At 39.3% G+C, this 116812-nt stretch overlaps 1 protein-coding gene across 1 annotated transcript; it reads left to right on the top strand.

Annotated features, from left to right (window-relative positions):
* Positions 1-2038: 2038 nt before the first annotated feature.
* Positions 2039-66746, top strand: lrrc1 (leucine rich repeat containing 1). Its single transcript, XM_084390646.1, has 14 exons — positions 2039-2613; positions 23753-23870; positions 27439-27517; positions 28023-28112; positions 36008-36064; positions 36198-36261; positions 39466-39540; positions 40214-40358; positions 45915-46033; positions 47296-47379; positions 55001-55116; positions 58511-58683; positions 61720-61862; positions 65433-66746. The coding sequence occupies exons 1-14, from the start codon at positions 2455-2457 to the stop codon at positions 65592-65594; spliced, it is 1584 nt and encodes a 527-aa protein (XP_084246772.1). The 5' UTR covers positions 2039-2454; the 3' UTR covers positions 65595-66746.
* Positions 66747-116812: the final 50066 nt, after the last annotated feature.

Below are 116812 nucleotides of genomic sequence, written 5' to 3'. Positions count from 1 at the left end.
TGTGCACAGACTAAATGCACAAAGACTTGATGATCAAAACTGAGTTGATTCTCAGTGAAACTGTCAAACTCTTCACAACTTCTAAACATTCGTTCATCGTGTGATCGTTCACATGCAAACTGATCAAACTCTGTCAGACATGTTATATTCATAAATATTTATGACGTGTAATGTTTGCTAAATTAGCAAATGACCTGCAGTTGTAATGAATAGGAGGAATCACAGTCTTACCAATCGGAAACTATATTTATATATACATACATTATATACAATATATGGAGTTTGCTGACACACAATCACCACCGTTTCTGAACATGAACAGCAGCAATTACATCAGTACTGGAGAAATACATTTGTATTTTTAAAGTAATTTTTTTTATAGAAATGTGTTACACGTAAACTAAACATTCTTGTCATGGAAAAGCAATAGGAAGATATGTAATAAGAAGATATGTGCTGTATGTGTTAGAGTAAGATATAATAGAGAATTTTCAGTTTACATGTAACACATTGCTGCAAAAATAAATGTACCGTATAAATACAGATGTTCATTTTCTTTTTGTGTACTACAGTATTGACTTTTCTGTCAATTTTTACATAATCTCTGAATCTGTATTTACAAAACTGACTTTCTTGTATAGTATAGAAAGCAGTTAGTCAAAAAAAAAAAAAAAAAAAACATTAAATAACAAATATATATAACAAATATATAATATAAATAAAACAAAAATATATAACAAAGTATTTTGACCATTGCTCACATGATGATAAAAAACACCTTTTATTTTGCTGGCATTGGCCAGTTTACTGACACAATATCAGGTTTTGAAGCATGAAGTAAATGTGTTGTGTGTTGCAGACATGATATGATGTTCCAGTGAACAGTTGTGACAATTGAGTTCACAATTTGGAGAATGTTAAGGCTGTAAAAATGTGCTAAAGCGATTGAGAAAAACTGAAAAAAAAAAAAAAATCATAATTTCAAGTCACGTTTTATAAATATCTAAATATGAAGAAATAACCAACAGTAGCCTACAATCTGTTCAATAAAGATGTGGGAGTTTGATCTTTCTCATTTAAACCTGGAAATAAAGAAAGATTTAGCATTTTGAAAAATGTAAGACAAAAAATAACGAAAATAAAAAAAACAAAAGCTATGGTGTAAATGAATAAGAAATATTAAAATAAAATCAAACAAGCTGATATGTGACCGTATTACACACTGAGGATTTCTTTACATTTACTGACGCAAGCTAAATTATTTGAATTATTCTCAAATCATAACATGGATATAGATAGATAGATAGACAGACAGACAGACAGACAGACAGACAGACAGACAGACAGACAGACAGACAGATAGATAGATAGATAGATAGATAGACAGGTAGACAGACAGACAGACAGACAGACAGACAGATAGGTAGGTAGGTAGATAGACAGATAGATAGATAGATAGACAGACAGACAGACAGACAGACAGACAGACAGACAGACAGACAGACAGATAGATAGATAGATAGATAGATAGATAGATAGATAGATAGATAGATAGATAGACAGGTAGATAGACAGATAGATAGGTAGATAGACAGATAGATAGACAGACAGACAGACAGACAGACAGATAGATAGATAGACAGGTAGATAGACAGATAGATAGATAGATAGATAGATAGATAGATAGATAGATAGATAGATAGATAGATAGATAGATAGATAGACAGACAGACAGATAGATAGATAGGTAGATAGACAGATAGATAGATAGGTAGATAGATAGATAGATAGATAGATAGATAGATAGATAGATAGATAGATAGATAGATAGATAGATAGATAGATAGATAGATAGATAGATAGATAGATAGATAGATAGATAGATAGATAGATTTATGAATAATGATATAACTTGTTGAATGTCACATCACACTTCAGGGACAGCAGGTGTGTTATGGGAAGTGTAGTTCATGTACAGCTTACGGTGGTGTGTGTGTGTGTGTGTGTGTGTGTGTGTGTAGGGAGGGAGGGATTGAGCGACAGAAAGAAAGAAGGGAGGAGCCGATGGGATTCGTGACGTCGACCTGGAATGAGGGAGTGAATGTTCCGGGTCAGAAACTGGACTAAGAGGAAATAAACTCCGGGATAAGAAAAAATACGGAATAAACGCAGCTAAACAGACATGTAACCGCTTACAAAGAGACATACGGGACTCTTCTCAGCCTTCCGGGAGAGATGTTGCGAGAAAGGTGAAAAAAAGAGGAAAGAAAACTGCAGAAGTGGAGCGCGACGTGTTTATTATTGCATGTTTGTGCGCGTGAGATCGATAGATTGTGATCGACACTAGTTGCTCCGGCGCGCTCTCGCCGTTCCCGTTCCCGGTCCCGTTTTTTTTTTTTTTTTTTTTTTACTTTTCCAGCATTCGGGGTTCATTTCTCCCTGGCTTTGCTCGTGATGTTTCACTGTATCCCCCTGTGGCGGTGTAACCGTCACATCGAGTCGATCGATAAGCGCCACTGCTCGCTGCTCTTCGTCCCGGATGAGATCTATCGATACCGGGCGAGTTTGGAGGAGCTCCTGCTGGACGCAAACCAGCTCCGGGATCTTCCCAAGGTAAGAGATCTGTCCTGGGAACACTGATGATAGCTGAGACTCTTCTTAAATGAATGAGAAGCATTTGTGGGCCGTGTGTCAAAACATAAGCTGTGTGTTTACACAGCAAAGGTGCGCTCGGAATCGGCAGGTGTGTGTGAGAGGCATCAGCAGTTTTTGGGCGAGTTTATGAGTTATGGGCGAGTTATATTCCGAATCAGTTTGTGGCATCAAAAGTGGCGCTTCAGTTTCATAGTCGAGTTTTTAGTCAGCAGCAGCAGGTTTCTTGGCAACACCAACATATACATAATCATCATATTAGAATAATTTCTGAAGGATCATGTGACACTGAAGACTGAAGTAATGATGCTGAAAATTCAGCTTTGATCACAAAATTGCATTTCAAAATTTAGCCTACTAGAATAAAAAACTTGTATGCATTGTTATTGGCTACAATATTACTTAAAAAAAAAAAAGTCTTAAAGTCAAGCAGTAGTCAATAATGTTATCACTTACAACTCAGCCATAAATATGCAAATGAGTCCCGCCTCCACTAACTCACTCAGCTCAGAGATCCACTCGTCGACGATCACACGTTGATCTGATTGGTTACAAGGTGGTTTGTGACGTCAGAAACACCAGCGATTTCAAAGCGTGTGTTTGAGACTGTCTTTGGTTCACTGCAGTTTTAAGGAGAAAATACTCAGCAATGGTGTCGACTTATGAATTTACACATGGTTTGTCTTAAAGCGTATTAAAAACACCACATAGACACATAAACAACATTAAAAGCTGGATTTTCACCACAGGGGAACTTTAAGCATATCAAATTTTTCGACTGGTAGTGTGTGGGCTGTACTTTTGGGCATCAGGTGTGTACAAATCAGCAGCAGTTTTGACTATCACACACATTGAGAGTCAGTCAGCATTGTTGGAATCATAGACATAATTTGAGTCAGCAGCATTTTTGGGCATCAGATATATGTTTCAAATGATGTATGAGAAACACCTCTATGATTCCCAAAATGCTATTTTATGAATGCATGACCTATATTCCTATGACTCTCAAAAGTGCTGTCTAGTTTGTTAGATCACGAGGCTTTGAAACTCAACCACTGTCATTGTGCAGACGGCAGAGAACACTACAACTCAGCAAAATGTGGTTGAGAAAAACATTGTGGGGCCTGAAATATCAGTGGCTGGTCCCAGCAAACTCTTCCTGCTCTACCCAATGGTGGCGTGGTAGTGGTGAAATATTCAGGCAGAAAACTGAAAGGCTTTAAGTTCAAACCCCACAAGGAATGATCCAAGAACTAGAACAGCACCAGGATCAAAACCCTTAACACTATAGAGGGTCTTTGCACCGGGTTGTTATAGGAACTCAGTTATAGGGACTGAGAGGCAATGTAGACGTACAAGTAGGGTTGGGTATCGTTTGAATTTCGATTCTGCTTATCGATTCCTAATTTCGATTCCAATAAGGTAAAAAAAAACAAAAAACTAGATATCATTCAAATATAGTCTTATTGCAAAGCATTTAATTGTAGCTGAATATCATGAACAAAGATCAACAGGCTAAAGAACACTCACATGAGGAGCGTTTGCCTGTGGTTTAAAAACACCATAGAAAAACAACTAGCCCAAACTAATATAAATTTCAAGCATAATTAAAGACAAGTAAATACTCTGTAATTAAAAAAGAACAAATAAAAAAATAGCAATCGCTATAAATAGATACAACTGTACAAAGATACGATTGAAATAAAGTGTTTTAAGATTTTCAGTTACAGAAACTGTAATTAAATGTAAAATAACACTGCACTTTATAAAATATACATTACAAATATACAAAAGTTACTCAGTCAAGAACAAGTGAATTTCCTCTTTGTCTTGTGTTGTTTGATCAGTGTTCTCACAGAGACGGCAGGAATATTAGCGCTGTCACTTTAAGAGCTGCACGGATCCAATATACTGATACACATGAACACAGAGTCTCTCACGCTTTAATGGTGTAAAGTCATATTGATATGCTTACAAAGGAATCGATAAGAGGAATCGAAATGTACATTTTATAACAAGTGTCCGATTCCTGACCTCAAGTAATTTTCGATTCCCAACCTTACGTAATTTATGCTATGCAATTTAAAGAGCAAAAAGGAAGGCAACTTGCAATACTTAATATAATCAAGGCTGAGAAATGAACACAACGTGACATTAGCCTTCTGGATGTTTGTCTTTGATGTTCGTGGAGTAAGTTCATGGAGTACCGAGTGCCGATGTTTCATATGGCATGCGTTCGACCAATCAGCATACACTTACATCACTGGTAGTTCCTATAGACCTTCTGTAGCCCTGCCCCTTGTCAGCGCCGCGCTCGCTGTCTTTTGTCTTCCGGTCTGTATTTTCACAGCGATCTTGCGTATTTATCGATGAACGGCTCGTTTTAAATCTCCCCGGTCTCCTGACATGTGTTAAGACATCTTCTTTAAACATTGCTAATCGAGTTCCCCAAAAATGCTTTCCTAGAACTAAAATCATTCCCAGTTGTGAACATGCCAAAAGCGGATGCTTCCACCTGTTGCTATAAGAACTATGTAAACGTTCCTCTGGTGCGAAAGTCCCTTATGCGATTCAGAGTAGTTGTTTGAAGTAGTACTGACAAATAGTGGTGTAACAATACATCGATATGGATCAATATATCGATCAAATGACGCATTGATACGATGTATCAATGCAACATTTCTTTTAAAGAGACACCTTTATTTTGACACTCTGCACATCTTGTCCGTCTGAAACCTTCTTAGACCTGCCTGCAAAACACTGATGATTTAATTTGTGACCTTGTTTTATTGTAGTTATTTGTGCTATTGCTTGTAACTTGGTTCAGGGATGACCCGATATGAACATTTTGTCCGATACTGATAACCGATAATTCTTTATATTTGAAAGCCGATAACCGATATATTGGCCGATAAATCTAAATCCAACATTTTTTTTTAAATAATTTTGAGAACCTGATTACAAAAACAAAAGTCTCATCATTAAAAGCCATGTCCCAAACACAATTATAATGATTTTCTCATTATAATTTTATGACAGCTTATTTGTGCTGCACATGTTGCACTAAACATTATTTTCCTTTCTGAAGTGATTCCAATCATATTTCAAGCAATTCAAAACCATCATGTTGACCAGTGTGTATCTGAAGTGTCTCGGCTGAAGGAAATAATACATTATTTATCGGCATTAATTTATCGGCCAAATTTTCTTATCAGGCCGATAACGATAACATTAAAAATGAACATATATCGGCCGATACCGATATATCGGTGGCCGATATATCGTGCATCCCTACTTTGGTTATGTGTTGAGAATATGCAGAATCAAATCGAATCGAATTGCATGACTGAATTTTTTGAGGTATCGGCAAATATCGTATCGTTGGCTATGAGAATCGCTATCATATTGTATTGTGATTAACCATCCGATTTACTGACAAATTAGCATGCAATATGACATGAATGAGCTTTTCTCATTAGAGAAAGTGTAGATGTGATTATTTTCAGCTGTGGTGCAAAACTGGAGCCTTCCTCCTTCTGGAGAAAACCAGCAACACACTCTTCAGAAGGCCCCTAACCATGATGAAACTCCCTCACCTCTCACCAACTCAAAAAGCCTTTCCTCTCTCGTTTACTTGAATCACACTTCTAGGACGCGGTAAAGATTACACGAGGAAAACAGCGAGGTTGTAAAAGCACACGTTTGCTTTGCTCGGAAGCAGTGCAAACACACTGATAGCATCGCTCGCTGGGATTCTTCGCCATGTAATGAATTAAATCTTCCAGATCAATGAAATGCTTTGCCCATCAACTGCAGCGCTTCTTTTTCAAAGGCAATAAAACATGGAAGACTATCGACTCAGTCTCGCTTGAGCTCATCTGTGTGGGCTCTCTTGAAGGGATAATCTTGTTTTAGGGAATTCCAGGGTATTTCCCTCGAAAGTGTGTTTGATATGGCCAGCAGCCTCGAAAGTGTGTTTGATATGGCCAGCAGCCATATCACCCTGTAGCCCAAGACTGGTTGCCCACTGAAGCTAAGCAGGGCTGAGCCTGGTCAGTACCTGGATGGGAGACCTCCTGGGAAAAAACAGGTTGCTGCTGGAAGAGGTGTTAGTGAGGCCAGCAGGGGGTGCTCACCCTGTGGTCTGTGTGGGACCTAATGCCCCAGTGTAGTGATCGGGACACTATACTGTCAAAAAGAGCACCGTCCTTCGGATGAGACGTTAAACCGAGGTCCTGACTCTCTGTGGTCATTAAAAATCCCAGGATGTCCTTCGAAAAAGAGTAGGGGTGTAACCCCGGCATCCTGGCCAAATTTGCCCCTTGGCCTCTGTCCATCATGGCCTCCTAATCATCCCCATATACTGATTGGCTTCATCACTGTCTCCTCTCCACCAGTAAGCTGGTGTGTGGTGGGCGTTCTGGCGCAATATGGCTGCCGTCGCATCATCCAAGTGGATGCTGCACATCGGTGGTGGTTGAGGAGATTCCCCCTTCCTTGTAAAGCGCTTTGAGTGCCTAGAAAAGCGCTATATAAATGTAACGAATTAATTATTATTAATTATTATTATTAATTATAAAGTCCTTGAGCCGGTTTCATCAAACACTCGAATGCAGGATAAAGCAGAGCCTGAACATGATCAATTCCCAACATGAGGAAAGAGAACAACACAGCTTCTGCTGGCCACAGATATATGCCGTTTTGTCTAATTAGTAGCTGTTAATTTTGTCTAGTTAATAGCTGTTCTTGGTCTCCACTGTATCTTTGCTGGGATAAAAACATTGAAGCTGTGTTTTATTAGGGACATGTGGAAACATGAAACGCCAGTAAATTGGCTGCGTATCAGACTTTCCCTTCAAGGACTGAGTGTTTGAACTGAATGCCATTCCGGTTTTTAACCATTTATTGTTGAAGCACGTGAACCACTGAATTCAGATATCAGCTATTCGTGTCTGAGCATGTTTACCAGTGACTCTGAAATAGACTGTCCAATTAATACTTTTAAGGGAACTGCTTTTACCCTCTAAATAAATAAATAAAACCTTTAACATCTATGGAACTTTTCCATTCCTCGAAATCTGTGGTGAAAATCCAGCTTTTAATGTTGTTTATGTGTCTATGTGGTGTTTTTAATATGATTTAAGACAAACCATGTGTAAATTCATAAGTCGACACCATTGCTGAGTATTTCCTCCTTAAAACTGCAGTGAACCAAAAAAACACGCTTTGAAATCGCTGGTGTTTCTGACGTCACAAACTACCTTGTAACCAATCAGATCAACGTGTGATCGTCAACCAGTGGATCTCTGAGCTGAGGGAGTGAGTGGAGGCGGGGCTCATTTGCATATTCATAGAACCGCGTATACTAAATGAGGCAAGGGTGTCGAGTTACATTCAAGATATTTTAAGGCATGAAGACATTTTTTCAAGGAAAAAACTTTTAAATATGTCATTTTGGTGATCAAACATGAGTTTTAAGGGATACAATGAGGGACTTTAACATCTATGGAACCTTTCCATTCCTCGAAAGGATCTTTATAGCGGAAAAAGATTCTTTAGATTATTAAAATGGTTCTTTTAGGAACTGTTTACTGAAAGGTTTTTCTGTGGCGTTGCTGTGAAAAACCCTTTTGAACCTTTTAGTAAGAGTGAAGTGTAACTTTCATTGTGCGGTGCTGTATCTGAAAGTATACAATAGTTTTGTGTGAGAAATTGTTCACTTATTATTTTGAAATGTTCATCCAGTTCCTGAGGAAATTAGCAAAATCCAATTGGTTAATGATTTATTCTTTTTAGAGTTGTATCTTTTATGAAATGAATTGATCTACTTCACAAAAGTTCAGTGGTCACAGTGGTTTGTGAAGATTGATTTTGTCAGCGATATGTGGATAATATATGATAATATGGAATAATGTCCTTTTTGAAACTTAGACATTTTCTTAAAATACTCCATCTGAGGGTGTAAGTGTGTGTTTTTAACCAGAACACAACCTCTGAATGATTGCCATTTCTGTAAAATGTGCTCTCAACCTGTTTGACATCTCCGTTTGTTTGGCAAAGTCAATCAAGTAGGACTTTTGTTGAGAGAGCAAGCAATAGTTTTCTCTAGAGTCTCCAGACACAAATAAACATCTCAGTAGTGTATATTGAGAGTATACGAGAGTATAAGAGTCCAAATCAAAGCCAAAAGCGTAGAGTTTAGACTCTCTCTTTCTGAGGTTAAAGCTGGGCTTGGGAAGAGGTGGAAAAACCATGTCTTAAAGCCTATTTGTTGTCGGTTTATATGCGAATGCTCTTATCGTGGAGATTTCCTGGAATCTGAGACTTGTTTGGCCTGAAATGTGAGGAATGCTGTGAGGAGAGTTAATCGTGACGAAAGAAATGTGTGGGGGATTCGGGGGAAACCAGTGCCTGTTGGTCCGAGTCAGAGACAGACTGGGTCTGCATCATTGCTCTCTCAGAACACTTTGCTAATCCTTTGTTATGTTGGATACAGGGTTCGAGTATGGCTGTTATGTGAGATATATCATCTGTGATAATGTTGTAATGGTTTACTAGTGTGTGAGCTGACATTATGCCACTCACCGTGTAAAAACAAACACATAAAGCCTATTAGAATGGAGCTAGAATGCCCTGAAAATTCTAAACGTGTGCAAAAATCTTTTTTTCCCTTAATTTTATATCATTGAAGCAATATCATGTGCAAGAAGGCCGTTTTTCCGGAAAATCAGCATGATTGCGAATGTGATATCTGATATTGGTTTTATACAGCAGTTAAACAAACAAGAAATTAATATTGTCAGATACTTTTTTTTTTTTTGACACGGTTTGTCAAACAAAGCCACAGCAGACTTGTAATGCGTAGAGAAATGTCCATCAGACTCGCATTTCAGACTCTTGGTGGAAGTAGTAGGTCATCTGGGACTTTTCACCTACTTTATTTGTGAGAAAGATAATGTGAGAATTAGACAGGCCTGTTCAGACACAGGGAGTCACTAGCATTGTTTCCGTATGAATCAGCCGTTCGAATGAATTGGTTGCATGAATGATTCGTTAAGAGTCATTTGCTGACTTTTCATGTTTTAAAGTATCGTTTGTTTCAATATTAACATTATTCTCACAGCATTATTGCAGTGTAAATGATGCCACCTCTGAGCTGCATTAAACAGTGTGTGTTAGTATTCCTAAGGCCTCCTGGTATTAAGATGGGTTTTGGTGGATCGGATCACACTAAATACAGGCGTAAACAGGGTCTAAAACGTTTTGAGCTCGTCCACTTTCAGCCACTTCCAGACATGGTCCAAAACGCATTCGACCGGATTGCTTTCATAGCGTAGACGGCGCTCATGTGGTCGAATGTGTTCAAACAGCCACAAAAGACCGTCTTCTCCCCGTCGACTGACCTGATGCGTAACCTTATGGGAAGAGCGATAGCCAAACGGGATTTAAACGTTATCAGCTGAAATACCCAAGTTTGGTTTGAAGAGGAAAAATGTACCAAGCACAATGTTCTCTCACCACTCCTGATTTCAAACACACACTGTGTCCGGCTGTAGTCATGATCATGATTTTTTTCATTGCCTATTTTTTTTATTTATTATTAAATTATGCTACATAAGTACCTGCTCAAAGCATAAACGGCAGATTGAAATTGGTGGATTGAATGAAAATGCAAACTCACTCTCTGACAGTAGGTGGCGCTTATGGAACAGCAGTGATTTCGTACACAATTGCACTTATAAACGCTACTTTTATAGGCAATATACGGAGGTAAGAGGAGTACTGAAGACTTCAGCGATACATTAATGTAAGCCCCCCCACCCCCAATTCAATATTCATATTTTTCTTCCAGTACTTTAAGCGTAGGAACTGAGCTTGCTGTGCCTGGTTCAGTATTTTCTGTGCTCTCCTCCTTAATATTTTCCCACACAAATAACATTTTGAGAAAATAACGCAATGCAGTTTGCGTACAAGTCCTGAAATAGAGATCAGCCAATATAAAACTAAAAACTAAGTGTAACGACAGCCTCATGTCACGATTCGATACATATCACGATACTGAACTCACGATACCATATTATTGCGATACTCCAAGACATATGATATAAGGTTAACAAAAAGTACTGCTATTGTAATGCTAAATTTGATATTACATTTGTGTGTGTAAGTGAATAGACTTGGACTTGGTGCTGAAACCCAAAGCACAGGACAATAGAGACACCAGAATAACAATATTCATGATTCTGAAGCTGAAAATCTTAGACGAATATGCTTTCACTCTTTTACTGAAAATAATGTAGGCCACTTTTTACTGGTAACTTAAGACATTTGGCATTATTAGGATACACAAATATTCCCCCATTGCATTATTATACATTATATTCAACATTATATAGCAGATTAACGTAGTACTGACACTAAAACTCTGAAAACTTGAATTTTTTTCTCTCACAGTATGTTTTATTTTGGGTGATGTAACACGATACATATTGTTGAATTTTTGCATTGCGATATCTTGTGACATGATATATTTTTACACCCCGACTAAAAACCAATTGTGTGCTTGGAGCAAAAATAGGCAGATTCTGATTGATGGCCATCTCTAATTTTTTAATATGGTAAATGGGGAGAAATTCTTAAGAATGATTAGAGATTAAAAAAAAATTAGATCGAAATCTAAAGTTTATCTAATTCTTTTTTTCTTTTTTTCATTTGTATTAAAAATGTAGATAATGTTGCCTAATGTGTATCTTCTTGGATTCGGAAGGTTATTGTTAGCTTTGGGTCTAACTGTGTTTGATTCCAATCAGGCTTCAAATATTGACAGAGGGGTTTAAAAAGGTTAATGTAAACTTGTATTAGCGGGCTGAAGGCTGGAGGAGGGTTCATGAACTGGAAGAACGGGTTCAGTTTTACGCCTCAGCGGCCGGTTTGTCAATGTATCCGCCCAATAACACGCCAATACCACTTGATGGTTTTGTCCTCTCATAGATTGCAGGTTTCATTCCTAACCTTTTATAAACGAGAGTGGCCATTGTAACGGAAGTATTGAGATGAATGTGGTGTGAACTTCCGAGTCTAAAGAACTCTATTGTGTGCCGTACCTGTTGCAGTCTGGGAGGTTTCTGTGTGTCTATTGTGTAGACGATGTTTTCTTCCTGCGCAACCCTGATGTGTTTATTACAGAGTGAGAAGAGGGACCAGAAAACAAGAAGAGTAGCATTTCTGTTCTTCTCTTTTTGATAATGGCCTGTTTGTGGTTCTGGTTGTTTCGTTTCATTGGTTACGGGGTTAGTTGGCTTTCTGAAAGTCAGATTAGGAGGTCAAGTGCAGTTGAATGAATCATTTTGTCTTTTTGAGGATGTCTGTGTCTGTGCACACATGCGCCTGATGGCAGTCACATTGATTTCTTGCTGTTTCTCCAGTTATTATGTTGGAATATTATCAAACAAAAATACAAAACTAGGACTGGTTTGAAAATAATGATTTCTTGATTCTCATTTTAATGAATTGATGTTGATTCTTTAAGGATTAGTTCACTTCAGAATTAACATTTCTTGATCATTTTCTCTCCTCCACGTCATCCAAGATGTTCATGTCTTTCTTTCTTCAGTCGAAAAGAAATGAAGGTTTTTGAGGAAAACATTCCAGGATGTTTCTCCATATAGTGACTTCAATGGGGTCCAACGGGTTGAAGGTCCAAATGTGAGTTTCAGTGCAGCTTCAAAGTCTCGACACGATCCAGCCGAGGAATAAGAGTCTTATCTAGACAAACCAGAGGCCATTTTATAATAAAATAAACATTTATATACTTTTTAACCACAAATGCTGGTCTTGCACTAGCTGTGATGCGCCACACATTACGTAATCAGGTTGAAAGGTCAAGCGTGACGTAGGCGTAAGAACAGAACTAGTGTTTACAAAGAGAACGTGCAAAGACGAAGTCAAACGCCATTTACCAAAAAAAATTTAAATTAATAAAAGGTAAAACAAAGTTGTCGGACGATTTTTGAAGTTGGAGGAGAAAATGAGATGGAGTTTTTCACCCTACTCTACAGTTTCCGCCTACTGATTACGTAATGCGTGAAGTCGTGGACGTGCAAGGCGAGCATTTGTGGTTAAAAGTATGTAAGTGTTTATTTTATTATAAAATGGCCTCTGGTTTGTCTAGATAAGACTCTTATTCCTCGGCTGGATCGTGTCGAGACTTTGAAGCTGCACTGAAACTCACATTTGGACCTTCAGCCCGTTGGACCCCATTGAAGTCTCTATATGGAGAAAAATCCTGGAACGTTTTCCTCAAAATCTTTCAATCTGTTTTCAGTTGATACATGAACAAAACGTCACCAAGCATTGTATGTTACACCTCTCCCACCCAATAAATCACAAAAATGACATCAGAAGGAATGTTGAAAGAGACGGTACAACTTGCTGAAATGAATCGTCTCATGTAATCGCTCAATCTGTGTTTTAATCGCGGAATGACGTCAGTAAAGCAAGATGTAAACAATATGTCCCTCGAGCAGCTGAATTTTTGACTAGCTGTAGCTTGTTTATTGAGGATGCAGGACAATCACCTAGTAATGCATTACAGTAATCTAGTCTAGAGGTCGTGAATGCATGTACTATCTTTTGTGCATCAGAAATAGATAACATGTTCCAGAGCTTAGTGATGTTTCTGAGGTGGAAAGCTGTTTTTGTAACATATGAAAGATGAGTTGCTGTGTAATACAACATCCAGGTCTTTAACTGTGGATGATGAAGTAACAGTAAATCCTTCTACATGCAAAGAGATTCTATGTACAGGTTTTTGGTCCTATAAATAATATTAGTCTTATCTGCATTTAATAGAAGAAAATTACTGGTCATCCAATTATCATTATTTTTTTATTTTTTTTATATATATCTTTAACACACTCTGTCAACTATTTAGAGATTTCATCTGGTCATGATGAAATATAACTGAGTATCGTCAGGATAACTAACTAACATGTAAAAGTGGAAACTAACTAACATGTTTTCTAATAATGTTATCAAGGGACAGCATGAATATTGAAAATAGAAGAGGGCCTAAAACAGAGCCTTGTGGCACTCCGTAATTTACCGACATTAACTTGGATATTTCCCTGTGTAAATAAATAAAAAGGTAACTGTCAGATAGGTACTATATAAACCACCTTAATGCCTGTACCTGAATACCAGTGTAATTTAAATGATCCATAGCAGAGAGGATGATTATCTTAGTGTGCACAAAACATTTTGTGCTTTTCCTCACACAAAGCTATTATAACTTCAAAGTGCTTGGCAGTGTAATTCAATCATCATCCAGTTTTGTTATATTGTAATGAGAAGCTTTGATATTCTTTTTTGTGTGTTTAATGGAAGAAAGTAAATAGTAAAGGGTCAGGGTTGGGATGGCATAAGTGGAATTAATAAGACTTAATTTTTTAATTGACAAGATCCATTTCTATAAATCTCAGAGTTTAGTTCTAACTGTCCATGCAAGTTAAGTCATATGAAATTATTTGCGCACAATTTTTTTTAACTCTGATATCCAAAATTTCTCCTCTTTGTTGTGGCTTCCTGTAAATCACCATGAAGGTCTTCAGATGCTTTGGCAGACTGTGTTTGAAATGCTCTGTGAAACGCAATGCATTTTTCATTTATTTCATGGAACTCAAAGAGCAGTCCGTTTCTGAAGTCAATTTCACACCGTTCTCTGCTGGTTGTCCAACACAGTTGTAAATCTTACCTGAAAAATAATAATAAACAAATATATATTTTTCTCCTCAATCCAAGTTTATTTGGCGGTTTTTGCCATCAGCCCGCATTATTTGAACTTATTTTTTTAAATAATTACATTTAATTTGTGGTGAAAAACTACATTACCCATGATGCTGTACAGAAAATTTCCCAATTATAATCAAACCTTTTGTAAGTGCATATTTTGTTATAAGCTTAAAATATATTGTTTCAATAGATATGATCAACAACTGTAAATTAATAGTTTTAAATTTCTCCATTGTTTTCAACAATATAATTCGCAGTGCTTCTTGGGATTGTAGTTCTTCCCCTCATTAAGGCAGTTTAAGTGCATAGTCTTGTACCTTTTATTTTTTTGTGTGCTGTGATTCACCTCTAAGCTGTTTGTTTTGGTTTATGCTTCTAACACTTTAGTGAAGACTCTACCCCTAAGAAAAAAAAAAAAAAAAAAAAAAAAATTTTTCCTTCCGGAACCAACGCTGAAAAAGTGGATGGGTATCGGCACTAATGCACTCTATGTGGACTGTGAAAAAGCAGGTCCTATTATTGTGAAGCAGAATGGACTCAAACAAGCAAGGTTATGCAAAACATTACATTTTACACACCAGGACAAAACAATACAATACAATACAATACAAAGTCAGCTTGTTGCTCCCACAACAGCAAAAACATGTGATGTAACAAAAGTAACTTTCCCCAACTCTGGTTAATAATATAACCGTTATACTATATTATAATATATACTATAATTGGTCGTCATCTTATCTACCTTGCGCGAGCGTGACAGACAAAGCTGCGAGTCTCAGACTGTGCAAATAATAAAAATGAATTCTCTTTCATGTCTCCCTGCGCCTAAACGGACAAATTCACACAGATTTAACTAAAAATGCCCTTTGTGAGTATCCGAGTAAACCTATTCGGTCATGTCGGAAGTCAACAGTAGAGAAAGACAGCATGTGTATCATTATATTGGATCCGTGCATTAGTCTTAAAGCGACAGTAGCCTAATATTCCTGCTGCTGTCTGTATTTTAATGTTAATCAAACTACAATAGACAGAAATCACTCTCTGCTCTTCACTGAATAACGTTTTTGTAATTTTAATAAGTATTAACCTTTAAAGGAACCATATGTAAGAAATGTATTTCAATTAATCATAAAATGGCCCTGATATGTCATTAGACATTAAAGGGGTCATATAATGGTACATGCACTTTTACAAGTTGATTGCACTGAAATGTCTGTTGGCAGTGCCTGTACACAACCATCATATCATGATAAAAATCCATCCAGTGGTTTTGTTTTAATCTCTTTATATGTTTGACCATCTCTGAAATCAAGCCGTTCGATATTGTGACGTCATAAGATCGTACGCCCCTCCCGCTATTGTGATTGACAGCCGTGTTTCAACACAAGACCCGCCCTGAGCAAGCTGTGACAGCCGTCGTCATAGTAGTCTGCCATTGTTGATATGCTGGAGTAGAATGGCGTCTAAGCGATTGTGGTGTTCTGTTCTTAGATGTAATAAGGAACACAGCAGTCATTTGGATGTTCCTAAATCCGAGCCGTTGAAGAAGCAGTGGCTGAGTTTTGTTTTTGAAGCAATATGCCCAAAGGATTGACGCGGGGATTCCCTCACGGGGATTCCCCACGATCGTCTGTGCTTTCATGTTTGCGCGAATCATTTCACACCAGACAGCTTCACAAACGAGAAAAAACGGATCGGTACCAACGTGTTCCTGCTGAACCTCCAGAAGATGTGAGTGTAATGTTTTATTAACCTTTATATTAGTATTTATATTAATTTTTGCGAAATTTGCAAACCTTGCTGCAGGCTTCACGATGAATGCGGCTAAGGTTTACACTCAGGGTACATTACGGCATGTTTTCTATGTACGACGTTCTCAATATAATTCATAATCCCACGTTTATAACGAATAACACGTGGTTATTGTGTTAGATACGGTCAGAGAATGTCTAATACGGTGTACCCACAGAACAGAGGGGCGGGGTGAGCAAAGCTCATTATCATTTAAAGACACATGCACTGAAACGGCGTGCTGAAAACAGAGCTGTTTTTGACCAGGTAAAATTTGTGTTTTCTTACAATACTAATGAGAATTTTTAATTAAAGTATATTACAAACTTTTAATTTAGATCCTAAAGAATCATATTAGCTTGTACAAAAATGGCATTATATGACCCCTTTAAGAAATCATGTTCATTTCAAATACTTATATCACTGACAACAGTAGTCCGGCCAGGATATTGTCATTTAAAAGTGAAGTTGCAGCCCTCAACTGATGTTGATGTTGTCATGTTGTGTTTTGGCCTGATGCTCCACCCTCCACCTATCTACCAATCACGAAGTCAGTAGTGTTTCGGCATCGGGGTTGCCAGCTCTGCTTTAGTTACCACAGCTACGTAGCAGCCTACGTTCCTGCTGGATCCTGCAGCCTATCTGGCAACCTGGAGTCAGGGGGGATACACCGCTCTACAGTAATTTGAAAGTGATTGCAGTACCAGTTTTGGCCACAATCTTACATACGGCTCCTTTAATTTGTACAGTGAAGATTCTATGCAGTGTTATTTTACATTTTGATTACTTTATTCAGTTTCTGTACCTGAAAACTACTGTTAGACCTTCCTGAAAAGCAGTTTACTTAATTTGTATCTTTGTTCTTTTGTATTTATTTATTTGTGCTATTGCTTGTAGTTTAATTATTTGTTCTTGTTTTATTAATGACTGTTTACTTGTCTTTAATAATCCTTGAGTAAATTTATATTACTCGTAATACGCATGTGCATGACGTCATCGTCTTCAGAGATTCACATTTTTGTTGTTTACACGGAGACCATTTTCAAAAACTTGCACCTTGAAACCAAGTTTGTGTTTTCAGGCACCCAAAACACTGTTGTCGTGTAAATGAACGGCCAAAACGCATAAAAAGTTGTACGTTTTTAGTTGAAAACAGTGTCGTGTAAACAGCTTTAGTTCCAATAAATAAAATCTTTCCAAGCTCATGTGGTACGAATACACCAAAAAGTGGGAACTTTTGCCAAAAGTTATAGAATCTTTATCTTTTAATTTTTAAAAAAAAATTATGGCCGGTAACTAAAAAGATTTAGTTGCCAAATTGGACGGTGAGTGAAAAAGTTAATTTCAAACCCGGATTATATTCACTTACACGCCGATTGCCAACAAAACACAGGCATTTGATGTTACTTCGTTACCGCCTGCAATTCCGACTCATGACTGAGATATTTTCATTATCGCTGGAACCGGTCCATCTTTCATCTTCAAACGATCTGTAAATCCCGCGTCGAACTGGGCCTTGTTTTTAAAACATTTGTCACCGAAATTCCGGGAAGAAACAAACACACTTGCACAACTCCGTTGCTGACCCGGAAAAACACACTGCATCCACTGTTCTCCTAACGCTGGTTCTTTGGGAAGCTGAATAAGGTTATCTTTCCCTCACAACCAAAAACACACTTCTTTGGTGACATTGTTGATTTCGTGGTCCAAAAACAAAATGGCAGCGTTGCCGCCGGCTTCCGTAACCCGAACGAAGCACGTTGATGGGCGTTGCTCGTGCTCTCGCTCTGGTTGGTGTGTGTGTGTGTGTGTGTGTGTGTGTGTGTGTGTGTGCGCTCTTCCGGTAGAAGTGCCCATATAAGGAATAACGCCCTTCATGACATCATACAGGGCCATACTCGGAAAAAAACTTTCCGAAACTTATACGAATCCTGAGGGAGTGTGTTTGGCACAGAAAAACCCATCAGACGTCCAAATCATTTTTTTAAACTTTGGCCATATTTAGCATGAGAATCCAACTCTTTAACAGTGTTAAGTAAGGGATAATATACATCCAGCCGGTTGTTATCTCAGAATAAACCCGTCAGGGTGTTCAGGATCAGGATCACATCTTATTACGCGGATACTTGCCACATAAGTAAATAATTAGACACGAAATATTAATCTGAGTTGAAATATTTTATCAGGTGTTTAAACACAAACTGTCCGCGGAGAGAGCAGCTTCAGCGGCGAGATCAAACTAGACGGACATTTAAGAGATACGCTTTACAGTCATAACACTTATTACACAGCATTTCACCACATAAATAATGATGGCGATAAGAGATATTGATTTCAGATTAAACTGTTTTAAAATCGTGCCTGTTTGTATCTCATAATCCAACGGTGCACAAAACAATAGTCACAAAATGGCCGCCGCTGCGTTTGTATGAAACGAGAGAGAGCGAGTCCACGATACTGGATGGCATAATTAAATAAATGTATACAAAATATTGATTTTACTGTGTTTTGATATTTTATTAGCTCACCAAATGCAAAAGCCTGTGTTTCTGTTCTCAGAGGTTGTTATTTGGGAATGCACACCGCTGGATGGCGCGATTGACCAATCAGAATCAAGTATTCCACAGAGCCGTGTAATTATAAGTCAGAATGCATGAAATAGCATTAGAAATCCGCTTTAATAGAATCATTGGAAGCGGAACCAGAATGTTACATTTCTTAATGATTCCCATTGTCTGTGTGATTAAGGATTGGAAAAGTTTGTCTGTAAGGTTTGAATACGACAGGATCAACTTGAATGCAAACGTTTCTGGATTGTGTCTTGTGGTTGAACACATGCAGGAAGTTGCTGAAGAGAAGCTGTTAGTTTCCTCCATCTGATTGTGCTGTTTTATGGGGTGCTTAAATGCAGTTTTCCCAGCATCCTCCATGGTGCCAGCGAGAGGTGGGAGGAACTCAACAAGTAGGTCAGAGACACATGAATAGCAGATTACATCACAGAGAGCCACACACTGAGCTGCTTTTGCCAGGCCACTGGACATTAGTAATTGCTAACCTTTTTAACTAGTTTTGTGTCTTTGTGTGAACTGATTGTGGGACGCTCAGTTCGGTTTGTACCACGTTTGCATGGGGAGTTTCTTGTATTTCTAGACCAGCACATCAACAATACTCAAATATGAGTCGGTAGAGCATCAGAATTACCCATAATGCATAGGGAATGTATAGAATATCATACTCTCATGGACCGCTCTTTACTATTTCTGCAGTTGTAGTATAGTAATGTTCTGTGTGCAAGGAATAACCCACGTACTGCGTGAACCCCACAATGCATTGCACTCGACTTGACCTACAATGTTTTTTCACGATATTAATCAGGGAATGTTAAGTCATTATTTATGCTAGATGATAAATGAGCGGCACATTTACATGCTAAGTGTTATGGTTATGAGACAACGATGACAACTTGTTCCCTTTATTATTTAAAAAAAAGAAAAAATCTGTATTAAACAGTGTGTACTGCCTAATATTCATTAATAATCTAGTATTCCATGTTTCCGTCCAAAGTTGTCAATTAAACTTGTGTGGAAAATTGCAACATTAAATAAAATAAATCCATCTCATGTTTCCACCATTTCCATCCCGTTTTCATCCCGTAAGTCTTTGATGTGGATGTTATGGTTTTTGGGCGCATCTTGTTGTTTCCATCATCTTTTTTAATTCAATAAGCTGGAGATACATACGGCACAATTTATTCACCCTCGTTATTCCAAACCTGTATGCGAGTCTTCTGGAGAACACGGAAGATATTTGGGGACACATTTTATAGTTTTTAACTACTATGTACTAACAGTTTAATGAATAATTTGATACAATGCACTTATGTTTTCACAATGTACTTAACTAAATAAAAGAAAACCTGCTTGTACTGTAAGTGTAACTACATATTGACTATAATTACACTGTTGACCTTCCCTTACCCATTAACCCACACTTAAACCTATCCACACCAGCAAACCTGTCCTAACCTTACCCGCATTCCCCTCAACACTATACACTACCTTTCAAAAGTTTGGGGTCAGTAAGATTTTTAATGTTTTTAAAATAAGTCTCTTCTGCTCATCAAGGCTGCATTTATTTGGAAAAAAAACTGTAATATTGTGAAATATTGTGACGATTTAAAATGACTGTTTTCTATTTTAATATATTTTAAAGTGTAATTTATTCCTTTCATCAAAGCTGAATTTTCAGCATCATTACTCCAGTCTTCAGTGTCACATGATCCTATGGAAGCTTGTTTCCGCCACAGAATAAAACATTTTAAGAGATAATTGCAACTTTTTATCTCACAATTGCGAGTTTACATCTCGCAATTCTGACTTTATCTCTCAGAATTTTGAGATATAAAGTCAGAATTGCGTGAAATAAAGTCGCAATTGCGTGTTATAAAGTCAGAATTGCGAGATATAAAGTCGCAATTGCGAGAAAAAAAGTCAGAATTCTGACTTTATAACACGCAATTGCGACTTTCACGCAATTCTGACTTTATAACACGCAATTGCGACTTTAGGGTAAGTGTACCCATTAAGCCCATGTACCCTTTAAGCCCACTTTCAACTCTGAAGTCAAATTAAAAAAAGAGAAAATAATATTTTATGCTGCTTATTATTTTAACCAATCCAGTGATTTGTTACTTCCCTGACATTTTTTATTGCATACCAATCACATTTGGCAATGTTGAGTTAGCCCCACCCATGTGCATGCTGTCTCAGATGACCTCACACAAAGTCACCCTAAAACTTTGGTGTTTCTGGACCCTTCAGAAATCAACACATTTCTGCAATTTTCAGCCATTTCTTTGGAAATTACATTGATATTATGTAAAATAAGAGATTAATGTATTGTTTTTTGTGTATGAACAAATAGTACTTCATCATTTTATATCATTTTCCTTTAAATGGAAAGATGAGTTTTATTAGCTTGCGTTCAAAGCTAATCTCTAGGTCAAACCATTAGCCTTACAGAAAGATAGACTGCCAAAGAATTAAGCATGTGAACTGCAAACAATAAATGTTTTTGGATTCATTTTACATTAATTTACTAATAAATACATCATAAATTGTTTTGTAGAGAAGATTTCTTTTATAAATTAACTTTTTTTTAAAGATGGGCTTAAATGGTACAGTGCCACAAAACGCATGCAAACTACAGCCAACACAAGCTAACCTTGAATGATAAAAACTTAACATTTCTCAATGTGGGCACAATGAAAATTACTATGATACTTAGTCCACAGTATATTTAAGCTCCATGCATGTATTTGTAAACATATCTTACATTTTTAAAGGAAAACATTGTCTTTTTTCACCATTACTCACTGTGGAACCATTTAAGCCCACCTTATGTGTTTCAATGAGGAATGCCTCTAAGTGCAAACTGATTCATTTTCTGAAAGTGTTTAATGATAACGTGTCTTTGTGTGCTTTTACCCTACTAACCTTTTACCCTTACCTTACTTACACACAAATTACACACATTCATTCAAATGAGATAGAGCCCGTTTTGTCCTAAAGTCCTTTATGTATAACTGGGAATAATTCGGGAGCCAAGCTGAGTTAAGGCTTGATATTCCGGGCATGGAGAGCTCCCAGAGGGACCCTATATTCCCCACAGTCCTCGGAGTCAAGCCGACCTAAGGCTGCATACTCCCGGTGTGGGGGGCCCACTAGGAGACCCTCTGAAACCCCAGAGTCTGGAGCCCCAACTCAGCTTCCTTCCCGAGATACACCCAGTTTAACTTCCACCTTTGACCAGGCATAACTCGGGAGCCAAGCTGGCTTAAGGCTCCAGACTCCCTGTGTGGGGTGCCCACTAGGAGGCCCCCGTAAGCCCAGAGTATGGAGCCCTAACTCAGCTTGGCTCCCGAGATACACCCGGTCAAACTTCCAGCTTGACTCCAGCTACAACTCAAGTCAAGCCGACTTAAAGCTCCAGACCACCGGCCACTAACACCAACCCATCATACCCAGGGCTCTAATCAAACATTAGCAAAATTATTTTTTTTAATACTTCCCTGTCACTAAATAAATATATTGATGTTTTACTTCTTTAAAATCATTTAATTTTTTTATATTTTGTGAATCAATGATGATGTGGGCTTATTTGGAACACATGCGGGCTTAAATGGTGCCAAAAGTACCAATTAAGCCCATGCCAGACTTCTGACTTTATTCCTAAATTATCTTAATTTTATATTCTAAAATGTACATCAACTAATTAATACAATTTCAAATGAGAGATTAATCTTGCATTTTAACAAATAATTTTTCTTATAAACTATGTCAATATCTATGAAAAAAACCTAGACTTAGATTTTGGTGGGCTTAATGGGTACACTTACCCTATTTCACGCAATTCTGACTTTATATCTCAAAATTCTGAGAGATAAAGTCAGAATTGCGAGATGTAAACTCACAATTGTGAGATAAAAAGTCACAATTATCTCTTAAAATGTTTTATTCTGTGGCGGAAACAAGCTTCCATACATCCTTGATGAATAAAAGTATTGATTTATTTTATTTCTTTCCCCCCAAAAAATAAATAAAATTTAAATTAAAATTCTTACTGACCCCAAACTTTTGAACGGTAGTGTTTAATGTTACAAAAGCTTTAGATTTCAGATAAATGCTGTTCTTTTGAACTGTAATAAATTACGCTTTACTGTATATTCACTTTTTTAAATTGTCATAATATTTCACAATATTACTGTTTTTGTATTTTTATTGTTTTTTTTTATTAAATAAATGCAGCCTTGGTGAGCAGAAGAGACTTCTTTTAAAAACAGTAAAAATCTTACTGACCCCAAACTTTTGAACGGTAGTGTATGTATTTCAAATGTAAGCATTGTACCGAATAATACTTTTTTATACATAAGTGCATAATAGTTAAAGAATCATAATATAAAGTTGGACCAATGGTGGTAACTAAACAGTTTTGGTCACCATTGATTTCTTTGTATGGAAAAAAAATAAAACAATCTGAAAAGTCCAACAGTTTGAGGGTGAGAAAATGACAGAGTTTTAATTTTTGTGAGATCTGACCCTTTAAAGGTCACCGCATTACACAAACACTAGTCCTTCAATCATACAATATGAATATACAGTATAACACAACTTGTTAGTTTTGGTTCCTTGCCACTGTCACCTTTGGCTTTCGGCTTGCGAAAGAGCGGCTGTATATATAAATGAACTAAATTAATAACATTTTACAACAGAAGTGAACCATCACTGAACTTACTTAAGCTGGACTAAGACGCTATTTTCTTCTAGATCTGCTGTATCTTTGTTGCAGTATTTTCCTGTTATCACTGTAAAGATGCTTTGAAACACTCTGTACTGTAAAAAGCGCTGTATAAATAAAGGTTAACTTGACTTGACAACTGTATTGCACCATGTATTGATGATTGTGTGTCGCTAATCCGAACCGCAATAGCAATTAATTGTCGTTTCTTTCTCTGTTTCAGCCATTTTTCAATTTGACTAGGCTTAGAAAACTTGGCCTGAGCGACAATGAGATCCAGCGGCTGCCGGGGGATATAGCGAACTTCAACCTGCTCGTAGAGCTCGACATCTCCAGAAACGGTGAGGAGCTCTCTGGTCTATCAGACCACTGTTTAATTACTGTACGTGTGTGAGAAACTTTGGCCTCGTGTGTGTCTTGCCCTTCCCACACGCTCCCAGCATACGCCCAGCATATTTCAGCTGCTGGTTTTCTGTGCTCAGCAATTACACAACATTTCAGCGCCGTTCATAGTAATTCCCAGCGTATCCACGCCCGAAATTGAGTTTTCGTTTCGGCTATTTTTACTGTATTTGTTCAAGCGCCATTTTTAAAACTAGACTTCATGGTTTGTGGTGTCTCGTGGTTTTAAATGCACTGGGATATTTCATAGAAAGCTTATAATTCTGCCATCATTTACTCTCCTTCATGTCTCTCTAAACCTGGATGACTGACTGACTTCTGTGAACACCAGAGAGGATATTTAAAAAAATCAATTGTTGTTTTTATGGTTTATACAATGAAAGTCGATGGGGTCGAATGTTGATTTGGTCCTAATGTTCTTTAAAATATACAGTCAAACCAAAATTTATTCAAACACCTTCAACATTATCACAGTTTATTCGCTATAGTTTAGAAAATGATAATAAAATATGACAAGAACTCAGAGTTATCAGATCAGTTGATGTTTCACTGGTTTTGTCCGTCCTTCTGTTAGACTGTCTCACACATGAATTATGTTGAATATCTGTCAGATGTTAAATTTAACTACTCAATTAGATAATACCAGTTTAGCTCAACCAATCACCAAGCAATGCTTCATTGTGTTCAGTCTGTGTGTAAAAAGAGCATTAGCAATTAAAGACAAAACACTTCAGCAAAACATGATCAGCTCAAAGTGTCTGAATAATATTGGGTTCCAAATTTTTCTAAATGTCACTGGTAGTCACTGTATGAAGAGTGTTTGGGTATAATATGTCACAGTTTACTTTATTTTGCTCTCCTCACTTACAGAAATGAACTATAGTGTCCTGCACACACTAGTAAAAAAAAAATCAAAAATGATATCTGGTGTCAATAATTTTTGGTTTGACTGTGTATATATATATTTATATCATGTAATGACCTGAGCATGAATAAATGACGACAGAATTTTCATTTTTGGGTGAACTGTCCCTTTAAGAACAGTTTATGCTCTCCTCTGGGAAGTGCCTGCCTTATAAATTGACATCATATTCTAGTTGAACTCTGATCTCTCTTAGTTACAGCACATTTTTATGGCAGGCACATAAATGATTGAAATATTGGCTATTTTCCAAACCGTTGTGAGCTACCTTGCTGTCCACTGCACACATAGCAACAACCAGAGCGCAACAGTTGGCTTCTGCAAGTACAAATCCCATTCAGTTTCTCTATGGGCGTTTGACTTTGAAAAAAAACGTATAAAGACGGACCTCCTGTGAGCTGCGAGGTCGTCGATCGATGGGATATGCTTATGTTGAAGCTGTCAGACCACATTAGTTCAACTCGTTTTTTATTTAATCATGTTCAGCATTGAAATTCCTGATGAAAACTCAGATTACAACATTTTACAAGAAAAGATGTTTGTCAATGATCTGTAGCGCTTTGATCTTGAACGCTAGATCTTTACACGTTTCTCTTTCTTTTAACAAAATTAATGGGTGATCACACACCGGTCCAAACCAGTTAATGTAATCACCCAAACTGGCAAAAGTTCAATTCAAGAATGAACAAAAAAAAGTTGATGAGTTTTGAAGTTTTGAAAACAGAGCAAACTGAAAGAGAAAGGGTGATCTGTAGTAGTATAGCTCTCTATATTAATTCAAGCTACTGAAAGACAAAAGTTATGCTGAAAAATACACAATGTGACATACTTGCTCTGGGCCTTGTTTTAAACTATTTATTTTTTGTTGTTTTCGTTGTACGATCAGGATGTGACGGTTGGTGGGTTTGGTTTTGGTCCCGCCCCTCCTCCACTGTGATTGGACGGCTGGGGAAAAAGTGACAGTGATGAGCATAGACATAATATAGAGAAAGTGTAGCAGTCGATAGGGTGTCTATCTCTAATATTATGTTTATGGTGATGAGCGTGAAATGCTGCTGATATTTTAAATATGTGGCGCTCTCATTGAAAACAGTTGAAATAATATGCTGGACATTGCTGACCACTTACATGAAGTATTGCGAATGACATAGAGTCAGTTTCCCAATGCTCTCAAACTCCTTAAAGCCCCCCCTGTGGTGAAACTCAAGCTTTTAATGTTGTTTATGTGTCTATGTGGTGTTTTTAATATGCTTTAAGACAAACCATGTGTAAATTCATAAGTCAACACCATTGCTGAGTATTTTCTCCTTAAAGGAACATGTCAACTTTTTGGGACTTTAGCTTATTCACCGTATCCCCCAGAGTTAGATAAGTCCATACATACCCTTCTCATCTCCGTGCGTGCCGTAACTCTGTCTGACGCACCCACCGCTAGCCTAGCTTAGCACAAAGACTGGAGGTAAACGGCTCCAGCTAGCATACTGCTCCCAATAAGTGACAAAATAACGCCAACATTTTCCTATTTACATGTTGAGATTTGTATAGTCACAGCGTGTACAAATAACAAGGTCACATGAGACACAGCCATCTTCTAACCGTATACATACTGGGAACTATATTCTCCCTGAGAAGCCCCGTGGTGAGGAGCAGAGAGTTCGCTCAGAGTTGGAGTAAATCACTCCGCAGAAGTAGCAGTGCTTCGCCTTCTGAGAATATAGTTCCCAGTGTGTATACGGTTAGAAGATGGCTGTGTCTCATGTGACAGACAGAGTTACGGCACGCATGGAGATGAGAAGGGTATGGACTTATCTAACTCTGGGGGATACGGTGAATAAGCTAAAGTCCCAAAAAGTCGGCGTGTTCCTTTAAAACTGCAGTGAAAAAAACACGCTTTGAAATCGCTGGTGTTTCTGACGTCACAAACTACCTTGTAACCAATCAGATCAACGTGTGATCGTTAACCAGTGAATCTCTGAGCTGAGCGAGTGAGTGGAGGCGGGGCTCATTTGCATGTTCATAGAATCGCGCATACTAAATGAGGCAAGGGTGTCGAGTTACATTCAAGATATTTTAAGGCATGAATACATTTTATCAAAGAAAAAACTTTTAAATATGTCATTTTAATGATCAAAGGTGAGTTTTAAAAGATAAAATTTACTACGGGGGACTTTAAATATGTGTTTAGATCGCAATAAACAAATGTGCTTTATATTTAATCAATCGATTTATATCAATAGTTCACTCTTGTTTTTAATAGGGTTGCCCCCTAATCCTCGATTAAACGTTAGTCTACAAAATGTGGCTTTGTAGATTAAATTGAATTTGTTAAAAAACAAAAAATCCACAAGAATTGGTGAAGTCGTGCAGTGACAGATCGCCAACAATGCTCTACGAAGTACAAAAATGTATAACGTTGAGCTAGATGGGGAAATGATATCTCTGCCGTCACGTTGGAAGTGTCCCAATGATGCCTTAAAATACTGCCTAATGGGCAGCTCTCGAGGTTTTGGTACAAAGCTATTGTTTTAAATATTGTTTTTTATTGTTGTAAGTGTATTACATCTGTTTCCTCTTTTTCCTCACAGACATTATGGAACTCCCTGAAAGCATTTCATATTGTAAAACCCTCCAAGTAGCAGATTTTAGTGGAAATCCTTTGACAAGGTAATTGTGCATTTCATATTCTGATTCTGCATAACTACAGACATATAATTTTAAAAAAGCCTAATATATGGTGTTTTATTGCATAAAATATTATAAAATATATGATTACTTGCATTGGGCCTGGGTGCTTCTTTAAACGAGTCTTAATTGCATGTGTAATTCACCACACAAAATATGGTTTATTGACGATATCCTAATAGCCGTGCTGTGCTTGACAGGTCATGCGTTATGCATTAGCACTGGATCCAGTGGCCCAGTTTGCCAGTTTGTTCCCCATTTTGCTGGATTATACAACGCTTGACTCCTGTTGTATTCTCTGGTTAATGTTTTACCAAACCACCATATGGCGTAGTTTACTGGCAGATCTTTCTTGTTTAGCATTTTTTTTGTTCATGATTAATGTTGTCATTAATATAGAGTATAGTGAGTGATCATGTCAGTTATTTATCTATCTTTCATTCCCGTGTGAACTGTGAGTTTTATGTTTGCTTTTGTTTCGTTTCAGGTTGCCAGAAAGTTTTTCGGAATTACAGAATTTAACATGCCTTTCCATCAATGACATTTCTTTACAAGCACTTCCAGACAACATCGGAAAGTAAGTGTTTTTTCTCTCCTCTGTTGAGCATCTTTCAGCTGCAATCCAGTTTCTCATGCACTCTCGTTTGTTTGCAATCTCTAGAGGGATATTTTCTCTTATGATATCAGCAGGGTTTGATTTATATTGACTCACTTCATTTACTGTTATCCACTGTAGTCGTGACGTCTTTCTTCCCTGTATTGCTTTTGTAGGACACTTACTGTATCGGTATCTCTGCTCTGAATAGCTATTGTAATAATCATCCCATGATGATCTAAAACGATGACTCTGATCTCACACAGTTGATCCACATTTTCAAATCAGTTTCGGTAAAGGCCCCCTGAAATCAGAATTTAGTTTTTTTTTTACTTTTAGTATGAATATGTTAGCCTTACGGTTATGAATAAGCTGATGTGTTCCAAAACAATGACAAAATTCACATTTAGGAAATATAAGCATTTAAACCTTAGTCTCTCACTTCCGCTAATATGGATTACAGATTTTTATGACATCATCGTGGACTTCAGCTTCTCATCACCTTTTCTGTCCAATCAAATGCTCTCTAGAATCTGAAGCTCCGCCCCCTGTGCTATAAACGCCACCTGGCCAAAGCAACCGTTGACACGTCACAGAGCAATAGGGGTTGGAGTGTGTGTTCGGTTGCTCAAACGCTTGTGTTTTCCAACTGTAGGTTGGTTAAGAATAAAATAGCTTGAATTTATTCACATCTCTACTATTGAGTCCAACGTATCATCAGCGCTGGGATTCACTTCCATGGTGCTGTCAGTCTGTGAGGGAAACTAAACACTATTGGCTATTTGAAAAGGGGGAGGAGCCATTTAATATGTCCCGCCTTAGCTTCTGTTTCAGTGGAAATTACGTCAACGCATCAAACAAAGCTGCGCGTGAGCCTTTAATAGTGCCCCTAATATGTTTTTCGGGAAAAGCATAATAGAGCTAGCCTGACTACGTCAGACTTCGTACTTCCGCTCAATTTCATTTCGCTTCTGTACTCAGTCTGAGACCGCGTCATAGCTTTCCGTTTTCCTCCGGCCTGAAAACAGCCGGCCAATCAACGAACAGAGGGCGTAATAGAGCTGTGTAATAGAGCTGTTTGTGAATGTAAAAGGTCGCAAAGTCTCAAAGATCAAGATCTTTTGTTTTCATCTCTCAAAAGAAAGAAGCGATTTTGAACTGCCTGAAACGAGTCGTCAGTGATTCAAGTCTCACTTCACTTCAAATTTACATAATGCCAGCCTATGGTCTTCATTGGCTGAACATGAACGTCATTACTGTTTCTTATTACTGTGCAACAAGTGTCGAGAAAGAGCCTAAATTCAGATATGATGATGAGCGTTTGGTTTCCAACACGCACAGTAAGCTATCGACCAATCACAACAGACTGGGCCATCTGACCAATCAGAAAGGAACAGAGTAGACCAATCACAATAGACTGGGTCATCTGACCAATCAAAAAAGAGTAGACCAATCACAATAGACTGGACCATCTGACCAATCAGAACAGAGTAGACCAATCACAATAGACTGGACCATCTGACCAATCAGAACAGAGGAGACCAATCACAATAGACTGGACCAACTGACCAATCAGAGCAGAGTAGACCAATCACAATAGACTGGCCAATCAGAGCAGAGCAGCTCTCAGAGAGGCGGGGTTTAGAGAGACTGAGAGAAAAGAGCTGATGCTGCAGTGGAGATTATGAGAAAATTAAATAGTTTTTTTTTAACTTGGATGCGTGTAAACCTGTTGTAGGAGACTCTGAAACAACATCAGCAACCTAGTAGCACAATAGGGGCACTTAAAAAAAAATCATCCTCAGGGATATTTCTAAAATGTTCACTGAGACTTCCAGTCAGTGGTTTTTGTAGTTTAGTCTTAGTGGATGTTTGTCTGTATTTCCTTATCTGCTCCACGACACAGTTTATCTCCATGACGACGTATTGTTTCCTAAAAACAGTGCGCATGCTGTGAGTGGCTCGGCCTGATGTTAATATCACCTCCGCACTGACTCCTGAGTAACTTGGACTTCATTCAGATTGAAATCTGGGAAGCGTCTGGGTAACTTTTGTCTTCTGTCCCTTGTGTGATTCCATGGCTCTCTTCATTTCCGGAGTAATTTCCTCTTCCGTGCCTGCCGTCCCTCTATCTCTGCCTGACCCTGCAGAAAGTGTTTAGAAATCCTCTGATTATTCATTTTATGAACAGGGAGTTGATTTTCCATGTAAATGCCCGTTCCCACGAAGGACGATAGCAGATTACACACCATAACTATAATGACAGAGGAGCGATATGGTTAGAGTGATGAACAATAAAATCATGGACAGCCAATCAGAATCCGTCCTGCTTTAAAGAGCTCGAGCGTTTAAAGAGACAGACGACAAAACTGCAGCGCGCTTATAATATACAGAACGATACTGTGTGTTGTTCAGGGCCGACTGGGACATTTTCAGGCCAGGAAATCTCACACTTGTCCAGGCCATCACACACACACACACACACACACACATTTGAAACCACAGACAACCTTATTTTGTGTATGGCCATCACATTTAAAAAAAAGGTCTAAATTGATGAGAGTGTGTGTGTGTGTGTGTGTGTGTGTGTGTGTGAGAGAGTGCCCTTGTTCATATTACATTGTGGGGACCAAATGTCCCCATAAGAATAGTAAAACCTGAGATCACCTACATTGTGGGGACCAGCCAGCGGTCCCCACTTTTCAAAAGGCTTATAAATCACACAGGATGAGTTGTTTTGAGAAAGTAAAAATGCAGAATGTTTCCTGTGATGGGTAGGTTTAGGGGTAGGGTTAGTGTAAGGGGACAGAATATACAGTTTGTACGGTATAAAAACCATTAAGTCTATGGAGAGTCCCCACAAAGATAGTGAACCAGACATGTGTGTGTGTGTGAGAGAGTGTGTGTGTGAGTGAGGTGTTGTGTGTGTGAGTGAGGTGTTGTGTGTGTGAGTGAGGTGTTGTGTGTGTGAGTGAGGTAGTGTGTGTATGAGAGTGAGTGTGTGTGAGTGAGGTAGTATGTGTGAGTGAGGTAGTGTGTGTGTGTGTGTGTGTGTGTGTGTGGAGTGTGTGTGAGTGAGGTAGTGTGTGTGAGTGAGGTAGTGTGAGTGTGTGTGTGAGGTGTGTGAGAGAGTGTGTGTGAGTGAGGTAGTGTGTGTGTGAGTGAGGTAGTGTGTGTGTGTGTGAGTGAGGTAGTATGTGTGAGTGAGGTTGTGTGTGTGTGTGTGTGTGTGTGTGTGTGTGTGTGTGTGTGTGTGTGTGTGTGTGTGTGTGTGAGAGTGTGTGTATGAGAGTGAGTGTGTGGAGTGTGTGTGAGTGAGGTAGTGTGTGTGAGTGAGGTAGTGTGTGTGAGTGAGGTAGTGTGTGTGAGTGAGGTAGTGTGAGTGTGTGTGTGAGAGAGTGTGTGAGAGTGTGTGTGAGTGAGGTAGTGTGTGTGTGAGTGAGGTAGTGTGTGAGTGAGGTAGTGTGTGTGAGTGAGGTAGTGTGTGTGAGTGAGGTAGTGTGTGTGTGAGTGAGGTAGTGTGTGTGTGAGTGAGGTAGTGTGTGTGTGTGAGAGTGTGTGTGAGAGTGTGTGTGAGAGTGTGTGTGAGAGTGTGTGTGAGAGTGTGTGTGAGAGTGTGTGTGAGAGTGTGTGTGAGAGTGTGTGTGAGAGAGAGTGTGTGTGAGAGTGTGTGTGAGAGAGAGTGTGTGTGAGAGAGAGTGTGTGTGTGAGAGAGAGTGTGTGTGAGAGTGTGTGTGAGAGTGTGTGTGAGAGTGTGTGTGAGAGTGTGTGTGAGAGTGTGTGTGAGAGTGTGTGTGAGAGTGTGTGTGAGAGTGTGTGTGAGAGTGTGTGTGAGAGTGTGTGTGAGAGTGTGTGTGAGAGTGTGTGTGAGAGTGTGTGTGAGAGTGTGTGTGAGAGTGTGTGTGAGAGTGTGTGTGTGAGGTAGTGTGTGTGTGTGAGTGTGTGTGTGAGTGTGTGTGTGTGAGAGTGTGTGTGAGAGTGTGTGTGAGAGTGTGTGTGAGAGTGTGTGTGAGAGTGTGTGTGAGAGTGTGTGTGAGAGAGAGTGTGTGTGAGAGTGTGTGTGAGAGAGAGTGTGTGTGTGAGAGTGTGTGTGAGAGAGAGTGTGTGAGAGAGAGTGTGTGTGAGAGAGAGTGTGTGTGAGAGAGAGTGTGTGTGAGAGAGAGTGTGTGTGAGAGTGTGTGTGAGAGTGTGTGTGAGAGTGTGTGTGAGAGTGTGTGAGGAGAGTGTGTGTGTGAGGTAGTGTGTGTGTGTGAGAGTGTGTGAGGAGAGTGTGTGTGTGTGAGTGAGCTAGTGTGTGTGTGTGTGTGTGTTAATTTAAATTCTAAGTATTACATTGAGGCCCTGTTTACACGAGAACGCTCGCGGGTGAAAACGTAAAAATATTTGATCAGATGTGCCTTTCGTTTAGACGGCGACGGCGTTTTTGGGGCTTAAAAACGCAAAAAAGTGAAACCGCCCTCCAGAGTGGAAATCTTAAAAACGCTCCACCGTTCCCGTCTAAAGGGTAAAAGCACAAAAGTCTGCTAGACAGTGAAGGCACCGATCACCGGTCCATTGCCACCTAGCCACCTGGAGTGCATACTACATTAAATTTCAAGCTCGTCTAAACGCAGAATAAAAAGTGATAACGCAACGCCACTTCTGCGTTTTCTCTTCAGATCGTTTCCGTGTAAACATAGCCTAAGACAGTGCGGTGTTGTTGGGGGTTGATTGTGTCATTTTCATGACAATTTCTCATTACCACAACAATCCAAGTTTTATTACTGCGGTACCATAAAACATGGGCTTTTTTTCTTCAAACATCACTGTAGTAGTAGTTGCACTGCCTGTAACCTAAAGTCAAGTGTATGGGCTTGGGCATTATGAAAATTTGGGGTGAATTTGTGCCTGACTTTTATATATTTCTGTATAATTTAGTCAAAGAACCATCCAAACCATAACCTTAAACACAATCATAATGCCTGAAAGAGGAATAAAAGAGATTTCCTTTTTCATGTTGACGGTTTAATCTGAGTTTATGGAGAGAGAAGAGGCCGAACGACTCCAGATCAATCCCAGAATGCTTAACACGGCCTTATGATCTTTAAGCTCTCAGTGAACACACCTCAGTCACACACGACTCCGAATACACAACAGAAGCATTAATGTGCACCAACATTTCCCCCTGCAATGATGGCAGAAAGTTATTATTACTGCGGTATTCAGAGGCTTTAGTTTGTGGAATATTCGCTACAGCCTCGACCAATAATCCTCTTTCATTCTCTCCGTTTTCATTTCAGGAGACAAACCTGATTAATGTGTGTGTGTGTGTGTGTTTAGCTGTCTGTGTAGCCTTGAGCTGCAGACGTCTGGAAGCGTGCTGAACCCTCGGCCCTTCTGCGCTTTGATTAAATTTCCGTAGGGTTATAGTGACGAATAACAGCGTTTCCCGTCCACTGAATCACGCCGGCTGACTGACGAGGTCACACACACACACACACACACACACACACACACACACACACACACACACACACACACACACACACACTTTCCTCTTACTTTCTCATTTGTTTTTGGATCAGTCCACTGAAAAATGAAAACCTTTAACCCTGAAAGTTGTTTTTCTAGAAATGCGAGTTTTTATCTCTGAATGACTGGCTTATGTTGGGTTTGAACGGGGAAGTGCTGCTTAATTTGGTGTAGTTATTGTTTTTAAAGCAGATGAGGTTTTAAAAAGCAGAAATGCCCCCAGAGGCCTTGGAATAAATCAACTGGACTGTGTTTGGGTCACGCTGACGACACTAGATTGCTATCTCAGGATGTGTGTATGTACTTCCCTCAACGCCTCGCCCCTGATAGATGAACCTTATCCTTATTTTTTAACAGAAGATGATGAATAAGAAGGCCTGTGTTGATGCAAAGATACAAAGAAAAGCACAACAAGTGATTTGGAGACTGAAATGTATATGTGAAGGTGGGCGCTCAATGCATCATGAGCCATAGTGGTGTCCTTTTAATAGTCTTTATGTGGAATTGGGAGCAGCTTTGTGTTGTAATGTTTAACTTGTGTCTCTTAACCCTCTGGTGCTCTTCGGTCATTTTTGGCCGAAAATATTTACATTTGTTTTTTTATGATTTTTTTTCTTTCTTTTTCTTCATCAGAATGGTATGAAATTTGGTAAAGGTTTCGTCACTTTCTATGTATACATGAAAAAAAATCGAACAGGTTAAATGATCCTCAATAAAATAGTCACACTTGTGCTCCTCATGGTCAAAAATTAGTAGAAGTTGAATTTGCTCAGCGAGTTACTCTGGTGTCGAGTAATGATGCTCATTAAATATGCCCCTCGATCTGAGCTGCACCAATCACATCGGGTTATCTGATATAGGCGGGCCAGAGGCGAGATGACGACAGCGCTGTGACGTCGAAGTCATTAGTAAACATTGCAAGATGGCTATGGATGAACACCAGTTGTTTGAAACGGCTTTGGTCGCTACAATGAACGAGTTAGACTTGGCTTTTTATCTAAAACAGGAACAGAAGACGCCGCTCGAATCGTTCCTTTGCAAGAAGGGCGTTTTTGCTGTTTTGCCGACCAGATACGGTATAAGAGTATAATCTACCAGTTAGCTCCGCTGGTAGCTAAGCGTATGGGGTTTGTTGTTGTGATTGGTCGTAGTGTTATCCAATTGTGTGAAGTGAGATTTTCAAATGCATGCTTGGTGCCGCCCCTCGAGCTGGCCGAGTTTCATTAGTCGACGCCAGACCATTAATCTTTTAGATTTAGGTCTGGATTTCCAGGCTAAAAAATTAGCGCATTGGAAATGAATGGGAGACGAATTTCATCTAGTGGAAACTTTTGGTACTGCAGCCGAACAACATCTGACTGAAAGTTTTTTTTTTACACAACTTGTTTATATTTATGGCTTTGATTTTCTCAGTTTTAGAGTACAACATGTAAATTGAAAATAGTATTTGAGCACATTTTTCATAACAATATATGTAAAATTCTGTAACTTTTAAGTTCACTTTTTGAAACTTTTTTCACTTCAGGAATAATCTGCCACGTGTTGTCTTTGAAAAGAGATCCAACTTCAGTCTGTTGCTCTAAAGCATTCAAGATATACCACGGTTTAAGTTGGAAATTACATTTATCAGGTCAATACTCAAAAAGTGAATAAATGGATTTTAAACACAGCGTAAATCTAATTTAGTACCATAAAATCCCCTTAAAATACAAAATATTAAATAAGAAACATTATCGAACTAAAATATAGTACAGTCACTTCATTGAAATAAAAAAATAACTTTCACTAATTTCTGACCGACACGTGAAGAGCACCAGAGGAGCCATTCTGCCCTTTTACAGTCTTGATGTTGTTTCAGGCTCTACTAGAACAGATTGTTTGTTGATTGTCCTGCTTTAATGTTGATTATTTTCCTCATACTTCCTGTCTCTATGAAGCCCCTCCTTCTGAAAAGCACGCTGTGCTCTGATTGGTCGGCTGGAGCAGTGTGTTGTGATTGGTCGAGCGCTTCGAGTGTGTTTGGGAAATGTCCCGCCCCTTTTACCATAACCGCCAGTTTAACACACTACTAACTAACTAACTCAACCAGGCCCCGCCCCTTTATTCTGCGTATGAATTATTAATGAGGAATGTGTTTGTTCCGGAAGAAACTCAAGACTACAATGGAGGCGTTTCAGGAGTTCAGAAACACTGACACTGATATAGAGAACAACTGGAGCTTTATCATGATCAAACAGCAACAGTACACACTAAACACAGATGAACATGTGAACAAGCTTCATTCGTCCTGTTTGTGGCTTTAAATTTAAAGTTTAAATGTACACATACACTTAATAATCATGCAATGTTTATCTGTTTTCATCTAGCCTCTGTAACTTGGTATCACTGGAACTCAGAGAGAACTTGCTGACATATTTACCAGAGTAAGTGCACACCTCACAATGCTGTGTGTGTTTTAGTACGTGTGTGTGTGTGTGTGTGTGTGTGTGTGTGTGTGTGTGTGTGTGTGCATAATTCAAAAGTAAATGAATGTTTATTCCATTTTGTTTCAATCAGGTCTCTGTCTCAACTTCAGAAACTTGAAGAACTGGATGTAGGAAGCAATGAACTGTATAATCTGGTAAGTGTTGAGATATTCACAACATGCTTTAAAATGACTATAGAATAGATGATGATGATGATAATAATGTCTTTGGCTACACAAGGCTTGGATTATGGCAGCTGTCACGCCATCTCTGGATTATTGGGCTGAAAATGATGGTCACACATTTAATCCTAAAGTCATAAGAAAAAATGAAGTTTATTTTGCATGAAGACATATATGAAATTTTCATACACACACACACACACACACACACACACACACACACACACACACACACACACACACACACACAGTCGTGTACAAAAGTTTGCACACACCTTGCTGAATCTGTGAAATGTTAAATATTCTAACAAAATAAAAGGGATCGTACAAAACGAGTTTTAACAGTCACTCGTCGCCACCTAGAGGCGAAACAATGTAATCGATAAATGCGTTATTTTAAGCGGCAAGTTTCTATCAAAAGCTGATTTACTCTTATGTTGATCACCAGTGTTTATATTTGAACCTTAAACTCTTATCCAAGTACTTCTATGATAATATGAACTATTATATCACAGAAATAATGACACTCTGAGGTTGAAAAGACTGTGTGTGAAGCTGTTTCATGACGACTCTCTCCGGGTCAGCGCAGCTTTGAATGTTGCGATATGATTTTGTCAAAGGTTTACTAGACAGCTGAACTGGAAGAAGATCACGTGTGTGTTTTAATGGAGATCAGTCTTTTATAAAGATGAATCGTGCAGCTCTAGTGTCTGATCTCTCTCGGCAGCGCGAGGGCTTTCAGTGCGTTCAGTCTCACGTCTCTTCCACGCGAACACTTGGGATATTACACCACTCAACACTCATAGATAACGACACATTTCGTCCTAACTTAGGTCTATAAGCTAGGACAAAAATAAAGCTGAATTAATATCGATTCTGTAATAAAAAAAATCAATTTTAAAATTGTTTAAAAAAATCGTGATAGCTGGGAGAATCGATTTCTTTCTTTTTCTTCCTCCCAGCCCTAATAAATTATAAATAAAATATAGATGAATCCTTATTAAACCTACAAAAGTTGTTCAGTCAAGATTAGTGAGTGATTTACACTTTTTCTTTTGTTGTTTGATTATCATCATCAGGTTTATTAGGCTGCTGTCACTTTAAGAGCTGAAGCACATGACGCGGATCCGACACACATCCTGTTCTCTCACAACTCTTTACGTTCATTTAAGACTTCTTTAACTCATCTAAGACTTCTTTAACTCATTTAAGACTTCTTTAACTCTTTTAAGACTTCTTTAACTCATCTAAGACTGTGCTTACGAGGATACTCCACAAAAAGGGCATTTTGGCATAATTGTGTGTGTTTTTGTCCGTTCAAGCGCTGTCTGAAGTGGCTTTCTGTGCGCACGAGTGTGTGTGTGTGTGTGTGTGTGTGTGTGTGTGTGTGTGTGTGTGTCACAGACAGGAGATTCACAGACGCTCACCAGTACCGCACCGCTGACTTATTTTATTGCGTGTGAATGGTTTAAAAGCATTTGCATGAATAAGAGCGTGATCATATAATGTAACACTAGCCAAAGGATGATGGGAAAAAACGGATGTTGCATTAATGGCATTAAACGGAAAAAAACACACACACACACACACACACACACACACACACAATTAGTGTAATCCATCCATGAACTACAACTGTTCAGGAATGTTGTGGGATCTTCGTCTCAGGTTTGGCTCCAGTATTTTGCATAAAAGAGAGTAACTGACCAAATGCATAACAAAATACTTTACTGAAAGTGTAAAACGTGCAGATAAATACTACTGGGGCTCAGAAAAATAGTAATCTATAATAAAAAGAAAACCGGCTCACGGACTGTTTTTTCTATAAAAGAAATTTATTTTCACTCTTAACTAATTAATTAAGTTAATAATTGAAATTCCTCAACTCAGATAGTTGCGGATTGAGCTCATCTAATGGTTCAGTAACTGGGGGAGTGTGTCTCCATCATTAACATGCGTGTTATCATCATTATCTTCCCAGCAGTCCCGGGGTTTATCCGAGCTGGAGTCTAAAGGAATTCTTCAAAGTCATGTGTTGCTTCATAAGTTACTTGGGAAAAGTAATCTGATTTTGATCCACTTGTAATGCGTTAACCCCAACACTGCCAACTGACCTTTTGAAAATATAAACACATTCATGAACATTTATGTCAAAAGGACATACGAACAGCTGAACAGCTTAACATTTCATGAGGCGAAAAATTACTGGAATTTAAAAAAAGAAGTTTAATAAAGTAATGATGTGAAATATTACCATTATATATAAGTATTTTATATTTTATTTATTTATTAATTAAATAAAAAGTTTGTTTTTATTCATTATTATTATTATTATTATTATTATTTATTTATTTATTTATTTAATTGGAATAAAGGAATGATGTGAAATACTACCATAATGTATAAATATTTTATATTTTATTTATTTTTGAATAAAATATTTATTTATTTATTATGATATTTTATATTATAATATACTTTTATTATATTATATTATATTATATTATATTATACATTTACTATTTATATATATATATATATATATATATATATATATTATATACTATTATATACTATTATACACTATATACTATTATATAGTATATAGTTTATATTATATTATATTGATTCATTGATTTATTATATTTTCTTAACTGGAATAAAAGAATGATGTGAAACACTCCCATAATGTACGAGTATTTTATATTTTATTTACTTATTAATTAAATATTTATTGATTGATTGATTTTTTTTTTTTTTGCATTACAAGAATATGAATATGGAGAAAATGTGCTTAAAGTCATATAAAATAATGATGCGCTTTGACAAATCAATTGTAATAAACACTGAAAAATGTAATAAAAAACATAATTTACCATTTTGATTTCATTGTGACAGATAAAAAAAAGAATGCTCCTAAACTATTTTCTTTATGCTAAATGTAAGCACTGTGAAACATGTTTTTGGCACGTCTCTTGAGATTCACACATGAACTGTAATGGTTTAGTCCACTGCGGGTTTAAAGCCCCTGTGTTCTCAGGTTCTGCTGGATTTGAAACCGCCTGCACTGAAATGCATCTCACGAATGTTTGGCACTGATCTGCATTCTTGTGTTTGCCGGTAACACTCAGTGCTGGTGCTGCTCATCTGAACTCTGTCAAACTTGTTTTCTTGCAGCCGGAGACAATAGGCTGTCTGGTCAGCCTGAAGGACCTGTGGCTGGACGGAAACCAGCTGTCTGAAATACCACCGGTAAAGTATTTCTCAAACTTCATGTGTTCATGTCATTTTCAAAAGAAAAACACTTTCTATGAAGTGCATGCTCAATAATGAATTATAGCCTATAAAATAAGTATTACTATTCTCTAAATCTATTTATAAAGACTGATTAAGACCTATAGTGCATTATAAGAACAGTTAGTTACATTTATATTATTTTTCATAATTATAAGTCATGCATTTGCTTTTTCAAAGTGCATGCTCATAATCCACTATACACTGATTTATAAGTTATAAAGTTTATATATTATAAAATAATATAAATGTAAACTGTTCTTATAATGCAGTATATGTCTTAATGAGGATTATAGTAATAATAGTAATTCTACTTAGAATGCATTATAGCTCAATTTATACTTATTTATAAGTATGGACTTCATAGAAAGTGTTACCAAAAGTTTGTTTGCATTCATTTTCTAATCAAATGTCTGATGAAGCGATATATATTCTGCTCCTTTATATACACTTGATTTGAGTTATTCTCGATTCATCAAGAACAAGCTACTCGACTTCCTCAGGATCCTAGAGGCTTTTTTGTGTGGTTGTGGTTGCATGTGTGTTTACGTTTGCGTGTGTGTGTGTGTGTGTGTGTGTGTGTGTGTGTGTGTGTGTGTGTGTGTGTGTGTGTCTGTGTTCTCTGCCTCAGGAGCTGGGCAGTATGAGAAGCCTTACGTGTCTGGATGTATCTGAGAATAAGTTGGAGCATCTCCCGGAAGAGATGGGGAATCTGCTCTGCCTCACGGATCTGCTGGTGTCCCAGAACCTCATCGACCTGCTGCCAGAGGGCCTCGGTCAGTTCACACACTCATCTACACACACTCGTATCAGTTCACACACACATCTACACACACTCGTACCAGTTCACACACTCATCTACACACACTCGTATCAGTTCACACACTCATCTACACACACTCATATCAGTTCACACACTCATCTACACACACTCATATCAGTTCTAGGGCTGCAACAAACGATTATTTTGATAATCGATTAATCTAACGATTATTAGAACGATGGATCGACTAATCGTCGATTATTTCACCGACTAATCAGTAAGTTTGGAATGATTATTCAGCTTTTGCAATTAGTTAAAACACTGAGTTATACATATTCTAACTATAATATAAAAAAAGAAAATCACTTCAGCTTTTGAAATGGTTGTTTTAATGAACTTTGAGCAACTAAACAGGTCATATTTCTGTCCAACTCAAATCACACACACATGCTCTCTAAGCATTGGTTAAATATTCTGTTCTCTTTCAATAGAAAAAAATAAACAAAAAGTAATCAGCTGCATTACAGACAAACTTAATCTGCAAACAATTATTATAAGAATAAAAAAAAAAAAAAAATTGACATGACAATTGAGCTGACAGAGACATTCTCATTCATCTTTTAATTTACAGTATGAAAAAGTAACTGACATGATATTCTTCATAACATCTCCTTTTGTAAGTCTTCATGAATATGAAACAAAATACAGGCAAGTGATAAGACTGTAATACCTAATAGTGTTACAATAATAAAAACAGCCCTGACTCCTAAGCTCAATCAAGCTTTATTCTATGCAAAAATAAATCATCACATTACTGTAATTATATTATTATTAATATTATTACTATTATTAGTTGTATTGCATTCTCTAATAAAGAGATTTACTGCTAGTTATTTAGCTCCAGCTGGAGAACATTCACCTCACCGGCTCTCCTTTCACACACCTTGCTAGCATTTATAACGGCTGCATTACACTCTAGCGCTACAGCGCCGTAGCGGTCAAATCGCGATATTCACGCACTCCTCTACACTCGCTCCAGTTCACCCACTCCTCTACACTCGCTCCAGTTCACCCACTCCTCTACACTCGCTCCAGTTCACCCACTCCTCTACACTCGCACCAGTTCACACACTCCTCTACACTCGCACCAGTTCACACACTCCTCTACACTCGCACCAGTTCACGCACTCCTCTACACTCGCTCCAGTTCACCCACTCCTCTACACTCGCTCCAGTTCACCCACTCCTCTACACTCGCTCCAGTTCACCCACTCCTCTACACTCGCTCCAGTTCACCCACTCCTCTACACTCGCTCCAGTTCACCCACTCCTCTACACTCGCTCCAGTTCACCCACTCCTCTACACTCGCTCCAGTTCACGCACTCCTCTACACTCGCTCCAGTTCACCCACTCCTCTACACTCGCTCCAGTTCACGCACTCCTCTACACTCGCACCAGTTCACCCACTCCTCTACACTCGCTCCAGTTCACGCACTCCTCTACACTCGCACCAGTTCACCCACTCCTCTACACTCGCTCCAGTTCACCCACTCCTCTACACTCGCTCCAGTTCACCCACTCCTCTACACTCGCTCCAGTTCACCCACTCCTCTACACTCGCTCCAGTTCACCCACTCCTCTACACTCGCTCCAGTTCACCCACTCCTCTACACTCGCTCCAGTTCACCCACTCCTCTACACTCGCTCCAGTTCACCCACTCCTCTACACTCGCTCCAGTTCACCCACTCCTCTACACGCGCTCCAGTTCACGCACTCCTCTACACTCGCACCAGTTCACCCACTCCTCTACACGCGCTCCAGTTCACGCACTCCTCTACACTCGCTCCAGTTCACCCACTCCTCTACACTCGCTCCAGTTCACCCACTCCTCTACACTCGCTCCAGTTCACCCACTCCTCTACACGCGCTCCAGTTCACGCACTCCTCTACACTCGCTCCAGTTCACCCACTCCTCTACACTCGCTCCAGTTCACCCACTCCTCTACACTCGCACCAGTTCACGCACTCCTCTACACTCGCTCCAGTTCACCCACTCCTCTACACTCGCTCCAGTTCACCCACTCCTCTACACTCGCACCAGTTCACACACTCCTCTACACTCGCACTCCTCTACTCTACACTCGCTCCAGTTCACCCACTCCTCTACACGCGCTCCAGTTCACGCACTCCTCTACACTCGCTCCAGTTCACCCACTCCTCTACACGCGCTCCAGTTCACCCACTCCTCTACACTCGCTCCAGTTCACCCACTCCTCTACACTCGCACCAGTTCACCCACTCCTCTACACTCGCTCCAGTTCACGCACTCCTCTACACTCGCTCCAGTTCACCCACTCCTCTACACTCGCACTCCTCTACTCTACACTCGCTCCAGTTCACCCACTCCTCTACACTCGCTCCAGTTCACACACTCCTCTACACTCACTCCAGTTCACCCACTCCTCTACACTCGCACCAGTTCACCCACTCCTCTACACTCGCTCCAGTTCACCCACTCCTCTACACTCGCTCCAGTTCACCCACTCCTCTACACTCGCTCCAGTTCACCCACTCCTCTACACTCGCACCAGTTCACGCACTCCTCTACACTCGCTCCAGTTCACGCACTCCTCTACACTCGCTCCAGTTCACCCACTCCTCTACACTCGCTCCAGTTCACCCACTCCTCTACACTCGCACCAGTTCACCCACTCCTCTACACTCGCTCCAGTTCACGCACTCCTCTACACTCGCTCCAGTTCACCCACTCCTCTACACTCGCTCCAGTTCACCCACTCCTCTACACTCGCTCCAGTTCACCCACTCCTCTACACTCGCACCAGTTCACGCACTCCTCTACACTCGCTCCAGTTCACCCACTCCTCTACACTCGCACCAGTTCACCCACTCCTCTACACTCGCTCCAGTTCACGCACTCCTCTACACTCGCTCCAGTTCACGCACTCCTCTACACTCGCTCCAGTTCACCCACTCCTCTACACTCGCTCCAGTTCACGCACTCCTCTACACTCGCTCCAGTTCACCCACTCCTCTACACGCGCACCAGTTCACCCACTCCTCTACTCTCGCACCAGTTCACCCACTCCTCTACACTCGCTCCAGTTAACCCACTCCTCTACACTCGCTCCAGTTCACCCACTCCTCTACACTCGCTCCAGTTCACCCACTCCTCTACACTCGCTCCAGTTCACGCACTCCTCTACACTCGCTCCAGTTCACCCACTCCTCTACACTCGCTCCAGTTCACCCACTCCTCTACACTCGCTCCAGTTCACCCACTCCTCTACACTCGCACCAGTTCACCCACTCCTCTACACTCGCACCAGTTCACCCACTCCTCTACACTCGCTCCAGTTCACGCACTCCTCTACACTCGCACCAGTTCACCCACTCCTCTACACTCGCTCCAGTTCACCCACTCCTCTACACTCGCTCCAGTTCACGCACTCCTCTACACTCGCTCCAGTTCACCCACTCCTCTACACTCGCTCCAGTTCACGCACTCCTCTACACTCGCTCCAGTTCACCCACTCCTCTACACTCGCACCAGTTCACCCACTCCTCTACACGCGCTCCAGTTCACGCACTCCTCTACACTCGCTCCAGTTCACGCACTCCTCTACACTCGCTCCAGTTCACCCACTCCTCTACACTCGCTCCAGTTCACCCACTCCTCTACACTCGCTCCAGTTCACCCACTCCTCTACACTCGCTCCAGTCCAGTTCACCCACTCCTCTACACTCGCTCCAGTCCAGTTCACCCACTCCTCTACACTCGCTCCAGTCCAGTTCACCCACTCCTCTACACTCGCTCCAGTTCACCCACTCCTCTACACTCGCTCCAGTTCACCCACTCCTCTACACTCGCTCCAGTTCACCCACTCCTCTACACTCGCTCCAGTTCACGCACTCCTCTACTCTCGCTCCAGTTCACGCACTCCTCTACACTCTCGCTCCAGTTCACGCACTCCTCTACACTCGCTCCAGTTCACACACTCCTCTACACTCACACCAGTTCACACACTCCTCTACTCTCTACACTCGCTCCAGTTCACGCACTCCTCTACACTCGCTCCAGTTCACCCACTCCTCTACACTCGCACCAGTTCACCCACTCCTCTACACTCGCTCCAGTTCACGCACTCCTCTACACTCGCTCCAGTTCACGCACTCCTCTACACTCGCTCCAGTTCACCCACTCCTCTACACTCGCACCAGTTCACACACTCCTCTACTCTCTACACTCGCTCCAGTTCACGCACTCCTCTACACTCGCTCCAGTTCACCCACTCCTCTACACTCGCTCCAGTTCACGCACTCCTCTACACTCGCACCAGTTCACCCACTCCTCTACACTCGCTCCAGTTCACACACTCCTCTACACTCGCACCAGTTCACACACTCCTCTACTCTCTACACTCGCTCCAGTTCACGCACTCCTCTACACTCGCTCCAGTTCACCCACTCCTCTACACTCGCTCCAGTTCACGCACTCCTCTACACTCGCACCAGTTCACCCACTCCTCTACTCTCGCTCCAGTTCACCCACCCCTCTACACTCGCTCCAGTTCACACACTCCTCTACTCTCGCTCCAGTTCACCCACTCCTCTACACTCGCTCCAGTTCACGCACTCCTCTACACTCGCTCCAGTTCACGCACTCCTCTACACTCGCACCAGTTCACACACTCCTCTACACTCGCTCCAGTTCACCCACTCCTCTACACTCGCACCAGTTCACACACTCCTCTACTCTCTACACTCGCACCAGTTCACGCACTCCTCTACACTCGCTCCAGTTCACGCACTCCTCTACACTCGCTCCAGTTCACACACTCCTCTACACTCGCACCAGTTCACACACTCCTCTACACTCGCTCCAGTTCACGCACTCCTCTACACTCGCACCAGTTCACACACTCCTCTACTCTCGCACCAGTTCACACACTCCTCTACACTCGCTCCAGTTCACGCACTCCTCTACACTCGCACCAGTTCACACACTCCTCTACACTCGCTCCAGTTCACACACTCCTCTACACTCGCACCAGTTCACACACTCCTCTACACTCGCACCAGTTCACACACTCCTCTACACTCGCTCCAGTTCACGCACTCCTCTACACTCGCACCAGTTCACACACTCCTCTACTCTCGCTCCAGTTCACACACTCCTCTACTCTCGCTCCAGTTCACGCAATGACGTAATTTTTGCCTCGCGCACCTTCGCGCCGAGTATAAACCTAGCTTTACACACAATTGTGACTTTATATAACGATCATGCAATTCTGACTTTGTATCTCCTAACTGCGAGGTATAAAGGCAGAATTGCGAGATATAAACATGCAGTTCTGAGAAAAAAAGTCTGAATTTCGAGTTTATTTCTCACAATTGCTAGTTTTTAATCACGCAATTCTGACTTTATAAAATTCGCAATTACCTTTATTTATCCGTCATTCTGTGGCGGAAACAAGCTTCCAATAGTGATGTGTGATGATTGATTTTTTTTAATCAGTATTCATACTGTGAAATATGTTTTCCCTTAGGAAAATTAAGACGGCTCTCGATTTTGAAAGCGGATCAGAACCGATTACTTCAACTGCCGGAGAGCATCGGTAACTGTGAAAGCCTGACAGAACTAGTGCTGACAGAGAACCAGCTGGTGGTGAGTTACGCTCCTCGACCTGATCTCTTCGGCACTCTGAGCTGTGTAATCAGAGGAGGAAAGAAGTCAGTCAGATTAATCTCTTAAGTATTACTCCTCTAATATTTAACTTTATTTTAATTCAGTTTTATTTTACTTTAACTATTACATTTTATTTTACTTTAACTATTAAATTAAATTTAAATTTTTTAAATTATATGTAGGGTCCTTATGGAAGCTTGTTTCCGCTACAGAATAAAAAATAAAAAAGGCAATTGCGACTGTTTATCTCAGAATTGCGTGATATAAAGTCGCAATTGCGAGTTGTAAAGTCAGAATTGTGAGATCTAAAGTCGCAATTCTAAAGAAAAAAGTCGTCTTCTGCATTCTGAGCAGTTAACAAGAGGGAAATCAGAGTAATAAAAAAGTCAGTCAGATTAATGTGTTAATAAGTATTACTCTTACAAATGTACAATTTACACTAAGCCACGTTAAGCATTTTCTAATCATGTCCCATTGACAATAAAATGAGTAAAATCAGCAACTGTCTTATTTTCCTCTTTTGATTTAGATCAGATAAAAGCCAAATGCCATTATATTGGTTATGAATACAATAAACTCTGAATTATCAATGACTAGCAGCAGCAATGAAAAGATTCATAAGGATTCTGGTGAACAAGCTTGGCATGCCTGTCCCATTGAAAATTAATTGAGTTTGCTAAGAATTTGTGCTGACTAACGTGAATACTTTAAATGGTGGGAAGAACTTTGATATGCAGAGTTTATTATTGTTCAATATTAATCATACACTGCAAAAAAAAATACTGTTCTTACTTATTATTTTTGTCTTGTTTCCAGTCCAAATATCAAAAAATTCTAAAATCAAGATGCATTTACTGAAGTAGTAAAATGCCATAGGATTTTTTTGCTTAAAACAAGCACAATTATCTGCCAGTGGGGTAAGGAACATAATCCTGTTTCTGTTTGAATTAAGATTAAGATTTTTCTAACGTCATAGGCAGACAATTTTGCTTTTTTTTTAAGCAACAACTCGCTTAATTTTGATTTAATTACCCAGAAAACAAGACATAATATCTTATGGTATTTTACTAATCTAGTAAATGCTTCTTGATTTAATAATTTTGATATATTTGGACTGGAAACAAGACAAAAATACTAGGTAAGAAAAGCATTTTGTGCAGTGTAGGCATTTCCCCCTGACAGCAGATGTAAGTCATTTTCATTTTCACAGAATGTCTGTGTTTTTTTTTTTTGTCTCTCAGAATTTGCCAAGAAGTATTGGAAAACTAAAGAAACTGTCCAACTTCAACTGTGATAGGAATCGACTAACGTCTTTACCGAAAGAGGTATGCCATCCCAGTCAATGGGTCTTATTCACGAAAAACCGGTAGGCTTAGGTAACATAACTACATTTCCCATCATTCTCCGTGGCAGCACGAGAATGATAGACTACACACCTAATGTAAATCTTTTTCCTATCCTTCATTTCATTGTGCTTGTGTTAAAAGCTTCAAATTGCCCAACCTGTGCATTTCTTTTTAACCAAAGTCACTTTAATGCTCATCACACCCTAATTACGATCTCCCAACTTAAACATGGACTTGATGGCAGCATAACAAACTATCTTATAAAACATCTGTCACACTTCTCTGTGCCTCTGTTGGTGAAACTGTGTTCACTCAGTTTGCCTACAGCAAATTCTTACTAACTGATTCTGATATACTTGGAACTAGTTTCTCTTGCTGTTGCTCATTTACTCATACACTTTATATTAGACTTCACTTTGCAACAGGTTCACAAAGTTCACCAAATATGTTTAACAGTATCAAGAATGGAAGTTATGTTTTTATTGCTTACCGTTTGCTAATTACTTTTATAACAAGACGTTTTTAAGTGAGTGGAATAAGAGCTTGTCTTTTGTGTCGGCTCAAGGTCGTCCTGCAGGTATTTCTGAGCTGAAATGCTGAAGTACTCCTACGTTGGGTTAAAATGTCAGTGTGCTTCTTTTTAATGGCTACCTTCACTGAAGGACTTTGTTGTTTATGACTAGAACAAGGCCTTGATGGTTTTTCCCAGAACCTTGACTTGATTTTTTTTGTGTTTTTTTATGTGACTTGAACAAGGCTCTTTTTGTTAGTTACACATGAATGACCAGAAACCTTTAAGGTTAGATCATTAGGGTGTTATAATACAACTTTGATAAGAAATTAGGTGCATGTCAGATACAATATCTAGTATCACATGCATACACATTACAATGATAAAATAGTATCCATCACCTGTTTGAAATTTGTTTTGATTTTCTGTGATGTCACAGTGCTGTAATAATTTATTAGTTAATAGTTTTGTGCTGGTTTATTATTAGAGGCCATTTTTCAAAGTTTTGATGTTGTTTTTGGGCTCTACTAGAACAGGTTGATTATTTGAACCATATTCTCCATTGTTGCAGCTCCTCTCTTCCCAGTCTGTCAGTAACGTTCTGTTTAGTTCCTGCCTCTATGAAGCCCCTCCTTCTGAAAAGCACACTGTGCTCTGATTGGTCGGCTGGAGCAGTGTGTTGTGATTGGTCAAGCGCTTCAAGCATGATTGGGAAATGTCCCAATGTTAGCTGGTATATGATATAATCCGGTGCTGTCATCTCCAGACTCAGGTAAACTCCGCCTCTGTTCGTAACAACTCCTCAAGCTGGCCCGCTTTGGACCAAGGTATTTGGCGGGCCAGAAAACCGTGGCCGTTGGCCCAGAGGAAGCCCCGGCGGGGCCTGATCAAGCCCCGGAAGTGACAGTGGAAACGCGACTGGCCCTGGCACGCACTAGCACGCCCGGCTCTGGCCCGACAGTGGAAACGCGGCTATTGATGTATATTTACAACATGTTTTTGAAGCGCTGATCATTGTAGCCAATCACAGAGAAATCCGATGAGCGTGTGAGCACAATGGCCATTCAGAGGTGTTTATGATTCCGTTCATCAGCGCTCAAAGCGTCACATTTTTTTAAATTTCAGTGCCAACTTGGTACCAAAGTCTGTACTTTTTGACAACTCTAGTACTTGGAGTGTGGGATGGGGTGTACCGATGATTCTCTCAACAGTCCTGACTATCCGCTGAAGTCTTCTGAGGTCTGAATTGGTAGTTAAACCAAACCAGACAGTTAAAGTGCAGAGGACAGACACTGTTAAGTTTCAGGAGTGACAACCGCATTTAAATGTGAGAGTGAGTCCTCCAAGTTGAGTTTAGGGAGTGGGAGTGAGTCCTCTAAATTGAGTTTAGGGAGTGGGAGTGAGTCCTCTAAGTTGAGTTTATGGAGTGGGAGTGAGTCCTCTAAGTTGAGTTTATAGAGTGGGAGTGAGTCCTCTAAGTTGAGTTTAGGGAGTGGGAGTGAGTCCTCTAAGTTGAGTTTAGGGAGTGGGAGTGAGTCCTCTAAGTTGAGTTTATAGAGTGGGAGTGAGTCCTCTAAGTTGAGTTTAGGGAGTGGGAGTGAGTCCTCTAAGTTGAGTTTAGGGAGTGGGAGTGAGTCCTCTAAATTGAGTTAAGTGAGTGGGAGTGACTCCTCTAAGTTGAATTTAGGGAGTGGGAGTGAGTCCTCTAAGTTGAGTTTAGGGAGTAGAAGTGAGTCCTCTAACTTGAGTTTGGGGAGTGGGAGTGAGTCCCCTAAGTTGAGTTTAGGGAGTGGAAGTGAGTCCTCTAACTTGAGTTTGGGGAGTGGGAGTGAGTCCTCTAAGTTGAGTTTAGGGAGTGGGAGTGAGTCCTCTAAGTTGAGTTTAGGGAGTGGGAGTGAGTCCTCTAAGTTGAGTTTAGGGAGTGGAAGTGAGTCCTCTAACTTGAGTTTGGGGAGTGGGAGTGAGTCCCCTAAGTTGAGTTTAGTGAGTGGGAGTGAGTCCTCTAAATTGAGTTTAGGGGATTGGAAGTGAGTCCTCTAACTTGAGTTTGGGGAGTGGGAGTGAGTCCCCTAAATTGAGTTTGGGGAGTGGGAGTGAGTCCCCTAAGTTGAGTTTAGTGAGTGGGAGTGAGTCCTCTAAGTTGAGTTTAGGGGATTGGAAGTGAGTCCTCTAAATTGAGTTTAGGGGATTGGAAGTGAGTCCCCTAAGTTGAGTTTAGGGAGTGGGAGCGAGTCCTCTAAATTGAGTTTGGGGAGTGGGAGTGAGTCCCCTAAGTTGAGTTTAGGGAGTGGGAGCGAGTCCTCTAAATTGAGTTTGGGGAGTGGGAGTGAGTCCCCTAAGTTGAGTTTAGGGAGTGGGAGCGAGTCCTCTAAATTGAGTTTGGGGAGTGGGAGTGAGTCCCCTAAATTGAGTTTAGGGAGTGGGAGTGAGTCCCCTAAATTGAGTTTGGGGAGTGGGAGTGAGTCCTCTAACTTGAGTTTGGGGAGTGGGAGTGAGTCCCCTAAGTTGAGTTTAGGGAGTGGAAGTGAGTCCTCTAACTTGAGTTTGGGGAGTGGGAGTGAGTCCCCTAAGTTGAGTTTAGGGAGTGGGAGTGAGTCCCCTAAATTGAGTTTGGGGAGTGGGAGTGAGTCCCCTAAGTTGAGTTTAGGGAGTGGGAGCGAGTCCTCTAACTTGAGTTTGGGGAGTGGGAGTGAGTCCCCTAAGTTGAGTTTAGGGAGTGGAAGTGAGTCCTCTAACTTGAGTTTGGGGAGTGGGAGTGAGTCCTCTAAGTTGAGTTTAGGGAGTGGAAGTGAGTCCTCTAACTTGAGTTTGGGGAGTGGGAGTGAGTCCCCTAAGTTGAGTTTAGTGAGTGGGAGTGAGTCCTCTAAGTTGAGTTTAGGGGATTGGAAGTGAGTCCTCTAACTTGAGTTTGGGGAGTGGGAGTGAGTCCCCTAAATTGAGTTTGGGGAGTGGGAGTGAGTCCCCTAAGTTGAGTTTAGTGAGTGGGAGTGAGTCCTCTAAGTTGAGTTTAGGGGATTGGAAGTGAGTCCTCTAAGTTGAGTTTAGGGGATTGGAAGTGAGTCCTCTAACTTGAGTTTGGGGAGTGGGAGTGAGTCCCCTAAATTGAGTTTAGGGAGTGGGAGTGAGTCCCCTAAGTTGAGTTTAGGGAGTGGGAGTGAGTCCTCCAAGCTGAGTTTAGGAAGTGGAAGTGAGTCCCCTAAATTGAGTTTAGGGAGTGGGAGTGAGTCCCCTAAATTGAGTTTAGGGAGTGGGAGTGAGTCCCCTACTTTGAGTTTAGGGAGTGGGAGTGAGTCCCCTAAGTTGAGTTTAGGGAGTGGGAGTGAGTCCCCTAAGTTGAGTTTAGGGAGTGGGAGTGAGTCCCCTAAATTGAGTTTAGGGAGTGGGAGTCCTCTTGTCGTTATGTTCAGCCTGAAGCACAGTCAGCGGAGGTGAGGTGTTTTGCTGCTTCACAGAACCACTCTTTCAGTGTTGTCATGTCCACTTATTAGGCTTTAAGCGTTTTTGGGCTTGTTGTTTAAGCTTGGCTCATAAAGTGATTGAGTTTACGGAGTTATTAAAGTGAGCAAATTTCCAACTCACAGAAACACCACGACACATGCGCGACAACACAACTCTATTTAATCAGAAAAAAAAAATAAAATAATAATAATATAAATATATAAGGAGAATGTATGTGTGTGTGCGTATAGAAATGTATGTATGTAAAAGGACAATGTAAGTGTGTGTGAGAGTAGAAATGTATGTATGTGAAAGGAGAATGTATGTATGTGTGTGTGACAGTAGAAATGTATGAATGTGAAAGGAGAATGTATGTATGTGTGTGTGACAGTAGAAATGTATGAATGTGAAAGGAGAATGTATGTGCGTGACTGTAGAAGAATGGATTTTGGCTTGTGCGGCCCCTTGTATGTATGTGTATGCCGTTCAAAAGTTTGGGATTGGTAAGATTTTTTTATGTTTTTAAAATAAGTCTCTTCTGCTCACCAAGGCTGCATTATTTAATTAAAAATACCACAAAAAACAACAACAAAACAGTATAGTGAAATATTATTACAATTTAAAATAACTGTTTTCTATTTTAATATATTTTCAAATGTAATTTATTCCTGTGATCAAAGCTGAATTTTCAGCATCATTACTCCAGTCTTCAGTGTCACATGATCCTTCAGAAATCAGTATAATATGATGATTTGATGCTCAAGAAAAATGTATGATTATTATCAATGTTGAAAACAGTTATTTTTCCAGGATTCTTTGATTAATCAAATAAATGCAGCATTGGTGAGCATACAAGACTTATTTTAAAAACATTTCAGATCTTACCGATCCAAAACTTTTGAATGGCAGTGTATATATGTATATGTAAAAATATTGGAGGAGACCTCTAAAACAAAAGCCTCTTTAAGACTCTCAACTCTTTGTTTTGCCTCTTACTTGGAGCAATAGCACAAGCGTGTGCCGACTCCAGTAAATCTCCCTCTGGTGTGAGCGTGTGTGTCACGAGTGCTTTGGTTTACATGCCGACTCATCCGATAGTGACCCTGCTGCTTTCATTGGTCTAATGACAGGTAATCCTTACACTTCATAACCAGCAAATCCAGTTTCAGGGCCTAATCCAGTTCAGTGACACCACACCTCAGGTCAGTCAGTGTTATTAGCATACTGTCCTGTGGCAACATGCCATCACACGTCACATGACTCCAGTCACATGACTTTGGCTTCTTGTACAAACTGTAGTACTGTGTGTTATTGTGGCCTGTCTCGGGATGGACACACGGCTCTTTGTGCTACTTTTCTGCCTCTTGTGTCTTCTTCAACGGTCCTCAAGTGTCGTATGTTCTTGAGAAACCCTCATTTCTTATTCTGAAAGGGTTTTTCATGGTGGAATCTGAATGAGATTTGAGGAATGTTATTGTCTTGTTTAAACAACGGCTTTGAATGAATGAGGCAGCTTGTTCTCTGAGAGCGATTGCTCAGCTGTGACCTCTCTGACCTCACACAACGGTTCAGGCACAAAAGCCAGCAAAATGTCGTCATCTCATATCATTTCTTCTTCAAGATATATCAGATTATTAATCACTATTGTTCTCATTTGGAAATTTATTATTTCATTTCTTCAGAATTATTGCACCAATCAAGAGAAGGTCAACTCATTACACAAGGTTATTTGAGCTCATAACTAGCTGGACATGTTTGCAGATGATTGCTTAATCGAGAGAAGCAGGAATCATGATTGTGATCAGAATTAATATGATTAATCGTGCATTTAAAATATAAATTGATTTTGTTATCTGGGATCAGTTTAATACCATTTCATTAGTTGGTATTAAACTAAAATGTTTAAAATGCCAGCATGAAGTAAAATGTTTCACCTGTGGTGAAAATCCAGTTTTTAATGTTGTTTATGTGTCTATGAGGTGTGTTTAATATGAATTTACACATGGTTTGTCTTAAAGCATAAGTCGACACCATTGCTGAGTATTTCCTCCTTAAACCTGCAGTGAACCAAAGACAGTCTCAAAAACACGCTTTGAAATCGCTGGTGTTTCTTTTTTGACGATGCGCTGAAAACTCAAATAAAAAACGTCTCTGTTTTAAGCGCATCGTTTTCGTGAAAATGCACCCTCAGGCTACATCTACATTCATCCAGATACATTTGAAAACGGCGTTTTCGTTTCAGCGTGGATGAGAAACGTAAAAAAAAAGCTCACTGAGATGATACAGACTGAAAAATAAATGATAAAGTTATCACGCAATTCTTCTGACAGCATCATTTTATTCAGCAGAATATCGCCGCATTCACTGAAGCGTCCAGGTCGCACACACACACACACACACACACACTCACCATTATGTCTGGTCTAAAACGCAACTGCTCTCATGTGAGTGAATTTTGTGTCATCTTTGCAGGACTGTGATACGAAGAGTGTGTGAAGTAACATATTTTAGCAACTGTGTGAAAGTGAACAGCGCATTACAGGCACATACTGGTATAAACATGAACATCTATGGGTTCATTATGCGTCACATGACTAAACTTACGTCATCGTTTCTTAAATACCTCCGGTTTCACAGTCCGCACTACAACGCGAAAACCGCTGTTTTCAAATTGATCCACTTTGGAGAACGTTTTCAAAAAGCTTCCATTCATTTTTCATTAATAAAAACGCCGTCTCAGTGTGACAGAAGGCCAAACCGGAGAGAAAAAGATGCGCTTTCAAACGAAAACATATGAGTGTGGACGAGGCCTTACTGTGTTCATTTTATTGGGTACGCAAACGAATCAAAAAACCTTTGGAAAAATCTTTTTGATAAACAAATTAGTGCGGTTATTAGAGGAAGCTTTTTCCATTTACGATCTATTGCAAAGTTGAAGAACCTTCTTTCAAGCAAAGATTTAGAAGTTGCAATTCATGCATTTGCAACATCACGATTAGACTATTGCAACTCTCTTTATTGTGGTCTTCCTCAGTCTTCACTATCTCGTTTACTAATTGGTCAAAATGCAGCTGCGAGACTTTTGACTGGGTCTAGAAAGAGGGATCATATTTCTCCTGTTTTGGCATCCCTTCACTGGCTTCCCATTAAGTTTCGAGTTGATTTTAAGATCCTTATGTTTGTTCATAAGGCGTTGTCTGGCTGTGCACCAAGGTATATTCGTGATCTTATTGTGCCGTACTGTGCTGCTAGGGCACTTAGATCTTCAGATCACTTGCTTTTAAATGTGTCACGATGTCGCTACAAATGAAAGGGTTTTCTGTGGCCCGGCCCAAGCTTTGGGATGCTCTCCCTTATCATGTGAGGTCTGCTCCTTCATTGGACATGTTTAAATCTACTCTGAAAACACATTTTTATTCTTTAGCTTTTGGAAACTTGTAATTGTTGTTTTTTATAGTGTAGTCCTGCTATGCACTATGTACAGCACTTTGGATCAATTTGTATTGTGTTGAATGTGCTTTATAAATAAAGGTTGTTGTTGTTCTCGACTGTCTGTCTTCTCAGTCGTTTTCCTGCTGATGTTCATGTAATGCTGTGGTTTCTCAGTGGTCTCCAGGGCCTGTGCTCATGTTGTCTTCTGCTGTGTCTCAGATCGGGGGCTGTTGCAGTCTGAATGTCCTGTGTGTGAGAGAGAACCGACTGACACGAATCCCTCCTGAGCTCTCGCAGGCCGTGGATCTGCACGTGCTCGACGTCTCGGGAAACAGGTTCGTCAGAACACACTCGTCTCATGTTGATGAACACGGATGTGTGTTGTACATTTATATGAGGCTCAGATCTTACTGAGTCCAGGGCTCGTTGAAGGGGAGAAGAAGAGATTCTGGTTTAATATATCTGTGGGATGCAGTCGATTACGATAGAAAATTCAGGTCCCACTTTATATGAAGTGGCTTTAAAGGGTTAGTTCCATAGATATCATATAAAGGCTAGATGTCTTAAGGCGGAGTCACTTCCGGTATCACCGGCGGCCATCTTACCACAGGGCTCTGTGAATTAAGGTGAATGATCAGCACGCACACAAATCCTCTTATCTCGGTGAAATCTTGACGGATTTACAAACGGTTTGGTTTCTTACAAACGTCATTAACGTGGCTATAATTCTTTCATATAGAAGTCCATTTGTATAATTATTCATATGTATGCAGTTACATCTCTGACGTTAATAACAAACCAAACCGTTTGAAAATCGGTAGAAAATTGAGCAAGTTATGGTTATTTAAAAGTACATGCACCATGTTACGAGTGAGTGAGCACCCTGTGGTAAGATGGCCGCCGTGTGCGGACGTCGACCTCCATTGGCCAGCAGCGCGGACGAGATATCTAGCCTTTATATGATATCTATGGTTAGTTCACCCAAAAATGAAAACTCTGTCAGTAATTACTCTCGCTTATGTTGTTCAACCCCGTAAGACTTTCGTTCATCTTCAGAACACAAATGAAGATATTTCTGATTAAATCTGAGAGCTGTCTCACTCCTCCATAGGCTTCTCTGTTATTGAAACTTGCCAGCCCAGAAAGTTAGAAACCCATTAGGGCTGCGCTGTTACACTACGTGAACTCACTCAGGGGCACACACAGAAGAACATGTCTTTACTAACTTTCTGGACCGACAAGTTTCAATAACAGAGAAGCCTATGGAGGAGTGAGACAGCTCTCAGATTTAATCAGAAATATCTTCATTTGTGTTCTGAAGATGAACGAAAGTCTTACGGGGTTGAACAACATGAGGGAGAGTAATTACTGACAGAGTTTTCATTTTTGGGAGAACTAACCCTTTAAGTACTATGTACTTACTTTGAAATTAATAATTTGATACAATGGCCTTATTGTGTTCATGCATGTTTTTACATTGTACTTATATTTAGAAAATACCCGCATGTAATTACAGCTGTAATTGATTTATGTATTACACTGTTGACCCGTCCCTTACACCTTAACCCACCCTTAAACCGACCCATACCACCACACCTGTCCCATACCTTACCCGTATCACACCGCAGTAGCAGCAAAAGTGTTTTACAATACAACATGAACACAATAAGTACATTGTACTTATTTTCGATGTAAGTACATATCACTTAAAGCACAAAATTCATATAACTTATGGTCATGCATTCACAACGGAAGTCAGTTGGACTGGGATAATGCTAAACATAAAGCCACAGGGGGGTATATTATATATGTTAAAGATATACTTCATCTAAAAATGAAAATTCAGTCATCAGTAGCTAGTTTACACACAAATTTGCGCATTTCACTTGGAATATCACTTAAAACATTTGCGAATAAAGCAGTTTTTGCATCCCATGTGTTCAAGAGAACAAAATCATCACTTCCTGGGAAATCGGTGCAGAATATCAGTAATAAAACTGTAAGTTTCTGCAATCGGGCTGTTTTTCCCTCCATCATAAACGAGTGTGTCTCAGAGCGTCAGACGAAACACAGTAAACGCTGTCATGTTCTCTGTAGTTCGGATGCTGGTGTTCGGGAACACACTCGTGTGTGTGTGAGACGCTTCTGGAGGGAATTATTAAACCGAATCATTCTGATCACACACTTTAACCAAAACCAGCATTTGAGACGCTGCAATGCCATTGGTCCGCTGGTCAATCGCAAACGATATAGTCAAGATCATGTTTGGATTTATTACAGTTTGATGGCAGATGTAGTCGCAGGAAACAGCGCAAGCGGCTCGGGACAGAACACAGACTGACTCCGTGGCATTTATATTTAAGCAGAAAATCTCAAATGCAAATCTCTTCCATGTTTTGTAATGTCGTCATCATGATCATGTAAAACAGAAAATGAATCCTTTTAACTGAAAAGCTGATTGGGGGATTTAAACTCTTGACATCTGGCAACCACAAACATGACAATAACAGAACAATATTTTGTCTCTTTTTTTGACAAAAATAGAGATTTTGATAAAGTTTTAATTTTTTAACTGCATTTTTAATGCATCTGGTATTTAACAATACTGCATGTTGATATAGTCACAATTATCATTTAATGACCTTGGTGTCGTTTTGTCTTAGTCTTGGCAAAAAAGCTCACAGTTTTGGTCAGAGTTTACAAAAACAAACAATATTTTGTCTCTTTTTTTTATTTTTTCTGAACAAAAATAGAGATTTTGGGACAGTTTTTATTTTTTATCTACATTTCAAGCCGCGTTCCCACCGCAGGAACTTTCCCCAGGAACTAGGGACTCTGGGCTGGGACTCTGAATGAAGTTCAGGGTAAATATTTCCCCCTCTGAAAGTCCCTGCTCATGAGGGTAGTCCTTTTACAAAGTTCGGGATCTTACAGGGGTGGGACTGCATTTTGATTGGTTGAGTTTACGCAGCATTTTATTTCATCCACCATTTTTATAAGTCTGTTGCGGTGCGTGCAGTAACAGTTGTTTGCTATTCGAAGCAACAATGGAGTTTAAATAATACGACCGATGGACCGACGACGAGGTTCAGGCTTTATTAAGCTTAAATTCAGAGGATGAAATCCAGCGGGAACTGTAAAGAGCGCAGTCCTGCGTCACCGGACTAATTCGCCTAAACTCCTAATCTAAATCTATATAAATGCCTCATTCATTCATTCATCTTCCCGGTACTTTAGACCGCGGTGGCAACGCAGACATCAACAGGCCTGGGGGGGAAACAGTTCCTGGGAAAAAAGTTCCCGAGACAAATTGTTCCGGGTAATTGCGGTGGAAACGCGGCTTTAGTCTGGGATTTAACAATATTGCATGTTGATATAGTCACAGTTATCATTGAATGACCTTGGTGTCATCTCGTCTTTATATCATGGAAAAAAAGCTCACAGTTTTGGTCAGCGTTTACAAAAACAAATAATATTTTGTCTTTATTTCAACAAAAATAGAGATTTTGGTAAAGTTTGCATTTTGTAACTAGATTTTAGTCTGGCATTTAACAATATTGCATGTTCACAGTTACTGTATCATTGAATGAGCTTGGTGTCGTCTCCCAGTTTTGGTGTGAGTTTTGAGAGTTTGCAGCATTAGACAAGGCAGAAGCGTGTCTTGTGAATGATGTTCTGTGTGTGTGTGTGTGTGTGTGTGTGTGTGTGTGTGTGTGTGTGTGTGTGTAGGCTGCTCTACCTGCCCTTGACGCTCACGACTCTCCGGCTCAAAGCGCTCTGGCTGTCGGAGAACCAGTCGAAACCCCTGCTCACCTTCCAGACGGACGTGGACCCCGAGTCTGGAGAGAAGGTCCTGACCTGCGTGCTCTTGCCTCAGCAGCCCTGCGAGTCGGAAAACAAAGGTACAGCTCTGACATATGTGCATAACACTGACTCTTTTCATGGAATAATGTGCAGAAAATGTCACTTCAAGTGCAAGTCCTGAAGTGTCCACTAGTCTCTCCCTGTGAAGGCCTCCTTCCCTTTACTTCTGTACAGATAAAACAGTGTCAGAATGATTCCAGTTCACATGGATACGCGGAAGTGACAAAAAATTATTTATTATGAATGCCTAAGCCATTTTAACATAATTAAATGCATGGATAATTTTTGGGTTTGTCAAAATCTTACATTAAATCAAATTCTATTAGAATAATAAGACAATAGCGCTGTCACCAGTCAAATGAAATCAGTATCAACAAAATTCATCTTTGAAATGACATTTAGATGCTTTTACACACGGTTTAATGCAGCTCAGAGGGACATGAATGCGTTTAACCTGCAGTTACAAATGCAGAAATAATGTGTTTATGTTTTAAACATAAAATGTTGAATATAGATGGATTGAAAATGTTAAAAAAAGAAAAGATACTTTAAATGTGAAATTAAAACCGCCATTAGGTGACAGCAAGTCACTGTTCATGAGAGAGTCATTGAGATTCAACGGATTCATTCAAACGGCTGATTCATTCAGGAACGAAGCATTTGACTGTCTTAATGAGTGAGTCATTGAATCATTCATTCAATCGATTCATTCAAACGGCTGATTCATTCAGGTACGAAGCATTTGACTGTCTTAATGAGTGAGTCATTGAATCATTCATTCAACTGACAATTCAAACAGATAATTCATTCAGGAATGAAGCATTTGACTGGCTTAATGAGTGAGTCATTGAATCATTCATTCAGTCGATTCATTCAAACGGCTGATTCATTCAGGTACGAAGCATTTGACTGTCTTAATGAGTGAGTCATTGAATCATTCATTCAACCGATTCGTTCATTCAGTAATGCAACACCACCGTGTGTCGCTCAGAGATGCAAAATAGTTATAAATATTTCTAAAGAAATATTTTACTAAAAGATGTGGACTTCAGGGAGGGAAATGTTAAATGTAGAAAGTCTCCATTCCAGCGAACACTACTACACTTTCCAGGCGTGGATAGATCGTCGAGATCTGCAGAGTTTATCGGCAAGAATAATCTGAGGTTTTTGGGTGTAATGTTTTGCTTTCATCTAGCGCCGGTCCTGTGGGGTTTATCTGGGGCTCGACCAGCCTGCGTGTGTGCGTGTGTGTGTGTGTGTGTGTGTGTGTGTGTGTGTGTGTTGAGCAGGTCTTGATATCTCTGCCTTGCCTTCTCCACACTGCTGCGGATTGGACGATTAAAGAGGCTTATCTCCTCTGAGCTCGACCTCAGACCCTCCCACGTCCATATCTCACATGTATATCTCATATCTTATCCCTCTGCCACTGAAGCTTGTCTTTCCTAAAGTCTTTAACCTCTCTTTCATTATGAGGGAACCAGCGCTTTACGTCAAGAATACAGTAGAGGTTTCAGTTTTGTACGTGCCAGACAAGTTTCGTTTCATTTCTACTATTAAGCTCCTATAATGTGCTTTGAAAGATAATATATATAAATAAATTTATTTAAAAACAAACAGAACAAAAATACTTTTATGCAGAAAGGATGCATTAAAATCATCAAAAGTGACGGTAAAGGCATTGACAGTGTTACAAAAGATTTCTATTTCCAGCCTAAGAAAATTGACATCTTTTCATTATATATGTTCAAGTGTATTGCGCAGTTGTGCCTGGAGTTGATTGTTTTATGTGTGGTGATAAAGGATTTTTGGCCAGATTGTCACACAAAGAAACTGAGCGCATGCAAAAACAAGAGATAATCAATGAAATATTAATAATTGATTGTCAATGTAAGCTTTTCCCTATAATCTTTTTGTTTTTCTATATATTTTCTTTTTTGCACAGTAAAATTAAACCTGTAGCTGTAGTTTTTTTCCTTCACGAAAAAAATAAAGATTTCTAGTGATGCATCGATATGAAAATTGTGGCCGATACCAATTACTGATTATTCTTTATATTTGACAGTCGATAACCGATATATCGGCCGATAAATCTAAATCCACATTTTTATATCATTTTTGAGAGCCTGATTACAAAAACTAAATTCCCAAGCACACACTTATAACGTTATGTGGCTGATATGACAGACTTGCGCTGCACGTTACACTTTACTGTATTTTCCTTTTTTGAAGTGATTCCAATCATATTTCAGGCAATTCGAGCAGCGTGCATCTGAAGCGTCTCAGCTGAAGGAAATAATACATTATTTATCGGCTTTAATATATCAGCCACATTTTCTTATCGGCCCGATAACATTAAAAATAAACATACTGTATATGTTGGCCATTATATCGTACATCACTAATATTTTCCTCATGTATTGGTTAAATCAAACTTGAAGGGGAAGTAAAAACAAATGATTATCATAAAATATATTTATTTTAATCAAAAAAGCTTGAATACATTTGATCAAATGTTTTATTAAAACTGAAAAAAAATGTTTTTTTAATAAAACCTTTTGGTTACACTTTATTTGAAGGTGTCTTTGTTACAGTGTAATTATATATTTAAGAACTGAGTAATACATGTACTTACTAAAGGGTTAGAGTTGGGTTGCATGTAATAATGCATACTTATTAGTAAGTTTATAATTTATAATAACAAGGACACTAAAATAAAGAGTTAGCAACTTTACTCATTCAGTCTAGATCAGTTCGGGTTTGCTCAGCTTTGGAAAAGGACGGTGCCTGGTTCATCGAATGACTCGTGTCTCTTTGTTTGGCCATTAAACGTGACATCACTTCCTGTGAAGAGCTGATGTGTGTGTGTGTGTGTGTGTGTGTGTGTGTGAGGTCAGATCACTGGGGGGTTTGTTTCTCACTAAGCCTGTGACTAAGACTGGATTTGAAGCGTGATCTCACAGTATAAACTCCTCTATGTGTCTTTCTGAAGAAATAAATGCAATAAGTCGTTTTTTTTCTGAGCAGCTGCTAGAGAAGAGAATGTGTTGACCCTGAAGAATGTTGTGTGTGTTCAGGGTCGGATAACCTGGCGCGCTGTGGAGCTCTGGAGAGTCTCGTGGAGAGTGGGGTACTGGACGACACCTGGGACGACAAAGCCTTGAACCGGATGAGCACCATTCGCTTCATGGAGGACGACGACGATGAGGAGGATGATGAGGTGAGGAAGGAGGAGGCTCATTTCAAATTCTAAAGCTTATTTACAGACAATTGATGGTTCTCAAAGACCCGCCCCCTTTAGTTACTGTTGCTATGTCCGACACGCCGCTCTCACACACACCATGTTCTCACGCAGTGAATACATCGCGGCGCAGAGAGGACACTGATAACACACTGACACACAGGACAGACCTGGTTACTTTTGATATGAAACAAAGTCTCAACTTTCAAATTTGGTCATTTAAAAAAAAAAGAAAATTAAAGAATAAATACGGTTTTGTGGCTCTTTAATGTGTCTGACAGATCGCTCAGTTAAAGCTGCTCGTGAACCGATCATCTCTTCCTTCTAGTTCATTTATAGCATCAAATAAACATGAATGAACATCAGAAGGAACGTTGTTTTAACCGCGGACAGACGTCAGTACACCGTTTTTCAAGTTCAAATCCTCCAATGTTAATCTACTAACTCTCCTGACCGCTTTGTCGGACAAAAATGGCGGATTATGATTGGTCAGATCGCCTGTCAATCAAACTCCCTTCGAAGGGTCAATTAGGGCGGCACGATTAATCGAAATCAAACCGCACACGATTTGGCAAATGCTGTCATTATTTTATGCGCAGTTTGTCAGTGCAGCGGCTGATCGGGTGTAAATGCTGCTCTATCTGAACACCAGAGTCTCTCTCTCACACACACACACACACATATTCTCATAACATTAAAGTGAGTACTCCACACATTGTTAAGATATTGAAATATAGATAACCTAAATCTACGAAAAGATGAGATGGATCTCAAGGAAAGAGGAAGATTATTCCAATCGCTAGTAGCTTTATAATGAAAAGCTTTACATCCAGCAGCTGAAAAGATTCCTGGTACAGTAAAGACGAGATGTTGCATATGTCTAAGTGAATACATAGAACTACAAGAAACCAAGAGTTCTTTCAGATCGAAGTAGACACATTTGAAAATAAATAGGAACCAGTGGAAGTCTCTTCTTGAATTAAGCTGAAGCCAATTTAGTGATGCATACATTACACAATGATGAGTTTTAAAAGCACACCTCAGAACAAATCTACACAGAGTTAAAAACAACATTAAGTGGCTTAACAACATTGTCACTAGTATTCATGTAGTTGATATCAGCGTAGTCAATAATGGGCAATATCATCTGAGAAATGAACCTTTTCCTGACTTCTAATGTGAAACAATTAACCGATCTATAGAGTGTACTGAGACAGCCATATATTCTTTTTGTGATTATAATCAATGAGAGGTTTAAAGGTAAGCTCAGAATCACTCCACAAACCAAGGTATTTCAATTTTTCCAATTTCACCATGGAGGACCCATCTTCAAAATACAGTTGCGAGTTAAGAGCACAAGGTCGTCTGTGCCTCGTCCCAAACAACATACAACAGGACTTTTCCATTTTCAACACTAAGTTGTTATTGTGTGGCCATTTTTGAGTCATAATAAAGTCAGCTTGTAAGCTGTTCTGGATACAGTGAATATCAGAGTCAGCAGTGTAAATTACGGTATTATCCGCATAAAGATGAATCTTACCGATGGAGCAAATATGCGAGAACAAAAGGGGTCCTAGAGCGGAACCTTGAGGAACCCCCTTATCAACCAATGAATAATCAGACACTGAACCTTTAAAAGCAACACACTGCCGTCTTTTATGAAGATAAGAATCAAACCAAAGTTCAAATCAAATCAAAACCGAATCAAAGTTTTTGAGCGACTAGTGGCTAATCATCTCTCAGCTACGTCACTTGATCCTCACCAATTTGCATATAGGGAGAACAGGTCTGTTGAAGATGCAGTTTCTCTTTGTACCCATAATATTCTTCAACATTTGGAGGGGCCAGCTACATATGCACGGGTTTTGTTTATTGATTTTAGTTCTGCATTTAATAATATCATACCAAAGAGATTGTGTGACAAACTCCTGGGGTTGGGGGCTAAGGAGTCCATATGTAAGTGGATTCTTGACTTTTTAACTGATAGATCTCAAGTGGTTAGGGTTAATAACCTTTTGTCAAAATCAATGTCTACTAGCATTGGCGCCCCCCAGGGGTGTGTTCTGTCTCCCCTTTTATATTCATTTTATACCAATGACTGTTTTTCTCATCATGACTCAGTCAAAATTTGTAAATTTGCAGACGATACCACTGTGGTAGGCCTCATTACTAACGATGATGAATCGGCCTACAGAACAGAAGTGTCCTTGCTGGCTGAGTGGTGCACAATTAACAACTTGTCCCTTAACATCTCCAAAACCAAGGAGATGGTTGTTGATTTTAGGAGCAAAAATATTAAGTCGCTCCAGCCCCTGGCCATCAAGGACAAAACTGTAGAGTGGGTGGAAAGTTTCAGGTTCCTTGGGATCGTTATATCCTCTAGTCTCAAATGGAACCTCAATGTCAGCCAGATTGTTAAAAAAGCTCAGCAGCGACTTTTCTTTTTGAGACAACTTAGGAAATTTAAAGTGTCCAAGGCTGGAATGCTCCACTTTTACAGGGCTGTGATAGAGAGCATTCTCACTTTCTCCATCACTGTATGGTGGGGTAGCTACTCGGCGGAGGATAAGTCTGCATTGAACAGGGTAGTTAGCACTGCGTCAAGAATAATTGGGTTGGACCTCCCTAAGATCTGTGACATTTATAACATCCGTCTACTCAAAACTGGTCTGAAAATTCATCACACCCTGCTAATTCCCTTTTCATCCCTCTACCATCAGGCAGAAGGTTTAGGAAGCATAAGATCCAGAACCACCCGTTTTTCTAATAGCACTTACCCGCAGGCTGTGAGGGCTCTCAACTCACAACAACAATCTCTATCTACTTTACTTATACAGACACAGCTATGCCCTCCTTTTTCTTAGGGTCACTAAACGCACTAGCACTTTGTCTGATTAGTTTTATTACTATTTATTAGCAGTAATTTAAGTATTTGTTCTCTGTTTAGATTTTATGTTTTTATTGTATATGTTATGTTGCATTGTCTTGTGTGAGCCAATTCACCAAAATGAATTCCAGGCGATGTGGGTCGTTCTGGCAAAATAAAGACTTGACTTGACTTGACTTGACCATAATAGAGCACTTTGATTCAAACCTATTGCATAAAGCTTGTCAAGAAGAATATAATGGTCCACCGTATCAAAGGCTTTAGAAAGGTCAATAAAAACAGCACCAGTTAGCTGTCCCTTATCACAGGCGGAGGAAATGTCATTGGTGAACTTCAATAAAGCTGTGGTGGTCGAAAAATTAGGCTTAAAGCCAGATTGAAATGGGGATAAGATGTTATTCTGAATAATTAATTTTGATAATTGATCATCTAAAAACATTTAAAAAATTGTACCAATCCCAAACGTTTGAACGGCAGTGTGTGTACAGCAGAAATAGTAAGAGTTTATACTAGCATGTTTTCCTCTCGCCAGGCTGAGACAAACTCAGTGACTGTTTAATACAAAATGCGTCCAATCTCAGCCTTCTTTTATTCAACGGGGAAGACGGTGAATAGTGACTGTTTCACATCATCTTTACTCTCTCTCTCCATCTGTTTCTCAGAGAACGCTGCTGAGACGGGCCACTCCTCACCCCGGCGAGCTCAAGAACATGAAGAAAGTGGCCGAGAACATCCGAAAGGACATGATCGCTGCCAAAGGCCTGGATTCCAACAAAAACGAGGTCAATAATGCTGTGGAGCGAGTGACCAGCACGTCTGTGTGACCGCTTTATCTCCGAGATGTCTCTTCCCCAGTGTGTGTCTCCCGAAGCCCCCGCTGAGCCATTCCTCACTGTTTTCTCCCGGGAACACCAGAGCCCTTTCCCATGTTCATCCGTGTTCATCCGCGTCAGGGACCAGTGCCTTCTTTTATAAAGACCTTCAGCGCGATAACCTGCCAACGAATGCACACTTTTACTCTCCAAATCCAGTGCTTTTCATTCGCTTTTCTGACAATAGGTAGTTGCACTACAAGTCTTAGCAGAATCTTTAATATAGAAATATGAATTTGCTCTATTTTTTTTTTTTCTGGGTGCATTTCTTTCTTTCGGTGACACACGGAGCCCAGGCATTTTTGGACCTACTGATTTTTTTAAAATTCTTGTATAGTTGCTTGTGAATATTGATACTTTTATACGTGTGGCAGCTCAGGTGGTGTCAATTTTAAACACACACACACACACACACACACACACACACTCGCACAGAAATGTGTAGCCAGTTTCTTAATCCACGAACTTTCCCATCATCGCTTGGACTTAATTTCAGAACTCAACAGCATCCGAACAAAGAGTGTGATTTGTAATGTTGTACGCGGTTCATTCCTGTGTGAACATGAACATGAGGAGCAGCTCTGTTTCATCACACGTGTTTCTTCATAACCCGGCGTGTGTGTAAACATGTTTTTACTAAATAAGGGCTAATGCGGTTCAGGACGGTGAGCTGAAACACTCCGACAGACCTGCACTGTGCTTTATCTTCTTCTGTGCTTCCAGCTTTGTAAAAGCAGGTACAATAAAGCTCTTCTGTAAGTACGGTTAGGGTAGTTATCATCTATAGCTTTGGTTGAGGTGAGCAGTTTTTCCCTCCGAGTGCCAGAATGCACTTTTACAAACAACACTATCATTTTTTGGGGGTTTTTTAAGAAAGAAAAAAAAGTGTATGGTACACTACGGACTTCATTTTACATTGTATGTTTTCATTTGTACTCCAAGAAAGACAGATTTGGTTTTTAATGTTGATTTTTTTTTTTTTTTATCCTTGAATTATTTCTTGTAAATGAGAAGCTGCACAGAAAACAATCTTAAGCAGGCGCTGTTTCTGGGCCAGTACGTTTATGATTTTAACCACTGAAATAATAAAATGACTTTATGAAAGCAACGGGTATGATTCGTTATTTATGCGTAGATTTGACTTTAATCGTAAACCCTGCCGATATCTTGCCACTGCTCTTGTTCTTTCCTTATTAATGTGAAAGAAATGGAAATTGTGTGATTGCTTATTCGCCCTCGTGCCTTTCTGATCCTGTATGCTGCCGTTTTCTTAGTCTTTCCCATCACTGGTTTATTATCTCCACTGTTTGTCCTCCTGCGCTTCTTCCTCTGCTCGCATGTGCTGCTTTTCTGCATTATTTCATGTGATTATTGTGTTGTCAACATATACATTTCTCCTCCAGAATGAATATATAATCTTCAGTTGATTCTGTTGCTGAAACACTGCAGATACAGGCCCTACATATGAGACACGATGTGAAAACCAGTCAATTTGCTGATTTTAATTGCAATTATGTGTGATGTGCTGCAGATTTCATCATACACCAACATTCAGATGTTTCTGCTCACCAAGGTTGCGTTACATTTACAGTAAAGACATTTGATAATGTTACAAATGTTTCAAAATACATGCTGTATTCTTCAAAAATCCTCTCACGTCACTGACAGCTTTGCAGAACTTTTCTTTTCTTTTTAAATCATATTCATAACATGGTGTCTGTGGCTCCCTCCAGCGGTCTGATTGCAGGACGTTTCTCATGATCGGTCCCAGAGTTCCCATCGGCTGAGATTCATCCATCCATGTTGTGGTTTCTCATCAGATCTCGGAGCTCTACTCTTGTTGGTCTTCTTCGCCGGTGTCAGCTGTGATCTCTTCTTTGAGACTCTCCTCTTCTCTGTTCACCTGAGCTCCAGTGAAGCGTGTGTTTAATCTGTGATCTGCTCGTCCTCTCGTGGTTCTGCTGCACGCTTTTACGCTTCTCGCTCTGTCCTGGTTAGATTTGCTTTCTTTTCAAGACAACTGCATTCATTCTCAGAAGAAAGAACAACTGACGGATGAGCTTCTAGAGAAAACAAATTTGCTTGTACCGAATAATGATGCATATTATTAAGGGGAATTATGAAGTGTCAAAATGCTAAATCAAATATGTTTATGCATTTGGACTATTTAGTTAAAAATTGAATAATATATAGATTATTATATAAACAATTGAAGTATATAGAGTTCAATGAATCAATTAAATTATTTACGAATTAAGTGATGTCATAATAGCAACATATTATGAATTAAGACTGAATGATTCCAGTTGACCTATAGATTATGATGAAGATGTAGACATTATTAAACAAGGACTCTTTAAATAAAAATGATACTTAAATGGTTTAGATTACATCTCACAAATGTTTAAAGATTAATGTTAAGGTGATGATAAGTATGGTTGAGATGAGATTTAGTGACAAATATGGTAAAGAGGGAAAATTAAATAAGGGGGATTAAAAAAACTGTTTAAAATCATGAAGACTGCAGGCCTATGGAAGCTTGTTTCCACCACATAATAAAAATGTTAGATAACTGCGACTTTATCACACAATTCTGACTTCTGTGATATAAACTCGCAATTGCGAGAAATTCTAAGAGAAGTTATAAATAAACTGCGTGTTTATATCTCGCAATTCTGACTTTATAACACGCAATTGGGAGATATAATGTCAAAATTGCATGATACAAACTCGCAATCCTGAGGAAAATTCTGACTTTATATCATGCAACTGTGAGATAAAAAAGTGGCAATTATCTTTTAAAATGTTTTATTCTGTGGCAGAAACAAGCTTCCATACATATCAGCATAAAAGCTTTTTATTTAGCAGGAAGCAGTTTGGCTTCTCATTCTTCAGATATGTTGGGATGTATTGACCAGCTGAACTTCAACTTTAGCCTCCTGTAAATGAGAGAAATGAGTCGCACAAAGTCCAGGACGACCGGCACAACTGCAAAAAACAGTGAATGCATTTGTGAGCACACAATCACTCAGCACTGAGACAAATGATGGAAAGTATTTTTAAAGGTGACCTATAATGTTTTTTATTTTTTATATTACCTTTCATTTAGCTGCAAAGATATAAAGTCCAGTTTGCAGCTGTCATTTCCTTTACGTGGCTACATCACCATGTTAGATATTTGCATAATGCGTGTTTTAACCCTCAGTCTGAACATTTACACGACAACACCATTCTGGCAGCATGAAAACACGAACTTTTGAAACCGATACCGTAATCGTCTCCGAGTTCGAATGTGGCGCCCCTTATTATATAACCTGTGAGAAATAGTGGCTCACCCTCAAACAAAGGGAGTTAGAAGTCAAGTCAAGTCACCTTTATATATATATATCGCTTTTTACAATACAGATTGTTTCAAAGCAGCTTTACAGTGATAACAGGAAAATAATGCAACAAAGTTTGTTTCCAGAAGAAAATAGCATCATAGTCCAGCATGTGTAAGGTCAGTGATGGTTCATTTTTGCTGTACATTTTTTATTAATTTAGTTCATTAATATATACAGCCGCTCTGGAGAAAACCGTGATGTCATCGCCCAGCTCAGTTCAGTTCTCATATAAAGGTGTCAATGCAGGCAGATCAATAATATTGTTGAATATTAATATAGCTAGTAATATTTTACAGACAATATCTTGAAGAAAAGTGAGAAGAGAAGGCCCTTAAAAGTACAAAAAATTGTTAAATTCACAATGGGTATTCATAAAATGAATTATTATGTTAGCTTGAGGAAACCAACATATCGAACTTCTTCTGAGACGAGTGTTTTCACACCTGGTCATTTTCACGTGTTTTCACGCTCATCTGATTGAGCTCTGTCCGGTGGATTGAGGACTCGTGGGCCGCGGTGGAGGACTTGCTTTGGTTTTTAAAAAGCATTTTATTTGGCAGTCGATGAGCGCTGGAACGTACTCTTCATTTGAACTACAGATGACTAAAGTTGGTCGTTCAAACTCATTTTATTGTATTTTAGTTTACCGGCCGCCTGGGCCAGCGGCCTCTTTTCTTGAGTTCTGACTTCTTATCATCCATTATTAGGCTGAATAGTGTGATTATTGTCTGTGATTGCAATATTTTGCATTGAAGATGTATTTGTTAGTGATCATTTTATTTGATCTTGCTTGTAATGCGACGGGTCCTCTGCCTGTTAAGCGAGTGTCCAGCTCTCGTATGATTGACCAGCTTGCTGATGAGAACTTCTCAGACACTTCTGACTCTAGCTCAGTTCTTATTTCAAATGACATTGACTCTTTTGTACAATCCTTTAATGAACATTGCACCCTGCTGCTGGATAGAGTTGCTCCTTTTAAGACTCATCAAACTCCCGCTGTTAATACTAGTACATCCCCGTGGATAAAAGACGCCATCCGCAGCTTTAGGCGTGTCCGTCGGAAGGCTGAGCGTTTATGGAAAGCGACCCAGATCCAAGTACACCACCTGCATCTTAAAGAGCTCTTGACAGATCTTAGATGATCACGGATGCCAGAGCCTCTTATTTTACGAAACTGATATCTGCCTACAAAAGGACTCCTAAAACTCTGTTTGAGACTATTAACAACCTTGTTACTCCTGCTACATCTCTTGTCCCTGTGTTTTCTAATGATGACTGCCACCATTTTGTCTCATTTTGTGGACAAGGTTATGGCTGTCAGGGCAGGCATTGCACCATCAGCAAACCCCTTTATCACTGTACAAAATTATTGTTGGTTTAACTTAAAATAGCAAGTTACCTGGTTGCCTTAAAATTTGGAGTTCATTGAAATTAAAGATTTGTGTTAATACAATGAAGGAGATTGGTTTAATCAACAGAAAATCTAAACTTTATGTTATCTGAACCACATTATCTAATTAAGTTGATTTGACAAAAGTTGACATTATTTTTTACAGTATACCCAACAAAGACTTCCAAGACTGGACTCCTTTTGCCCCATTTCTCTGAATGACATTATTAAGTTAGTGTGTTCGATGAAGCCTTCCCAAAGCCCTGTGGATATTTTGCTTACATCTCTGGTTATGAAATCCATTCTGAAATCTATCGGCCCGTGTTTGGTTTCAATCATAAGCCTATCTCTTAGGCTGGGACAGGTCCCTAGGTGTTTTAAACATTAAGCTTTCCTGTAGCTCAAACAGTAGAGCGTTGGTGCTTGCAACGCCAAAGGTCATGAGTTTGAATCCCAGGGAAAGCAAGAACTGATAAGAATGTAAATGTGTACCTTGAAATGCAATGTAAGTTGCTTTGGATAAAAGCATCTGCCAAATGCATAAAAATGTAAACATGCTATTGTTCAGTCTCTCTTGAAAAAGAGTATCTTGATGCAGCATCATTTAACAACTATAGGCCTATTTCTAAACTACCCTTTATCTCTAAAATCTTAGAAAAGGTTGTGGCAATGCAGTTAAATAATGTTTTGGAGGCTCATACTATCTGTGATCAATTTCAGTCTGGTTTTCTTGAAAACCATTCAACTGAAACTGCCCTCCTTAGGGTCTCAAATGATATCTTGATGGCTGCTGATGCAGGCGAATGTCCTGTGCTTGTCTTGCTGGATCTCAGTGCAGAGTTTGATACTGTTGATCACTGCACTCTGATTGGTAGACTGAACTCTTTAGTTAGCATTTCTGGATCAGCTCTGGATTAGTTTTCCTCCTATCTTTGTCCATAGGATCTTACATGTCAGACTCAGTTCCTTTGTCCTGTGGTGTGCCACAAGGCTCTGTGCTCGGCCCTCTGTTGTTCAGTATGTATATGCTTCCTCTTGGCAAGATTATTAGTATTTTCAAAATAATATCTTATCATTGTTATGCTGATGACATCCAATCATATATATCTTTTAGTCCTGAAAGATTAGACTGTCCCTTCTGCAGAATTGTTTAGTCTTCATTAACAAATGGATGACTGACAACTTTCTGCAACTTTATACGGATAAAACTGAGGTGATGATTCTTGCCCCAGACAACATTACCCCTAAGATTAGGCAGGCCATTGGGGGTTTATCATCCTCTGACTGAGGTGACATAAGAAATCTATGTGTCATTTTTGACAGATCTATGTGTTTTAACAGTCATGTAAAGTCTGTGGTTCGTTGCGTTTTTTTTTCCATCTCAGGAACATCGCTAAGATTAGATCTATGGTTTCAAAAAGAGATGGAGATCTTTGTTCATGCTTTTATTTATTCATGGTTGGATTATTGCAATGTTCTATACACTTGTTTGAACAAATCTTCTGGTACACAGCTGGCCCCCTACTACACAAGTATGCGTCTCCTGTTTCATGTTTTGCAAGGTCATGGAAGACAAAGAACAAGCCCCTCCTGGGGAATTCCCCTGAGAAAGGACCTTCATTCGCACAATTTGGCACCCAAGCCCAGACATCTGGAACCTCCACGTCTGGCCCCTGGATGGGACGTGGAAGACTTGAGTGGTCTGTCACCAACGGGGTCTCTCTGAGGTCTTGCTGGGCCTATAGAGAGCTCCCTTTAAGTCGCTAGAGTCCGCTAAGTACTCTCTCTTTGAAGATGGCCCTCCTGACTGCGCTCACTTTCATCAAGCGGGTTGGGGACCTAGATGTGTTCTCTGTCAGTGAAACGTGCCTTGAGTTCACTCTCACGTAATCCTGAGACCCCGACCAGGCTACGTGTCCAAAGTTCCCACTACCCCTTTTACGGATCAAGAAAATCACATTTTTGTCAAAGACTACATCCAGATCGGATTCAGAATGATGATCAAAACACAGATGGAGTATATTGAGTCCATCAACACCCCAAAAGCTATTTAATTATAGCTTTTTAATGTGTTTTTTAATGTTGATGATCGCGTTATTTTACATATGCATCTGCTTGTATATGCTATTGCTCAGTTCTGCTTCTTCTTCGCCTGTGTTTTGATCAGGAGATTCTGCACTCTTTCAGAAGATGTGTAATAGCGCCCCCTACAGTATAACAGTGAAAACATTTTTTTTTTTTTATAAAATGAAGTACAAGAAGATATAGCACTGTCGTGGAGATTTTAAACTGTATATTAAACTAACCATGTTTATAACATCTAACCTTATTTAACATCTAACAATGGAATAGGATGTACTGTACGAAACCAATGGAAAACTTGTGTCTTTGACTGTGTGCGTATGTATGTAAAAATAACTTAGTTTTGGGAAATGAAACTAGACAGTCTGTTAGAATCTTGTGATTACAGATGAAGTCACCGCAAGATCAGAGTTTGCTTTACCTAGTAACAGAGGGGTTTGCATATGAAGAACCAATCAAATAGTGGGGAAATTATGTAATGCAGCCTGACATTTTGTCATACCTCTATACTATAAAAACTGTTGTATATGTGTTTTACGGTGGGATGTCTCAATGGAATTTGTCTGAGATCCTCCGGCCTTGATTCTTCTTGGGAGAGTTCTCTGAGAACTGCTCGAAGACTCTCCCGGCCGTTATTAAAGCATTTAGAGGACATTTGCTGAAAGTCTGTCTGTTCATTTCTGCTGCGCAGCAGGTCAGTTTAGGGAATCAAGTAAGTTAGAGTAAGAAACTCGGCCAGATGTCGACTGAAGACGCAAGAGCTAGAGTATAAAGGTTATTAAGTGTCGATTGTAGACGCTCTGTGTCGATGAGTAGACACAACAGTTTTATTATTTATTAAGTGTCGATTAGTAGACGCTCTGTGTCGACAGTAGACGCAACAGTTTTATTTTAGATAGTCAGGATAAAGGAAATTCCTTTACAGCACTATGGTAGCTTTGCGGTGACGTGATGAACCGGTCGCTCTCTGCCCATCACCACCCCCCACCTCCCGAATTGAGTTGTCCTGAATCTAATGGTCACATGATTTCTTTCTATACTTTTTTCTGTCATTTTGTATTTACTGCAAAACCTACTTCAAACTGGCCCTAGACTATTCAACTGATTTACATGAGATTTGGAGCATATGACTTAGAGACCCACTGCTTCAAGACATATTTTCAATTATAATCATTCATTAACAAACTGTTTGTTTAATAAATATCCTAGAACACCCATTAGCACTGATAAAATCACAATTACGTCCAGCCTTGAGGAGCCTTTTGGTTTATTTGATTTCCTCTTCTAAGAAATATCACTTGTTTTTGTCTACAGATTGTTACCTTAGCAACCAGAAAAAACCCAATCTCCATCATTATTCGCTCATTAAGCTCTATTGAGACTGTGGCTGCATGACTAATTAAGTTTTTGTTTTTTAACACTTGAGCAAGCTTGCTAGGATTTGTGCTTTCGTGAAATTTTTAATTGAGGGCGTTTAGCAAGGATACTCATTTCACTGCATGGAAAAGTTTGAATCAAACACCCACCAGCATTTTGCATTTTCATGCATTTATGAATGGTCTTATGAACAATATGCTGATTTTCTTAAAATGTAATATATCATGCATCCAATTGCAATAGTAACTAAATTAAAAAGTTTGTCAAGATGATGTTGGCTTGAGAAAGCCGGATCAGAAGGTTTAAAGAACTTAAAGAACAAAAGCTTGAAGGTTTTTGGGTTTTTGGGTTTAAAGCAGTTTTAAAGGTTAAAGCTTGAAGGTTTTGAAGGCAATACAGTCTATCAGGGTGTTTGCTAGTTTCAACATGTTGTTTACATGTTTTAGATTGTTGTTAGCATGTTTTTAGAAGGAATTAGCACATTGTTAGCATGTTTTAGCATGGATGGATGGATGGGGGAAAAAGTCTGAAGGTCTTATCCGAGTTTGGTGGTTAAAGCTGTAGGAGGAGTTAGAAATCATGTGAACCGCGCTCAGACCCCTGAAAAGTAAATGTGGATTTATATAGCACCTTTCACAGACAAGGAAGGGTCACAAAGTGCTTTACAGTAAAATAAATAAATAAATAAAACAAATAAAATAAAATAACAACTGTACAAATACCATCAAATACCACAGAAATTTAATAAACGCCAAACCATTTTGTTAATTAAAAGCTTGTCCAAAACGATGTGTCTTCATGTGTTTTTTAAAAGATTCCACAGAAACCATAGTTCTCAATGATAAAGGGAGAGAGTTCCAGAGCCGTGGAGGCACAACACAGAAAGCACGGTCACCTCTTGTCTTAAGATGTGTTCTGGGAAGTTAAAAGGTCTTGGCCTCAAGGTCCACTTGTTCACTACTGGCAGTAGTTAAAATGGCTTTGCCCTACAGGTCCACTTGTGCATCGCCGAATTGACTCAAGATCAGCTGGACCACCTGGGGTTGGAGTCTCCACTCCCAGCTGACGTGACAGCTCCTCCACTGCACGGTTGAGCTCGCCTGGGATATGAGTGGTGCACGGCGCCTTCAATCACTGCTGACTCCAGAGGAGGAGATGACCAGCGAGTTGCGACGTGAACGTACACCACCCTGGCAATTTATGTACGATACTGTCGCTTGTGTGGTCCGTTCAGACCAGCACGTGCTTGGCCTGGATCAACAGCCGAGACCTCCAGCTGTTCTCTTCCCAGCCCTCCACCTGGGGGAAGGAGCAGTGTGCGCTTCTAAGCCTTTGGGTTCTTTGCAGTCACCTGATGAGTAGGCTGCATCTCCTTCAGTGATGAGCAGACAAGTGTGCCCTCTGTGGCCTGGAGGCAAGCCAAGGCAAGATGTGTTTGATCACCGCAGTCTCCTTCTTTACTGCTGAGAACTGCTGGGCAAAGTCCTTGATAGTGTTGCTGAAGAGGCCACCCTGTGAGATGGGGGCGTCAAGAAAGAAAACTTTGTCGACCTCCCTCATCTCAGCAAGGTTTCGCCAGAGATGGAGTTCCAGGGCCACTAACATGGACATCGTCTGGCCGAGGGACTACGCCGTGACCTTAGTTGCTCTGTGTAATGATGCAGCGGACGAGGAGGGATCCATTTGCAGCTCTTATTAGAGTGGTCAGACAGGCAGGGTAAAACAACAGCAGACAGAACAACGGAGAGAACACAAAGCAGATCGGGGTCACAGGCAGACGTCAGGGCAGGCAGCAAAAGGCAAAGTCCAATGAACAATCCGGGTAAATCCGGCAGGCAGAGAACAATCAGGAGTTGAGATACACAGTCCAAGGTCAGTAATGAGAACAGCAAACACTGGAATAACCGCTCGGAATTGAAAGCCAGGGCAATGCAATACTTCGCAGAGAACTGAAGAGTGAAAGAGGTTTATATGGGTGTGTGTGAATGAGCCGCAGGTGTATGAGTCACAGGTGGAGCGCCCTCTGGTGGCTCTCGAGGGCACTCCAGCTGGTGATCGTTACACTCTGAGAGAAAAATGAACACAGTTTCTGCATCAGTCCCGGCTCAGCACTACCATAGTGCAGCTCTTTTAGAGATTTTGCCTGATGGCCATGGCATGCAGGGTGGAGGCGGCCTGTCAAGCAGCATTGGGGGTCACACACCGGATGAGAAGTGCAGCGCTGCGCCAGGTCTTTAAAATTCGAGCATATTATTTTCTATGAGTGTACACACACCGGCAGTGCCATTCGGCGTCTGTCCGTGGCGCCCAGCTACGACTCAAGACCCTGTTCAAAATCCTGCCGCGCCACAGAGCGCCATTTACGTAGTTTTATATTAAATTTACATTATATTTGTCTCAAATTGTCGTTAATGTACATACTGACTTCACCCTGTGCTGCAAGATACATTTAGTTTTACATTAATTTACAGAAATCAGCTGCTTGAATAAAAATTGCTGCTGTTATTGGAATTTCAGGTGAGATTCTCAATTAATTCAGATAACATAGGCTACGCCCTGAGGTAAAGTGTTCAGACTGCAGACTGTACAGAACAATCATAACATAGTCCAGACATTATCTTACTTTCATAATGTCCTTAAACATAACAATATTGCTGGCCATAAACTGAAAAATTGCGCATCTGGTGTGCGATACCTCGATTTGTCCTAGACGCGACGTGACGCTGTTCTTCTCATCCGGTGTGCGACCACCTTAAAGGCACACTATTCTTTTTTCCGTTTTTGTCAAACAGCGACCCCTAGAGTCGCTGTGGAGTACTTGTATTTAACGTTACTGTCGTAAAAACCACTCGCTCAGAGCCGTCTCTGCACTCATGGCCTGATCCCCTCCCCCTGTATACCGGTACCTGTTCAGTCGGATGGAAGCTGTAACGAGTGGAAATAAGGTGTGGCCCCTTTAAGAGCTGTGTGCGCCCTGTTGAACTGTCGGCAGTCTGTATTGTATGCGAGCCTCGAACACCCCATGTATGCAGATTATTTCTGTTTGATGCTCATTCTTATCCTATTTTTGTTCATCAAGTAACACTGTGGACAGTAGAACGTGTGACAGACAGTTACACGAGGGGAATAAAGTGCAAGTTGTGAGATGCCAATAGCTCTCGCCAACGAGTGAAAGCCTGACCGAGTGAGACTCTTGTCCGGTTCCTCACGCGGTCAGTTTCTCGTTTTCTTTTCCTTGACTCTTCCAACCGCGTTTTCTTCGTCGACCCTGCCATGATTCACTTCTGAAATGCATGCTAGTGTCTTCCATAGAGGCTGCTTCATATGTGGTTGATGTATGTGACGTCGTGCCGTAAAGCAAGTCGTGATTCTCGCAAGATTTGTTGGGGCGCCACCTCTGAAACCTGCATTGCTGGGATAATTCGCCCTACTACGAGTTGTGTTACCATCTAAATGATTTCGAATCTGTTATATAAAGGTACAATTATTGCATAGTGTGCCTTTAAGCCTTTGCGTCTGAGTCGAAGTAATCTTACAGGCCCTGGACGGGAGCTTAGGATGATTCCACCAGGTGGTGGCGCTCTGCGGGCAAAGGTGCACTACAACCGCAAGCTCCATCTGGGAAATCTCCGTGTACCCCATGGTCGTTCCACCGTCGAGGGTAGTGAGGGTGGAGGGGCTTGTGAAGCATGAATGGGCAGTAAAAGGTGCCTTCAACAACCATGTGAGCTCCTCATGCACTTCCGAAAGGCACCGGAGACCCCAGAAACCAATCATCCAACCACGAGCGCTTGGCTGCCAACTAGCCGTCACATTCAGACTGAGCCACCGTACCCGAGGGTAGGAGCACAGCCGAGTCTTCCACATCAAAAGGTGTTGCTATCAACAGCTCATCCTCATCTGAAGCTCAAAATGAGATGCCGTGTGCATCATGCAACACAACGTCATGTGACGCAACATGCAAGAGGAGTCCTTGAGAGATTCACCCAGCATGACCCAGCCTATTGGTGTCTTTTATAATCTTGCTGGTGGTATTTTCTAAATGCAAACTCATTTTTATGCCATGTAAAAAACACCCTTGTCCTGTGGAAAAATTATAGCAAAGTGTTAAGTCATGTTAGGAACATGCTAGCATTGTGCTAATCCATGTTAAAAACCTGTTAGCAACATGCTAAATCATGCTAGCGACATGATAAATCATGCTAGCAATGTGCTAATTAATGGTTGAAACATGCTAGCAGTGTGCTAAATCTTTTTTATAAAGGTGAGATTTTTGAAAAGCAAGCAGCCGAGGGTGTTTAGTCACTTCTGTGTGTCATCTACAGGGGTGCAGAGCTGCTAAACACTCCGTGAACAGCAGCGGCTACGGCTGGACGATTCCCGGCCTGCGCTGGGTCACGGGGAAGGAGCGTCTGTTCCCCGTCACCACCGGCCGCAGCTCCAGCCCGGAGAAAGATGCAGAGGAGATGGAAGAGTCATCTGATGATGTAAGACCAATGTGTTTATGTCTGTCATCTTTGGCTTGAGCAAATGAAAATTCAGTCATTAGTTTCTTTTAATTGCTTTGGTGCAATTTTCACAAGCAAGTGGTACATTTTCAAAACTCTTAGTAGGCTACTAATCTCACAACACCCTTCATCTGAATGGACATCTACGATATAGATTCATATAATACAGCGCAGAACATGTGAAATTCTGTTCTAGCACAACACCATGTTATATCTTCACACATTTTGCTACAAGTCATTATTATGGAAGTTAGGTAATGTGTGTTTTTTAATGCAACAACTGTAGCTTGTATTACTGTAACATTTTATTCCAGCAACAAGGATGTTTTGAAACGTCTATCTTTCATTATTTGCTACTGAATTAACTTTTTGTTAAAGTTCCCCTATTATGCTATTTTAAAGGTTCCTAATTTTGTTTTGGAGTCTCCTACAACAGGTTTACACGCATCAAAGGTAAAAAACACACATTTTCTCATAATATACTTTGCACATCACCTCATTTCTCAAAGACTCAAAAACGACTCATCCAAAAATTCAGTCTCTCTAAATCCCTCCTTTCTGAGAGCCTACTCTGCTCTGATTTGTCAGATGGCCCAGTCTGTTGTGATGGGTCTGCTCTGATTGGTCAATGACCCTGTCTGTTGTGATTGGTCGGAAACGAAATGACCATTACCATAACTGAATTTCAGCTCCGGAGGCTTTCTAAGGCTAAGCAATTGTACACACTGTAAAGACAGTAACGATGGCATTGATTTTATCATATCAATCCGAGCACGAATCCAATGAAGACACATTGGAAGAACTAGTTATTTAACCCAGACCTCCATCGCAAGGACGACTTCAGCAGGTTATTACTCAGTAGGGGCTCCACCACTGGTAAATACACTCATTAGAGGCTTTCGCTCCGGGTAGTCCTAGGAACGAGCCACCTGGGTGTTTCCCTGAGAACTAATGGTTCCCCTAGGAACGTTTTCCTGCTTGCGTTCGCACCGCCTGTAGGAACTCTGAAGTGACGTGAGACTCGCTTGTTGTTGTGACTTTTATTTTGACACGCTGAGAACGACTGAACACACAGCGCTCGCACTCTCCGTGTTCATTAGTTTACGATCTGTCTAACACTCCTGTCTGATATGTTATTAGATACTGTTATACATAGAAAGTAGACCGTAATGAAAAGGTATTAGCGTGTGTTGTGTGGTTGATGTCCAGTGTTGCTGTGCAGAAATACATAATCATATTTCTCTTGGTCTCCTCAAAGTTGCGTTGGGTTTTCTCCTCAGCGTAAAGGTCAAGAGGTCAATCTATCACTGTTTTACACGTTCAAAGAGTTAGTTTCTGGAGTAAATATATAGGCTATAATCTGTGGGTTTACACTACTTTTTAAAATTGGCGGGTGCTGGTGTTTCACGTGCGTTCGGCCAATCAGTGAACACTAACGTCACTGTAGATCCTATAGTGCTGGTTTATACCCGACTCTGAAGTATGAGCTAAATTAGTTCCTCTAAAAGGTTCAAAATCGTTCCTAGTTCCTGCAGTGCGAACACGCCAAAAGTTCTGGGAACTATGAAAAGGTTCCTCCGGTGTGAAAGCCCCTATAAGTTTTTACTCAGTTTGTCCGGAGTGAATTGTTTTGAAACAATTATGATGTGAAAAGTAACACGTATAACTCTAATTAAAGCAGGAGATCAGGTTTGAAAGAATGACTAGTGGTGTTACAAGTGTGTACAGTTTAGATATTTGTCTTAAGAATTTGGAAAATGTACATCTTTTGAAAATAGTACCAAAGCAAATAAAAAAAAAAAAACACCATAATGCTGTTATCTATTCCTTGACATTTTTTTCTTTCTACAAATTCATGGGTACAATAGAAAGTGATCTAGAGGCTGGTTTATGCTGGTTAGAGCTGGTATAATGCTGGTGGACCAGTGTAGTCATGCTATTCTCATGCAACACTGAGCTGGTTTAGCTGCTCCACCAACACTCCCGATTCCCATGCTGGGAACCAGCAAACCATATAGATTTTAGTAGATGTAGATTTTCAGTCGTAACATATATTATGAATACCATATTCATTTACTACGGTATTTACACTTGAAAACACTCCAATCAAACAATCTTCTCCACCAGTACAGTTTGGGTCGTTTCTCAGAGTTGGAGGGAGCGGGACGCAGACCAAAGCCTCAGTGGGGAGAGAACGGCCATGACCGGAAGCTGCAGAGATGCAAAACTAAACGCCTGGTGACCCATCTCCACCGGGACACGGCCCATGACCCAGAATGCCACACCGGCTCAGAGAAGTTCGGCCATCTGGCTGTGTCCGATCGGCCCTGTCTCCACCAATCACTCATTTCACAAGTGCCATTAAGAGTAAGAAGACAGACAATGAATCGGCAGCAGATCAATTGCCGATAACAATTACATTACACTGTTGATATGTGTATCACTTTTTGCAATTGCCAGGGGTGTATGGAAAATGGCGTTAATTGTTAACTTTTTGATAACAATTGGAAAAACCCAACCCCAAATTGGAATAACTGTCACTTATAATAAAACTTTATTGTAATAATTACTGCAATGCCTTTGAATTATGAACAGAAGCAAGAACATACATTATTAACGCCTATACTGCCACTATTACAGGATTTTATATATTATAGGAATATAACTTATAATATATAGGAAGAATATTATAAATCCTGCATCATTTCAGTCTTCCATGTGTTCCGTAGCTTATAGAAACAAATGAATGTAAACCCATCATTATTGGACTCCAAGGCTAAACTGCACCTTAACACGCCACACCTGCGACACAATTTCCTAGTGCACATCATTTACACAAAAAGATTACATTTAAATGGACATATAATGCATATCTCATTAAATGATAAAACTGTTCAGTTGTGTTGTGTTAACAAATTAATATTTTCAAAATTTTTGGATGGATTCCCCCAGCCTCCGCATGCAAAGACTCCTTTGTTTTGCCCGAATGGCGTGGGCTAAATGGCGTTTTTGACTCAAAACAGTGGATTTCATCAAAAGGAAGCACTGTTAATTTTGCACCTATAATAATCATGGAACTCAATTATAATTTTTTTTTGTCTTGAAGTTGCATTCAAACTCCATTTGGCTCAAAAATCTTGATCCCACCTTTATAAATCATGCAGAACAGATTCAAACCAAACAGTTCAGCACACACAGAAATCATTCCCACGTTTACATGCACCTGTCAATCTCAAAACTTTGTGGTGTGTATTGGGGCAATAAGTTTCTATTAACTTCAGATGGATTAAATATGTATGCTGTCAAATGTATTTAAAAGAATGATCTAATTTGACATTCTGCCTAGTTCCATCTGTTCTGCATGGTTTATAAAGATGGGATCAGGATAGCAACACCAATAGAATAATGTTCATGGATGAGCTAATGCATTAAAGGTTTATTAGCGTTACTGTGGTATGAAGCAGGCGGAGCTGAGAGCCTGGGATATTTTACGAGGCTGATTTTATAATGCTTATATGCCACAGTCGGCCACTGCCGCTCCTTTTTATTTTATTTCATTCTAATGAAATAGCTGGGGGCTTGATCCTGAGATTCGGCTCGAGCTTCGAGTTAATGTTCCAAGATAATATGGTATTAAATAGAATAGAAAGAATAGAATTAAGGTGGAGGGATGCCGGCTCAATGCCTGCTGCTTATATACACTCGTGATGACGACTGACAGGACTGAATGATTACGCTCCTCCCAACCTTACATTTACATTGACATATTTATCTTGAGTGAATCTTTAATAATGCTTATCAGCGTCATCTGGCATCTATTCAGTGATACTATAATAAACTATTTTTGTTGTTGTTGAATATAGTGCCGACTGGCTTTGCAATAATCAAAATGCACTATTACAGGTCATTTAGTGTCCTTTAGTTCTAGTTCTAGTTCTTTTATTTATAAAGAACATTTAAAAACAGTCTGAGGACTGACTAAAGTGTGTACAAGTCAGATAAACACAACAGAACACGAAATAACACACAATAAAAAAGACCATCAACATCATTTAAAAGCTAAAGAAAACAAATAGGTTTTCATGAGAGATATAAAAAGTGATAGTGAGGGAGCAGCCCTAAGTTGTTCTGACAGGCTGATCCACAAGCCAGGTCCCACCCTCCTCCTTTGTCTCTGATCACTTGTAAAAGCAAGCAGAAAGACCAGCTTCAAGTTGCTCTTGCTAATTAATGACCATCTAAACTAATCTCAGTGATTTAAGCTAAATTACTTTGTAAGTTATATGCCTAATTTACAGTGGATATCAAGTCAACATGCCCATTAAAACAGCTGTTTTTTGTGATGTAAAAATTTAAACAAAGATCACTTATATCAGAGCTTTCGCACCTTTAATTGCAAACTAGAAATTACAACCTATGCAAAACTCTAATTGTGCTGTAATAAAATCACAGGTTGCTTGGAATAAGTATTAGTTCAGGGGTGTGCACTGTAAGGGATCATCTGAGTTTCCTGTCAGTTTGGGAGGGTTTTGCACGTGTTTAACTCTTTTTTCCCTGTGTTTCTGTTACTTCTCATTGTTTGATTATCGTTTTCACCTGTTGTTCATTTTGTTGTTTGGTTTGTCTGTGTATTTAAGCTCTGGGTTTCTGTCTGTTCATTGCCAGATCTCGTTGTGTGTGTACGTGACCATGTTTCATAGTGTTCTCAGTGTTTTGCATTTTGTTAATTTAAGATCCACGCTGCTGCGAATAAATCCTTTCATTTTTATTACAACCGGAACGTGACAGAAGAACTGACCTTAAAATATGGATCTAGCAGCAGTTTGTATCCTCCTCCTCACGCAGGGTGAACAGTCCCTCCACAAAGTTTTCCCCTTCACCATCTGCGAGAGTGAGGAGGATAACAGCACCCCACCCCAGTGATCTTCAAGCCCCGAGTCCACCGCAGACACGGAACCAGAGCCCGCCCGAGAACAGCGTTAGTGACAAGGACTGAGCCATATATTGTCCCGGAGCCTGACGTAACGTCTGACCAGGTGCATGAGCCGGCAACATCAACCATTCAAGAGGGATTACTAGTGGAGTATGAGGGGATGGACTGGAGTCCTACCCCCTAAACTGCGGCAGAGGATGTTGTGCTGGTTATTTCTGAGGAATGTGAGGAATTCCCCATGCCTGTTTCATTAACCAGCACCGAATTGTTAGAGTTTGTGTACCTTCTCGTTCCTCCCACTCCCACCTCCTTTTCCAGTTCCGAGTAAATCTAGTGAATTGTTTCAGAAGATCCTACCTGCCCGGTATCGGAAGGCCATTTTGTTAACCCTTACCTGCACTGCCCAGTCCTTCTGTCCTCTCCTCACAGTCTCACATCAGCCCTTCGTCTTCTCCCACTCAGCCTGTCCATCACATCGTGGATCCGCCTTGGACTGTTAGGTCGCCATCTCAGCCATGTCGACTCCCAAGCTCCACCTCGAACTTCCAGGCCCATAATTCCACCTCGGCCTGTTGAGCAGACTCTCCACCTTGGCTCCTCCTTCCCGCGGCTCCACCCAGGACTGCCATCCCTTCGGCCCCACCAGGCTTCCTCGTCCTTCTGGCTTCGCCTTGGACTGTCATCGCTCTGCCTGCGCAACGGACTTCCAGGTCTTCGGCTGAGCTTCGTTCCTCCACCCCTTCGGCTCCGGTGGGCTCCTTCTTCCTTCCAGTTCCACCTCGGTTGGTCCCTGTTCGCTCCTCCTTTGCCTCAGTCCTCCAACACTCTGGCTCCACCTCGGTTGCTCGTCATTGCGGCTCTGCCCTGCCCTCCAGTGCCTTTTGTGTCACCCAGTCCCTTCAGTTCTTCATCTCCACCTGGGTCTCCACCGCCTGCACCGACATGCACACTTATGCAGTTATTTATCCTATGCTTTTTATTTTTTTATCTTTGGTTTTCAGTGGCATTACAAAATAATATTATAATAATATTATAGGTTATCATATTAAATGTGCAAAAATTCTGAAATTATTTAACTTTTTTAGATCACATAAACCAGCTGTTTTAACGCGTGTGTAGACCTTTTATATCCACTGTATGTTAGATTCTCATTGTATTAGTATATGAGGTAGGCGATTCTGCTCTAATTCATTCTATAATTTAGTTTTAGGAGTTTGACTATTTGTATGATGGTGTTTTCTATTCCTCCAGCTACAGATTAAAGTGAATGGACAGAGAGGAGGAATGGGAATCTGTATTGCGGGAGGGAAAGGCTCCTTGCCGTACAAAGAGAACGATGAGGTAGGCCTTATCTTCCTGTAGCCGCAACGCCTGAATCTCTTTACACACTATTATCATACTCCTTTGGGTCTATTTACAGTAAAATATACACATGGACTGGAATACTAATGCGCATCCAGTCAGTAATTCGACTGCTGATATGACAGTGCCTGATTTGCTTCCCCCACAACTAGTTAATTCCTTCTGAGCGCTGATTGATTTGTTTTCTTCGCGTCAGGGTATTTTCATCTCCAGAGTGTCTAAAGGCGGACCAGCGGAGAAGGCCGGGCTTCATGTTGGGGACAGAGTGTTGGAGGTAAAAGAAGTGTATCATAATGTATGTACAGTTTAACGATACATTGATTTAATGACTAATTGGGGAGCATGGTTACAACTGGGGATACTTGATACTTCAAAGGTACAATCATTACCTGCTGATTGTGTGATTTTTATCAGTGGCTTACTTAAACTTGTCTCTGCATATTAAGCCAGAACAAGAGAAAGCATTTTAATGTCAAACAAAATTACTAGAGCATTGGTTACATTTAGTTCAGTGGTTGTCAGCTGTTTTTAATTCAGGACCCAGGTTTCACAAGTGACTCAGACAAAAGTGAACAAGTGAAATAGAGCCGTTAAAATATATCCATATTATCATGACATGTGCAGGCCCAAAAATAGTTTATAATTTCCATGTATTTTTTTAATAAGGCATGGCAGTTTAAAACCCCTTACCAGTCAGGGATCACTGGTGATCCCAGATTATTTTAGTTCAAAATATGTTTGAGCTTATATATCTCAATATTAATAACAGTCTGGTTAATTTTGAGTCTTGAACTATAAACTCTCAAGTGTTGGCTTTCTAAATGTATGTGTGTTATGTTTCTATTCAGAATTACTTATGAGCAGTAACCTTTTTATTTTGGGCATTTCATGTATGCAGCACTTGCCAAAATTGGGGGTGACTGGGAAGGGGTTAAACGTTCAAGTGATTTTACTTACCTAAAAAAACGTATAGCAGTCTTTATTTAATTTGTATCTTTCATGCATATTTTTAGTTTCATTTTCATGGACATTGAGTCCAAAACCACGTACTGTCGGAGTAGGGACTACATTTGAATTTGAATTTACGCCTCGATTGTTAAAAAGTACGCTCTTTATAGTATGAATATGGGTAGTATGAATGAAATTTGGACGTTGTACATCCGCCATGTTGTCATTATCATGTGACCATACCATAAAATGCTAACTTTTGATGACAGGTTTTGAAAACGTTATCGTCTCTGTGTAAACTACAAAAACGTGAATTTGTGAACAATGCGTAGTGTTTCTTTACAAAGTGACATCGCCAACTACAGGCCTGGCATGAAAAATACAGCATTTTCTTGTTATTAGTTTCTTAGTTCTGATTTTATTACTGTTTACTTGTCTTCAATGAGTTTGGCTAGTATGAGTTTTTGTAGTTCTGTGTAAACAGGGATCGGTTTGACAACGTTGTCATCTGTACGTGAAAAACGCAATCGAAAAACGTTTCCCTTTTTTAAGTACATTGTTTTCATGTAAATGCACTCTTAGTTTGGCTTTGTCTGGTGTTGGTTGTGTTTAGTACACACAGCTGTGCTTATTTTCCCTTTGTGGATTATACTTTTCTGTTTTGTATTTTGTTAATTATAGTAATTGCAATTAGGTCTGCTTTGACTCGCGTCTTCTTCCTGCCTGACAAGACGTAACACAGTGTCTTTGTTCTATTAGATTTATTTGTCCCATTTCTTGTTATTAGTTTCTTAGTTCTTATTTTATTACTGTTTACTTGTCTTCAATAAATTTGGCTAGTATTAGTTTTTGCCATGGTATCAAATTCTAGTCTCTTGCATACGGCAAGAAATAATTAATCTAATCACACTTTGCGGTCAGTACAAACCATGTTTATCATTGCAAGTAGAACATACATTTTTAGATTCCACCAAATGACACGTGAATTTTGGCCAAAATACAGTAGAGCTTGATTGGACGAACTGCCTTTGAACAATGAAAGATAAGTATGCACTGTGACTGTATATGTGTTTCTCTTGCTGACCTGGTTATAGTTGTTTCTCCGATGGCCATTGGAGGGCATCATTACACAGATGCTGTGACCCCATGAGCCTTAAAGCAACAGGCAACCAAGAGCACTGTGGGGGAAAAGTATTTAGACATGCAAGTCACACTTAAAATTGTATTGATGTCATTGCATTAGATAAAATATAAAGCATGGTGTATTTTAAAGAAATATAGCACAAACACATTTTAAGCAAAACATTCCACCAAAAGATGTTTGTTACACGCTAAAACAATATACAGTGTTCAAAAATGAAGGCAAAATAGATTTGAATACTTTTTAAGGTTGTCAGATGGAAGGGAAACTGACTTCACGGTAACACTTTACAATAATAGTACATGAATTATCATGTACTATTACCTGAATTAATAATTACTTTACTATGAACTAATGATGAGTTAAGACATGTACTAATGAGGAACTAACCTTAACTACGACATGAGTCATATGAATTCCTGCATGAATATACCATCTTAACTACACGTTAGTACATGCTTGTTAATTAATGTATTAGTTAACATTTCGGGTTTAAACTAAATCAAACATGTTCCAGATCAGAAGAAAGATGTACTAAAAGGGCACAATGTAAAATTGTTCATAAATTTGACACCAGCAACTGTCACAAACATCAGTGAATGACACTAGATGTCTTGCAATGTTTACATTTAACCTTACTCATTGAGCACACAATGATGCATTCATCATTAAAAACGATTTAATCTCATTCTGTTTTAAGTGATTCCACTGCTGCCATCAAGAGTGAAATACCTACACTAACATGCAGATGCAATTTTCAAAATTAAAATCAGTGTTAGCACAGATGATGGTTATTTATGTGATTATTTTATGGATTGGTTTACTGTCTTTATATCATAATGCAGTCGGATGTTAGTCAGTTAGGGTTCTTGCTCTTCTTTTGGGACACTGAATGTGTCCATTTTCTAGAGAAAGTTTGATTTAGTTTACCCCGAAATGTTAATTAATACATTAATTAACAAGCATGTACTAACGTGTAGTTAAGATGGTATATTCATGCAGGAATTCATATGACTCATGTCGTAGTTAAGGTTAGTTCCTCATTAGTACATGTCTTAACTCATCATTAGTTCATAGTAAAGTAATTATTAATTCAGGTAATAGTACATGATAATTCATGTACTATTATTGTAAAGTGTTACCGACTTCACACTGCCACTGAAATCAACTTGATACCCTGTTGTTGGTTATTAGTTATTTAAAACAACGTCTCAGGTTAGTTCAATTAAAAGCTCTAGCATCATTCCTCAAGCATGAGTTGTGCATGTTCAGGTAATTCTCTTATCATAGGTTTAATATGCGGTGACAACTAGAAGTCATAAGCCATTCATAGGATTTTTTCCCTTAAAATTGTTGATGTTGTAGCTCTGTGGTATTTTCAACACACAATCGCAGTATAGGGACTATCCTGAGATGTGACTGGCAGCAGTCAAAGGAAGGAAAAAGACATTGCCACTCAGGATTGGTCACTTGTCTGTTCTCGCCAAGTGCGCTATTTGAACGATGTAAACAGAAGTTAAAATAAATATCTGATCATCCGCCATATAAAGCAGTCGCTATTTACTTCTCATACGGTCTGTAAACTCCTGCGTTTCCAAAGGCAATGACCCCATTTGTATTACATTATCAGCAGGGTTTGAAATGTACTTTTTCACTCACCGGCCAATTTGGCTACTACAATAAGTTACCGGCCTTTCAGAACTTCTACTTGCCAAAAAAAAAAAGAAAAAAAAAAAAGAAATTAACCAGATTACCTACGTCATGGCATATTTATATAAATATTATAAAATTTGGATTGCATACATTAATTTCTTATTCAAACTAAATCCTGTCATCCAGCATCTCCTCTCTTCATCTTTCATCCTCATCACCAAAAATGTGTTTTAGATGGACTGATCAATACAGTACAAAGAACATAAAAAAATGTAGGATGTTGGAAACCGACGATACTTTTTCTATTAACCAAATGCTTTTTAATCTTCGCTGTTGCTTCAGTGCAAATGAACAACCGTGCCGTTATTTGTTGCGTAGTGATGTGTGTGTTCAAGTAATCCAGATATGAGCAGATTCTGCACAATACGCTGTGTTTAATATATCATGATGACTCACGAGTATTTGCATTAAACCTGCACAGATTTTGCTACACGAACTTCCCGAGCAAAGTGAGTAAACATCATAAGTAACCCGCCAAACTGGCTCGTGATTTGACCGCGTAACACACCACAGTTGAGCTTTACCTGCATTTGGCGGGTGTTAATTTCAAACCCTGAGTATCAGCCCCACGGTGGAAAATGAAATCATATCCGGATCAGAACGGAATGGAACGGTTGAGCAATCAGAATGGCTAAAGACATATACGATAATAGAAGGAGAATTCTAGGGTTTAGATGTTCCTTGCAAAAGTCCCACAGCTGACCAGCAAAACCTTAACTGGGCCAACTCTGAAAACAGTCATTTTCTCCACAATACTCTTTGGTGTGGAAATTACACACTTCCTCTTGAAGATCCCAGGTCATTTCCTCGTATAAATGGTGGGCATTTTCCTCGCTGCTTGGCTTTCGTGGCATTTGTCACCTGTTCGGCCTCTTTCCACACTCTAAAGAATGTCAAATATGGATAAACCCAAACATTGGGTTAAAAATGTAATTTAAAGATTTAACCCAATGGCTGAGTTTGTCCATATTTGACCCAAAGTTGGGTTGAAACAACCCAGAATTATTTAAAAAGCATTTATTCACTGCAGCTCATTTCTGATTTGTGCCTCCAGGTCAATGGCCTGGACATGCTGGAGGTCAGCCATCATGAGGCGGTCAGCGTCCTGAGGAATGCTGGGAGTTGTATAAAGATGAAAGTGTTACGGGAGAGATGCGTGTCCATGGAGCCGCGAGCGAACGACAGGTCCGACAGCATGGAGACCGACTCGCAGATCAGCCAAGAGTGTGATGTTCCCGTGAGCAATAACAGATCAGGCGGCCCACAATCCTCCACTGATCCCATGCCGGACTGCATCCCAATGACCAACCGGACAGAAGCTTCGGCCTGCAACGGAAATGGACCGGTAGGCTGGAGCGAGGAGAATATAAAGAGAGAAAGCCTTGGCAATTCTATTATATTCCACAGAGGAATAAAAGCAATGAAATTATCTGAAATGGAATTAGACTCAGGGTACGACGACACCATTGTCAAAACGATCCCCTTTCACACGGATCCGCAAAAAAAGTACTAAAAACGCTGTATTCTGCTGCCAGGCCAGTAGATGGCGATGAAACACTATAGACTAAGCACGTAATACCATGTACATGACGTCATTGTCTTCAGAGATTCACGTTTTGGTTGTTTACATGGAGAACGTTTTCAAAAACGTGCACTTTGAAACCCGTTTGCAAAAGTTTGCGTTTTCAGGCACCCAAAACGCTGTTGTGTAAACGAACGGCCAAAAGTTTTACGTTTTTAGTTGAAAATGGTGTCGTGTAAACAGCCCCTCAATTAGACCTATTGAAGTACTAGATTTGATTATTGTTAAAATCAGTACTCATGGTTTTGGATCTGTAATGCTTGTTTTCCCGTTTCTGATGTTATTTTGTCAGAATGAACCAGGACAGGACTTACGGCCAATGAAAGACATGGAGACCTTCAAAAACAATGCCCTGCAGGTTGTGAAAAGCACCATGACGGTACGTGTGGAGGATCATAGTGTTTCTGTGCCCGTTTTGCACATGTGTGTTTTTACCAAATAAATTTCAGGAATGCATTTGATCAACATTCTGTCCTTCATTTTGATGCATAATGAAAACATTCCTGTCCTGTTGTCCTTTCATTCAGTCTCTGTGAAGAAATAAACCTCTAAACTTTATAGACTACAATAGAAGAAAAGAATTGAGAAACAGAAACTGTGGTAAACAGTTTTAAACAAATTTTATCCAACCGGACAATACGCCTTTGATATCTTAATAAAAACAAAAAGGCGATTCTCATTTATTAATTTCCTCTCTGTTTACACAAATGTAGAGATCACAGATCTCATCTTGTTTTCCAGGACATTTACAATTGTGCTTCTCTGATCAGTTTATTTTGTTTTGAAGTCGGATTGAAACTGAAGCTCTGGGGTCTCATTTATAAAACTGTGCGTAGGATCCTTACTAGAAGTGTGTGTGCGCCCGAAAGCTAAAATTGGCTGATGCAAAATCATATTCAGACTTATAAAACTGCGCGCAAGCAAGAACCTGAGCTGAATTCCCTCCATAAATCCCAGTCAGCGGAAGATTGTGCGCACCTGCGTCTCTTCCCCGAAATAACCATATATGAGCTTACAACGCCTCGGTTTACTATGCATATCCTCATCTGCATATCATTTGCATATGCATATTCATCCACGTGATACCATGTTTAACGGTACAAGACATTAGGAAAATATGAGTTTGCAGGTGCACAAATTTTCCCATCAAGTTTGTTTTTATAAATCACATCTCATGTGTCAGAAGTGGCGTCCGGCTCTTTCAGGGCCTGTTTTGTGTGACGCAGCGCTCATTAATGAGGCCCCTGATATTTTCTTCTCTATTGTGACATAAATCTGCATGAAATGGCTTCTCAAACAAGAAACATGTAGGGAGGGACTTGATTTTGTCCATCGGGAATTGATCGGATCATTGGACTGCTGTCATTCCACATTAATGGAAAAGAAATAGTGACGTGCACTTCTATAGGTACTAGAAGTTCATTGTCAACTTCTTTGATTAGTCAACGTTAGACATTCTACTAACTAGTAACTTTGCAACTACATGACAAATAACTCTCACTGGAGTATTAGTGTATTAGTATATTAGACTGTTAGGGTCAGTAGAATAAGTTGACATGTAGTTGCAAAGTTATCGTGAGCCTTTCTCTGCAAGCTTGTAAAAAATCTGATCAGATTTCGCTCTCCTTCTGATGTAGGAAGGGGATCTTTTTATAATATTACCGGCCCTTAAACTGCACGTTTACACACACCAGCCGCCATTTGGTTTCGGAAGCGACAAGAGTGACCAGTTCTAACGCAATGGCAAAAGTTCGAGGAAAGCATGGAACTGCTGTCGTTGAGCACAGACGAGCACTGAACACTGTTTAGAGTCCCAGCCTCAGATGAGACAAGAGAGCAGTGGATTCATTTTAATTTCAACGGAAATCCCCCAGAAACAGAAGAATCAATGTAACACCACAACCACTACAGAAATGTCTCCACTAACATCCAGAAAGTCTTCCTGAGTCTCTCCGTAAGGCTGCACTCGCTGCTGGTGATTCTGGGATTCTGGATGAGTGAGATTGGCCTGTTTTGTTATTTGTTAAAGTTTCTGAAGCTCGTGTAAAGACTCCGCCCTCTTCTGAACGGAGGCGGAGCTGAAGCTCGTGTAAAGACTCCGCCCTCTTCTGAACGGAGGCGGAGCTGAAGCTCGTGTAAAGACTCCGCCCTCTTCTGAACGGAGGCGGAGCTGAAGCTCGTGTAAAGACTCCGCCCTCTTCTGAACGGAGGCGGAGCTGAAGCTCGTGTAAAGACTCCGCCCTCTTCTGAACGGAGGCGGAGCTGAAGCTCATTTGCATTTAAAGGGACACACACACAAACGGAGCGTTTTTGCGCACACCCAAAAAGGGGCAAATTTGACAAGCTATAATAAATGATCTGGGGGGAATTTTGAGCTGACATTTCACAGACACATTCTGGGGACACCATAGATTTATATGACATCTTGTGGAAAGGGGCATAATATGTCACCTTTATCTCATCCATACTGTACCAGCAAACCTGTCCTGACCTTATCTGTATCCAGCTCAATAGCAGCACAAGTGTTATGCAACACAATAAGTGTATGATTGTACCTAACATTTGTTTTATCTTAGTATAGTAAAGACACCAAATATAAAGTGTGCCAATTTTTTTATCTACCTGAGATAAGCTTAAGAAAAGGATCTCATTGCTTTTGGAAGAAAGCTCAAACCAAGCATGGCTAGTTTTAAATGGCAGTTCCGGACAGCCGTGTGAAATCTCATTCCCTCTCGGCTCACTTCGACAGATTCCTCGGATCATTCTCACTCACCCCTCGACCTCAGATGAAGACGTGGAGCCGCTCACGCAGGGGCCAGATGATGGAGACTTTGATTGTGACTTCAGTGACATCTACTCCGACTGCCTGAACAATGCTTTCTATCCTCTGTGAAAGTCAGGTACTTCATCACTCTTCACACACACTACCAGTCAAAGGTTCTGGATCAGTAAGATTTTTAATGTTTTTAAAAGAAGTCTCTTCTGCTCACCAAAGCTGCACTTATTTGATACAAAAAGGAATATTGTTAAATATTATTACTATTTAAAATAACTGTTTTCTTTTTTTAATTTATTTTAAAATTTAATTTATTCCTGTGATCAAAGCTGAATTTTCAGCATCATTACTCCAGTCTTCAGTGTCACATGATCCTTCACAAGTCACTCTAATATGATGATTTGATGCTCAAAAAATTCATTATCAATATTGAATTTTTTTTTTTTTTCAGGATTCTTTGATGAATAGAAAGTTCAAAAGAATAGAATTTATTTGAAATGGAATCTTTTGTAACATTATAAATGTCTTTACTGTAACTTTTGATCAGTTTAACTCATCCTTGATGAATAAAGTATTGATTTCTTTTATTTCTTTCCCCCAAGATAAAATAAAAATTCTCACTGAACCCAAACTTTTGAACGGTGGTGTTTAATGTTACAAAAGCTTTAGATTTCAGATAAATGCTGTTCTTTTGAACTTTCTATTCATCATTGCATCATGAAATAAAAATTGTTTCAACACTGATAATAATCATAAATGTTTCTTGAGCATCAAATCATCATATTAGAGTGATTTCTGAAGGATCATGTGACACTGAAGACTGGAGTAATGATGCTGAAAATTCAGCTTTGATCACAGGAATAAATTACACGTAACTATATATTCACATAGAAAAACAGATATTTTAAATCATAATAAAATTTTTACTGCATTTTTTAATCAAATAAATGCAGCCTTGGTGAGCAGAAGAAACTTCTTTTAAAAACATTAAAAACAACCTTTTGACTGGTAGTGTAGTTTGTCATTTGCAATGAATTACTGTGCTAAATTGTATCGCTTTCATATATACACTTTTTGTTATCCCCGAGATTAATATTACTAATGAAGAGCATGTGGTTATAGCGTGACATCAGCATGTCCAGGACGTGCCTCTAAGTGGATCTCAGATTTGCATGTAATCGCTGACGGCAGGACACTTAATTGATCAGGAAACGCACTGGGCTGTGATTCATTACAAAACACCACAACATAAATAGTCACTGAGAGCAAATTGGAATTGAAAAAGCGAAATGAACAGAGAACTTAATTTAACCGTAGACTTCAATTAGGCAGCCGCCAGACTCAATTTTGTAGAGGATTATTGTGCGTTACAAAGATAAAACCGAATATATTATTTCCCCCCAAAAAATGAGTTTTCAGGAGGCTTAATACCTTACTCTCTCTCTCTCTCTCTCTCTCTCTCTCTCTCTCTCTCTCTCTCTCTCTCTCTCTCTCTCTCTCTCTCTCTCTCTCTCTCTCTCTCTCTCTCTCCCCCTCACCCTCTCTCCGTCTCTCCCTCTCTCTCCCCCTCACCCTCTCTCTCTCCCTCTCTCCCTCTCTCTCCCCCTCACCCTCTCTCTCTCTCTCTCTCTCCCCCTCACCCTCTCTCTCTCTCCGTCTCTCCCTCTCTCTCCCCCTCACCCCCTCTCTCTCTCTCTCTCTCTCTCTCTCTCTCTCTCTCTCTCTCTCTCTCTCTCTCTCTCTCTCTCTCCCTCACCCTCTCTCTCTCTCCCTCACCCTCTCTCTCTCTCCCCCTCACCCTCTCTTTCTCTCCTTCTCCCTCTCTCTCTCTCTCTCTCTCCCCCTCACCCTCTCTCTCTCCCTCCCTCTCTCCCTCTCTCCCTCTCTCCCTCTCCCTCTCTCCCTCTCCCTCTCTCCCTCTCCCTCTACCTCTCCCTCTCCCCCTCTCCCTCTCCCTCTCCCTCTCCCTCTCCCTCTCCCTCTCCCTCTCTCCCTCTCCCTCACCCTCTCTCCCTCTCCCTCTCCCTCTCCCTCTCTCCCTCTCCCTCACCCTCTCTCCCTCTCCCTCTCCCTCTCCCTCTCTCCCTCTCCCTCTACCTCTCCCTCTCCCCCTCTCCCTCTCCCTCTCCCTCTCCCTCTCCCTCTCCCTCTCCCTCTCCCTCTCCCTCTCTCCCTCTCCCTCACCCTCTCTCCATCTCTCTCCCTCTCTCCCTGTGAATTCAGATGTGCCTGTGTCCTTCGGTTAAGTGAACAATCGACGGAGCAGAAAATGAGTGATGCAGGGATCGATACTTCAGGCAAACTTCCCATGAGTCCACAGTCACATGATGCTTACATCCTTAAAACTATCTGAACTGTTTAGAGCACCACGTGTGAAAGAGAAAGTAAATATATAATATTTTTCTAACATTTTGCCTGTTTAAATTTGACATGCTCTTAAATAGACCTTACTTGCTTTGTTGTATGCTTTACTTAAATGTTTTTACTTGCATCATTTGCCAAAAATAAAATACATTTTAAAAATTGTGCCGGTCGTGTGTGTGTGTAATGGTATGATGTCTCTGAAGCGCAGTGCTGTTGTGAATATTTGATGTGGATATCCTACGATCTTCATGCTCAACACAACACTTGTTGAATGCATGTATTTAATAGTTTGTTATATTAGCATAATTAAAGGAATTTTGTTCTGTGACGGTCAATTTAGCAGATACTGGCACCAAGTAAGTAAGTGTATCTTATGGGGCGCCGTTTGTAAAGCGGCTCACGCTGAAAATAACAGCAACATTTTGTCACATTTAGCTTCAAACAATGTGTAAAAAACTGGTATGAATTTTTGACGGTCACTTTTTAGCACATTTACAACAATATTTGTCAATTTAGAGATATTTTAAATAGTTAAATCTAAAAAATAAATGTTACACCTAAATGCTAAATGTTAAATCTAAATGTTAAATCTAAATGTTGAATCTAAATGTTGAATCTAAATGTTGAATCTAAATGTTGAATCTAAATGTTAAATCTAAATCTAAATGTTAAATCTAAATGTTGAATCTAAATGTTGAATCTAAATGTTAAATCTAAATCTAAATGTTAAATCTAAATGTTGAATCTAAATGTTAAATCTAAATGTTGAATCTAAATGTTGAATCTAAATGTTAAATCTAAATCTAAATGTTGAATCTAAATGTTAAATCTAAATCTAAATGTTGAATCTAAATGTTAAATCTAAATCTAAATGTTAAATCTAAATCTAAATGTTAAATCTAAATGTTAAATCTAAATGTTAAATCTAAATGTTGAATCTAAATGTTGAATCTAAATGTTAAATCTAAATGTTGAATCTAAATGTTGAATCTAAATGTTAAATCTAAATCTAAATGTTGAATCTAAATGTTAAATCTAAATCTAAATGTTGAATCTAAATGTTAAATCTAAATCTAAATGTTAAATCTAAATGTTGAATCTAAATCTAAATGTTAAATCTAAATGTTGAATCTAAATGTTGAATCTAAATGTTAAATCTAAATCTAAATGTTGAATCTAAATGTTAAATCTAAATCTAAATGTTGAATCTAAATGTTAAATCTAAATCTAAATGTTAAATCTAAATGTTAAATCTAAATGTTGAATCTAAATGTTAAATCTAAATCTAAATGTTAAATCTAAATGTTGAATCTAAATGTTGAATCTAAATGTTAAATCTAAATGTTAAATCTAAATGTTGAATCTAAATGTTAAATCTAAATCTAAATGTTGAATCTAAATGTTAAATCTAAATCTAAATGTTGAATCTAAATGTTAAATCTAAATCTAAATGTTAAATCTAAATCTAAATGTTGAATCTAAATGTTAAATCTAAATCTAAATGTTGAATCTAAATGTTAAATCTAAATCTAAATGTTAAATCTAAATGTTAAATCTAAATGTTAAATCTAAATGTTAAATCTAAATGTTAAATCTAAATGTTGAATCTAAATGTTGAATCTAAATGTTAAATCTAAATGTTGAATCTAAATGTTGAATCTAAATGTTAAATCTAAATGTTAAATCTAAATGTTGAATCTAAATGTTAAATCTAAATGTTGAATCTAAATGTTGAATCTAAATGTTAAATCTAAATGTTGAATCTAAATGTTGAATCTAAATGTTAAATCTAAATCTAAATGTTGAATCTAAATGTTAAATCTAAATGTTAAATCTAAATGTTGAATCTAAATGTTGAATCTAAATGTTAAATCTAAATCTAAATGTTAAATCTAAATGTTAAATCTAAATGTTAAATCTAAATGTTAAATCTAAATGTTAAATCTAAATGTTGAATCTAAATGTTGAATCTAAATGTTAAATCTAAATGTTGAATCTAAATGTTGAATCTAAATGTTAAATCTAAATCTAAATGTTGAATCTAAATGTTAAATCTAAATCTAAATGTTGAATCTAAATGTTAAATCTAAATCTAAATGTTGAATCTAAATGTTAAATCTAAATCTAAATGTTAAATCTAAATGTTGAATCTAAATGTTGAATCTAAATGTTAAATCTAAATCTAAATGTTGAATCTAAATGTTAAATCTAAATCTAAATGTTAAATCTAAATGTTGAATCTAAATGTTGAATCTAAATGTTAAATCTAAATCTAAATGTTAAATCTAAATGTTGAATCTAAATGTTGAATCTAAATGTTAAATCTAAATCTAAATGTTGAATCTAAATGTTAAATCTAAATCTAAATGTTGAATCTAAATGTTAAATCTAAATCTAAATGTTAAATCTAAATGTTAAATCTAAATGTTGAATCTAAATGTTAAATCTAAATCTAAATGTTAAATCTAAATGTTGAATCTAAATGTTGAATCTAAATGTTAAATCTAAATGTTAAATCTAAATGTTGAATCTAAATGTTAAATCTAAATCTAAATGTTAAATCTAAATGTTGAATCTAAATGTTGAATCTAAATGTTAAATCTAAATCTAAATGTTAAATCTAAATGTTGAATCTAAATGTTGAATCCAAATGTTGAATCTAAATGTTAAATCTAAATCTAAATGTTGAATCTAAATGTTAAATCTAAATGTTGAATCTAAATGTTAAATCTAAATGTTGAATCTAAATGTTGAATCTAAATGTTAAATCTAAATCTAAATGTTGAATCTAAATGTTAAATCTAAATGTTGAATCTAAATGTTAAATCTAAATGTTGAATCTAAATGTTAAATCTAAATGTTGAATCTAAATGTTTCGGGTGAAACTAAATATTTAACTAATATGCAAATTCAAAATGCCGGTAACCGGAAGTGCCAAAATAAAAGTTCGAGGAGGTCAGTGTGTGTTTATAGCATGGTTTATAGTGTCAAATAACAAATAAAAACCATCTCATCCGAGGAAATGGACTCTTGGACATGGATTATCGTGATAATAACTACCTAAAATAATAAACACGTTTGGAGAAACTGTATTTGAAGAGTAGGCTAGTGTCACTTTTATGAAAAGTGCGGGAGCTATGAGGTGTAGCCATAATAGCCAGCCACGGGTTGTAAAATGAGCCTATTTCCAAAAAAAGTGGAGTATCCCTTTAACTGTTGCCATAATCTCTCTCTCTCTCACACACTATTTTAATGCAAAAATACATCGTAAATATATATGATATTATTTAAATACACAATGGTACTAGTATTTGTTGTACTGCCCAGTTAATTAAACTACATTACTACTATACTTGCGCATAATTTAATACGGTAAGGAAGTGTTCTCTTCTCTCCTCACATTTCACCCCAGTCTCTGAGTGTTGTTTATTCAGTAAATATCAAGCTCGGCTTACAGGAGGTCTGGTCACTGTGACCACAGGGGAAATAACAGCATTATTCTCCACACTGTCGATCTGTGGCTCTCCCTTTAGAGCTGCTGAATCTGGTGCTTCAGTGCGTTTAACAAGCATTTGAGGCGATGATCTGACAATATCATTATCAACTCTAGTGACGGAGCATGTGAGATATATCGATTAATCTTCTCCTGTGTGGTTGTTGCTCAGGCTCTCGTTTAGCACCTCTACATCTACATTTATGCATGAGGCCACGGCTTTCATCCAAAGACCCTGTTTACGCCTGGTGTCAACGTCCAGCTCGGGTAACCGACGATCACAACAGCTGACACCGATCCCCGTCCTCTGTGGACACTTCTGATTGGATTTTGAGGGAACAGTCTCTGATTTCATAACCAGATGCATCACTCATTACCATTTTACTGGATGTTGATGGATAAAAACACAACATTTTGACACACATTCGCTCCCAAATATATTTCCAAATTTACGTTAATAATGAACATTAACATGAACTAACTATGAAAAAACGGTGTTAATCTCAGTTAACGTTAATTTCTGTCTGGGTTCTGTCACTTCTGTGTAGTTTATATCTTGGTTTGGTGACAGAGCTCTGACACTCCCAGTCTGTCATGTGCTTGTGTTATAGTCCTGTCTGGTGTCTGTTATTTCCTTGTGCCATGTGCTCTCCTGTCCATTGTCTAGCCCCATCTTGTTATCTGATTATTGATTCATTAGCCGCACCTGTCCTCCCTCGTTACCCTCTTTTGTTTGCTTCCCTATTTATTCTCCCTGTGTTTGCAGTCCTGTGCTGATTTGTCACTGTATCCTTATGTTTCTGGTTTTCCTGCCAAAGTCAAGTTTTGAGCTGCCTGTCTTCTCCCCCCTCTTCAAAGACACATTTCCATTACATTGACATGGATAAGAAGTAATTGACTGACAGCTGTGACCAGGGGGGAAATCTGAGGAATTTCAATTGAAGCAATTTGCATTCATAAAGCAGAAATCTTGGTGGCTTCACTGCAGAATATTTAACCTCATTTCTGAGGCTGCGTCTACATTAATCCGAATACATTTAAAGGGGTCATATAATGCCATTTTTGTACAAGCTAATATGATTCTTTAGGGTCTAAATTAAAAGTTTGTAATATACTTTAATTAAAAATTCTCATTAGTATTGTAAGAAAACACTAATTTTACCTGGTCAAAAACAGCTCTGTTTTCAGCACGCCGTTTCAGTGCATGTGTCTTTAAATGATAATGAGCTTTGCTCACCCCGCCCCTCTGTTCTGTGGGTAACTTACACCGTATTAGACATTCTCTGACCGTATCTAACACAATAACCACGTGTTATTCGTTATAAACGTGGGATTATGAATTATATTGAGAACGTCGTACATAGAAAACATGCCGTAATGTACCCTGAGTGTAAACCTTAGACGCATTCATCGTGAAGCCTGCAGCAAGTTTTGCAAATTTCGCAAAGATTAATATAAATACTAATATAAAGGTTAATAAAACATTACACTCACATCTTCTGGAGGTTCAGCAGGAACACGTTGGTACCGATCCGTTTTTTCTCGTTTGTGAAGCTGTCTGGTGTGAAATGATTTGCGCAAACATGAAAGCACAGATGATCGTGGGGAATCCCCGTGAGGGAATCCCCGCGTCAATCCTTTGGGCATATCACTTCAAAAACAAAACTCAGCCACTGCTTCTTCAACGGCTCGGATTTAGGAACATCCAAATGACTGCTGTGTTCCTTATTACATCTAAGAACAGAACACCACAATCGCTTAGACGCCATTCTACTCCAGCATATCAACAATGGCGGACTACTATGACGACGGCTGTCACAGCTTGCTCAGGGCGGGTCTTGTGTTGAAACACGGCTGTCAATCACAATAGCGGGAGGGGCGTACGATCTTATGACGTCACAATATCGAACGGCTTGATTTCAGAGATGGTCAAACATATAAGGAGATTAAAACAAAACCACTGGATGGATTTTTATCATGATAGGATGGTTGTGTACAGGCACTGCCAACAGACATTTCAGTGCAATCAACTTGTAAAAGTGCATGTACCATTATATGACCCCTTTAAAAATGCTCTCCATCCACACTAGAACATCCACACTTAAATCACCTTTACTGCGCATGTATAAAACCTCACAAAAGCTCACTGAGATATTTAGCTAAATGTCTCAGCATTCACTGAAGCGTACAGGTTGCACCCACTCACCCAGTGCCGGCCCGTGGGGTTGTGGGGCCCTAAGCAAGATCATGAAAATTGGCCCCACTGGAGTAAAAACTGTCATAATTTTATGAAGTTTTTATATAATTCAATTTCAATATTTAAGTTTATAAATATGTATTAAGTGTAGCATTCAACATACATATGAAAAAAAAAAAAACATAATTAATTGCATAATTAGCATATCAAAAGGGGTAAAACGGCCGTTTTGCGTGCTCTTTACAACCTACCCTTCACCTAGGCCTGAGATGGCCTGCCTTAATTTAAACAACTACGATAACTTCATCAGAGGGTAAAAATCTATACAAAATGCATGGGTAGATCATTCTTAACATGCTGAATGTGGCCCAATTTTTGCATGTCTGTCTGTGATCATGAGCATTGTTACATTTATTATTATTAAAACTAATAATACAGCAATAAATAACGCACTATTTATAGAAGTCAGAAGAACATACCTTTACTTTGAGCTTGTCTTTCTTCCTCAACCATTCTCCTCTTCCTTTTTTCAGCTCCAGAAAGATGGCGTCTGGATGCCATTTCTACCACAGCTTAACATCTATTCTTATTTCAATTAACTAAAAGCAGCATTGCTGTATGACTACGACTCTGACGAGACTTCGTGACTTTATGACAGACAAGAGGCAATCCAAATATGTGAAGTCGATATTACCATAGAGATTATAATATTTGGTATTTTATTTTTGACAGCACATTTTCTGTCATGCAAAATGCCTAATATAGGCCTAAGCAATTAAGCATTACCAAAGAGTAAGATCACCACAAATAAATAAAAAATTGTCTCTTGTTTCTAAAACGTGAGCATTTTGGAGAGAAGTGTGGTGGAATCCGTGTGTGTGTGAATACTGTGATAATTACAGTACTCGAGGTCTCCCACTATATCGCGGGCAGTATTATGCAAATTAGTGTGTGACGTGCTACTGTGTATATTTCTTATGTTTTCGTATTTTATTAATTCTGTTGTTATGTATTTATTATCTTTTTCGGAAATTTGTCATGTATGAACTATACAAAGCTATATCCTTTTTTATGTATGTAGTGGGTCTGGGTAATTAGCTACTCACCATCTTTGTGAACTGTATCATTTTTATTTAGGTCCATGCAACGCTTCATAACTAAATAATAAATGTCTAGATGCGCGCACCCGAACTTCCGGCAACATCACCAATCAACATATTATATTGCAACAGCTCCAATATTTAGCTTAATGGACAGGCCGGCCCTGCACTCACCATTATATGTTTGGTCTAAAACTGCTCTCATGTTTGGCCACAGGACAGCAAATGTTTTTGAGAACGGTCTGAAAATGATGATGTCGTGCACATGCGTATTACATGTTCAGTCTATAGTGTTTCATCGCCATCTACTGGCCTGGCAGCAGAATACAGCGTTTTTAGTCGTTTTCGCAGATCCGTGTGAATGGAGATCGTTTTGACAATGGTCAAAGGAGTTTTTGTACGTGGAAAACTCAAAGGAAAAACTTCTGCTTGACAGGAAAATAAAACAACCCGTTTGGCTGCAATCACAAAATCCCATCCTCTGAAATTTCTCTCTGCCATATCTAAGGAAACAGAGAGAGATTTCATCCCACTGAGCGGCAGAGGTGAAGTGTGTCAGTGGGATAGGCATGACTCGAGGTTACGAAGTGATTATTCCAGCATTAGGAGGCTTATAAAGGCTCGCTGAGTGACGGACAGGACCAGCTGAGCCCAGAATACACAACACGACATGCAGAGAAGATTGTGGGCCTTTCTTTTAGTCCAGCGTGATTAAGAATAATTACACAAGGTGGACGTGCACCAGAATAATAAATAGATTTGTTTGGAAACTCAAATTATTTTGAAGTTGTCTGCTGAATAAGCCAGGCGGTTGAAGTACTACATGTTAACTGATTAGCCAGGGGGTGGTTTGTTTTTTCTTCCACCTTTCTTTTCCCATTCCTGTCAGCCTCCCAGGACATATCTATGCTTTTTCCATTTCCAGGCACAACTGAGTACAACAGACCGAGAACAGTTCACGCTTTTCGATGTTGCTTTTCAGCTCCCTGAGCTTCAGGCTCACTGAGCACATTCTCCTGACAACAGTATAAACTCATTTTAAAATCACTGGAGAAAATCACTGGAGTTTACAGAGAACGATTGATTGGGAGGCAGCATCTACAATAGAAGAGTAATGTTGTGATTCGGTCATCATTGATCAAGCACAACGGCCGTGAATCTAAGGTTAAAGGTGCTGTCTGCCAATATTGATGTGTGTGTTCAGTAAAGCAGATGCTAATTTGTTTGATTAATCCTGCAGTAATACCAGAGTTAAACAAGAACGGCATAAAGCACCATCCCTCATACAGAAGACCAGAAGACCTTGCACTATACTCTCTTGACCACTGATTATTCACGAGTTTACACGTACATGAAATCAGATGTAGTAATTTATGCGTATTTGGCGCGCTGTCCGGGAGAGGGCTGCGGGCACTGAATTTGGCCCGAACCCAGAGTACTCCCCCCTTTTGACTGGGATAGAAAACCAGCCAAGAGTGAGATGATGGAGTGGTGGAGGGATGCTGTGAAACTGTCATGGGACAGAGGTGAGGGAAGGCTATATTTATACCGGCTTCCTCTTGTACTGATTGGTTGATCACCTAAATGTGCTCTTTCCGAACTTTGTTACATAAAACTTCTTTTCACATGTAAATGAAATCAGATGTAGTAATTTATTGTATTTGGCGTGCTGTCCGGGAGAGGGCTGCGAGCACGGAATTCGGCCCGAACCCAGAGTACTCCCCCAAAAAGCCAAGTAAGAGCAGGACAGCAATCGTAAAACGATGTGAAATTTAACCCCCCAAAAAAGTGAAGGGCACGAGAAGGTATTTGCAAAAAACGAGTTTAACCGTTCGACCGGGAGGGTCCTCGCAGCGTCCAACGGGAGCATGGATGAAGTGCTCGCGGCATCGGACGGGTAAGCCCTGCTAGCAGTCGAACGTAGGGCACCCGGATTTGTTGCGGAACAGATCTGGCCATGACTAACAGCTGAAGTCACGAGGACCCACGAGATCTCGTGAATTCACGTATGATCGCGCGATATAAGTGCTGAATTGCTGCAGACCTCTCCAGCATCCGGCAAAAATAGAAGCTCTGCATATCTGCTCCGGAGGGCTGCGGATCGCCGGAGTCAGAACGCAGCCGTTCCGCAGTCAGTGAAAATACACACATTGACTTTAATGGAAACCTATTGACTCCGCCGCCATTCTGGAGCGGATCCGCAGCCGTTCCGCAGTTGGTGGAAATTAGGGGTAAGTCAGGCAGGCTCTCACTGCTATTCGAACGGGAGGGCTCGACCGCCGCTTCGGAAGGGGGACTGAGCCCGGCCCATGAACAGGGAGCCCTCACTGCATTCGAACGGGGAAGCCTGCAATTGTTTGTAAAAAATATATACTGAAGCGAATTACAAATTTTTGTTATAGCAGGCGTGAATATGGCGAGCCAAAATGGTTTTGGAAAGTGGGCTGGAGAATGACAATGAATGGTGCGCAGGTGAAGCGAATGAACGATTTAATTAGTTAGGGCTTGGTGTGCATTTCTGATGTAGATGTGGCTGGATCTAATGTAGGTTTTGAAGGCTTCTGGTGACCAATGACCAAGGGTTTGAATTTGTTGTTGGGAAAGACCCTTTTGGGCGGCTGTGGTTGCTTCTCCGATATGAAAAGAATGACTTGAAAATATATTTGCTGCGATACCTGACTGGATGAGAACTGCTTTAAGATGTTTTTGGAACCAGAATCTCATGGCTGGATGATTGGAGTCTGCGAAGAGTGGATCGAGTGTGGATTTGAACATGGAGCGTCTATACTGCAGGTAATTCATGAGAGAATGGTCAAGTCAAGTCAAGTCACCTTTACATTTATATAGCGCTTTTAACAATATGAATTGTTTCAAAGCAGCTTTACAGTGATAATAGGAAACTAGAAAAAAAAGTTTGTTGGACAAACTTTAAGTTGGCTTGAGAAAGCCGGACCAGAGAGTTTGAAGAAGTTAAAAGTAGTTAGAAGTTTAAAGTAGTTAGAAGTTTGAAGTAGTTTGAAGTTTAAAGTAGTTTAAATTTTGATTGATAAATTAGTTAGAAAGAAAGAATAGTTAGAAAGAAAGAAAAGTTAGAAAGAAAGAAAGAAAAAAGAAAGAAAGATTAGTTAGAAAGAAAGAAAGAAAGATTAGGTATAAAGAAAGAAAGAAAGAAAGATTAGGTAGAAAGAAAGAATGAAAGAAAAAATAAAGAAATATTAGGTAGAAAGAAAGAAAGAAAGAAAGATTAGGTAGAAAGAAAGAAAGAAAGAAAGAAAGAAAGAAAGAAAGAAAGAAAGAAAGAAAGAAAGAAAGAAAGAAAGAAAGATTAGGTAGAAAGAAAGAAAGAAAGAAAGAAAGAAAGAAAGATTAGGTAGAAAGAAAGAAAGAAAGAAAGAAAGAAAGAAAGAAAGATTAGGTAGAAAGAAAGAAAGAAAGAAAAAGATTAGGTAGAAAGAAAGAATGAAAGAAAAAAGAAAGAAAGATTAGCTAGAAAGAAAGAAGAAAGAAAGATTAGCTAGAAAGAAAGAAAGAAAGAAAGAAAGAAAGAAAGAAAGAAAGAAAGAAAGATTAGGTAGAAAGAAAGAAAGAAAGAAAGTTTAGCTAGAAAGAAAGAAAGAAAGAAAGAAAGAAAGAAAGAAAGAAAGAAAGTTTAGCTAGAAAGAAAGAAAGAAAGAAAGAAAGATTAGGTATAAAGAAAGAAAGACAGATTAGTTAGAAAGCAAGAAAGAAAGAAAGAAAGATTAGGTATAAAGAAAGAAAGACAGATTAGTTAGAAAGCAAGAAAGAAAGAAAGAAAGATTAGGTATAAAGAAAGAAAGAAAGAAAGAAAGAAAGAAAGAAAGTTTAGCTAGAAAGAAAGAAAGAAAGAAAGAAAGATTAGGTATAAAGAAAGAAAGACAGATTAGTTAGAAAGCAAGAAAGAAAGAAAGAAAGATTAGGTATAAAGAAAGAAAGACAGATTAGTTAGAAAGCAAGAAAGAAAGAAATAAAGATTAGGTATAAAGAAAGAAAGAAAGAAAGAAAGAAAGAAAGAAAGAAAGAAAGAAAGAAAGAAAGAAAGAAAGAAAGATTAGTTAGAAAGAAAGAAAAAAGCAAGATTAGTAAGAAAGAAATTAAAGTAAGAAAGAAAAAAGAAAGATTAGTTAGAACGAAAGAAGAAAGAAAAAAGAAAGATTAGTTAGAAAGAAAGAAAGAAAAGTAAGCAAGAAAGAAAAGAAAGATTAGTTAGAAAGAAAGAAAAAGAAAAAAGAAAGATTAGCTAGAAAGAAAGAAAGATTAGCTAGAAAGAAAGAAAGTAAGATTAGGTAGAAAGAAAGAAAGAAAGATTAGTTAGAAAGAAAGACAGATTAGTTAGAAAGAAAGAAAGAAAGAAAGAAAGAAAGAAAGAAAGAAAGAAGAAAGAAATATTAGTTAGAAAGAAAGACTAGGTATAAAGAAAGAAAGAAAGAAAGAAAGAAAGAAAGAAAGAAAGAAAGAAAGAAAGATTAGTTAGAAAGAAAGAAAAAAGAAAGATTAGTAAGAAAGAAAGAAAAAAAAGTAAAAAAGAAAAAAGAAAGAAAGATTAGTTATAACGAAAGAAGAAAAAAAGAAAGATTAGTTAGAAAGAAAGAAAAGTAAAAAGAAAAAAGAAAGAAAGATGAGTTAGAACGAAAGTGACTACTACTAATGTGAAATTGGAGGGCCTTGCATTACGAATTATTTTGTCTACAACTATGTCATTTAATTTATGTGTTATTTACAATCCACCCTCACACAGTGTGCATTTTTACAATGAACTCAAGAGCTTTCTTTCAAATATGGATTGCTCTGAAAGCATAATATTGGGCGACTTCAACATAAACTGGCTGGAAAAAAGTAGTAAAATTAAATTAAAAGCTCTAGTAGATAAATTTAAATATAAACAGCTTATAGATAAACCTACCAGAATCACTAGAAGTAGTAAGACGCTGATTGATCTGATTCTTACAAATAGGCCTGAAAGAATAACAAAAACATATAACCTCATTACTGGGCTTTCGGATCATAACATGACCTTAATTGTTAGGAAATTGGGCAAAAAACGATTGACTTATTATAATCAAGAAACAAAAATACAGAAAACAGGAATTCCAAAAGCAAAACAAAATAATTTTGAAGAAGAACTGAACCAAATGAGCTGGGATAATGTTATGAAAGAGTGTAATGTGAACAAAAGTGCTGATATCTTTGTCACTACACTGAGTAATACGATAAAAAAGTTCACTAAAACATGGACAAGTAAACCAAAAAAACACTCCCTTCCTTGGTTTAATGCAGATATTTGGCACATTATGAAACAACGTGACACTGCACGCAAAAAGTCTCTGAAATCAAGAAACAGAACAGATCATCTAATCTATACCGCACTTAGAAATCAAGTCATAAGCAATTTGCGTAAAGCCAAAACCAACTTTTTTACTAAAAAAATAGAAGAGGCCAATGGCAGTAGTTTTAAATTATGGCAACATATTAACAATTTAATCAACCCTGCAAAGAAAAAGCACAACATAATAGAGTCCATCAAAGTGGACGGCACTCTTGTCAATAACAATGAATCAATGGCAAATGTTTTTAATAATTATTTTATTGACTCTGTGCAGGAATTAGCAAATAAATTTAAAAATAGGGTGACATGTGTTGAAGATTTTGGCTTAGTTAACGTAGGCATGTTTAAAATCCAAGAGGTCTCTCCTGATAAAGTTAAAAAGATAATCACAAATATGAACAACTCCGCGGCAAAAGACATCCATAATTTAAGCATGACCTTGATTAAAAAACATCAGGACAGTCTGCTACAACCAATTACATATTTAGTTAATCTCTCTATTCGATCAAATACATTCCCAAAGTGCTGGAAGCCCGCTGTAATAATACCCATCCACAAGTCAGAAGGAAAGGATACACCCAACAATTACAGGCCTATTGCAATTCTACCTGTCGTGTCCAAAATCTTAGAGAAGGTAATTGCAGAACAACTCATTGAACATCTTGAGTCAAACCAGCTGCTGCATCCACAACAGTTTGGTTTTAGGCGCAAATACAGCACCGAAACAGCTAACTGTTATTTGATAGAGAAAATTAAGGGGCCTCTAGACAAAGGGCAGGTAGTTGGTGCTGTATTTCTAGACCTAAAAAAGGCCTTTGATACGGTGGATCACAAGGTGCTAATTAATAAACTCCAGCAATTTAAAATGTCACCTAGTTCTCTGGCCTGGTTGCAATCATATCTGGAAGGAAGGCAACAGTGCGTTAAGGTTAATGGGGTGATGTCAGCTCTTTGCCCTAATAACATGGGGGTTCCTCAGGGATCTGTACTGGGGCCACTGTTGTTCACAATGTACATCAATGACCTCCCTGATAGCTGCAAGGGTGCCAACTGCCAGTTGTACGCAGATGATACAGTTATCCATCTATCTGCAAAAACATCAGCTCTGGCAGCACAGCAGTTGACACTTGCCCTAGTAGACATCTCTAAATGGTTAAAGTCATCCCATTTAACTTTAAACGTGAAGAAAACTGTTGCTGTCTGCTTCACAGTTAAAACAAGACCCTCTGACAGAATATTTGAAGTAAGCATAAATAATGAAACTATTCAAGAAGTAAAAGAGACCAAATATCTGGGAATTATTCTGGACAACAACCTTAAATTTCAAAGTCAAGTCAAATATGTTTGTAAAAAGGTCAAGTCCAATTTGAATTGTTTTCGTTTTATCAGGAGGGATCTGTCTAATCAGGCCGCCATGTTATACATGCATTCAATGATTTTATCACATCTGTCTTATTGCATCACATCCTGGTCACAAACATCTGCGTCCACACTCAAGCCGGCTGTTTCATTGTACAAGCAGGCAGTCAAGATATATGCCAGAAAACCTATGAGATCACATAACTGTGACATTATTAGTAGACATAATCTTTTTACTTTCGAAAATTTTATACATTTTAGTACTCTGAAATTGGTTTTTAAATGTTTGAACAATCATGTGTCGCCGCTGTTTTCAGCTCTCATTATTAGACGTCAGGGCTCACTCAGACCGTCCACCAGAGCCTCAGTCAGTGGTGACTGTGTAGTGCCAAGATTTACTAAATCCTTTGGTCAGTCCAGTTTCTCCTTTAATGGATCGAGACTATGGAATTCTCTGCCCAGTGACTTAAAACTGCAGACAGACATGATTACCTTTGATAGAGGTTTGAAACGGTGGCTGAAATCAAGTCAAATCTGCACACATGGTAATGCTGTATGAAATGAATATTGATGATGTGTATTGTTACTGTTTTGCACTATGTTTTGTATATCGCATTGTTGTGTTTTATGAAATATGTAGTCTCCTATGGACAAGTGTTGCAAATTAGCAGTATTGCTATAACACTTAAAACACTGTATCTGGTGCGTCCAATGCTATTGTTATGTCCATATCAAATAAATAAATAAAAAAAAAAAAAAAAAAAAAAAAAAAAAGAAGAAAGAAAAAAGAAAGATTAGTTAGAAAGAAAGAAAAGTAAAAAAGAAAAAAGAAAGATTAGCTAGAAAGAAAGAAGAAAGATTGGCTAGAAAGAAAGAAAGAAAAAAGAAAGAAAGATTAGTTAGAAAGAAAGAAAAAAGAAAGATTTGTTAGAAAGGAAAGAAAGATTAGTTAGAAAGATTAGATAGAAAGATAAGTTAGAAAGAAGAAAGATTAGTTAGAAAAAGAAAGAAAGACAGAAAGATTAGTTAGAAAGAAAGATAGATTGATTAGTTAGAAAGAAAGAAGAAATATTAGTTAGAAAGAAAGAATGATGAATGGTGGATTAGTTAGAAAGAAAGAAAGAAAGAAAGAAAGAAAGAAAGAAAGAAAGAAAGAAAGAAAGAAAGAAAGAAAGACTAATTAGTTAGAAAGAAAGATAGATTAGTGAGAGAGAAAGAAAAAAGATTGATTAGTTAGAAAGAAAGAAAGAAAGAAAGAAAGAAAGAAAGAAAGAAAGAAAGAAAGACTAATTAGTTAGAAAGAAAGATAGATTAGTGAGAGAGAAAGAAAAAAGATTGATTAGTTAGAAAGAAAGAAAGAAAGAAAGAAAGAAAGAAAGAAAGAAAGAAAGAAAGATGGATTAGTTAGAAAGAAAGATTAGATAGAAAGATAGATTAGTTAGAAAGAAATATAGATAGATTCGTTAGAATGAAAGAAAGATGGATTAGTTCGTTAAAAAGAAAGAAAGATTGATTATTTAGTTAAAAAGAAAGATAGATTAGTTAGTTAAAAAGATAGATAGATAGATAGATAGATAGATAGAAAAGGTTTGAAGTTAGATAGATAGATAGATAGATAGATTAGTTAAAAAGATAGATAGATAGATAGATAGATTAGTTAAAAAGATAGATAGATAGATAGATAGATAGATAGATAGATAGATAGATAGATAGATAGATAGATTAGTTAAAAAGATAGATAGATAGATAGATAGATAGATAGATAGATAAGTTAAAAAGATAGATAGATAGATAGATAGATAGATAGATAGATAGATAGATAGATAGATAGATAGATAGATAGATAGATAGATAGATAGATAGAAGTTTATAAGTACATAGAATAGTAGTTTGATTGAGTCTAGGGCTTCAGAGAATTTAGATTTGAGTTTTTGGCTTGTACACTAATGGGCCACCGTAGTCTTGGCTCAATTTGAACAGTCTGCAATGAAAGTCTATGGGATTTTTATGATGTTTAATATTAATTTTTAAGAAAACTGAAAGTCAAATCAGTTTGAAAAGATATAGCACACCGAGTCAGAACAGTCTGAAGGTCTGACCCGAGTTTGGAGTTTGTAGAGTTAAACCTCTAGGAGGAGTTAGAATTGTAAATTTAGGGTAAGAAGAAAAAGAAGAATAACTAGATGCGAAAGTTCGTCGAGACAAACTTTAAGTTGGCTTGAGAAAGTTTGGACCAGAAAGTTTTTTGCTAGGCGGTTGCTAGGATGTGATGGGTGGTTGCTATGGTGTTGCTAGGGTATTTTGGGCAGTTACTAGGGTGTTCTGGGTGGTTGCTAGGTGGTTGCTAGGGTGTCCTGGGTGGTTGCTAGGGTCTTTTGGGTGGTTGCTAGGGTATTTTGGGTAGTTGCTAGGGTGTTCTAGGTGGTTGCAAGGGTATTCTGGGTGGTTGCTAGGCGGTTGCTAGGGTGTTCTGGGTGGTTGCTAGGCTGTTTTGGGTGGTTGCTAGGGTATTCTGGGTGGTTGCTAGGCGGTTGCTAGGATATTTCTGGTGGTTGCTAGGTTCTTTTGGGTGGTTGCTAGGCGGTTGCTAGGATATTTTGGGTGGTTGCTAGGGTCTTTTGGGTAGTTGCTAGGCGGTTGCTAGGATATTTTGGGTAGTTGCTAGGGTCTTTTGGGTGGTTGATAGGCGGTTGCTAGGATATTTTCGGTGGTTGCTAGGGTCTTTTGGGTGGTTGCTAGGCGGTTGCTAGGGTATTTTGGGTGGTTGCTAGGATATTTTCGGTGGTTCCTAGGGTCTTTTGGGTGGTTGCTAGGCGGTTGCTAGGGTGTTTTGGGTGGTTGCTAGGATATTTTGGGTGGTTGCTAGGATATTTTGGGTGGTTGCTAGGGTCTTTTGGGTGGTTGCTAGGGTGTTCTGGGTGGTTGCTAGGATATTTTCGGTGGTTGCTAAGGTCTTTTGGGTGGTTGCTAGGCGGTTGCTAGGGTCTTTTGGGTGGTTGCTAGGGTATTCTGGGTGGTTGCTAGGCGGTTGCTAGGGTATTTTGGGCGGTTGCTAGGGTGTTCTGGGTGGTTGCTAGGGTGTTGCTAGGCGGTTGCTAGGGTATTCTGGGTGGTTGCTAGGTGGTTGCTAGGGTATTCTGGGTGGTTGCTATGGTGTTGCTAGGCGGTTGCTAGGGTATTCTGGGTCGTTGCTATGGTGTTGCTAGGGTATTCTGGGTGGTTGCTATGGTGTTGCTAGGGGGTTGCTAGGCGTTTGCTAGGGTGTTCTGGTGGTTGCTATGGTGTTGCTAGGCGGTTGTTAGGGTATTCAGGGCGGTTGATATGGTGTTACTAGGTGGCTGGTAGTTGTCACAGATGGTTGCTATGGAGTTTTTATAGAGTTCTTAGCATGATCTTGGCATGATTTAACACTTAACTAATCGCTATTAGCATGTAGCTATTCACTGCTAGCATGTGTAGCATGTTGGAAGTGCTGTTTGCTAGCATGAGTCAAAAGAGCCAAACCTCATCTCTATACGATGTTCTGATACAGAGATATAGGTCTTACAAAACGGTTGCTAGGGTACTCGAGTTTGGTTGCTATGGAGTTGCTTGGGAGCTGGAAGCTTTAAACTTAAGAAGTTTAAAGTGGTTTGAAGTTTAAAGTAGTTTGAAGTTTATGACAGATAGATAAATAAGTTGGATAGATAGACAGACACACACACACACACACACACACACACACACACACACACACACACACTAACTCGCTCACACACTCACTCAGACACACACACTCAGAGTTTATGAGTTTAGAGTTTATAAGTGTATAAATTGATGAGTTTATAAGTGTAAGAGTTTTTGAGTTTAGAGTTTATAAGTTTAAATGAGTTTAAGAGTTTAGAGTTTATAAGTTTAAATGAGTTTAAGAGTTCAGAGTTTATTAATTTATGAGTTTAAGAGTTCATAAGTCTATGAATTCATGAGTTTATAAGTTAATTAGTTTATAAGTGTTTATAGTTTAGAGTTTATTAGTTTAAATGAGTCTCAATGGCTCATATAGTATATAGAACGGCAGTTTGGTTTAGTCTTCAAGGTGTTTAGATTTAAATTTTTGTCGGTTTGAATTTTTTAGAACTCCCCAATGTAAGTCAATGGGAGTTTTTGAATGAGTTTTTTCGAGTTTTGATCGTCATTTGTAGGAAAACCGTAAGTCCGATCAGTCTGAAAAGATAGAGCACACCGAGTCAGATCAGTTTGAGTGTCTGAGCCGAGTTTGGAGTATGTAGAGTTAAAGCTCTAAGAGGAGTTTGAGTTGTAAATTTTTAGGGTCAGAATAATAATAATAATATGTTTAAATAGGATTTCAATATGTTGGCTCTCTCAAGCCAACTTAATTACAGTAACAGAGATTGTTTTGGCTTTACAGCAGCTCTAGGATAAAGTTATTGTCCAGCTAAAGTTAGTTTTGATTGATTGATTCACTTCCGTTGCAAAGATCATTAGTTAACACAACACCGTTCTAACAGAAAACCCTTAACGCGCTCCGGCCGCCCATCCACACAAAACAGTGCCTGGTGGCTCGAGAACGCACTCCCGGAAATAGGTTCCAAGGTGCAAACGATTATCAGTTATGTCTGTGCAAACCTACACAATATCTCCGCAATCACCGACGTCGCGCACATGCGCATTACGTGTTCAGTACATAGGTATGAGCGTTTTAATATATATGTGCGCAGGCGTGTAGTCCTTCTTTACAAATCAACCCTCAACAAACTACTTGTATGGCCTTAAAAATTTATAATACAGAATTATTTATCGCGTCCGCGTAGCCACGTGGTGACTCTGTACAGATAAAACGACTGAGGCGAATGAGGACTTCACAGGGGTGAGCCTAGTTGACACTTAAGGACTGCATTGTGTCCAGGTGCTGGTCCTTCATCAGATCTGGATACAACCTGGATCCAGTGGACTGCGGTAAACCCCAGGATAAACAGAGAGACTAATATTAGCGTAGACGCCATTCTTCTTATGATGTAACGAGTACATCAGGATTTATGGGAAGTGTTCCCGGTTCCGGCTGACCTATGCAGCCTAACATTGAATTATAGAAGTCTATAATGTGTCATGTTTATACTAGGCCAAAGAGATGTGTTTTTAGTCTAGCTTTGAACTGACAGAGTGTGTCTGCTTCCCGGACAATGTTAGGAAGACTGTTCCAAAGTTTTGGTGCTAAATAGGAAAAGGATCTACCGCCAGCAGTTGATTTTGATATTCTAGGTATTATTAACTGGCCGGAATTTTGAGATTGCAATAGATGTGAAGGACTATAATGCGTTAAGAGCTCGCTCAAGTACTGCAGAGCTAAACCATTTAGTGCTTTGTAAGTAATCAGCAATATTTTAAAATGTATACGATGTTTAATAGGGAGCCAGTGCAGTGTTGACAGAACTGGGCTAATAAGGTCATACTTCCTGGTTCTGGTAAGAGTTTTTTGCACTTTTATTAACAGACTTCTGTACTGGACATACAGAGCGGGCATGGGCACCGATCTTTTATACTACAAGTATTAGGACATGATTGGATAGATGAGAAGGTAATAAGTGACATAACAATTGAGTCTTCCCGGCAGAACTTACGCTAAAGCTTTCATTTACAGACGTGGAGATAGCGACAGCTTTATCTTGGGCATGTCCAGTCGTTGAAATTATTGCATACTTGCCTGATAGCTGCAACATGTGTGGCTCTGCTTGAAAAATCTCTACCGAAAGAGTGATCCTCTCTGGTAGATTTAACCAGAACAAAGCTGGTAGATTTAATCGGGTTCTGTTCTGGGCAGGGAGGAATTGAGGGATTCATTTGAGGGCATGTCGTGGTGGCATGGTTGACGGATCTACAAATTGCACATGAAATATTTCGGCATCCGAGAAAACTCTGTTATGGAGATCAGTATCCAAAGCGCCCCAATAAGGACACTGATTCCATTGCGAGATACGTACGGCGCATTTAGCAGAAAACAGTTTGTGGTATGTGTAGAAATGGCAACCCCCATAAATGGTAAATGGACTAGACTGCATTTATATAGCGCTTTCACAGACCTATGGCCACCAAAGCGCTTTACATATAGCCTCACATTCACCCATTCACTCACTCATTCATTCATACACCGACAGCCATGCAAGGTGCCATCCAGCTCGTCGGGAGCAGCTGGAGTTAGGTGTCTTGCTCTTGGACACCTCGACACTTGGTCAGCTGGAACCGGGGATTAAACCACCAACCTTCCGGTTTGTAGACAACCTACATGAACCACTGAGCCACTGCTGCCCCTGCGGCATAAGACAGCGCAAGCTCCGCTATGATGGAAAGATAATCATTCAGCTTGCGCCGTCTATGGGGAAAAGCAGAACATATTATTTCGATGTAGCGGTTGAAGGAAATACAAAATTCAGCCAATGACAATGTGCTTGACGAAACCTGTGTGTTGTTTTTTAAAGTAACGGATATATCGCCACAGTCCACCTGGCGATTGGACTCTGATGGGGTAAACAAGGACAATAAAGAGCCCAAATCCACGTCTGCACCTGCAAGGATTTGTGCTCTGATATTGTTCTTCACTGGAGGAGGTTCTGAGGCGACAGTGTTTGGAGGAGCTGGTTGAGGTGTTGCTGAGAAGAGAGAGAAGGGAGATCGAGCATGGAGAGGGTTAGTAGGATGGAGGGCCGGGGCTGTGGCCGTTTGTGGAGGTATCCTCACGCAAACATCGCTCCCTGGGACAGGTGGAGGAGCAAGAAGAGGAGAAGAGTGAGGAAGGGGAAGGGGAAGGGGAAGAAATGACGTCAGTGCTTGTCCAGATAGCGGAGGCATCCTCACACTAGGGTGAGCGCCTGGAGCTAGAAAGTACTGATAGGGGAAAGGGTAGGAGGTAGGAAGAAAAGGAAAGGTTTGAGGAGTCAATGTGTAGTTGGTGTTGCAGGTGGCTGAAGCATGTAGATTGCAAGGAGACACATAGATTAAATAATTCTGCTTTATTTAATCTTCGTGAGAAGTTGACGTCAGAATTAATTGGGGCTTGTCTCAGCCCTTTAACAGTCCATTTCCCTATGGCAGGGATGTTTGTATGGACCGGAGAGGAGGTAGATGAAGAGGAAGATGGTGGATTTCTCGCCAGCGGTGGTGAGGGGAGTCCTCGGCGTATTGATGTGCGTGGAGTGAATTGTGTGAGCCGGCGTTCCCAATTTGAGGACAGAGGCTCGATAACGTTGGTGGTTGGAGAAGGATTATTCCTTGGAGCGGCGGATTGTGACGGAGGCTCAGCTGTGACGAACGAATCGTCATCAGAAGGGAAGAGCTCTATCTCAGACATGACAGCAAAAGGGCGGGGCCAAATGCTGTGAAACTGTTATGGGACAGAGGTGAGGGAAGGCTATATTTATACCAGCTTCCTCTTGTGCTGATTGGTAGATTACCTGAACGTGCTTCTCCCGAACTTTGTTACATAAAACTTAATTTATTATTATTATTATAACATTTTCTGTCCTCATTTTGCCATCAATGTGCTATCATGTTTTTACATCTGCTTTTGCTGTCTAATTTCGACCTATATCTCATCTATTATTTCTGTAACACTTTACAATAAGGTTCCATTTGTTAACATTAACATGAACTAACTATGAAAAAAGTGTTAATTTCAGTTAACGTTAATTTCAACAGAAAATGCTTTACAGAAAATGCATGAGTCCACATTACAATGTAGAGTGGTTGTTATCAGATCTGTCTTAGTTATGCATTTCAGAAATGTACATATACAAATCATAGTTAGCTAAAAATGTATTAATTTAAACAATGTAAAAATTTAAGGCAGACACAATGAGCTCATTGAAGTAATGAATACTTGTATGTTAAATGAGCATGACATAGAAAATTGTAGCATTAACAAAGATTAATAAATACTGTAACAAATATATTGCTCATTGTAAGTAAATGCATTAACTAATATTAACAAATGAAACCTTACTGTAAAGTGTTACCATCATTTCTAGTTGCATATTCTTTTTTTATGCCAGTGCCAAAGACAAATTTCCATTACATTGACATGGATAAGAAGTAATTGACTGACAGCTGTGACCAGGGGGGAAATCT

This window comes from Rutilus rutilus, assembly GCF_951802725.1.
Source record: "Rutilus rutilus genome assembly, chromosome: 20".
NCBI classification, from domain to species: domain Eukaryota; kingdom Metazoa; phylum Chordata; class Actinopteri; order Cypriniformes; family Leuciscidae; genus Rutilus; species Rutilus rutilus.
This window is presented reverse-complemented; position numbering and strand designations above follow the sequence as displayed.

Bases quoted from the DNA above. Each gene is read 5' to 3' on its own strand.
- lrrc1 (XM_084390646.1), top strand. From the start codon at position 2,455: ATGTTTCACTGTATCCCCCTGTGGCGGTGTAACCGTCACATCGAGTCG. The intron at 40,359-45,914 runs GTCAGTTCACAC...GTTTTCCCTTAG, and splicing joins CCTGCTGCCAGAGGGCCTCG to GAAAATTAAGACGGCTCTCG. The intron at 47,380-55,000 runs GTATGCCATCCC...GCTGTGTCTCAG, and splicing joins TAACGTCTTTACCGAAAGAG to ATCGGGGGCTGTTGCAGTCT.